General features: G+C 36.9%; 4 protein-coding genes across 6 annotated transcripts in view; 3 read left to right on the forward strand and 1 right to left on the reverse strand.

Moving 5' to 3' along the window:
• Nucleotides 1-1553, forward strand: part of LOC128855233 (bifunctional purine biosynthesis protein ATIC) — a 4387-nt gene extending 2834 nt beyond the window's left edge. For all 3 annotated transcript variants that reach the window (XM_054089957.1, XM_054089958.1, XM_054089959.1), the window contains exons 4-7: nucleotides 1-581; nucleotides 650-1083; nucleotides 1149-1275; nucleotides 1345-1553. The exon at nucleotides 1-581 is cut by the window's left edge and continues 5 nt beyond it. In XM_054089957.1, coding sequence (XP_053945932.1) covers nucleotides 1-581; nucleotides 650-1083; nucleotides 1149-1275; nucleotides 1345-1464 — 1262 coding nt within the window. In that variant the 3' untranslated portion in view covers nucleotides 1465-1553. The remainder of the gene's footprint in view (nucleotides 582-649; nucleotides 1084-1148; nucleotides 1276-1344) is intronic.
• A 4086-nt stretch (nucleotides 1554-5639) lies between these two features.
• LOC128855234 (ATP-binding cassette sub-family G member 8) lies at nucleotides 5640-101191 on the reverse strand. The gene is made up of 11 exons (XM_054089960.1): nucleotides 100389-101191; nucleotides 14369-14517; nucleotides 8819-8950; nucleotides 8500-8733; nucleotides 8306-8430; nucleotides 7663-8222; nucleotides 7205-7592; nucleotides 6674-7143; nucleotides 6489-6609; nucleotides 6130-6410; nucleotides 5640-6061 (listed from the first exon to the last, which is right to left on the reverse strand). Exons 2-11 carry the CDS (start codon nucleotides 14497-14499, stop codon nucleotides 5828-5830), a joined length of 2676 nt encoding a protein of 891 aa, XP_053945935.1. The 5' UTR covers nucleotides 14500-14517; nucleotides 100389-101191; the 3' UTR covers nucleotides 5640-5827.
• Nucleotides 54688-68950, forward strand: LOC128854731 (uncharacterized). The gene is made up of 4 exons (XM_054089053.1): nucleotides 54688-55544; nucleotides 55589-56016; nucleotides 56065-57263; nucleotides 68681-68950. Exons 1-4 carry the CDS (start codon nucleotides 54688-54690, stop codon nucleotides 68948-68950), a joined length of 2754 nt encoding a protein of 917 aa, XP_053945028.1.
• A 4095-nt stretch (nucleotides 101192-105286) lies between the features above and the next one.
• LOC128855235 (ATP-binding cassette sub-family G member 5) lies at nucleotides 105287-115920 on the forward strand. The gene is made up of 11 exons (XM_054089961.1): nucleotides 105287-105641; nucleotides 105855-105963; nucleotides 106041-106231; nucleotides 109308-109452; nucleotides 114078-114375; nucleotides 114468-114635; nucleotides 114704-114821; nucleotides 114885-114978; nucleotides 115038-115176; nucleotides 115254-115632; nucleotides 115697-115920. Exons 1-11 carry the CDS (start codon nucleotides 105582-105584, stop codon nucleotides 115808-115810), a joined length of 1815 nt encoding a protein of 604 aa, XP_053945936.1. The 5' UTR covers nucleotides 105287-105581; the 3' UTR covers nucleotides 115811-115920.
• Nucleotides 115921-125231: the final 9311 nt, after the last annotated feature.

Here is a 125231-nt window from a genome sequence, read left to right on the forward strand (position 1 = left end):
TTTTGGCGCTCAAAGCCTTCACTCATACTGCTACCTATGATGATGCTATTTCTGACTACTTCCGCAAGCAGTACTCTTCAGGCGTGTCGCAACTCAACTTGCGTTATGGCATGAACCCACATCAGAAGCCAGCACAACTCTTCACACAACTCGGTTCGCTTCCTCTCAAGGTAGTCAACGCTTCACCAGGATTTATAAATTTGTGTGATGCCCTCAACGGCTGGCAATTGGTGCGCGAACTGAAACGCGCGCTAAATTTGCCTGCGGCCACTAGTTTCAAGCACGTTTCGCCAGCCGGTGCTGCTGTAGGTACACCCTTGAGTCGCGACCAAGCTAAACTGTGCATGGTGGATGATCTGTATGACAGCTTGACGCCGTTGGCCACTGCCTATGCACGTGCACGTGGCGCCGATCGCATGTCGTCATTTGGTGATTTTGTTGCGCTTTCGGACGTTTGTGATGTGGTGACTGCAAAAATAATTTCACGTGAGGTATCAGACGGTATTATTGCACCTGGTTACGAGCCTGCTGCATTGGAGATTTTAAAGAAGAAAAAGAATGGCTCCTACTGCATTTTGCAAGTAAGTTTGAAGAGTGAAAGGGATTTATGTAAACGCTTGGATAATAATAATAATAAAATTTTTAACAGATGGATCCCGGCTATGAGCCTAGCGCGATTGAACGCAAAACCATTTTCGGTTTGACCTTAGAACAGAAACGTAATGACGCCGTTATTGATGCCTCATTATTTTCCAATGTGGTTACCAAGAACAATACATTGCCCGAGAATGCGATACGCGATTTAATTGTGGCCACAATAGCGCTTAAGTTCACTCAAAGTAATTCCGTTTGTTACGCACGCGATGGTCAGGTGATTGGCATTGGTGCAGGTCAACAATCGCGTATACATTGCACGCGATTGGCTGGCGAAAAGGCTGACAATTGGTGGTTGCGTCAGCATCCCCGTGTTGCTGGCATGAAATTCAAGGCAGGCGTTAAGCGTGCGGAAATTTCGAATGCCATCGACAACTATGTGAACGGCACAGTCGGCAAAGATATGCCGTTTAGTCAGTTCGAAGCAATGTAGGTCTTGAATTAGCATATAACCTTTTCAAAGAGGTTACTCAAACGCTTGGCACACTTTGCAGGTTCGAGGAGGTGCCACAACAATTAACAGCTCAGGAGAAGGTTGATTGGCTTAAGCAATTGGATGGTGTATCCCTGGGTTCGGATGCTTTCTTCCCATTCCGTGATAATATCGATCGCGCTAGATTGGTAAGCTAATGATTCAAGAAGCAAGACCCAAATACTCGTAATACATTGCTACATTTATTTATTTTATAGAGCGGCGTGTCTTATATCGGCAGTCCGGCTGGTTCTACTAATGACGCAGGCGTTATTGAGGCCTGCAATGAACACGGTATCGTGCTGGCCCATACGAACTTGCGCCTATTCCATCATTGATTAAAATTTTATATAGATTATTTAGTAAGCAAAAAATGTTACACATTCATATACAAACAATATAAGTGCCAATAAGCAATGGAATTAACTCCAAATACATAAGTTCCTTACCCAAATCAAATCGTTAATGATTATCGGCTTGATGTTTCGATGCCACCTAAGCACTTAACGCCTTAAACAGGCAGATAAGCGGAGAACTTAACCAAATTCCCCCCTGCTAGCGAACATTTCTAGTAGGCTTGGATTTGTCTAAGGCTTTTGACACAGTGAACGATGCTACGTTAGTTGACATTGAACTTTCCAATCCCTATGGTCGATACTCGTTTGTGATATTTAGAGATCAAGCCATCAAATAGGAAAAAAATAAACCAAGCGGTACCCCTTTCATATTTCGGAGCTTCTATATTTTTTATATATTTGAAGGTGTTAAGGATCATTGTTCGATATTAATGCCTGGCAAGAACATTGATAGCTTGCGCTTAAATGTGAATGATTACACAGGCCGACAAAATTTAACCAACATTCAGACCCAGAAACCAGACTATATATTTCCGAAGGTTTATGATGCGCTGAATCCAAATCTGGCCTCAGAATTGCTCTATTAGTTTGAGTTTTCGAGATATCCTAACCTAAAAGTGCAAAAAACCCCATTTTTGCCCATATTTGAGGTTATGTAGCCTTGCAGATGTTTTCTTTCACCAAAATTAAAGGATGGCATCTTTAAATACAATCCTTCTTTTTTCAAATGGCGTTTTGTTTGCTCAAATATCATTTTTTTTCGCAGAGATATCGCATTTTGAAATTTTCATGTTTCGAAATTTTCCTACACCTGAAAATCGATTAAGATAACATAGACATGATATAGTCGCTTACTAATTTTCTTGGGTTTGAGGGCCTGAAATATATGGATTAATAGTATGTAAATTTGGAGTTTGTGGGAAAGTCTGCTTGCGGTTATGTGGGTTAGCCTGCTCGCGGTATGATAGGGGTGGTTTCTAGGGGTTAGGGCTGTGTGTGACTCGGTACCCAAAGGTTAGATAGTGTAGGGATGTGGTGAGTCAGCACACTTATGGTGTGAGACAAAATTTTAAGAAAAATAAGACTCAATTCAAGAAAATTAGTAATCGAATATATCATGTCTATGTTATCTTAATCGATTTTCAGGTGTAGGAAAATTTCGAAACATGAAAATTTCAAAATGCGATATCTCTGCGAAAAAAAATGATATTTGAGCAAACAAAACGCCATTTGAAAAAAGAAGGATTGTATTTAAAGATGCCATCCTTTAATTTTGGTGAAAGAAAACATCTGCAGGCTACATAACCTCAAATATGGGCAAAAATGGGGTTTTTTGCACTTTTAGGTTAGGATATCTCGAAAACTCAAACTAATAAATTAATTTTAGTTATCAATCCGAATTTTGCATGGACAGAGAAGCAGATATTAGTTTAAATTATTTCGGATACTTTTCCTTGTAGACTAGTGTTATTTTATGTAATTGGCGTTTACACCGTTTTTGGGTGTTTGGCTGAGCTTCTCCTATTTGTGGCGTACGTCTTGATGTTGTTCCACAAATGAAAGGGCCTACAGTTTTAAGCCGACACCGACAATAGACTTTTTTTATGAGGAGCTTTTTTCTCGTGCTAACCAGCACCAGTTGAATACACCAAGTGAAGCTAAGTCCTTCTTCACCTCATCTTTCCAACATAGAGGAGGTCTTCCACTTCCTCTGCTACCAACAACTGGCACCGCATCGAATACTTTCGGAGCCGGAGCATTTGCATCCATTCGGACGATATGACCCAGCCAACGAAGCCGCTGGATCTTTGTTTGCTGCACTATGTCTATGTTTCGTACAGCTCATACAGCTCTTTGTTCCATCGCCTACGAATAGCGAGTGTATTGGCAAGAAAGGTCGCGGCCTCGTCATTCATAGGAGCCGAGCCCTTCCTTGCTATGGGACAACACACCATCAAGGAGAAGCTTAGGAGTGAAGGGCTAAAGCTGAGGGAGTTTAGCTGGCACCAAACTATGGGGTTACGCCAAGAGAAATCCTTACTGGGAGGGATACAACCAAAAGAGGTTTAAAAATCTTATAACTCTCACCAAGAATAAACTGAGCATGCTCACAAGCACCTTCACAGGCCATTGCAGACTGTGTAGTCATCTGCACATGATCGGGTTATGGTCCATTGACTCTTATCGTTTCTGTGGCCAATCACAGGATACTCCAATGCATCTTCTCCAGCAGCGCCATATCGCGGAGAAGGTTGAGACAACTCGGCCATTTGCAATCAGAAGAAAGGCGCATACGCTCAGTACAACTCAGCTCTATCTTAAGTTTAATAAGGGAACCGGGTCTGTATGAGGTACTGTGATGAGTAGAGAGCACACAAGGCCATGATATCGAAGTGCAAACTTTCAATAAATCTAAATCTAAATCTATGCAAAATTGGCCCAGACATATTCAACATACATATCTATGCATATGCAACATGCGAAGGTACCACTCATGACACTAAAACGTCTTCACATGACCCTTTGAAGTTACTCATATAACAACCTTTGCCCTCTTAGCCCGGGAGGCAAGTTCGATTTTGGACTGCGTTTTTAAACCGTTAAATTCTTGACTATACTTGCGATTTAGCTTTCATGAATAACGAAAGTGAACGTCAGCTGGCGCACCCGCGGTGGGTGTGATTGTGGGAGGGTACGAAACATGTCGAAAAAAAAATTTCTACCAACTCATTTTATACCGGCTGAAATTTTTTTCATGTATTGTTGACATTTAGTAGAATAAAAAAAAATTGTCAGCTGCGCGGTAGAGGGGGCAAAACACGTCAGTTGAACAGGTGAGCTTGTAAAAAAAATTGAAGCCAAAGCAAGAATGTATCATTGTGTTCATACATCTCGGCGGCGCGCGGAATTTTCAATGCTTCGGCTGGCGGTCTTCCCACCGCTATAAACTCAGCTAACCATCATTATTGTATTTTCATGTGTCTAAAATATGTAAAAAAATTTCAATCGGAATAAAGTAGTTTTACTTTTTAATTTATTTTACAAGTTCGCCTGTTCAGCTGACGTATTTTCCCCCCTCTACGACGCAGCTGACTATTTTTTTTTATTCTACTAAATGTCAACAATACACAAAAAAAATTTCAGCCGGTATTAAATGAGTTGTTAAATTTTTTTTTTCGACACGTTTTGCAACATCCCACGCACGTACCCACCGATACTGGACCAGCTGACGGTTGGTTTCGTCATCCATTGGATGGCTCTGCCTTCAGTATTAAAATCAGTCGGCATGAAGTGATGAGCTCAAAATGACCCCTGGCTCCCGGACTATCTGGGCTCAGTTTGTCCAAACAGCTTGTTTCCAGGGCTTACCGTTAGATGGGATAGATGACGACGGCCGATAACATCACTACGCTTGAGCTGATACAACAACAACCACATTTCGAAATTAGCAACACATTTTGTCTAAATTTAAAAATATTTATTTTCATTTGGACGCTATTTTTACATACACTTAAGCGCTTATCTCTAAAAAATAGTGCGAATAGTATTGAAGTACATATTTTATAAACATTGCACTTAAACTTTTGACATTGGAATGAGTTTATTAAACATAAGATATTTTATAAAAATTAGTCATCATTTAAATATTCATCTATGTATTATTATTTATGTATACTTATTTGGACGTCCACTGCGTTGTGCATCATCGGTGTCTCTACAACAACATTTGAAGTCAGTAAACCATCGTTTTATTGTTGTTTCTGATGGAGCGGAGTCCCCTTAACGCTTTTCAAGCTTCGCTTGAACGATATTTTTTCCCATCAAAAAGCAGTGTAAAAGTAAAACACGAAATTATTTTTCATCTATTGTTTTGAAGATAACAAAAGGAGCGTCACTCTTAACACAATAGCAGTTTTTCTCACTTCCAAATTCCTACGAGTAAAAATTTATCCAGTGAAAACTTGCAACTTCCCCTCAAAATGAAATGCCATTTTGCTCTCTCACTTTCTCCTACATTGCAAGGTTTTTGGATACATGAACACCGAAACTTCGTCATTTCTAACTGTTGATTCATGAACAGACCTAATAACTCAAGAACTAATGAATAGAAAATCATGGAAGAAGAGTTGAATGCAATAAAACTAGTGTCGTCTATGTGTTAGGCCCATGTGTTACATCTATGTATATTTACGTGTTTAAATGCATCGTTAAAATGTGCGTAAATTTGCTACAAGCTATGGAAGTCAACGTAGATAATTAAAATTCTATCAGCGTTTAATGTGTACCCTTAGAATCTATTTTACGTTACGTCCAACACTTGTATACTTAATTTATTCTTATTTTTTTACATTCGTTTCTGCTTCTTCCGGAAGGTATTACGACAATTGCACACAAAAATGAAAAATGTCACTATAAAGAGTATAACAGAGGCCAGCACCAAGGCTAGTGTGGTGGTTTGCTCGTAGGAACCGGTCGGGTCTAGTATATGGTTGCGTTGCAACAGTTGGAAATCGACTAGCACTTGGGTACCATTCGGTGGTGGGCACGGCTGTTGAACAATGATCTCCTGATGCTGAACCTACAAAAACAAGAAACACCAGAAAAATGAACTGCATACCGTATCATAGTTTCAAATTTGGCACATACCTGTTTATTGCGACAAAGCTGCAAGCCAGCGGAATTGGCCAGCGTTTCCGCGCTAAATTCATCCTGCACCAAAATAGGCAGCAGCCACTTTTCGGGCGATATTAATTGCGACCACGACCATAATTTCGAGAGATTGCGCGGATGCACTGCGTAACCGCCCACAGCTACTAGGCCCAGTGTAATCAGCACGTTGAAAATGCTGGCGGATACCTTGCAAGGCATGAGATGAGCGCAGAAGAGGGCCAACGTTTGTATGACTGTGAGGTACAGCAACATGTAACCTGTGTGGAAAAGAGAGAGAGAGTGTAAGGTAGACAATTTTAAATTACGCGTATTTCGCAAACTCAGTGTATGTGTACCCATATAAAGATAGATTCCTGCATCGCTGCTTGTCGAATAGGTGTACAGTCCTGCCATGCTGTGCGCCGGTAGCAAATAAGCCAGCCAGATGCATAAACTCGGGAAGAGCCCCAACAAGCACTTAGGGGGAAGAAATTGATTTTTTAAATGGATATTTTACCGGCTCTTCGCTACTAAAATTTACCTGGATAGTGATGTAAAGAGCGCGCGTATAGAGTCCTAAACGTATATCCCGTTCGGCATGCCTTCGATCCTCTTGCGCGTCGCGTATAGTCAAGAGCAGCAATGGCCAATATGCCACCGCCATAACGCAATGATGGTATCCAAATCGATCGTTGTAGGTGAGTTGCGGATCGGAAGCCGGCACATCCCAGAAAATGCAACCGATACAGAGGGAAAGCACTGCCGCAGCGATCAGTTTACTAATCCAAGTGAGCAGCGAACCAGGTTGCTTGTACGCGGCAAAGCGTTTAATTAAAGCTTTGGTCTGCCCCCAGAAACCCGCTTTCCTTGTGAAGTTGGGCAGTGATGCTGGTGGTGCGGCAAGCGGTGGTTCCGAGTTCATTTGGTCCCACGAATTGGCCAGCGATTCGATGCGCGCCGATGACTCCAACATTGCGGCGGCTGATAGGTCATCCAATGTAACTAAGTCCACTGTAAACGAGAAATGTGTTAAACAGCTGTAAAGGCTTTGGTTCAAAAAGGTTGCACTTACAGTAGTAATCTGCTGGATTTTTGAATGGCGGACACGGATAGCCCAGTTCGCCCATATGTCTGGGCAAGTCGGAGCGACTACCGGAAAAGACAGTGCGTCCGCCTGACAAGAGCAACACACTCGAACACATGGAGAGTATTTCAAATGTGGGCGGTTGTAGTGTCATGATAACAATGCGGCCACCACTTGCCCATTGACGCAAATACTCCACCAGGAAGAATGTGTCAAAAATATCCATATTGCTAGTGATCTGATCGAGTATAAGTAGCGACGATTGTGCGAGCAGCTGACATGCGACACTTAGACGTTGCTTCTCCGAGTGAGTGAGCGAGGATACATTTGAAGCGCGCACCGTAGTTAAACCAAGGTCTTCGATTAGCACGTCCATCTGTTGAAAGACAACAAAATCTCTTATAAAACGCAAACTCAATAAATTTAATTCTTTGCTGAACACTTACTCTTTCTTTGAGGTCACTTCGATCGAGCGGACCTCTCAACGCGGCATGGAAATTCAACGTACATTGCACGCTCATGCGCGGATCCAGCGAGGATACCTTCAGCGCTGGCACATAACTGCACAATTCACGTAAGCCGCGTCTATTGATTTGTTGGCCATTGATGAGTATTTCACCACCCATGCGTTCATGCAGACCCGCTAAGCATTCCGCCAACGCTGTGCCTTCGCGTTGTGACGTTGCCATTATGGCGAACAAATCGCCAGCTTTTGCTTGCAATGAAACACCGCGTAGACATGGGTTCACATCCAGACAATGCACCTGTATGTTGGGATAGACCAGCCCTATGCTGGAATGCTTCCGGCTAGACATAATGTAACTGGCATGCCCGCCGTTCGGATGGTCTGAGCTGCGATTGCGCGATGTGCCGTAAATACGTGACTCTCCATAATCGTAGCCGATTACGTCAGCGCCACCGGCTAACAAATCGGCTTCACTGTGCGAACGATGGCCGTAGTGCTTGCCATTTGGCATATAGTGATGAGTATTTATGTGGGTGCCCACTACAAGACGGTCAAGAGTACAGATATTACGTACAAATTAGCTGCAATACGCTAAAAAGATGAACTAAAAATTGTTTACTTACCCGCAATGCTGGCGCGGCTATTCGCCTGCCGCAACGCTGTCATGGGTACACCTTGTGCGCGCGATTCGGGGCGTGAGTTAGGTATGCCGCCAATGGCACGGAAATCCGACTCGCTGCGGTATTTTCTACAAAACAAAAAACAAATATTTTAAGCTGCTGCTGCTACATTTGGCATACGCAGCATATGAACTGACCTCAAGTTGGGCGGCACACGACTGCGCGTTGTTTCGTTGTCACTGCTGTCATAGCCCGAAGAGCCTGCCGGCGGAACACCCGAGCTATCGCGAAAACCGCGATTAACACGACCACGCACACCACCCGGCCCCGGCCCCGGCGGTCGATGTGAACGCTGCGAACCTGCATTGGGTGGGAAGACGCGCGGCAGACCAAACTTCAAATATGTGTACATATTCGAGCCCAAGGGAGATCTGTGTGTAGAAAGAAAAATATGTACAACGGTAATTTAGTTAGCTAACAGTTTTCCGTTTATCTGCCACAATAGCAAGAACTCACTTCGGTCCGTAGCGCGGATGATTGAGAATTGATTGCACTGTGGTGTCGCGTAACTGGAAATTTCCATATGGCAGCGGTGATTTGTCTGATGAGCCCAAAGCGGAGTCAGTGAAGTCGGAGTTTAGATTTTGTCTACAGAGAAGAGGAGCGGAGGAGAATAAATGAGTAGGAAAATTACATTTAATTCAAGCTTTGTGCGAGTATGCGGTTGCCAATGCCATCATAAATTTCTTTGCTTTTTTCGCTCTTATTATTATGCATTTATTTATTATATTGAGTTTTTGTGTGCACACTCAGATGTATGTGTGTATGTATTATGTAATGTGTGATTGTGGATTGATGTGCAGCGTTAACAAAAGAGAAATGCGTAATGGTTATGCTTGAATTGAAGGGCCCGGTAGGGCATTACAATGCGTGCTGTCTAGCTGGATATGGGCAAGTACAGGTAGAGAAGGTGCAGCGCATTGCAACGCCACCTGACATTGACTCTTGTGGCTCGACGATTTTGATCAACGTCAAAAATCAATCATTGTTAATTTATGAGCACTTCCGCCATTTCAAATCTATTCAACCGCAAATGCAGTGTGGTAGCTTCGTTTAGCAGTGTATTCAACCCACACTACCACGAGGCCTCTTGTACATACTAGGCATACTTATGCCAGTAGATATACCATAGTTGTAGCGGACTTTGCTGCGCCAAAGCGGAAATGACAAATAAAATGAAACATGAAATGTGCGTTTTGCGTAGTGGCTAAAACCCATACGAGTTAAAACAAATTTTTCATTGAGCATTAAATGCAAATGCGTTAAGGTCGAAAAGATTAGAAGTAATATACATGTAGGTAAAGATTTTAAAATAGGCAACTAAGCAATAGATCACAACAACGTCAAATGCTCATCAAAAATGTCGGATAAGAAACGTTTCATGGTTAGCTTATGAATCTGCAGATGACTTTGCATCATACAATTTGAAAGTTTTTAGCGTTGCAAGAGGTTCGTTACGTGATGGTGGTTACTAATAGCGAAGCTTCTGTTAGTATTCCAATAGGACGCGAATGGCTTGAATACAACAAAAGTGATGACTCCGATACGGAAGGCAAGGACTATCTTTATTTACTTGCGGAGTTAGCTGCGGATGTCGTAGCCGAATAGGATTTGTGCGTGACTACCATTCGAGATAGAAAAAGTTTTTTCTAATACCGGTCGACCCTCGGTAGGCAATGGCAAACCTCCGAGTGTATTTGTGCCATGAAAAAGCTCTTCATAAAAAATATCTGCCGTTCGGAGTCCGTTTGAAACTGATTGTCCCACCATTTGTGCAACATTATCAAGGCGCACGCAAAAACTAGGTGGAGGAGCTCGGCTTAACAACCAAAAAGGGTGTACGCGCCAATTACTATTTTTAGTAACCTGCATAGGGTGTACACAATATGGTTCATATCGTGGTTTCTTAAAAAAAATATAAAAAAATCGGAAAAAGCAAACATTCTCATTATTTATGACATAAGATTTCATTCATGCGACTAATTCGGCTGGCTTCGTGGTAACATTTCCTGCTAGCCCAGTTTTCTAAAATTTTGTTGACAGTTTCTGGCCCTATCTCACAAATTGCTAGAGCGATATTCACTTTAGCGTTAGTCCTTCTTGACAGTCTATAAAAATAAAAGTCAAATGGTGTCAAATCGCAGCTCTGAGGTGGCCAATTGCCGTCGTCGAGACGGCTGATATATTATACAATTACCGAACTTGGCGCCCAGAAGATCGATCCTGTCATGGGATATTTCGCATGGTGCGCCATTCTGCTAAAACTAACAACTTCCTAGTCCATTTCTTTAATTTGCGGCCATAAAAAACTCGTCTATCATGCCTATGTAGCACACACGGTTGACTAAAATGACGTTTCCAGCCATGGACCAATGATGCTACCGCTCCAAAATCCTCGCCAAAGTGTAATTTTCTGTCACAAACTGGCGTCTCAACGATCATGTGCGAGCATTTCGATACCCAGATGAGGTAGTTTTGCTTTTTAACATGAAATGAAAGTGGGTGTCGCCAGTAAAAGTTGATTTTGCCTTCCTTCAATAAACTTACTTTGGAAATAAATTTGAAATATCTAATCACGTTAGTCAAGCGTAAAACGATTCATTTCGCTCCACGGGGTTATTATACAGGCTATTTCTAAGACTTTCAGTGGGAGAGAGCTGACACTGTTAAAATGACATATGAAGAAAAAAGAGAATAATATCTTTTGCCAACAAGTTGTACTAAGTAGGCAATTGAGTAGTAAAGTACTTTCTTCACGAACCAAACTAACACTTTATAATGCTCGCATCATCCCATGAGGCGCCTTGGAGTGTTTAAGAGAAAGATTCTGCGGAAGATTTTTTTTGTACGTCAGCGACAGCGAGTGTCGCAGGAGATGTATCAATCAGCTGTATGAGTTTTACGTCGATATACATTCAAAAAGGAACCGGGAATTGTTCAAAAAAACGCAAAATAATTGTTTAATCATCAAAATTTATTTTGTCGCCTTCAAAATAGTCTCCATTCGAAGCAATGCACATATGCCAACGATTAGTTCAGACATTAATGCACCTTTCTTCTTCAGCTTCTTAAGCGACTTCTCCTTAATGGCTTCTATCGATTCAAAGCGGCGTCGACGGAATGAAATTTAAGCTTTGGGAAAAGGTAAAAGTCACAGGGGCCTAAGTCCGGTGAATATGGTTGTTCGATGATATTTGTCGAGTTTTTGGTCAGAAAAGTGTTCACAATATGAGCCTTGTGAGAAGGTGCGTTATTATGGTGCAAAATCCATTAGTCTTCTTTCCACGCCGTTTCCTACGCACGTTCTCTCTCAAACGTCGCATAACTTCGAAATAATGTTCTTTATTTACCGTAGAACCATTTGAGTGGCAAAACTTCCATTTTTGACCGACTTTGACGTGGTTTTTTGGGTTTCGGCTCATGTGGATAACGCCATTCAGCCGCCTGTTGACTGGTTTGCATGTCAAACTCATATACCCATGTCTCATTACCTGTTATGATACGCTGGATAAACGTTGGTTTCGAATCCACTTGCTCAAGCATGTCTTCAGCCACCTTCTCCCGATGATTTTTTTGAAAGAAATTCAACTCTCTTGGAACGAGTTGAGCAACCACGCCTCTCATGCCCAATTTATGGCGTAAAATGTTGAATTGATTCGTAAGACACGCTAAGGACACGAGCTATCTTCCTAAAGCTTAAATGATGGTTTTCCAGCACCATTTCCTTGACTTTGTCGAAGTTTTCATCCACTGAAGACGTTGATGCGCGAGCAGATCGGAGCCAATCTTCCACGACTTCTCGGCCCTCTGCAAAAGCCTTATACCACTCGGTATATCCGTGTTTTTGATAAAGCACACTCGCCATAGGATTTCTGCAACAATTTCAACTATTCGGCACACGAAATTCTGTTTAAACACACAAAATTTAAGACAAATTCTTTGTTCGATATTTTTATCCATAGTGAAAATCGCAGAGCACACCTGCGATTGACTGATATAATTAAATGCCAAAAACAAGCTAATTGATAATATGTGCAACGCGGGCTTTTTAAATGAACAATTCTCGATATTTTTTTGACATAATGTAGACATAGCGCAGCGAATAAAGATCCAGCGGCTTCGTTGGCTGGGTCATGTCGTCTGAAAGTATTCGGTGCGTTACCAGCTGGTGGTAGCAGAGAAAGTGGAAGACCTCCTCTGTGTTGGAAAGATCAGGTGGAGAAAGACTTGGCTTCACTTGGTGTTTTCGACTGGCGCTGGTTAGCGGTTATCACGCCAATCAAGAATAAGAGAAGATAAGAAAAGAACCTTATGAACCACTCTGTAAGGAAAAAAACTAGTACCAAACGGACAGCTCGATATCGGTTGATAAAAACTTGATACGAGGGTTGCTACTTAAGTCTTAACATATATTGTTTTTCAAACGATTCCCTCCTATAGGCTTTGAACGCATTTGAAATACTTTTTGAAGCACTTTTCCACTTCGATTGATGTAACTCCAAAACATGTGATTGGAATGCAACAACCGTTTCTCTTGCCAGCGAAAAATATAGAGTAAACAGATTATTATTGATTTGCGCGAATAAAAAGAAACCATTGGGTGGCAAATCAGGACTGTATGGTGGAAGATTGATCAGTTCGAACTTTTCAATATTCAAAAAATCCACTTGTATGGGTGGACGTGAGAGAGTTTTTATTGTCGTAATGGAGGATGATTCGTCTTGTGCGATAGTTTTTCCCGATATTTCTGGCAAATCTTTCAGAACTGAACGAAGCTGTGATTTATTATATATTATATATATCCAAGGAGGAACTCGTTTGGCTGCGATGTCTACTGTTTTAGCAATATAGCAGGTTTAGTTTGTTTGTGAGAGGCATAAATAAGACAAGCGTTTTGCGTGTTCGGCGATTTTCTGCTATCGAGAAAAATAGATGAAGAAGCTGCACCAAATTTTGTGTAAAAAATGGAATTAAGTGCTGAAAACACATGAAATGTTGACACCGGCATATGGTAAGAGTACTCTGAGTCAAAAAAATGTTTACAAGTGGTACAAACTCTTCACAGAAGGTGGTGACGCTCGCTCTGGACGCCCCAGCATATCAACAACCAATGAAAATGTTGAGAAAGTGAAGAAAATTGTTATGGAGAATCGTTGAATCACAATTAGAGAAGTTGCTGAGGATGTCGACATATCGGTCGGCTCATGCCATGCAATCTTTTCAGAAATTTGGGGCATGCAGCATGTGGCGGCGAAGTTCGTTCCAAAATTGTTCAATTTTGACCAAAAACAACGTCGCATGAGAATCGCTCGGGAATTATTGAATGACGTCAACGGTGATCCAGATTTGCTGGTGACGAATCATGTGTATTTGGTTATCACTTCGAAACCAAAACCCAATCGTCCCAATGGAAGAGTCCAGGAGAGCCAAGTGTCAATAGCAGAAAGTCGCCGAACACGCAAAAAACTTTTCTATTTATGCCTCTCGCAAGCAAACAATAATAATAATCGAAAGTCGAATGTTTGAAAATTCACCTTATTTGATGAACACATCTCGTATGCACTTATTTGCGAGTATAAAAAACAAGCACCTATTTAAAAAAACCATTCGGTTTATGCTTGAGCACAAAATAAAATGTGAGATTTTCATCAAAATTGGCGATCAGTTACTGCCCAGGCTGTTTGCGATGGTATTGCAGGGCATACGCATTTTGTTATTTTATAATAATAATATACAAGATGGTGCAAAATTAATCATCCAATTTTGTGTTTGAATAACATTTTACTAAACAAAAAAATAAATGATTTTGAGTGATGGAAATCTTTGTTTTGACCTTTACGCATCCCTCTGCTTGCCTGCTTGTATACTGCAGCTGTCTGGTTCATAAGTGTCAAATATGATTGACGTACGACGCCATTTGCAAATATCATAAATCTTCTGTTAGGGTGAGTAATTTTTCTTTACCCATACTTATGTACATATGTATAAGTTATTCCAATGACTTACCTATATATTGACCATGCATGTAAGTCCTCTGAGGCCGCCGGCGGCTGTGGTGTATTAGGACCGTGAGGTACTGAATATCGGCGCTCTTCGCGTGAGACCTTTTTCGATGCATTAAAATTGCTTAACTCCATTGTCTACAAAATAAAAGACTGTGTAGAACGGGAAATTATTAGTTTAGTAGTGGTAATTTTGGGTAATTTTGTAAGGCTAAAGGACTATAATTATCTGCATTCTAATTAGCGAGATATCATAAAAGTCAAAAACTATGTAAAATATTGTAAAAGCAAATAAGAAATGAAACCTTCAAGAAAGTAAAAAAAAAGAAAAAAAAAATATATAAATAAAAAAATATATTAAAAAAATTATAATGCAAATGTATGTACGTACATATGTATATATGTATGCTGAGCAGGTTAACCAATGGTGAAAACTTGACAACAGTTTATGTTCTAACAGTTATCTAAACTGTTCATAATGGCTATGGGCTAAAAGCGGTTTTCGCAACGGTTATGCTTATTTTACCTGCTAGCCAACTTCTACACTCACAGTGATATATACATATTCATAAAAAGTTCACATAGTTAAGACGAGTATAACCGTAGTTAAGTACCAACGCTCTTTGCGGCTAATTTGTCGCTTTACATAATAATTATATGACTCACGTATCAGCTATTTGCTGCAGAAATATCTATGTAATAATGCTCGCCTTAATATAGTAGCTAATATGTATGTATGTATTTATAAAACAAACAAAAAATTCACCACTTGTAATGCTGCCCAATACTGCTATTCACCACAGTACTCTACACCGCACACAATAAATCTCCATTAAATTTGTTAGTAGCCACAGCCGGCTAAGCAACAAGAATCAGCAACTAATAGTAGTTGGTTCTGTAGCTAATTTTACTTTCCGTTAACAGTTTTGCGCCGTAACCAAGTCGAAGTGGGTCAAGCATTTCAGCGAACATTTATTTACTAGCAAACAAAAGCAAACATTGGCCGTCACAGCTTCCACTTGGGCGGCGAACGCATGAAAAAGCGCGCGAGACATGGTAATTTAAGCTTTTTAACAAAAAATCCAGTTAGAATTTGCAGAAATGTGGTTTTTATCTTAAGCGTTGTCTCTTTTCTTTTTTATCGTTCCTACCTTTCTTCCATATGTGTGTGTGTGTGTGTATGCAATGCATGAATGTACACAGTATGTATGTATGCATATATACAGGCCTCTGCTGCTGCGCACGCGCTTTGTTTGTGGTTTTTCGTTAGATTTCTACGTTGTTGGATTTTTGCCTGAACTCTTGACTTGGTGCAGCAACATTCCTTTCGAGTGATTGCTTATTTTGTTATTTATAAATATTTGATTGGAGAAAACTTGAACGTAAGTCCGTAAATAAATATATAAATGCACATTAGATCGGGTCAGTTCCCTTACGATAGGAAAAATTTGCATTTATCCCTCTTGGGTTTGAAAGCTAAATTTGGGAATATTTTGGGATCAAACAAATTTTGGTCTTCTTTTCTGAAATGTAGCAAGTGCTTCGCAGGATTTTACATCTAAAAACGCCAGGGTATACAACGTTGGGTATTAAGAAGTACCTACTTTCGGTATGTTAACAATAAAAGTGCTCTGGTGTGTCAAAGTTGTCAAAATGGCATTATTTAAAAGAAAAAGTTGAGAACACTGAGAAATGAAATAAAAGACTACAAGACTTCATTATTTTTAAATATAGAAACGGGGTAAATATATGAATCAAAAAAGCTGTAGCTTCACATCAGAGGATCAAAAAAAGGGCAATTAAAAACTCTGTGAACGTAGGGCTACAATTTTTTTATATTTTTTTTTAATATTTTTTTTCGTTCTTCGCGAGTTTGATAAACAGTCAATATTTAGATTTCTTCCTAATTCTTCTAATTGAAACTCGCTTCTAAAGTGGCTAAAATGGACGGTTATGTACTACCTAATAAAGTTATTATTACGATTCCTAGACAGAAATGCATCGCTTACTGAAATGCTTAATTTTATAAAGAGTAATGTTGCAGAAATTAAATCATTTGATGTTGTTGTTATAGCAGTAGTAATACAAGCCCTGTTAGTGGAGTGTGTATCACCGGTCGTCTTCGTCTAGTTCATCTAAAGGTAGGCCTGTTGGTTGGACTCCGATTACAGCATTCCGTGGTCGGTGGTCGGGAGCTTAGGAAGGTGGTGAATGTCGTTTATTGTCTGTCTAAACACTGTCTGGTCCAGTAAATGTCTGTTCGTTTTGTCCTGGATCTCGTCGGCGTAATTGAGGACGTATCTCCTGACGTGCCTGGGAGGCAGCTCTGGCTAAAGCAGATGTCTGCAAGGATGAAACCTGCGGCAACACTCTGAATTATTTGATCTTAGTCGGCAAAGGAGTTATTCTAGGGTAAAATCATCTGGGAAATATACACAGGTGTATGTATAAAAAACAAAAATACTTATAAGCGCACTAGGGTGGGTCGCGCAAAAAGTATAAAACGCAAACATTAAGATAATTATAATTTTTTGATTCCGAACAAATACGTATGGAATTTATGTACAGCTGTGAACATGAAAATAGCAGTAACCTTGAAATTTTTTTTGAAGCCATTTATTTTTTCCCATAAATCGTACAAATGCAAATTTCCAATACCAAATATCTGCGAAGGGTTAAATATATTTTTTAGTAACTAAGCGAAGATTTTTTCTCACCGATAAATATATTTTTTTATAAGCAATTTAAGGCCAAAATTTTGGTTAAAAATCGATTTGTCCATTTGTCAAAAAAATGTTTTTGCTTATTCCTTCGATTAATTACTAGATTTAGTATTATTTTAACGGAATCTGTTTGGGTCTTTAATTTCAGAGGACTCAGTTCAGAGATATAGTGGTCTTTTTTGAGAGTAGCTCCCGGAAATCAGCTGTATGTAACTTCTTTCCAAATAAGTATTTTCATTGATACTAAGTCTTAAGAAAAGCCAAAATTAAGAAAAATATTTTTCTAATAGCGGTCGCCCCTCGGCAGGCAATGGCAAACCTCCGAGTGTATTTCTGCCATGAAAAAGCTCATAAAAAAATATCTGCCGTTCGGAGTCGGCTTGAAACTGTAGGTCCCTCCATTTGTGGAACAACATCAAGACGCACGCCACAAATAGGAGGAGGAGCTCGGCCAAACCCCCAAAAAGGGTGTATGCGCCAATTATATATAAGTCTTAAAATACAGTTAAAAGATAACATAAAATGTGTACAATTTTTTAGATCAATAAATTTCAAAGTTTTCTCAGAAAAAATTCTGGAAAACTCGCTTTTTTTCGGCCTGCTAACTATATACAACCCCTTAAGGGATTTTAGATGTGTAGAGTTAATCTGAACAAATCTGATAAATATTGACACTATAAGTCTGAAACATTGCCAAGCCGAGTAACAATCAACTACTTTGGGAAATTGTTAAAGATGCGTGGCTGAAGATTCCGAAGCAGCGATGTGAGCAATTGGTGGGCTCAATTACCCGCCGTTGTGCTGCCGTAATAAAAAATTTGGGAAATTCAACAAAACATTAGTTAAGACTTTGTATCTGCAAACTTTGTCAATACAGTTTATCTTTAATTTTTTTATGAACTTGGTCAGAATGAGCCACTTATATGGCCACTGCCATATTTTAATAATAACCCTGAATTTCTATCTATTGTTTAAAAAAATTTCGTTTTTCGTTATAGAGCTGATTTAAATATTATGTGTGTCAAGTTAATGAATAAAATAATATCTCAAAATAATAATAAACAATTTCTAATCACATCACAGTTTAAACATTTTTTGAAAAAAAAATCTCATATTTTTTGGTACTGCCATTTTCTTGATCGCAACTGTATGTATGGACACAACCGAGGGATCATCTCGGTTATGTACTTCTTAAACACAAAATATTCTTGTTTCCTTATTCGTGTATTCGCGGACTGAAATCAAGCACATCGGACACAAAAAAATCTCTGCACAAGGCTCTAAGTCGGTTGTTGTAACACCGAAAAACAATCCTCAAGGTGTTTTATGAAGACCACACTGTCATGCAAATACGCTAAATTGGTCATCATTGATGGCAGCTTCTGATTTTGGTATTTTTTTCCAACAAATACGTCGCGACTATACGTTCGCTCTACTAATCGGACAAAGAAATGCAGTTTTTGCGATGCAGCGGTGCACTTGTTTTTAATCAACGCTTCAAATACAGTCGACCCAGCCTAATGCCCATACAAACCCATGTATGACACACACTTCTGGTGCACGTTGGTGCAATAATGCATTGATCGTGTATTCTTTTACGAGCTATTAAAATTAATTCTGATTCATAACATTGCCAAGAAAATATAGAATACTAATTGCAAATTACTAGTTTTTGGCTCTGCAGGGGTTTATTCACAATTAAATTCAAACAAAATTATTTGCGTATTTTAAATTTTTTATATTTATGCATACATATACATATACAGATACATCGTCCCCTTAGTATAACAATAGCCTATGTGCTCATAGGCTACTATTTTTTATTGAATTTTTGGATTCTCCATCGTCGATTTTATATGTGGTCAAAATTTTGTCAAATTCTAGTTCCACAAAGTGGGTCAAAACGTCAGTCAAAAAATAATAAATATTTACAGACATAACGAGATTTGAGTGAGAGCTACTTTCGACAAAAAGTTTGAAATTCATTTTCTCAAAACATCAAAAAATTTATAGGCTATTTTAATACTAAGGGGACGATATGCACACTATTAAGGCTTTGTGTAACGATCCAAAGCAATTTGCGCAAATTGAGTCAGCAAATAAGAATACGAGTGTGAACTTGTCTAGATATGTATGTATGTATGTATGGAAGAGCGGTGCATTGGAATTGCCAATATTAGAGGCAATCGTTGATTCCGGGGTTTCGGGATATTTTGAATGTGTAACGAGGTTCGTTTCGTTCCTAGTTTCAGTAAAAATTCAAAAAACCGAAAATGTTTTTTTTTTATAAATACTAGAGTAACATATTTTAACCTCTTCGCTGATTACAAGAGATGAAGAGGTTGTGAGTATTATTTCAACGTAAGCAATAAATTCTTAAATCAGTAGTCCATAGATCAAGAAAATATCAAAAAAATCCAGAAAATCGTTTTGAATGATCGAAAAGTGAAGGCATCAAAAGAACCTGTTGGCTTTTTATTGCATGCACATTTGACTATGAGACAGTTTTGTTCAAAGTGGGTGCCTTGTTTGTTTACTGTTGACCAAAAACAAGAACGTGTTAATTATTCTGAGTAGTGTTGGCCACGTTTTAACGTAATAAAACGGCATTTTTGCATCGATATGTGACAATGGATGAAACATGGATTCATCACTTCACTCCGGAATCAAAACGAGAGATTTTCAAGAAACGTCTGCAGATGGCAAAGAAAAAAATTTTGTTTCATCAAGAAAATGCACCATGTCAGAAGTCAATCAAAAAAATAGCAAAACTATAAGAACTTAGAATTGCTCCCACATTCGGCGAGTTCGCCAGATTAGGCGCTCACTGGCTATTCGCAGACCTAAAAAAATGCTCGCCGGTAAGAAGTTTCGCCCGAATGAAAAGGTTATCGCTGAAAGTGAGGCCTATTTTGAGGCAAAAGATAAATCGTTCTGCAAAAGTGTTATTGAAATGTTGGAACGGTGTTAGAACGATTGCGATATTCTTGATGGAAATTACGTTGATGAATGAAGCTAATTTTGAAAAAAACAAAAAAACGTGTTTTCTTTATTAGGCCCGGGAATTTTCAGCCCACGTGTTCAAATATCTGAAATGCGCTTTTATTCATATAGACGAGTGGTTATTTAGGCTTTATCTAAATGGGGTTTACGGCCAAGCCAGGAAAAGTAGTGCTTTGATAACCGTGAGATTCCGGAATTGAAAAACAAAGTAATCCAGAGATACTGCTGGATTGCAAGAAACGATGTTCGGTTGTAGGTGATTCGCTGAGATAGGCCATTTTGTGGTCTTAGCTGGCCCACATCAATAAAATTGAAGTAGAAACTCGGCTGAAAGTTCTTCTTCGCTAGTTTATTACAATACGAGAAGGAATATTTTTCGGAGCGTAATATATCGGTGGCACTATGTTCCACAATGAAACTGTGGGAATTTATGAAGCCAGAGAATCCGTCCACCAAGTTGGGAGGAAAGAGTGGTGGAGACTCCTCCAGTAAATTTAAGCTTCCGGGTGAATGTGACCGTCCTTTGCCTGCTGACTAGTGTAATCATCTCTAAACAGATAACAATTTGCTGATAATGTTTTCATATTTCTTTTCCCCAGTACGATTTCTTCTCATATATATATATATATTTTTAAAGTTCGGACTACAACGAAAACTATATAATGCGAAGTTCAAACTTTATACAAAATTTTGTCAAATCTTTCACGTTTAAGTTTAATTTTTTTGAATTAGAATTAGAATTTTATTACCAAAATAAAAATTCCAAGGAACTGTTGATTTTTGACCTTTTTTTTGGTTGACGGTGCTTTTTCTCCCACATGAAAAATTCGAGCAAGTATTTCATATAGAAGAAAAGGCTTGACACCTCAGCGAAAAAAATGAAAAATGAAAAAAATGTGCTAGTAAAATTCAATATGTAAAAACTATTATAAAACTACGTACCCAGAAAAATTTGAAAAGTTTTAAAAATTCTGTACAAGTTATGAAATTTTGCGTTATATGGTGCTTTTTAAAGTTTGAACTATGGTTTTATAAAAAATAGTGGTGTGTTGATAAGTTGGCAAAGAGGTGTATATGAGAAGAAATAGTGTTGGTACAAATTAATAGAGATTTGAGCAAGTATGTTAGTTTCGGTTAAATAGAGACTTATAACATTTTTCTTCCGTAGTACTTCTCTCTGCGCGCTCTAATGGTGAGATCAAAACTGGACGGCAAATGCGCAACTCTCCTTTCTGGCGCAACTGAACATTTCGCCAATAAGCTTACTAGGTCACAGAGGGATTACAGGAAATTGTATGGCTTAAGGTAGAGCCCCTTGAAGAGTTCCCTTCGTGCAAAGAGAGAGTTGAGGTTAATTGAACTACCTGCGGTCTGTTCTTGGACACATGGGTTTCAAGTGAGATCAGTCAGCTGTGTGACTTGTAGTGATGGCGAAGTATCGAGAAAACAGTTGATTCTACAGACACCATACTTCTTATTAGTTGTGGAAGTCCAAACTATACCTACTTACACCACCTTACAAGCAAATACTTAGTCAAATTGCGACTTAGTGCCTCAGTTAGCGAGAATGATTTTTTGCTTAATGTATTGTGATAAATGTAAACATTTTAATTTTTATGCATTTTTGTACCGTCTTCGATAATTTGTAATAAAAAAAGTATCAGCTCCAAGGTGGTATCCAATAGTTGCATGGGGAATGAAAAGGTAGAATCATTTCAGCATCTCCATAGGTGACTGGGTTAAGATTTAAATATCTTGGTACAAAAGGTAAAAGCACGCACTTGAGGACACGATATACAGAATGCCGAGGTGTGGCAAACATCAGACCGTTAACCGCCTCCTAGCGATTTCGAAGGAATCAGGAAGCAACCTAGGTAATTACAGCGGTTTGCTTACGAAAAAACTGATATTGTGTTGGTGATAAACGGAAAAGATTAACATAGTTCCCACTCAAATTTCCTCGTTACCGTCTGAACAAAGGTTGGTTGGGCGAGTGTGTGAATGCGTATGAAATGAGCGGGCAGAATTCTGCTGGCAAGACCCGGTAACGTGGCAATCGAAATTACTCTCACATATTTGCTTCGAATGACCAAACCTGGTGATCTATCACCCTTGCCTGAGGAGCTACCACGAGCGCTTTTTTGCCAGATGTGCAACTACGCTTTATTAACGGTGAACAGCAGTTTATCAGCCATAATTTTTACTATATCCCATTCGAACATGTCCTGTGCCCTATTCCCTTGTCCCTATCCAATTTTACTAGCCTCTCTTTACTTCTCAATGGACGCTTTCTTTATTAAACAGTCTGAGTGGAGGCAGCTATCGCACCTAAACTAATCTGGTATTGAATGGACTCACTTCGAACTCACCATACACTTTCAAATACAATTAATGTTAATTTGCTTGCAATATCTAATTTAATGTTTATATTTTTCCATTGCAATAAAAAAAATAAACAATTTGAAATGTAGGACAGATAATGCAAAGTTTTCTCAACACCTGTCATAGCAAATTGCCAGAATGGCGCTGCGGAAATGAGGTTTTGAAACTCGCACAGGAAACTGAATGGACAGAAAAAATGTGCAAAGTAAAAGCTGATTTGTTTATTTATGACTTTACTTGGGTAAGAGCTAAGAACAATACCGGCGTAATATTATGACATTTGAGTTCTACTTAATGTGCGATTTTCCTTTAATTGCTTTTCTGGCAAGTGGAATGCCTTCTGTTTTTGCAAAAGACTTTGCCCGACATGCGGGTGGCGAGGAATTCGCATGCAAATGAGTTAATAATCAAAGCTACGGTTAACTATGTAAGCGTAGCAGCCAAAGTCAAGCAATTGGAGTTGAGCCAACTCAAAAGACACATAAGCGTGCGGATGTGGAATTGCGTAACTCAACAGGCAGGCTAATACGGCTGTTATGGCTGGTTGGTTGGCTGACAAACCTGCAGACATGCGGACGCAGCACAATAAACGCTAACCATAATCGGCGGCGGCAACAATGGCAATGGCCAATGCAACTCTTCAAACGTGCAAAACAGTAGCCTTATTCATTCAGCAGCCGCGGAACAATGACAGCAAAGCGCGCTGCAACAACAACTAACGCTCCGCATCTTAATCGTGTTTACAATATTTGGCGTAGTTGGGTTAGGCACAGCTGCCGCGCCCGTTGCTACAGCTGCTAGTAGCGGTAGCGTTGGCGCGTCGGTGCAACGAGGCGTATGAATTTCCGTTTTGTTTACATGCATTTTTGTTGTTGTAAAAGTTGAAAATGATTTTAGCTTTTAGTGATTTCCCTCTCAATTGTGCCGGGCGGTGGTAACGCAATGAATTGTCGGCTGTTAGCTTAAATTAAGAGCAATTACCAAACAAAGTTTTCATAAAAAAAAAACAATTTTCATTAAAAAATAATAATAAAAAAAATAATATTAAAGTTTTAAATAGCTAAATAACCATATAAATCCGAACCTCAAACTTTTCCTTACAATTCTAAGCTTTTTATTTAGAACTTCTCAAACAAATACATGACATTATGTTTTTTTTTTGGGAAGAAAATGCGCACCAACGTCAAGGAAAAAATTATAAAAAATTATCGGTATTTTTCGGCAAAGATAAACTGGCACTTTATTTACTAATACTTAATAAGCTATAAAATTGCATAGCAAAAATCTGCCTAGAAATTCTAATGGTAAATCGCGGAATTAGCTTAAAACTTTTGTGAAATTTTTAGAATTTTTATATAAAATTTTAAAACTGAATTTATATAGTTTTTGTTCGAAAATGAGCTATATATATATATATATATAATTGGCGCGTACACCCTTTTTGGGGGTTTGGCCGAGCTCCTCTTCCTATTTCTGGTGTGCGCCTTGATGTTGTTCCACAAATGGAGGGATCTACAGTTTCAAGCCGACTCCGAACGGCAGATATATTTGTGAGGAGCTTTTTCATGGCAGAAATACACTCGGACGTTTGCCATTGCCTGCCGAGGGGCGACCCCTATGAGCTATACTTAAATATAAAAATATTGAACATTCAAAAAAAAAAGAAGAAAAATAGTAAGGACTGTTCAAAATTTTGAAGTGCTAACGTTTTGTCGCAGGGTGTAGATATTCATGCATATATGTATGTATTTCTTTACAAAGATATATATAAATGCTACTCTCTGATATTGATTAGCTGATGGCTGATGGCAAATATGATTATTTATACAATGAAACAGCTGACTGCATCGCCTCCCCATGTGTCCGGCTGATGTGTACTCGTATACGCGCACACATACATACACACATAAATAATGAATTCATTCGCTTTGGAGCACTTTTACTTTCCTCGTTGCCGGCCGAGTTCAATGCACAAAAACATTAGCTCATTTTTAGTGCTTTGTTAAATTGTTAGTTTTGTTATTGTTTCCATTTTGTTAATAACCACCACCCTGAAAGTGGTATGTGTAGTAGGCTAGGCTAGGCTAGTTGTTAAATGGCCACGACCAGCAAGCAACAATGCCAATTACCTTTTAATCACATATGTATGTAAATTTTTATATATTATATGTGTGTGTGTGTGCGTATGTACATATGTATGTAAGCAAGTTTGTCTATTTGTAGGCAAAAGCGCATGCGCGGCGAGTTTAGCTATTTTAAGGTAAATGGCAGTAAAATGGATTTTCCTTTTTTGAAATTTTTTACATGTTCTGCAAAACTTTTTCCTGCTAGGGCACTGAATGATATTATTCATACAGGGTGACTCATCATTGTCGCACAAAATGCGGAGAGATACCACATTGCTGATGAAACGTTGCTGGCCGCAAACCGGCTCTCTTTTATTGGCTGCATAGATTGCTATTGTGTCGGACATGTCATACGGCAAAAGTAGAGGGCTTCGGTAGCAAATACACAAAATTTATTGAGCTGTAAGTCACAAAGGAAGAGGAAGGCCTCCTCTGCGCTGGAAAGATTAGGTGGAGAAGGATTTGGCTTCACTTGGTGCTTCCAACTCCGGTTAGCATGGGGAAACAATGACTGGCGCGCTTTATTAAACTCGGCCAAAATCGCGTAACCGGTTATAGCGCCAATCAAGAAGAAGAAAAAGTCACATACTTTGTTACAACCGACGAAACATATTCGTTGTGGAATAGGCCTGCCAATTGATGGTTTGTTCAACGTAATTAGCAGTAGCAAAAAAAATGTTAAAATTTAGTAAGCGCTTCAATAAGTCTCCGAAACATAGCCTAAACCATTCATTCTGTATTTCCAACTTCAGTTTGATCGCACAGAGTCCTTTGCTGTTTACAAGGCAATGGGGATTTCTTGATAAGGCGCATTTTTAAGGTCAAGGTCAGCACTAAAAAAATCTTCTTCTTCTGCTTGATCGACGTATCCGTTTTGGATGTTCGCGATTAGATGCGAACCTTATTTTGGTCTTCGTCATACGGTTGTCAGATCATATTATTAAGAACGTCATTAGATTTGTGTATGTTTTTTGCTGCATCTGTTAGTTTTCCAATTGTTTCGAGACCTGCCCACCCTTTGATATTGTTAAGCCAAGCCATTTTTGCTTTTCTGCCAATTTTTCTTTCCCCCTCAATTTTTTCTTGTATCAACGGTTGTAGGTTATCGAGTCTTGTTCCTTGAAGTTTGCAGCCTATTTAGCTCTATGTTATTTGATATTTTGTAAGTCCAGCTTATTCTCATAACTTTTCTATGGCACCACATTTTAAAGGCTTCTAGTCGGTGTATGCTAGAACATACAACAGATGCTTCATCCAAAGTTGCGGTTTTGAAGCTGATCTCCTGTGAGTGTCACTGTATTTACGAACGCCTGAGATAAGCCTCAAGACGAACCCAAATAGACGACAAGTCGATCTCGAGCAACGATATTGCAACTTTCAGATGCCCAATGGGTCACAAAGTAATGGGGACTACTGATAGCGTATAAGGAGAGGAACCTGGACTTAGGTGCTTGGTGTGTTTAAAAGGCACAAACACGGCTCCACATTGATGAAATGCTTTCAGTAGTCCTAGGTTGAAATCAGCCGAGAAGGGGGCATGTTATAGTGTTAGTGGGAGCATGTCCCACATAACACTAGTGCGGCTCCACCTTTTATGATGTTTCTGACATTTTCGATTTTGACCTCCTCTAGGGCGGGTAAAAGGGTGTATGCTTGTAGTTTTCAACGGCCAGTGTTGTATCGTCTGCGTAGCGAATGTTATTCCGTGTCCCGTTTTTTGTTTCTTCAAATATATTAGTGAGCAGAAAACGTTTCTTTGTGAATGGGACAAAATTCCATAAGTTCAACGTCGTGTAGTGTGGGACTACGTTGTAGAATTACTCGGCTCGAGAGTGCACATTCAATAATGGTTTATCGAAAAAATCGAAAAATTTGAATACTACTTTCGAAATAATAATAAAAATGTAATAGTTTTTTCAAATTAAAAATCGGTGTTCGGAAAAATTCCGCTTCAATTGGGCCACCCTGTAGATAGGTAAGCACAACTACTATATTTATGTTTCTGCATGCAAGCGCATAGGCGCCACACCCCAAAAGTAGTTATAGCCACTAGCCAGCGGTGTTTACAAATAAGTAATGTGCGTTTCACTTTGTTTTGCTATTAGCTCATTTTTATACTTATTTTTTTTTTTAATTTTTTTCACAACTGTTGCATTTCTTTGCATGGCTAGTGCGTGTGTATATTGCACATAAGTGTTACATATAGATTGTATCGCTTGGCACGCCATTTGTTTACGTACGAAAGGAAGTTTGGCCTCTAATTTTCAGTTTTAATTTTGTTTTTAAATTAACAACTTAATTTTTTCTTATTACTTCTGGTATTTTTTTTTATTTTTTATTTTTGTTTTAATTACAAAAATTTGGATTTTTTTATTGTTTTCTGGTTTGTTACTTCACATAATGCAAGTACTAATAAATCTAAAAATACTACATTTATTTTCGCGCCGTCGTAAGTCCCAACGAGCTCGTAAAATAAATTTCATTCAGAGTGAAGTTTTGACATTTATGTGCGTAAATATGTAAATAGCGGATGAGCGTTTAGCTTGAAAAATGTGTTTAAGCCGTGTTCATATGCAAATACTTACAAGCATTTAGCGAAGTGTATATATACCGTTACAAAGACACTTACCTATGTATGTGTATGTATGCTCATCTAACTATCAGCAAGCAATGACCGCAGGTCAAATTTGACTATAAAGACGCATTAATTATGAGCTGTCACGTGTTTTTTGCTTCCCGCAGTTGTAAAAGAAAGCGAAAGTACGCATCTCAGTCGTTTCGTAATTTATTAAAAAAACTAATTCGAAATTTTGTAGTCATCAAATAGGTTTCACTGAAGTAATAGGACTATGAATAAGTTCGTTTCGGTTTTACAACAGATGGCGTAACTTGATTATTATTCCATCGATCCACATTTCCAAACATTCATTGGAGAGCTACTGTCGTAAGGCACAAACGTCAGTATAAGTTTTTTATTTGAAGCGTAAACAACAATATTTTTACCACACTTGAAAATGTCGAATTTCGTGCCAAATAATGTGTTTTTGCGGGGAATTCTTCTTCATTATTTTAATATGAAGAAAAAAGCAGCCGAAAGTCATCGTATCTTGGTGGAAGTTTATGGTGAGCATGCTCTATCTGAGCGAACGTGCCAGAAGTGGTTTGCACGCTTTAAAAGTGGTGATTTTGGCTTGGAAGACGAAGAACGCGAGGGTGCGCCGCCAAAGTTCATGGATACCGAATTGGAGGAATTGCTCGATCAAGATCCGGCTCAAACGCAAGAAGAGGTTGCAAAAACTTTGGGAGTTGATCAATCAACCATTTCCAAACGTTTAAAAGCCATGGGAATGATCCGAAAGGTAGGCCATTGGGTGCCGTATGAATTGAAGCCAAGAGACGTTGAACGCCGTTTTATGGCATGCGAACAACTGCTTCAACGGCACAAAAGAAAGGGTTTTTTGCATCGAATTGTGACTGGCGATGAAAAGTGGGTCCATTACGACAATCCAAAACGTCGGGCAACGTATGGATACCCTGGCCATGCTTCAACATCGACGTCGGCGCAGAATATTCATGGCCTGAAGGTTATGGTGTGTATCTGGTCGGACCAGCTGGGTGTTGTGTATTATGAGCTACTGAAACCGAATGAAACGATTACGGGGGATGTCTACCGACGACAATTGATGCGTTTGAGCCGAGCACTGCGAGAAAAACGGCCGCAATACGCCGATAGACACGACAAAGTTATTTTGCAACATGACAATGCTCGGCCACATGTTGCACAAGTGGTCAAAACATACTTAGAAACGCTCAAATGGGATGTCCTACCCCACCCGCCGTATAGTCCAGACCTTGCGCCATCCGATTACTATCTCTTCCGATCGATGCAACATGGCCTGGCTGACCAGCACTTCCGTAATTACGATGAAGTCAAAAAATGGATCGATTCGTGGATTGCGGCAAAACCGACCGAATTTTTCACAAAGGGAATCCGTGAATTGCCAGAAAGATGGGAAAAAGTAGTAGTAAGCTATGGACAATATTTTGAATATTAAATTTGTAACCATTTTACGTCAATAAAGTTTCAAATTTCGAAAAAAAACCGCACGAACTTATTCATAGTCCTATTATTAAAACGAATTTTAGTAAGGGGGAGCTGGTGAAGTGGTTGATGCATGGAAGCCGGGAAGTGTTAAGCGATTTTATCAAAAAATATCCTTTTCCTATTCGGGCTTATCCTTTGATCCACCCTGCTCATAGTTGTATGTGTTTACAATGTATCTTTACAAAATGTGTAAACTTTAGCTTGAACAAAGTTTTCTTGCGCACTCATCTTAAACCGTTCGAGGTTTTTGCCTTCGGCGACCCCCAGTAAAATAACCTCCTTAAATTTTATGTGAAACATTTTAACCCTTTAACTGCCTTTTCTAATGCACTTCCATTATATGTACATGTTTTCAGAAAAGGTACAAAATGGACGGAAGGAAGGATAGGAAGTTAAAATGTACTACAAAAAGAATCCTCGTTAAATTCTTCTGCAGTAGTCTGCGGACAGGAACTATAATCGAAGTCGTTTTGTACATTTTTTTTTTCTTGCTCACTTCTCTCGCGAGCATAGGGCCTCGACAAGACTTGTCTTGCGTTGGTTTCGTTAATCTGTTTGATTTCTGACATTAGTCCTAAGTTGTGGGAGTGCCCACCTGTCGTTGCTTAGGAACAACGCCTTCTTACTGCTTGGAGCGCCATCTGTGTGTCACATTTTTCTGGCAGAAGGATCGCACAGATGGTTGAGGACTTCGCTAAAGTGGTGTGTCTGCGCTATTACCGCGGCTGCCCGTTTCCTCTTGCTGGTGCCACTGATGCAATGTGTAACTGTTTGTTTTTGCTTGTTTTAGCAGCCACAATACAAATAATGCGCATACTATTGTGCGGGAGTAAGAATGCAAAGGATGGAAAGGATAAGTTTTTGGGTTTGAGGAATGAGATTTTTTAAACAATTTTTTTTTTATTAGAAACAGGGAACGTATGTAGGTACATTTGGAGAAGTACGAGGACCGTACTTTAGGTGGGAATCGAACCCACAAGTGCGGGCTAAGGCACTTACGCTAGACTACCGAGACCGCTACATAATATTTCCAATAAACTATTCGAATATTTTCCCGAAATTTTAACCCTGCATAAAAAAAAAAATCAGTCTTCCTAGACTTGTGTTGGAGATATTGTGTTGAGTAACCACTGTTGGACAGACTTGTAAATATTCATGGTGAAATAATAATAAGGAGACGCTGTTAATCTCACTTTTTCGTTAGGTCTATTCCTGTCATAAAGATATTAAATGGAACCTCCTATGTAGGTAGATAGGTAGAATTGGCAGTTAGTCTCTAACCCAACTCACTTAAACCGTTGCCGATTCATTGTGATACCACAGTAGCAGTTTACCTGCTACTACTCGTTAAACTAATTTGTTTTAAGTGCAAACCCTTTGATCTGGCTAACACTTATATCCCTAAGACCATCAGTATCATTCAAGAACGCTGAGCCAAAGTATTTGAACCAGACAAAGAAGATGTCTGACAGACTCTTTCTCCTCATCATTCTTGCAGCTACTGCAATAGTCGAAATGAAGTACGTTTAATCTTTAAGCATATCGGCCTAGGAGACAGTGGCCTGTGACCAAGGCAACTAACATAGAGTAATGTGGCATTTTGGTGCAATTCTTTTTGTAGTGTTACATGTCAGACTATCAACCCATCTCGTTTTGGCTGATGTGACAATGTGACTTGCACCACCCGGTTTATAGGTTGAGAAGGGTATACCTGTAATATCCATACCAAGAGGCAGGCGAGTGATAGTGCCCTGCCTCGCCAACTTTTCTGTCTTACTAATGAAGGTGTGCTGCATTTGCGAGCAATGATAAATTAGTGACAACCCAACCAAGAGATTAATCGCCGCTTGGCTATCAGAATGAATACAGATTTCTCCAAAGCCTGAAATCAGCTTGAAATACATCTCAGTGGTTAGGAAAATGAGCAAAACGTTTACATGGGTTTGGCTTTTTTACTATAGACGCCAAACTTTATCGTCAAGCTTTGAGCCAACAGTAAAGAACCGTGGACACTTTTTCCGACCAGGTATATTGTCAACCCACTCACATCTAGCTGAAAGATGGAACTCCATTTTCTCATGAGCTATTTCGAAAACCCTTTGGCCCCAGTACAATAACGAAGGACTCAAAAAGTCCTGGGGATTCTACGCCTTTCCATTTTCAAACTCGTAGCTGTGCTTACTGGCCATTGAATGATCATTCAACAAAATGCCTATCGTCATAGATGTGAAATTTAAATTTGGTGCAGTTTGATGAAGGAGTTCATAAATTTAATTATTTTCCTAAATTTGTAAACAATCGTATTCCAGTCTTTGCTATCTTCACTACTATCCAATTTAAAATTTTTCTTCATTTGCTGACTGACATTGGAATTTCATTTTTTTGGCAATTGAAAGGTGGGCGTGGTTACTGTTTATTTGATTTTAACCATTTTGAATTCCAACTATGTCCCTATCGAAGGTGAGATGTGAGCGGAGTTATCCTGTTTTTGTTCGTTGCAAGCACGGACGGATGTCATAGGTGGGATGTGCGTGACCGAGGTGTTGGGCTACTGTAGCAGCTACTGTAAAAACAAACTAACTATTCCGAAAATGATACTTTATTGCACATGTCGTAAACTGTACACTTTTTTTTTCGGAGTAATATACAAGAGAGAGCTTTTATTCGAGGAAGTTCTCGGCGGTAGCGGCTATTTGTAAGATAATAAAAAACTTTGCTTCGATTATAGATGTGAATTTGTAGAATTTTTTTATATATCAAAAGCTAAAAAAAAATATAAAAAAGAAGCAGCTTAATTTCTTAATTTAAAGGAAGCAAACATTTTTTTTCTATTTGCAAAAACATCGTATTATAAAATGAGTGCAACAATAAATAAAGAAAATTAAAAAAAAGAATTGTTGAAATACTTATATCGAAAAAGCTCTTGCTTGGTACCTAAACTTCGAAGATTGGTACATACGCGAAGGGCTGGGTCGCACCATCGATTTACTTAGGGATGCCGTTAGGGTCACCCATATTGGAGACATCTGTCTGGATATACCGGACTAATATGGACACATGATTGGGTGGAATGGTCACTAAACATCCCAACCCCCGATCCGGAGTCGGACGTGCCGATCGGACTTGTTTGCGGTCTAGAGTAGGTTATGGGGCAGACGGTCGGTACGACCAACTCACTTAGATCTTACATGCTCGTTCTGATATCATTGTGTGACATGGGAACCTCATTTATTTTTCTTCGTGGAACTATTTTGTGACTCTTATGAAGAACAGGATTGGTTCTATCGCCACGTCAGACAGTTCCGTAATAGAATTGAAAAAGTATTTGTCTAGAAAACCTGCTCTGAGTTTAGCTAAGGCTGGACAATTGCAAGGGAAGTGCTCAACTGTTTCTTCTTCTTCCCTATCTCTACAATTTCTACCACTCTACAACTCCTAGCCTCAAGAAATACCAGCCAAACAGCCAATGACGGGTTATGCAAGCCACGACTTTCGAGATATCCGCTCTTAAAAGGTTAAGCAGTTCCTTTGTACTTTTCTTATTTATTTGCGGCCGCAGTAGTCTAGCTGTTACACATGTGCTTTCATCTCTCTATGATCTAATAGCCTTTTGGATAATGTTGTTTTTGATTATTAGCTTGGTCGTGGCCATAGGTACCCCAATGGTACTTTTATCGTTGAGTAGAAGGTACTTTTATCAAGAGTAGTACCTTTCCTAGCTAGCTAGCTCATCGGCTTTACAATTTTGCTCAATATTTCTGTCTCCGGAACCAAAATAAGACTGATCTTGAATACGACACTAATACCATTTAGGGCTGCACGACATTACTGTGCAACCTTTGATCTTAGTATAGCCACACTCATTGACTTAATGGCTATCCGAGAATATATTTATAGTCGTTTTTGTTACGGCGTGCATATTTAGATATGTACTCGTAGAATTTCTGCCTGATAGACGCTGCAATGCCTTGGTAGACGAGCGAATAGTTCAGGTTGTAAATGCTTCGAAAATACTCCATAGCCAACCTTATCGTCTAGCTTGGAACTATTTGTATAGCAATTTAATTCCCCCCATCTCCATGGCCTTGGTGTTTGACACACTCTACTTGACTTTATGCTCGTCTTGAAGAGATTGTCGATGGTGAGTCTGGGGATAGGGATACTACATTTTAGCGTAGCCCTTGCTGATATCTGGCCACCATCATGCATAAATATAAATATAATTTTTTGAAACTTATGTACTCCAGAGCCATCTAGCGTGTAAAGTTTGCAGAACAAAAAGTATCCTTAAAGAATTTTTCAAATCGGAAACCCTTCAACTGTACGCGAAGATGAGAACAAGAAATAAAATTGGTAGAAGAATTTGCGCTTCATATGTGTCTATAAAAATAAATAAATATATAATTGGCGCGTACACTTCTGTTAGTTGTTTGGGCGAGCTCCTCCTCCTATTTGTAGTGTGCGTCTTGATGTTGTTCCACAAATGGAGGGGCCTACAGTTTCAAGCCGACTCTAAACGGCAAATGGTTTTTATGATGACCTTTTTCAGGGCAGAAATTCCATTCCCTGCCGAGGGGCGGCCGCTATTAGAAACTATTTTTCTATGATTTCGTGTTTCATGCCCCGAAACTGCGCACTCTCGTAAGGTACTCACGTACCAACTCATTCGTCCACGGTGTTTATACTCCAGTCAATTTCGCTATTCGCTGCCACCCGCTATACGTAAATAGAACAAGAGGAAGTCGCAGTAAAACGAAAAACAAAAAAAAAAAAAATTGTTCCAACTTCTACACTTCCAAACCGAGTCTCCTCGATTGACAACTCAACTTAAATACATAAATTACAAAATATTAGTTAACTGTCACAAAGAAAAACCGTTCATCAAGCTTCATGGGGGCATCTTTAAAGTGGAGTATTGAGCTGTAATTATGCAGAATCAAGAAAAGTCACCCAGTAGTATAAAAGAATGCCAGTACTAAATATGCTCCTTAAGTCATATTGGAGAATTATTGCTTGTTGCCACTCGCTGCGCAAGTGACATTGGCTTAACAGGTCTACCATATAATCATTACTGTACATTCAATACATGCTTACATTGCAATGCACTCAAATTAATTAGCCTCAAAGAAGAAACCATGTAATGTCTATTGTAGTAACGGCAAACGAAACAACCACAGGCTCGCATTAGTCATCCACTGGGGGCTGTGCACATGCAGACGCAGCACCGCCAGCAATTCACAAAGTTAACGAGCATACAAAGCAAGTAGATTTGCAACCAATCGATTGACGGTCAATTATAATTTGCACTCATTATTCGTGGCAATGTCGACTGCGCCGTTCCAACCAAACCCGTTTGGAATAAACCGTTTTGTTTGAAAAATACACAGTTACCATACTCACCTAATTGCACATACATACGAACACACCATGAATCACATATGCATATAAACACATTTTGTCTGCTTAAGTGTGTATGTATGTCTGTATGTACATATTATATTTATATTTTTCTGCACCAATAGTTTGCGATTGTCATTTTTAATTGCGGTAATGATTCGAACATCATGTAATGCCTATTATGTTACTGCGCCTATGAGTGCATGCATGCATGCGTGTGAGTGTGTGTGCGTGTGTGTCTTACTCCCATAGCGACATACATCGCTGGCTGTTAAAAAGTAGCCAAGTGTATGAATGCATTGTGGAACATCGGCAATAGTGTGCAGTTAATATTGAGTTGCAACTGCTGTACACTTAAACTTTTTCGCACGAACGGTAAATTTGTGGTCAGCATAGTTTTTGCGCGCTCAATTTCATATTATTTACAAAGGTTTTGCTTAGGTCACTGATCGTCTATTTATATGAGGAACTGTTAAGAACTCTTTTTGCGGTCTGTTTACTCCCCTGAACCAGTTGATAAGTTGCTCGATCAAATCGTTACTTTGGAAGCTGCCTATAATTTATTATTATTATAAAAATGCTCTGAACGTTTTCCTTTAATTGTCTTTATTGAAGCATATCTCAAAAGGTATGAGAAGGGAAACATTGCATCAGGTATGTGGCGGTTTTAAGGTGATATTTCTCTTAAAAACTCCCTCAATAATTATAAAGAATTTCTCAGTTTTATTGTATTGTTCAGAAAATATGTTCATAATATATATGTCGAGCTATATTTTATTTGATCAAAAATTAATCGAGAGTTTTATTCTTTCAACAAAAAAAACAAGCAAAAATTAAATTAAATCAAAAAGAATAAAAAAAAATATTTTTTAACAAAAGTTGTCATTATATAAGGGTTTTATTTCATGATCACTTTTTTAAGATCTACATTTTTCCTCAGAAATAAAAATTTTTATTTGAGTTGAAATTTTTTTAACCTCTTCAGGGACGAATTTTTTAAAGTGAAAAAACGTTAATTTTATTTTTCATTTTATTTCGAGTTATTCAGCTTACATTTATAACAATTCAGTAAGAAAAGAAAAAATAGAAAATATTAATTTTTACTAAAAAAGATTAATGACCACATATGTGGTCAAACTTATCTTTATTTTGTGAGTTGATATATAAAAAAAAGTAATAATTATTTTCTGATTTTTTTTTTTATTGCTCCCAATAATGATTACACTTTGAGTTTTATATTTTTCATGAAAAAAAAAACTAAAAAAAGACATAACATACAATATAACAAACAATTATAACAAAAATAATCATTATTTTCTGAGCTGAAATTTTTGAAACAAATATGTATAGTCAATACCTTAAGAATTTTTTTGAAATTTATATATTTCATCGGAAACAAAAAATCAAAAAAATAAAACTCATTTCATTGGTAAAAGAAGAAAATTAAAAAAACGTATTTTTTTATAACATAAATAAATAATTTTCTGAGTCGATATTTGTTAAACAAAAATAATCATTATTTTATACGTTTTTTTAAGTTATATATTTCTTCGAAAATAAAAATCTAAAAAAAGTAAAACACATTTCATTGGCATTATTTTTTACTCAAAACTAAAAATAAATTTAGTTTTAGTTTTTGTTTTTTTTGCAGATCGAAAAACTCAAAACCCTACACCTCAACTCATCTTAATTCTTGTCATCAATCAGGTCAACTCAGATATTCCCATAATTGAGTTTTGAAGAATATAATATTTCACTGTCCTCCAACAGCAGTGCGAAGGTCTAGCACTAAAACCAGTGTCTTAGTTACTTGAGGTGCAATTTGTTAATCGAGGAAAATTTTGTTTTTAGAAACTACCTTGAAACCACACACTGACTTCCAAGTGGCGTTTCACATCAGCACACGAGTATATTTCTATAACTCGCATAAGCTCAACCTGAATTGAGTTATCGGCAGAGCTTCTTGCTATAAGCTATAAACGATATCTTTCCGACCGACATTGTAGTGTTCCCGACCCCATGAGCTTCTTCTTTGCACAGTATTCAGAGATTATTTTCATAGCTGTCGTTAAATTGGGTTAATGCAACTTATAAAGCTACTGCCATTGTTTGAGTTGGTTAGGTGAAACGACGATAAGGTTCTGTTTTGGGATGATAACTATAGCTTGCCTCAGCCACAGTCAATACATATTGATAGTCCGGGTCATCTGACGGCCAATATGGTGGCCATACATTTTTGCAGTCAATCTACAAACTTTATATAACTGACTAGGCTACAAAATGCAATCACTTTGCTTGTTTAGATAATTTCATAGCAGTTTCCCACAAGCTACGATGGCCCGTAGCACTTAAAGCGCCAGTTCTCTCCGCAGTGAGCCTTTGTATTTGTATTGATTTAGACTTTTTTACTTGCGCTTTTCCATTTAATTTGTCAAGCAAATCGCTGCATCTCTGCCATTTGAGGCATATGAAATAGTAAATTGAAAATAAGTATAATTTCATCAAGCTTCTCTCATAAGAGCAATACTCATTACAAAAGTCTCACGAGCCACATAACTCAAAAAATTAATGAAAGGTAACAAGATCTAATAAATAAAACCACAACCGAGCTCATATCGAAGCTCAGGTAACACTCCCGCTATATTGGGTGCTCCTCACTCTCCCTAAGCTAATTTGCTGTGATTTGCTCTACTGCAAATCATTTTTAACGAGTTCTTTTTATCAAAAAAAAAAAAAACAACTCTTTACAATTTTAACTTGAACCTGTTCGATTAAGGAAATATAAAAAATTTGTAAAGTAACATACTAGGGTGTTCAGTAACTTTTGCGGTTGGATTAGAAAAACACAATTTTATGGTTTGATATACATTTTACTATTCAGTGTAGTCTCCCTGAACATCAGTGCACTTGTCCCAACGAGACTCCAATTTAAGAATTCCATCCCTGAAGTGAGAACCTGATGGTGAGAAGGGCTGCAACTACGCTTCCACAGCTGTTATGACCTCATCACTTGATGAAAAATGCTTTCTACGCACAAATTTTTTTAGGTCTGGAATCAGATTGGAGTTGCTAGGGTACATATTAGGGAATAGGTAGATGCTCCAACTATTCGGACTTTAATCATTGGGTTTTAGGCATTGCCAAAATACTTTTGTGTGACGGCGCATTGGCCTGATGAAAAATAGTTTTTTTCTTTGGTAAACTGGTTCTTTTTTCACGAATTTTTTCCTTCAGTTGGTCTAAAATATTTACAATAGTATATTTTATAATGGTATAAATAATATTCCAAATTTATTGTTTTACCAGTTTGCAAGTATTCCACAAACAAAATTCCTTTTGCATCACAAAAACTGATGTTAACACCTTCTTGGCCGATTTTTGGACACGAACTCGTTTCGGAGCCGAAGAACTACAAAATCCACTTTTTCCTTTCGAAAACGCTGTAAACACGCTAAACCGTGGAAATTGCAACGACTTGTGTTGTTACCAAATGAGAAAGAAGCAGTCATACCGGCCGATTTGCCTACTGGACACGTTTGTGCACAAAAAATACTGTGCGTGTGGTTACGTAAAAAGCGCCTTTAGTTCGGCCAGTTGGTCGCACACCGTGGATTGCTTTAACGAAGTCGGCATCCCGCTGTATCTTTTCAGGATATTAAAAAATTACTCTTCTGATAGATATGAAAGCAGTGCTGGAACCAAAGTTTATAAAGTTACCGCTGCTGTACCGCAGGGATCAGTCTTAGGCCCTGTTTTATGGAATATCATGTACGACAAGGTCCTTCGCTTACCAGTACCCAGAGAAGTAAAAAAAAGTAGGCTTTGTAGATGGCATAGCAATAGTGACGGTGGCTAAGCACATACAAGAAGTAGAACACATAACAAACGAAGCGATAAAATAGGTGCAAGAATGGTTGGAACTACTGAAACTGGCAGAGCACAAAACGGAGGCGGTTCTTATAACAAGCAGAACGTATGAAAATCAGTGTGGGAGAGCAAACTATATGTTCTCAATCCGCGCTGAATTACCTAGGCGTCACGATCGACTGTCGACTAAATTTTAAGGTGATATTCTTAGCGAATGCGGCATTCATTGTGCACGCAGCTTTCTGAAACTTTGTATGTACAAAATAAATGCTTACACTACCAATGCTTATATCTTCTTCAATCACTCGACGATTTTCCAATATGATATCCTGTATTTTTTTTTATGATTTCTGGTGTTGTTGTTGTTTTTGGACGCTCTTGACGCGAATGGTTTTCAAGGCTTGTACGACAACGTTTAAATTCCCCATCTTTTTACTGTATGAATTATTTCCTCTGTTTTTAAACCATCCAAGAATAAAAATTCAATTACTGCACAATACTTGATTTTTACCATTGTAGCAAATACATTGACACGTCGATACTATGTAAATGGCTAGTAAGCAAAGAATAAAACACGTTCATATGAAGAGTGCATCGACAAAAAAAAATGTTGGCTAGTAGCAACGCCCTCTCTTATCGAACTGCAAAATTTATTGAACAACCTAGTACGCAGAGTATTTGCATAAAATTTAAATTGACACAAAATATATTAAAAAAATATCCAAGTGATCATACAAATAACACAAGAGGAAAATCGAAGACTTCTGCCCCTTCTACCAGTACCGATTTTTGAAATTCCTCAAATTGTTATGCATAAATTAAAATACTTGTAATACATAAATATTTATTATATATACAAGACGCATATACTTAAAGAGGTATACCTGTTCATGTAGTAGGAAGGTTCTTCTTTTAAATTTTGAGTTTTAAAATAAGTATTCGAGTTTTAAGCGCCTAACGTTACGGCAACCTGGAGGTAGGCCCATATATTTTTCACAAAATGGAGAGTTTTAAATACCTGTGTGTAAGCCCTAGCTGCCTTGCAGACCTCCTAATCGCCGTGAATGATAGACTATAAGGTGCTCATAGAAATTATTTTGCTTACCTGAAACTTCTCAAAAATAAATTACTATCGAGGTCGTGTAAGCTACAAATCTACAGGACGATAATAAGGACATTAGCAACATGTGGCTGCGAAGCATGGGTACTGACATCTAAGATAAAGTATTACCTTCTCCGCTTTGAGCATAAAATCCTAAGAAGGATATTCGGACTAGTAAGGTAAGCTGATGGATCTTACAGAATCAGATACATTGATGAGATCGAACAGCTGATATCAAGTCAAAACATTGTGCGCTTCGATAGAGCTCAGAGGCTGAGATTGTTTGGACACCTACTCACGATGGACGACAGGAGAGTTACGAGAAAGACCTTCAACTCTCTTATTATCGTCGATAAAATTCGTGGAAGACCGTCAAGAAGATGGGAAGACGATGTTGATGCAGAGTTACGCCTCATAAATGCTGGGAGAAGCGACGCAATGAACCGAGTTGTATGGAGCGCGATTGTGAATTAAGCGCTGGCTCACCTTGTGCTGTAAATGCTATGATGATGAAGATTCGAGTTTACGAGTGTATTCTGCCATTTCTGTTTTCATAATTTTATTTTGAGTTCAATGATATGAGTTATTAAGATAAAGTTTAAACTTATACAACATTTTTTTTTTTAATTAAATAAATTTGTATTCTTCATTCAAATAACTGCATCCCTAATGTACAAACATACATACATGTGTATATTTGTGCTTAAGTTTTTACTAGCAACATTTTAGAAAGTTCTGCCAAAGCAAAAGAATCTTCTCAAAGTCAATAAAGATATAATATTATTGATGATGAATTGGTTAGAAAAGCATCCATTAGAGAAGCCGTCCGACATAGCGATTTGTAATTTGTTATGACAAAAACATTTAGCATTTCTGAACTAACTCAACGTCCAGTCGATGTGCCAACTTCCCAACGCAGCACTACGTCCTCTCATACATACGCACATATATGTATGTAGGTACACTCATATTTTATACACTGAGCATAGATCAGTTTCCTCTATCTTGTACCGCGCAGCCGAGCGAGTAAATGCGCGAATAACTGCGCATGCTTGTACAAGTATGAGTAGTCGAGCGTAAACATAACTCATTGGCACCTGCCAGACCAACAAAAACAAAAACACTGAAGCAGCAGCAATTATACTCATACATACATACGCTTGCTTTCTATGTATGATCGGATGTCAGACCCGCAATTGTGAACAAACATGAAAACTTGGTTAACGCGTCGTTTTGGAATGTCGGTCAAACTGGATTTTTTGAATTGATTTAATGTGCGAGTATTATCTATGTTATAGAAATTCTGACAACAGGCGTGGAGTGAGTGGCGGCGACGCTGTTATGGCGAATATGTGGTACTCGGCCGTACTCCGCCGAAACGCAGCGGAAGCGAGAAAATTCATAAATGAAAGTTGGGATTTAGTGAATGTTTTGCAGCTTGCTGCTTGCTGCTTTCGGTTATGTGTGAAGCTGAGCATTGATGAAAAGGTGAAAGGCGAGGGAAAAGTGGATGGATTGCGATACCGCTGATACTGGACCAATTTACATATGCACATATACAGTTACATACTTAGTAGAGATGTGTGTATGTATGTATGAAGATTAGTGCGACTTGACCGAGTCTAGCCAGCTTGTAAGTGATTAATACATTTACGAGTGTGCAAGTAAATGAATTGTATGAGCTCAAATACTCGTAAAGTGTGTCTACTTGCAATTAAACGAGTATTGTACTTGCGATTTTATGACCTCGCACTCTTGTTTTTAGCAAGATGTTCATTTCGAAAAAAATAAAAAAAAAATATACAAATTTTTGAATACGTTTAGAAATCATTATCAAGAACTTGTGGTGTGAAAGTGAAAATGGCTCGAAAAATTGCTTTTAAATGTTGTAGTAATTATACAAATAAATACTATGTATGAACAATTATTTTTTGTTGACGGTCTTCTGTATTTGCTCCATATAACGATCGGTAGAAATTTTTCTATTTGGAAGAAAATATCCAACCCCAGCAAAAAAAATTTCCAAAACTAATGCGACTTTTGAGCCACTTGCAATATATGCTTAACGGTAATAAAATTCAATGGGCTAGAAAACTGCATTCTCAAATTTTTTCTGAAAAATCAGATTAAAAAGTTTAAAATTTGTTTAATTGTTTTTGTTTTTTTAATTTGCACTGCGTACTTGGAATTTTTCTAGAAATTCTGTCAGAAAAGTATGAAAATTTAATAAAAATTTGTTGAATTTGTTTTTTTAAGTTGCTCAAATTTTGAAGCTTAGATTTATATGGCTTTTGTATGAGAATGAAATACCAGGTTGTTCAATAAGTTTTGCGATTCGATAAGAGAGGGCGTTGCTAACGGTCTTAATTTTTTGTTGTTGTATTGGTACATTCTTCATATGAACGTATATGAATTTTCATTTCAATCGCCCAATTAATTCTTTGTTTACAAGCCATTTAGTATCGACGTTTTTCAGTATTTTCTGCAATGGAAAAAATCAAGTATCGTGCAGTGAAAGCAAAGAAAATTTATAAACGAATGTTCAAAGCGTATAAGGACTTAGTTAGTTCAGTAGAAATATGGATTGCTGAATTTAATCGTGGTCGTAGAAGTCTTGAAGACAATCCACTTCATGGATGTCGAAAAAAAACACCCAAAATCGTAGAAAAACTACAAAATATCGTAGTAGAAAATCGTTGAGTTACTAAAAGAGATTTAGTAGATGCCCATCTCATTGGGCAGTGTAGGCAATATTTTGACTGAAAAGTCAAAGTTGTGTGCCCAATGGGCACCGCATTCGGTAAGAATGGAACAAAAACACATTCGAATGCGACTTTCTCAGCATCCGACAACATTTAGAGCATTTTCGAAAGGTTAAAGTGGATATTGTGCATCAATTCATCCCTATGGACGAGTCCTGGATCTATCACCATGATTCTGAATTAAAACAAGAACATTAAGAGGGTTGTGAACCTGGTTCTTTGACTCCGAAACGAGTTCGTGTCCAGAAATCGGCCAAGAAGGTGTTAGCATCAGTGTTTTAGGATGAGAAAGGGGGATTTTTGTGGATTACTTGCAAATTGATAAAACAATAAAGTCTGAATGTTACTGTAACTTTTAAGACTAACTTAAGGAATAAAATCGTGAAAAAAGATTCAGTTTGAGAAAGAAAAAAACTATTTTTCATCAGGAGAATGCACCGCCACACAAAAGTATTTTGACAATGGCTAAAACCCATGAATTAAAATCGGAATTGTTGGAGCATCCACCGCATTCACCTGACTTGGCCTGGCTTCCATCTGTTTCCTGCCCTAAAAAAACCATGCGTGAAAAACGTTTTTCATCAAATGATGAAGTCATAACAGCTGTTGAAGCGTATTTTTCAGCCCTTCTTGCCATAAGATTCTCACTTCAGAAATGGAATTTTTAAATTAGAGACATGTTGGCACAAGTGTATTGATGTTCAGGAAGACTATACAGAATAATAATAAAGTGAATTTCAAACCATAACATTGTGTTTTTCTTATGAAACCGCAAAACTTATTGAACAACTTGGTATATTGTAATTGGCTTGACTAGCACGCGAATGAAATAATGCCTAGCGTGCTCTGATGAGAAGAAAAATAAGAAGAATTTTTATGTTACCAATGATGCAGAATTTAATACATAGACTGATTTTCAAACAATTTAGGCTACTAAGGACCACTTTTGCTTTCATACAAAAAACTCTTCTCATAAGCGAATCAAATTCAGTTAAGGTTTATCGTAAATCGAAATATATTACAAAAAGAAATTTAAAAAAAAATAACAACAAACACAAAGGAAGCGTATCAAACGAATGTATTTTTCGCATCGCAAGCAAATTAAACGCAACAAGTTGTGAAGGTAATTAGTGTATGTAAACTTTAAAAAGTTCAGTTTACTTTTAGTCTGGTTCCCATTTGCCTAAACTTGTTTCGCGAGCTTCAATCGTCCATGCAGATATGTGACCAGCTGCCAATTGAAATAAAAAAAATAAAAAAATTTAAACAGGTTGAGAAGTTACTTGCCCCATATTGTGTACCTTCTGTGCAAATTTGAGTTTCTATATGTATGTTTGTTTGTCTGTATATATGCGCGTGTAATATGTGCTATTTGCTTGCCTCTAATTTATTGTTGTTGCTGCTGCCACTGAGTTATTTATTTGCTGAATTTATAACGTCAGGCTTCGTTGCATTCAAGGCAGTTAATTGTGGATCGCCAAGCAGCAGCATTAACGAGTTCACGTACCAACACACATCCCACACCATTAGCCCCATTGTGGGAGTAGATTTTGCTGCAAAAATTTATTTGGTACGCGGCCGCTTGAAATGTAAAACGTTTGTTTCGGCTACCATCTTTTTTTGTAGTTCACCTCTGCTGCTTGGCTTTGTAGCTTATTTTTTTGTTTTTTTGTAATCTACTCAGTCAGTCCTACTTACGATTACATATGCACACACATAAATTCCACCCATTTTTTACCCGTTTCTGTTTTGTTTCAGGCGTCTGGGAAACAATGCTTTTGACATGAAAAAATTTCACTTTCTCGCTGGCTATTCCGCACTTTGCGTTTATTTTACTTTGTTATTTTTATTGTTTTTGCATTACGCGCTTGTTAGCCAACGCATTTCTGCTTCAAACTCTGCGACTGCTGGGCGATGCTGCTGTTCACCGTTTTAGCTGCTGCTGTGTTTTCCTTATGTTGTTGTTGTGCTCACTTTCAGCAATTGGCAATTCCAAAAAGTGCAATTGCAGTCGCTGTTACTGTGGTTGTTGCTGCTTTTGTTGGCATGGAATGCTGTAATGCAAGTTTTCAGTGTTTTAAATGCTAAGCACTTTGTTGTTGTTGCTGTTTTGATGCCGCTCTTGCAATATCAAAAAATGCTATTGTTGTTGTGTATGCTCTTCCCTCTCTTTAGCAATTTGCAGTTGCAACTCGCTGTCACTACCTTCACATTTACAATTATTATTTACAATTGTTGTTAGTGAATTTTGTAAAATGCTACTTGGCTCGCTGCAGTTCAATCCGGTTGTTGTCGTGTCAAATTTTTGATGATCAGAAGAAAGTGAGTTGATGCGCTTTGTCAACGTCCAACTGATGAGCTGACATTTACTGACATTGCCACTTATTTTATAGTTTAGCCTAAGGCGAGTCAAGAGCAATCAGACGGCATCAGGTTCACGAGCCATGAATTTCGCAAAATAACTGGCAGCAAGAGTGCGAAAATGGCGGAAAACATGGGAAGTAAACTACAAAAATAAGTATAAAACTAAAAAATATATTTACTTATACATACATAATTACATATATATATATATACATATATAAATATTTATGCATATTACTTGATCATCCTTGAATATTTTTTTTTTTCGTTTAGTGAAAAATACTTTCGCTTTGATTTGTTTATTTTTTAGCTCTTCTAAGAAGTTAAGAAAAAATTGCTTTCCTGTTAACCAACCGAAAGTGTTCAACTCAGGCGCAAGAGAAAGTTATTGATATCTTTTTGGGAAATTTCAATAATTATTGAAACGATTTTATCTGTGGGAAAAAAGAAGCAAGCACCACTCACACGACTTACTATCACAGTGCCGAATATGCTTTTTAAGTTTTTAATCTGTTTTCAATCCAACTGATTTTCGATTAAATTAACGCTGCGTTTAGGCTGTGGCATGACATAGTGGAAAAACCTCACACATATAAAATCATGCTAAAATGAAGGTCATCATCGTAGTATTCGCTTGATGTATCGGTTAAAGGGCATCAAGTGCTCTAAAATGGCAACTATGCATTCGATAATGCATTTTTCATGAGCTGAAGTTGGTTTAAGGCAACATCTTGTGAACTGCAATTTGTACTATAAAATAACTAAATATTTAACAGCATTTATTTATTTTCGCACTCGTTAGAAATTTGCAGCGCACTGCACTTGCGATAATCGATACTTTTTTACCGAAGAAAGTACTTCGTTTTGCTCGATACTTTCCACGAATTTGATAATTTTTACAAAGTATCAAGTTTTGGTGTTCATGTATCCCAAAAACGTGCAAAGTTGGGTAAAGTGAGAGAGCAAAATAACATTTCATTTTGAGGGGAAGTTGTAAGTTTTTACTAGTAAGAATTTGCAAGTGAGAAAACAGCTGATCGCAAATTAAAAATATGTATAGTAAATACGAATTAAAATTTGCAATTGCGTCAAAGTTCTAAATTTAAATAAAAACTGTGATTAAAATGGAGAATGCAAGTAAATATATTTCAGATAAAGTTTATTTTAAGTCATATACTAAAATCGGCCAATGATATAGAGGCAGGCACTTCTGAACCACGGCCTCCAGTCACTGTTGGTGCAATTTTTGAAATACAAATCGGAAGCTTGGAAGATATCTTTTGTATTTTATGCTTGTACTTCTTGGTTATTAACTAATTTGAATATATGCATATGTATATAATGTATACATACATACATGCATAGACGGAAGCAAGGAAAATATGCAGAAAGCTGACAATAGAATTACTAAGGAAATGTTCATCTGACAGCGATGTTGAAACAAACATGAACAAATAATTCTGGAAAAATTAAATCATGTGATGCTGATCTTGTTATTTTGCATTTTATTTGCTTTATTTTTTTAATTTAATATGAAGTAGCTCAACTGATTTCTTTTTTTACTTTTTGGGATTTTTTCCACCAAAAATTTAATTAGCTGTTCGTAAAATTTTCAAATTGTTACTGGTTTTACCTTCATGTATCATACTTTTTTTGATATTTTCCTCTTTGAGAGCGAATCCTCAGAAATTACGTTACCGGCAAATTACTGGTTAACTCATTCCATCACGCCATAGTAGGCTATGTGAATTTATATTTTATACTTATGCATATAATTGATTTTCCAAGGTGAAATTTTGCAATGCGTCCAATATCATCCGCTTGGAAACGCTTCGAAAAAGTTGGTTCCAATAAACTTACAGCATGTAAAATATGTATATAACAAAAAAGTGTAAACTCCAAATGGTAATAAAAGTAACTAGCCCTTCAATGTTCGAAAAGCAACAAGAATGCTAGAATACTAAATTGCCTACTTCAGAGAGGCGTAACGTCACACTGGTGGTGTTGAAATGTGAACATTTGAATAAGAACGCCAGTAGAAGAAGAAATTACACATACACACGACTAAATGCATCGAATAAATTGCTGTCAAATTCACTGAGAGCGAAATAGCGGTATAAGATAGGCGCTACCTTTGTATTCTGTACATCATGGAAAAGGAACAGTAGTAACGATGTAAAGCTGTGTTGTGCCAAGAATGATAGATTACAAAGTTGTGACAGCCGTGAGAGTACTTCTGGTGCAGAGAATGCTGGCTCGCTCGTGAATAACACCAAAAATTAAAAATAATGCAACTAGAAAATTAATACAAATATAGTCACATATTGACCTCACCCACCACACTATCTTTATTACTATTCTTCATTATCTTTATAGTTAACCACACATTCTTACTAACATCTGTAACATAACACTCTCCTCTTAACATTTTCTGTTATTATTTAAGGTAAGCTCTGTAAGCTTAGATTCTTTTAATGTTAGTAGGAAAAAACTAATGAATAAAGTTGTTGGTTTGCGACTTCATTTGTGCGACTGTATGAGCTCTACCTAGGCATATACATAGGGCACCCAATAAAAATACAGCGGCTCCACTGGCTAGGTCATATCGTCCGAATGGATACAAGTGCGGCTCTGATAGTATTCGATGTAGTATCAGTTTGTTGGAAAGATCAGGTGGAGAAGGACTTGGCTTCTGCCAACTGGTGCCGGTTAGCAAGAGAAACAAACGACTGGCGCGCTTTTTCCAACTCGACCAAAATCGCTTAAGCGGTTATCGTGCCAATCAACAAGAAGAACCGCTCATGGTACTACATACAAAAAGTATCATTTTCAAAATTCACATAAAATTAAAATCATTAGCATCGAAAACAAAAATAGGAATTATACTCAGTAAGTACCTATTGATCGCTATAAAATGTCTATGCTCTTTTTGTGTACATAACTGAACTGTTTGAAAAGAATGCAAATTTATCATCCATTACATCCGCTATTTTCCTGGGGCATATTCAAATCCACTATTTTAGTTACAATAATTTCTGGCAGTTTAGATCAATTATTGCGGATTTGCTCTAATAGCATAAACGAAGAAAAGGCATTCATCAACGTCAACTTAAGTTTTTAGAATGATGAATTGTTCTCACTGCACGCTCCAAAGTGTTACCTAACAGGAATTCATTAATGTTTTCTGTATATGGGTAGATAAACAGCCATTAAAATTTTTACTTTGACAAAAAAAAAAAATATCTAATAATAGTTTGTTTGAAAATCATTTGCGAAACAATTAATTTCAACTCAATAACATTTTATTCCAGCTACCAGCACGCCATCACCATATGGTGGCCATCAATTCTCAACAACAACTCAACAAGCGGATTACTGATACAGTAGTACTCTCAACTTAAGGGGTACCTTTTTTACACCGAGATTTTCTTAGATATCAAGTTGTGAAACTAGTAGTTCTCCAATTAAGGAGAATTTCTCGAATTGGTGTCAAATGAAATATTTTTGTATTGCAGTGAAACTTCTTAGGCGTCAATGGACGAGCGAGAATGGAGGGTAAAATTTCAAGGCCATGCAACGTTTTGGGCATTTTCGTTCCGCGAGAGAGAAAAAAGATAGTAAAGTACAGGAAAAGGAGAGAGAGAGCTATACTTTATATATATCTTAGAAATTGTGGTTGCTAATTTCTGGTAAGAAATAACACTGCCTCCTTTTTGGCGCTTGTTTGTTGGTGCAAACTTGTAGGAAATATATTTTTGGTGTCTACTTTTTGGCGTTATATTTCCTTGGTGCCTACTGTTTGGCGCGTTTTTTGTCCCAATTTTTTGGTGTCTACTTTTTGGCGCTTATTTACGTTTCCTGGCTAGTGCTTGTGCGTAATGTAAAGTGTTATCCACCCCGGCGTCGGAATTATTGGTATTGCCTTGCGGTAATTTGTGGCGTTGTTGCGGTCCTGGAATCGCTGCGTTTGTGCTGGTGATAAACGCTCGAAGTAGTGCGCGTTGCTGCCACGGTTTGTGTCCGGAGGTTTACCTACACCGGTCGATCCTTCTCCGTTTTTTGTAAATTTTGACTATTTGTATTCTTTGCAAATGTTGTGAATTTATTTAGATATATATTCTTTCTCCCTCTCTCTCTCTCTCTCTCTCTCTCTCATTCGCTCTCGGCTCTCTCCCTCTTTCTTTGTCTGCCTTGAAAGTTTCACTTCTGTTATGTGTACTACGCTACACGCACTTTTTTGCATTTTATAACTTTACTTAGTTTATTATTTTATTCAATACTTTCTTCCTCTAACTTGTAAAAAAGAAAACAACCCGCCATAGCCACCTAACTTTAATATAACTTCAGCTAAAATTATTGATCCAGAGAGTGCAGCTTCGACATGAGCCTCAGGTCATCATAATTGAGTGTTTGGATATAAAAAGCCAAAATTAGAGATAAACGAAGTAAATCATAAAAGCTAACATAATTCCTTAACCCCTTGACCCTTTAATCATAAAAAATTCGTGGCTCAAAATTAACAATATGATGGCCTTAGGAAATATTTTTCAGATTTTCGAGAAAAAAACCGACAACTAATTATTTTAAAAAATTAAATTTGGATCCTTCGATCAGGCACGAGTTTTTTTATGTTTTTCAAAAGCAGTATACATTTTATTGAAATCTACTAGGATGCTTTTTAGTTAGAGTGATCACCAGTTCAAAAAATATAATTTTGAGAAGAACGCATTTAAAGATTTCTCGAACGCTCCGGAGCGCCCGAGCGCCCTTTGTTAATTGTTGAATAACTCGAAAAGTATTTGTCGGATTCATTTTTCATGTAATATTTTTAAGATATTATACTTTAAGAAAACGCAAAAAAAACCAATCCAATTTTTTGAAAATTCTGACTACTCCTAACCCCTTAAAAGATAGAAAATCAATTCCAATAAAGTATTGTCATATATAAATAAAAAATCTCTCCCAATATATGTAGGTAAAGAAGCCAATAAAGTACAAAACAATAAATTAACTCAAGCTTGTAAAAGCTCAGGTTGATGCCCTCATTAATTATATAGATTAAAATTTAATTATAAAAGCTTTTTTAAAAGAGATTAATTAAGTATAATAAAATTCATTCCATTTTTGACTTAATTGAAAACTTACAAGTGAGTCGATAAGTTTAAAAAGTGAATACTTAGCAACGACCAAAATACCTGCCACTTTTTACTAATTATTTAAACTTTTTTAAATAACAGTTTTGTATATAAAATAAAATTGGAGGGAAAATATAAAAGCAGCTGGAAAGTAATTAATGATTTCTTAAATAATCTTCAACTTGTGTTTGAGAAAATGGTTCATATCAAATGATAAGGTGTGCTAAAGCTCAACTTGAGAGCTAAGGGCTTATCAAACGTAAAAGAATATTTCTGCTTGGGCTTAATGCGCAAATATTTTGATATATGTGCTGAACATCTTGACCGTCAGATGACGCTCTAAGTCAATTGATTAGAGTTTGATTTCCTCTGCAAGGTTGCCACATCTGTGATTAACAATCCTACCAAAATTTCATCACCATTTCTTGCTATTTGTAAAAGTTACGCCCTCTTGAGTAAATCTACCTCTGCGTGTTTTCGATTTTTTTACAATTTCAAAAATGGAATGCAAATTTACAATAACGAGTTTGTATTAAATTTTACATTAAAAGTTGAGAAACTGTTTCGGTAACGATAATCTAAGAAAATAGCCATTTACGAGTGACTTGAACGCTTCAGAACAGATTGTGAGTCCATTGAGGATGACAAACGTAGCGGTAGGCCATCGGCATCGAAAACTGATGAAGGCATCAATAAAATGAAAGAAAAGTTGGCAATAACCGCAAATTAACTACCAGAGAACTGGCAGAGGGCTTGAACATTGCTTATGGATCCGTTCAAGGCATGGGCTTGCGCCATGTTGCTGCAAAGTTGGTCACAAAAAAATTCATGAATGAATTTCATGCAAAAAAAGGGGCATCGTTGACATCGCCAGAGACATGATTTCCAAGGCTGAATTCGACCCAAAATTTATCAAACGCATCATTATTGGCGACGAGATGTGGATTTTTGAGGACGACACGCAATACAGACATCAGACAAGTAGTCGAGTGAGTGGAGAGCTCAGAATGAGCTAAGACCAAAAAAACACGATGTTCTCAGTAAAAAAAAGCGATGCTCACGTTTCTTATGGACTACAATGGCAGTTAGGCAGTTAATAAGGACTATTATTTGGGCATTCTGAAACGTTTAAATGAAACAATTCGCAAAAAAATAAAGGATTTGTGGGTAAACAACTCGTGGATTCTTCACTATAATAACGTCCTGTCCCACAGAGTCCATCACTAATCATGAATTTTGCACGACGAACGAACCGAATACCATCGAGCGGCCATCCAATTCATATGACACGGCTCTCTGCGACTTTTTTCTGTTTGATCCACTCAAAAAAACACTACGAGGAACGTATTTTAACAGCCGAAAGCAAGTAATGGAAAAATCGAAGATGACTCTGATGGCTGTACAGAAAATAGAGCTCCAGAAATGTTGCGTGAGCTGGATCAAACGCTGGCAGTAAGTGCGGGAGTACTTTGCAGGCGATAATATCACTTTTGAGGTATTTTGAAATTTCTGAATATATTCCGGAAACTTTTTCATCAACTGGTATGTTGATATATATCTTGATTCCATTGGATTCGTACAAACAACCGTAACAAATATACATTATGATACTCTTGAACACTGGTGCGCTGTATAGGTTCGACTGGCTTTTAGTTGACGTTGTGACCCCAATTAATGCAAGAACAAAAATTCATACAAAATTAAACAAAACATTTTCGGCCAACTATTGTAATATTTATGTTTGGTAGAAATGCTCCACAAAATTGACACACTCTAGGGCACGTACAACTAAAAAAATTTACTATAAATGTACATCTGATGCGTTTGCAGCACGATTTTATTATTTACCGGCCTATTTATGTATGTAAAGAGTCAAATACTTTTCCATGCATAGCATTTACATATGTACATACATACATACATATGTAGGTGCAAACATGATGAAAATGTGTTAAAATATAATATAATTTCATTAGCTTGTGTTTTTCGTCAAGGCCACAAATTATTAAACAAACTCTGAAATTTAATCTCTGATATGTGTCGCTAGGTTAGCATTGCGCAATTAAATGGCTTAGTTTTACAGTACCAAGACTGTAATAAGTACCCATACATGCGAATGCATGCGTGTAGGCTCACTATGACCCTTAGCGCCAAACTACCTTGACTTTTAATTACATACATATTTAGTGGGTATGTGTACATTAGGGCGGGTCAACTTTTTTCGCCACATCGTTCTGAGTTCCTAGGTTCGGATTCTCCTCTGCATAAAATTAGAAGAATAAAAGCTCACTAGAGCATAGCTCTAGAGTAATTTTAGAGAACCCAAAATTTTAAAAGAAGTTAACTTTAATTAATACGAAGTGAATGTGGGTATTACTACTAACTTAAGGGATTATATAAAGGTAGAATTTTCAAAAAATCGATTTCATATCGTCCCCTTAGTATAACAATAGCCTATGTGCTCATAGGCTATTATTTTTTTATTGAATTTTTGGATTCTCCATCGTCGATTTTACATGTGGTCAAAATTTTATCAAATTCTATTTCCACAAAGTGGGTCAAAACGTCAGTCAAAAAATAATAAATATTTACAGACATAACGAGATTTGAGTGAGAGCTACTTTTGACAAAAAGTTTGAAATTCATTTTCTCAAAACATCAAAAAATTTATAGGCTATTTTAATACTAAGGGGACGATATATTTCATAATACACACAGAAAATTTAATATCGTTTCGGTGAATACCTATTTTTCACACAAATTTGAAAAAAAATTGTATCCCATGTAAAGTGCTTTTCGAACTTTAAACGCGTTTTTCTCAAAATCGTGTTTTCAAAGGTGGTGGCCAACATTATTCAAAAACGGCTAAATCGATTAGCCTCAAATTTTAACACGAGGTTCCTAAATATATTTTTTAGTAACAAATCGAAAATTTTTTTTCACCGATAAATATTTTTTTTTTTATAAACAATTTAAGGTCGAAATTTTGGCCAAAAATCGATTTTTGTTTGTGAGAAACCGCCATTTTGTCAACAAAATTTATTTTGTTTATTCCTTCGATTAATTACTGGATTTAACATAACTTTAACGAAATCTGTTTGGTTTTTTTAATTTCAGATGATCCAGTTCAGAGATATAGTGGTCATTGCAAAACGACGGAGCTCCCGGATATCAGCTGTAGCTCCTTTCCAAATAAATATTTTTACTAATCTATATATATAAAAAGAAGTTACATTTCCTTGGTAATCTTATAACTCAAGAACCGCTGAACCGATTAACACAAAAATTTTAGAGTTATTTTCTATCTTTGAGGAGGTGGTTTGTGTGAAGTTTGATCGAAATCGGTGCAGCCGTTCCTTACATTTTATGTGAGTAATGGTTTCCTCTCATACGAAATGCCTGTAATATACTGTTTCTTGAAATAATTTTCAATATTTTGCTTTTACATTCAATTAGTAATATATTGTTTCTTGAAATAATTTTGAATGTTTTGCTGTTACATTCAATCTATATATATAAAAAGTTATTAATATATTGTATTGAAAGAATGCCACGTGCAAGACGAGCAAACATTGGCAGACGTTCACGTCAATCAAATGCTACAGCGTTAAATCGAAGCTCACAAAGTGAAGAAGATCGTGTTCGACGAAATGAAGTGGAAACACGACACAGATGGAGAAATCAGTCGGTTAATAGTGAAGCACCAAGAAACCGTCGTGGGCGTACGTCCGTTTATGATATACGTAAAATGGAACGCGCGGCTTTCAATTACAATGCCACCATTGATTCCAGCATGCATGCCTACATTGGCCAAATGAATATAGAATGTATACATTGCAAAGCAATTAAATTCAGAAACGAAACGCCTGGTATGTGCTGTGCTGGTGAGAAAGTCAAATTGCGGGTGCTAGAACTTCAGCCAGAACCTTTGCATTCATTGGTTTTTGGCAATTCACCAACGTCGAAGCATTTCCTCTTACACATTAAAAAATATAATTCATGCTTTCAAATGACATCTTTTGGAGCTACAAATATTATAAGAGATGGATTTATACCGACGTTTAAGGTTATTACCTCGTTTGGAATAAACAATATCATATTTAATTTATGTTCCGTCCCTGTGTTCGATGTTTTTAAAAATTAAGATCCGTTATCTACATATATTTCTCGAATTTTACAGATTCAAGGTCAAATATACCATAGAGCTGGGTCTTTGCTACCATTCCCAGATGGTGACCATCAATTTTTGCAATTATATTTTATTGGTGATGAGAATCGAGAATTAGATCAGCGCTGTGAAATTTCGACGAATACGAGAAGATCAATCGTGAATGAATTGCAAACAATGTTCCATCAGCACAATGAATTGGTGAAATTGTTCAAAGTGGCACTCGATCTGATGCCCACCGATGGCCACAAAATCATAATAAAAACCGATAAACCACCAATTGGGGAGCACGCCAGACGATTTAATGTACCAACGATTGATGAAGTAGCCATTGTTGTGGTTGGTGAACAGTTTCGGCCACGAGATATTGTTTTGTATCGTTGAAATGAGCAATTACAACGTATTTCAGAACTCCATCGCTGTTATGATGCATTGCAATACCCCATTTTGTTTTGGAGAGGGGACGATGGCTATCATATCAACATACCAATGATAAATCCAACAACTGGTACATACACATTTTATTTTTGTTTAAATATGATTTTTAAATAATTTTCATACCCTAATTAATTTTTGCATTACAGGTCAAAAATCAACGAAAACCGTCAGTGCGATGAATTTTTATTCGTATCGATTGATGATTCGCCCTCAAGAAAACAATTTTATTTTGCGATTCAATCAACTTTCGCATCAATATATCGTCGATATGTACGCCAAAATTGAAAGTGAGCAATTCAATTTCATCCGTCACAATCAAGCCCGATTGAGATCAGAGGAATACATACATTTGCGTGACGCAATAATCAATGATACAAATGTGAATGATATCGGCCGTTTCACAATTTTACCATCATCATATGCTGGTAGCCCACGTCATATGCATGAATATACGCAAGATGCGATGACATATGTACGAAATTATGGGCGACCGGATCTATTCATCACATTTACATGCCATCCGAAGTGGGTCGATGTGTCTGATTGTTTATTTGATGGTCAGGTGCCAAAAGATCGGCATGACATAACGGCCCGTGTATTTCAACAAAAATTGAAAAAATTAATGGATCTGATTGTCAAACTCCGTGTATTTGGAGAAATGCGGTGCTTTATGTATACCATAGAGTGGCAAAAAAGGGGCTTACCTCACGCACATATCTTGATTTGGTTGGTACACAAAATAACACCTGATATGATTGATACTGTCATATCGGCCGAAATTCCAGATCAAACCATCGACCCAGGATTATTCGAAGTTGTCACGAAAAATTTGATTCACGGTCCCTGTGGTGATATTAATCGAAATTCTCCCTGTATGATTGATGGTAAATGTTCGAAACGTTTTCCAAAACAAATGATTGCTGAAACAATTACAGGAGATGATGGATATCCACAGTATCGTCGACGATCAACTGAAGACAACGGTAAATCAACTGTAATTAAACTTCAAAATCAAGACGTTGAAATCGATAACCGGTGGATAGTTCCGTACTCACCGATACTGTCAAAAATGTTCAACGCTCACATAAATGTAGAATATTGCAATTCTGTAAAATCAATCAAATATATTTGCAATTATGTGAATAAGGGCAGCGAAATGGCTGTTTTTGGAGTGGCTCCTGAAAATAGTCATGATGAAATTTTGCAGTATCAAATGGGGCGCTATATTAGTACGAATGAAGCTGTATGGCGTATTTTATCGTTTCCAATTCATGACAGATATCCGGTTGATGTACATTTGACAGTTCATCTTGAAAACGGCCAACGTGTTTACTTCACTGCTGCAAATGCCGCACAAAGAGCAGTAGAGCCACGAGCAACTACACTGACAGCTTTTTTCCAGTTATGTGAAACGGATGAGTTTGCCAGGACTTTGCTATATTCGGAAGTGCCACACTATTTCACATGGAATGCATCAACAAAAAAATTTCAACGTCGCAAACAAGGCACATCTGTTGATGGTTATCCAGGTATTTTTCGAACAGATGCTTTAGGACGCATTTATACAGTTAGTCCAGCTAATATTGATTGTTTTTACTTGCGACTTTTGTTGGTGAACGTACATGAACCCAATCATTCCAACGTTTACGAAGTATCAATGGTCAAATGTGCGCCACATACCGTGAAGCATGTCAACAATTGCATTTGCTGGAAGATGATACGCATTGGGATGCTACGCTTCGTGATGCATCAATTTCATCTCCACCAAATCCAATTCGTATGCTATTTGCGATCATAATATCAACATGTTTTCCATCAAATCCACTGGAATTGTGGAATAAATACAAAGATTTCATGGCTGAAGACATTTTGATTCGACTTCAACATCGTTACAATGATCCTGCATTGCTGCTGACATTGGAAATGTATAATGAAGCCTTGATAATGATCGAAGATTTGTGCCTTACTATTGCAAATAAAGCATTAGGGCAATTAGGATTGACTCAACCAAATCGTCCAATGCATGATTTATTTGAACGAGAATTGCAACGCGAACAGCAATTCGATCATGATGAATTGCGTGCGTTCTTATAAACGTATACTCCACAATTAAATGATCAACAAAAAGATGCATATGACAAAGTGATGCAAGCTGTCAATGACAACACTGGTGGATTGTATTTTTTGGATGCACCTGGCGGCACTGGAAAAACATTTTTGATATCATTGATATTGGCAACGATTCGGTCGGAACGAAAAATCGCATTGGCACTTGCTTCTTCCGGTATTGCAGCTACATTACTTGATGGCGGCCACACAGCACATTCCGCCTTGAAATTGCCATTGAACATGCAAGCAATTGAAACACCAACATGCAATATTTCAAGGAGTTCTGGAATGGCTAAAGTCTCGCAACAAGCTTCGATTATTTTATGGGACGAATGTCCAATGGCCCATAAAAAATCTTTGGAAGCCTTAATTCGAACATTGCAAGATTTGAGACAGAGTCAACAGCTGTTTGGCGGTGCATTAATATTGTTATCTGGTGATTTTCGTCAAACGTTGCCTGTTATTCCGAGATCAACACCAGCTGATGAAATTAATGCATGTTTGAAAAGTTCATTTTTGTGGGCACACGTACAAAGGCTTTCGTTGACGACCAACATGCGTGTGCGTCTTCAAAATGATTCATCAGCACGTGAGTTTTCAATGCAATTGCTGAAGATTGGCGATGGAAAAATTGCAAGTGATCAAAATGGGTTTATCATGTTACCGAATAATTTTTGCATAATTGTAACATCAAAACAAGAACTCATTGATCGCGTTTTCCCAAATATTGTTCAAAATTATAATAACCATTATTGGTTACGAGAACGTGCAATTTTAGCACCAAAAAATATCAATGTCAATGAAATCAATTTCCACATCCAGGAAAACTTACCAGGTGATTCGGTAACATATAAATCCATTGATACTGCTATGAATAATGAAGACGCAGTCAATTATCCGGTCGAATTTTTAAATTCTTTGGAACCACCAGGCATGTCACCGCATAATTTGAATTTGAAAGTTGGTTCATCGATTATACTTCTCCGAAATCTTAATACACCGAAACTTTGTAAGGGGGCGAGACTTTCAGTGAAGAAATTGATGCCTAATTTAATTCAAGCGACAATTCTCACTGGCAAAGCAAAAGGTGAAATTGTACCAATACCACGCATCCCATTAATACCAACGGACATGCCATTCGAATTTAAACGTCTTCAATTTCCTGTTCGGCTATCTTTTGCTATGACCGTAAACAAAGCCCAAGGGCAAACGCTCCAGGTGTGTGGAGTTAATTTAGAGGAAACTTGCTTTTCCCACGGCCAACTGTACGTTGCATGTTCGAGAGTTGGAACGCCAAAAAATTTGTTTATTTATGCACCACAAAATAAAACAAAAAATGTTGTGTATACAATTGTATTAAATTAAACGTTGATTTTCTTTTTCCGAAATAAAAATAAAAATTATTTCATTTTATTTTGTAAGTTATTGTGTTCAAAAATCAAATCTTTTTAGCAATAAATTTTTTATCGAATTGCAAGACATTTTGGACGAAAATATAATAAAAAATTGAATGCTAAAGGAGGAACTGTGAAAACATTTTTAACTTTATTTATTTTAGCATAATTTATTTAGCGTAAAAAATTGAAATGGATATTAAAGAATCAAAGTTTAATTACAAGTTTTTATCGGCTCTTTCACCTTACCTGTATATAGGTGACCAATACAATCAAATTTTAAAAAAGTACAGAAAAGGCTATTGTGACATCTAGAAGTATGTTGAATAAAAAAAATCAAAAACAGTTTAAAAATTTTACAAGTTCTATAAAGAAAACTTAAATGAAAAATTTTTTGCGATATAAAAAAACATTTTATGTATAGTGGTGCGAAGCCCACGGGGTAATGCTAGTATATATATATATAATTGGCGCGAATACCCTTTTCGGGTGTTGGCCGAGCTCCTCCTCCCATTTGTCTCCTCCCGCCTGAGTCTTAATAATAATGCTAAGTCTTAAAATGCAGTTAAAAAATAACATATACCACGTACAAAATTTTTAAATCAATACATTTAAAAGTTTTCTCGAAAAAAATTCTGGAAAATTCGCTTTTTTTCCGCTTTCTAACTTTATGTAACCTCTTAAGTACAATACTATATTATGAAGGCTTTTATTATTATTTTTTTTTTCATAAAAACTTTTATTTGCAACTTTTTCGGTGCGAATAATTTTTTTCTTGCATCAATTTTTGATCAGCAAGATAGATATGTTTGTTTCCAATTTTTATTTTTATATGTTGTAAAAAAACATATCCGGTCACTTTCCTATTAAAATATTAACGCATAACATATAATTTGCTTTAGAGCGCCATCATCCAATTTTAGAAATAAAAAATTTTTATTAAAAATAATTTCTTTTTATTCAAGCATTTCCTTCCATATAAAAGATCTTCGAATGTGTGCTTTATATGGGAGGAGGTTCTCAACGCCGTTTGCATAAAAAAAAAACAACTTCTCAAAAATCTACGCAATTCTTAAGCGACTTTAAACTTTCACTTTATTGCACTAAGTTTTCTAATTAAGTCTTTTTGATTAAAAAAATGTAGAATATTAGTGAAAATTTCTGGTAATTTGGGAATTTCGGATAATGTTTGACATTAGAAATTTATACTCTGAAGTAAAGGGATTTCCAATAAGAGGTGTTATTCCCGTAAAAGATCAATGGGTTCGTTGCTTGTGTGGCACGTAGCGCCGTCTTGTTGAAAATAAACGTTGTCCAGATCAATACCATCCAACTCCGGCCATAAAAAATCGTTAATCATCTCTCGATAGCGCAATCCATTGACCGTAACTCGTGCTTCAGCTTCATTTTCGAAAAAGTAAGGCCCAATGACTACGCCGGACCATAAACCACACCAAACAGTCACACGTTGAGGCTATATAGGCTTTTCAACAATAACACTTAGATTTTTTGAGCCCCAGATCCGAAAATTTTGCTTGTTGACGAAGCCACCAAGGTGAAAATGGGCCTCATCACTCAAGAAGATTTTTCGATAGAATTCCAGATCATTTTCATGAATTTCAACCACACAATCAACAAAGACACGACGTTGTTGATGATCGGGCGGCCTGAGTTCTTGTGTTAACTGGATTTTATAAGCCTTAAGACCCAAATCTTTATGCAAAATACGGTGTAATGACAAAACTGGGGTTTCTTCAACACTTTCGGCTACAACAGCAATATTTTCAGCTGTCTTTGAGCGGCGTGCACGGGTTTTGTTCTTCACATCACTAACTTGTCCCAACAGCTCGATTTTTTTCACCAATTTCTGTATTGCCATCCGACAAGGTGCTTCACGATGACCCAAAAATGTTCGAGTTTTACGAACCGTCTCTGCCAAATTTTCACCATTTTTATAGTGAATTTTAATAATTTTTCCATTTTTATTAATGGCGTGGTTTCTTCTTGTCAAATATCAAAAAATGACAGCGTCAAAAGTGACATCTGCCGAAATAGCGGGCTATTCAAAATAACGCCTGTTATTGGAAAACCCTTTAGAAGAAATTGCTATTAGTGACAGAGAGGTAGAACATCACACCGACACCCTTTATAATTTTTTATTTTTTTTTAACAAAAATTAACAAAAAAAAAATTTTTACTTAAAATTGTGGCGAATATTGTAAACAGATGAAGTGAAACTGTTAGAGTTCTGATTAAAAAATTTTAAATTTTGGTGATAGATTTTCGAAATTTTTTACATTATTGTGAGTCTCGTACAAAATTTGAAATTTTGTTTCATAAAGTTTTTGTTATACAATGAACTACATTTTTATCAAAAATGAAAAAAAGGAAAGTGATAGGGCTATAAAACTGCATAAAGATTCTGATTAAGAAATTTAAAATTTTGGTTTAGATTTTTGTGGAAATTTTTAAAAAAATTTGTAAATTCTTTATAGTAGTTTGAAACCTCTATTTGTAAAGTTTTAGTTACACAATGAACTATATTTTTATCAAAAATTAACGAAAAAATTAGCGTGAAAAATATGGCGAATGTTGTAAAATGAGTTAACTTAATTGTGTGAGCACAAATTAAGCTTCTTTTCAAATTTGACGTGCTCGAGATTGACTTTAGAGCTATGATCCAATGGACTTTTTTTCTTATCATTTTATATAGAAGCTGAATCTGCTAGGAATGATATCGATGAAAAAAATAAACTCCTATATATATTTTTAATTGGCGCTTACACTCTTTGTTGGTTTTTTGGCAGAGCTTCTCCTCCTAATTGTGGTGTGCTTTTTCGGCATATGACTTCTATGTTCAAGGCAGAAATACACTCGGAGGCTTGTCATTACTTGCCAAAGGGCGACCGTTATGAGAAAAAATCTTTTCTATTATTTGGTGTTTCTTGCCCGATGTTTCGTAGCTGGGCACTTACGAATGATAGTCACACGTCGATCCATTCGGCTACGGCGGTTGAAAAAAATAGTGCCATATAAATTGCCCCACCCTAATGCCCATACATTAATAGATTTGCATATAATTTCACAAACCGCTAATTTGTGTTTGTAAAATTTCGAAATCGAAAAGAAGTAAGTATTAAATACAAACATATAATTAAATGCATACAGACAGATTTACAAGCAGATAATAAACATAAAAGTGTATTGTATTTGCATAATTTTTTACTTTGCCCGCCTGTGCAATTTGAATTTAATTTGTATGAATGCCTGATTTCATCAAACATTGAGTTTTCTCTCGAATACCTGTCGCAGTTTTAGGTGCGGTCTCACTTTCAGAAGTGTCGCCTCTCCGCTGAATTCTGCCGCATTTTAATTAAGTTTCGCTGATTAGACACTTTGGTATGCGCGCTGATGTGCAGCACTTAAGTTGGCATTGTGCATGGATATATATTTGTTTATATATAAGTAAGTATATATGCACGAAGTCTCCAAATGTGTGACAAATCAAATTTGCATATTCAAGGTGGATTTTCGTTCGGAAAACAAATGAAGACTTTTATTATCTGCGTAGGAATTTTAATTAGTTTTGGATTAATAATAGTAGATTATTGTTTTATTTTTAAGAAACTATGTTGAGTTTGAAGAAGATTCATAAGCAAATTTATGTAAATGATAAAAGTATTGTTTTTTGAAATAAATTTTACTCGACAGATTATTTTCTATTAATCCATTAAATAACTAGCTTATAACACATTAACAAGTTTTGACAATTTATTTGTTTATTATTTAATTTGAATATTTTTTCTATGAAAATATAGTTCATTCGTCTACAAAAATCATTGAATTAAAGTTTCAACTCTGTGCAAATTAAAAAAAAAAAATCAACAAATTTTGATCACAATTTCTCATTTTTAATCAGAATTTTAAGAAAAAATCCAGGTATGCAGTTTTATAGTGCATTAAATTCTAGTATAATAAGTGCAAGTTTGAAGTGGCTCAAGAATTGCGCTGATTTTTGACATTTTTTTTTTGTCGACGACGTAAGGATTCTCTTCCGTACAAAAAAAAAATTTCAAGCATTCGTTGAAATCAACAAAAAATGAGTACTTTATTTGATTTGTCATAGAATAGTGACTATGTAATGTATGTTATAATTATACAATTTTTAAAGCCGATATGTTACTATTTATGATTGAATATAGTTGACTTTATTGGATAAAAACAGAGTGCCCCAAAAAATTGTATTACAATTGAAAACCTCAGTTTATATGAATGTGGTTCGCCGACTGACACATAAAGAGAGCTCTGCAGTGACGTACAGATGAGCTCAGTATTCGACTCATCAAAAAAAAAATGCATTAAATTGCAAAGACTGGGTTAGGATCACTTGGCTCAACAACACTAATTTCACATGAATTAAAACTTCATTCTTGAACCGAGTTAATCACGCTGACATGGAAGACTAGACTTTTTTTGTACGATCAACTTGTCACCCAAGGCTTTTGAGTAAATTTTGTAAGCCAAATCGCGTTTGGGTTTAAAATGTTTTCATTGCATCAACTTTTGGTAATAAAATCAGTAGAACCCCCCTCAAATGTCATTTAAGAAACATTTTAGAGCTGAACGCGTGGCTCAAATTTGTACCAGAAATTAAAAAGTAATATTTTCGTTTGTTTTTAAACACCCGCTGAAATTATTATAAGAACCCCATGTAATGGAAAGTTTCGACTGTTTACTTATTTATTTTTGAATCTTCACTACTTTTTTATAAAAATATAGTTCTAGTTCTATAACAAGGGCCATGGAAATCTAAGTTTGCAACTTTGTTCACGATTTATAAAAGTTCGACACATTTTTTTCAAAACTTCAAAACTTCAACATTTATAACCAAAATTTTAAACAAACAAAAAATTTAAGTACACAGTTTTATATGTTTTATTTTATCACTCCCAAGGAGAGAATGACATCAAAATACTTGAATGCGAAAATTAGAAAGGATTCTGTAATAATACAGCAATTTGCAGGAAAGCACTCGAAATTTTACACGAAAATTTAAATGATAATAGTAAGCGTTTATGTAACTTTGCCGACCTTCAAGGACTATTTATAAGCGGCACGTCTTTTCAACACAAACGAGTGCACAAACAAACTTGGAAGTTCCCAGGTCACAATACTGCTAAGCAAATTGATCACATCGTAATAGATAAAAGAAAAAATATTATATGAAAAACAAAAAAAAGTCTATTTACCGCCGGATAAAGAATCATACGAGCCAATTCCAGCTAAGATTGATGGATTGCAAGAACAAGAACAAAAGTGGTGATTTGGTGAGTGATAGGAATGAGCTCTTAATAATAATGAAGATGACGCGCCTATTGGGCGCGTTAGGACGCTCGTCAACAGATCAATGCTTTATCATGTCGGAGATATTCGAAAACGTTATGAGTTCAACATTAATCTATACTGTCTCTTTATAAACTTTAAGCAATCGTTTGATAAGCTCAACAGAAAATGTATCGACCATCACCTAAAAGTACTGGGTATACCATAAAAATACATAAATTTGATCAATATGACTCTTATACACTCAAACGCTAAAGTAATAATGAATGGCGAAATATCTGACAAATTCGAAATGAAATCCGGCGTGAGGTGAGGTGACTCACTATCAAAGCTTTTATTTAACTTACCACTGCATTCAGCAAGAAACGAAATAGCTCAATGTGGCACAATATTTTATAAATCGACACAAATATGCGCATACGCTGACGACATTGTAATTCGTGCGAGAAATAAGTAGGCTCTTCAGAACGGTTTCATGCGCTTAGTGCAAGCTACAAGACCAGCGGGCCTCAATATAAATGAAAAAAAGACGAAGTCTGTTAGAGAAGTCAATACCAGCAAGGTATCGGAGACACAACAGTTTCATTGTTCCAAAATTTAATTAGTTTATATCATCTAGACTATTTTTCATTAACACTGTTAGAGTATGGAATTCATTACCCGACACTAAGAAGACTGGACTTAATAGATTTAACTACAAGGCGCAAATCTATGATTATTTTAAAAGTTTTGTACTATCAAAAGCCGTATTGTATTGATTTATTAATGAATTTTTAAAAATTAGGTTTCATTTTGTCCTACACTGCGTATACGCAACGTGGAATGCAAACTCTTGGAGCAGTTGCCTTAAAGCGTAGATTTCTTCTTCCTTTATCTTTTATTATGGGCCTTGCCTGTTTTTCTTTACTCAAAAATTAGAATACATACATACATATTTGTACATTAAAGTGTACATATGATCAGTGATACATAAATACATTTTAATATTTAGGGATATTACACATAAATTGTTTTACATTCCTGTACAATATAAAGCATAAACCTCATATCATTGTTGTGATTGATTTTCTGTTGAGGTAGATATCCAACTTTCTGTTTATCATTTTGGTGGTCTTCCTGGTCGTCTTCTTCCTTCTCCCATCTCGAGCTATTTTTATCAACCGATTACTAGGGGCTCGTGTCACATGTTCGTTCCATGCTCGCCGTCTGGCTCTTATGTATTTTACATTGTCGGTCACCCCTGTCTGTGTTGTTATCTACTCGTTCCTTTTATGGTCTAGTCTAGTTTTTCCAGCTATTTCCTTAAAGGCATGCATTTCGGTAGTCCACAGCAGTTGTTTCGTTTTCATGTTTTCTGCACGAGCTTCTGCTCGGTAAGACAATATCGGCCTTACAATTGCTTTGTAGATTCGTGTTTTATTTTCCACGTTCATGTACTAGTTCTTCCACACGATTTCTGGCAGTCACTCTGATATCTGTGCACCGTTTGCGTATCTCTCTCGCACCTCTGTTATTATATTACGATTGCTAGATACATCTACACTCAAATGTTTAAATTACACTACTTGTTCTTTAGGTTATTTTGATATTACTAAAGATCAATCAATTCATCGCTGTTGCTCATGAGCCACGATATAAATTTGGAAAATGGTTTTGGAAAGGGGCTCCCAAATTTGTTGATATTGCTTGCCGGTACTATTCGATTTATTATCGATTAATATTTTCTTATTTAAATCTCTCTTTTGGTTAAAAACTCTTAAAATTAGTAGACTAATCGGCTCATTATATTTAAGAAAGTGTTGCACGTGTTCTCGAAATGGCACTGTTGCATACCCTTTGTGGTTTTGTGAACGGAAAGAATTTGAAAGATATTTCAAAAACAGATTGTCTGTCGGCTTTGGAAATAAGAAAAGCTGTATAATTAATTGCTGGCCTCTGTCTATCTATACCTAATAAATATTAATATACTAACTTTTCCTGTTTTCCAAGGAATGTTCATATTTCGATTTATCAACACTTCTGGTACGAATAATCTCATTCAAAAATGTTAATTCAAATTGGGAAGGTTACTAATTTTTAAAATCGAATTAACTCATTGACAATGGGAGTTCAAGCTTGTAACTGCAGCAGGGCAGAGGAAAATTTAGTCAATAATATTAAGTCTTTGCTCGAGACAGACGGACAGTCGAACAGACATGGTTAAGTCGACTCCCCTCATCATTCTGAAAATTCTGTCTATATTTATCTCGATTTTTTTATTTTGCTACAAAAATTAATTAGCTAAATACCGATGACCATTGGTTGCAACAAGACGGCACAACCTGCCATACACCGCGCTTAACAATCGATTTATTGCAATATTCAAGCCAAAATTTACGCCGTATGGCCAGATTTATTGGCAAAAGTAGTCAATAATTGGCCTGATCGAATGGACCATGTAAATCGTAGCCGCGGCGGGCACATGCCGGATATAATATTTGAGAAATAAATGGCTTGAAATCATCTACCAGATTATAATAAACAAAAACATTATTCCAAAAATATTTCTGTTTTGTAAGTTCTTAAAACATTGAGCGCTGCGCTCATATTTCTGACCTTTTCCCTCGGTCGGCAGAATCGGTCGTTCTCTAAGTATGGGACAATGTAGTAATATAAGGCCTCTTTTATTCTATCTTTATCCTCGATTAACTGGACGAAGAATTTGCATGCGAAAGCAACAACAAAGTTAGCGAGTAAGATTCGCCGCTAGCGACTATGGCTTTGCCTCATTAAACTGGTGCAACTCACTGTCTTACAAACACATGAAATATGAGGCAGCTCTATTCCAGCGTTGCCAATTTATGTTCATTTATACCAGTTACTTTATCTATTCGCTACTTGCTAGCGCTTGGCGAAAAGAAGATGCCTATTATCAGCGATCAAGAAGTATATACCCTATGATCGGAAAGTACCGGAAAAGTTTAAATAAAACAAAACAGAGTTAAACTGTGAAACAAAAAGAAGTCGCACGGGGCCATATCAGGTGAATACGGTACTTGCACGATGGTATTTACTTGGTGTTTGGCCAAATAATCCAACACAATTTGGGCTCGGTGCGATGGCGCGTTATCATCATATAAAATTCAAGGATTGTTTGCTCACATTACCGGATGGCCAGGCAGACATTAATGATCAGATGACGTTAAAAAGTCTTACCAACATAAGAAAAAAATATGGGCCAGTTCCCATGTGCGCAGTTCATTTAAATTAAACATTCCCGGTGCTTTCTGATCATATACCCTATAATATATTAAATATATATATAGTTGGCGCGTATACCCTTTTTGGGTGTTTGGTCGAACTCTTCCTCCTATTTGTGGTGTGCGTCTTGATATTGGGGGGACCTACAGTTTCAAGCCGACTCCGCACCAACCCATTCGGCTACGGCCGCCGCCGCTTGCAAGAAGTAACTGAACAAAAATATCAGTTACGGAATTTCGGAAGAAAAACTGTTCATCAATTACACAAAAATGAAGGAGACGTCCATAAAGCTCGGAAATACAATTCTGGTTGTTAAGATGAAAATTCAAGATTATTTGTGTCTAAGGAAGCCAAAAATTCAACAAAAAAAAGTTGTTATACACTGTTACATGTGTAAGTCCCAGCCAAAATCTTGATTGGAATGCTTCAATAAGGCTCACTAAAAGCATATTTGACTACATTAATCTTTTAACTATAATATTGTCGGTCCCACGAAAAGTATGACGATTATCTCCATTGCTGGTCCCCAGGGACTGGGGTCGCGCCCAACGTGTTAAAGAGACAAGTAGAGTATCCACTTTTCTTTAAACTATTTATCTCGGATATAAGCCAATCGGTGCAATAACTGTGTTACAGTATATCAGCTGATATGCAATTTTTGTCATGTAAGCTTGAAAACAATCGACCTTTTGGACATACGAGTACAAAGCCATATATAGTAAAAATGCTCTATTTCGGAAAATCCTGTCTAGTTTGACATATATCTTGCACATTCATTTATATATCAGATACGTCGCTTTGAGTGAATTGTAGAACTTTGCTTTTGACGTTGGTGGGTCAGTATAAAGCTATACATACACACATACCCATACTCATGTACATATAAAGGGTGGTTAAGTTTCAAGGGCCGGTGTTGATTTTGAATAAAATACATTGTTTTTAAGAAATTATTGTCATTTCTCTCTATTATGATAATATTAGTACAGCTCAATTACGGATGGAACAAAGTATCGGCCAAATGGCGGCACACCTCCATCCGATGTTCCACATTTTCGATGACGCTGAGGCATAATTGAGGTTCAATCCTGTTAATGTACCGAATTATCTCATCCTTTAGTTCTGGAATTGTTGCTGGCTTATCGACGTACACCTTTTCTTTCAAATAACCCCAAAGAAAGAAGTCCAACGGTATCGTTGCCGTTTAGGTGTGGTTCACATTCAGCATCGGCCCTTGAAATTTAACCACCCTTTATAAAATTTTATCAATATAAATGCATTTACCCGGTCACACATTCAAATTTCAGCTCTTTTCCTGAGCCCAAGGTTTGCTGTTGTAAGAGCCAAGTAATTTTCCTCAGTAACTTACAATTTTTCTTTGCATTTGCCAATTCACATTTATATTTATGTGTGCATATTTGCACATAAGGGCCATGTGTGTGTATGTATGTATGAATGTAAGAAAAATTGCTGCACGTTGCCAAAGTGCATGGAAACTAAAAAAGAGAAAAAACCTTTACACATAACAATTTGACAAAATCCGAATGACACAAATTCCACAACAAGACACATAAATCTGAAAAACAAAAAAAAAAAATAATAATAAGCCTGAACAATAACAAAAATATAAAAATAAAAGTCAGTTCATATACATAGCAATTTGAAGCAGCCGTTCTTTGCGCTTTGTTGGGGCGCTTTTGTTGCTGCCTTTCCTAGTTACACGTATGTGTATGTGTGTATGGATATGTATTTGGCTTTGTGACTTTGTTTTGGCGCACAGTCAACTTCGCCAACTGGGCAGCAGCAACAGGAATAACTGCAATAACAACAATTTAGCTTCATCTATTGGCAGTCAGGCCAACGGTGCACTCACGTATGTATGCGTGTATGTATGCTTGTATGTTTGTAAGTACGAGAACGCAACTACCCAGTTATGAAAATTAACGTACACGAACCAACATGCAGGCACACATATTTACTCGTACACATGAGAGTACTTGCATGATCACGAAACGATGTATGTATTATTTTCCTTTTTTACACATTTGTCGGTTCTCACCCACAGCCGCTTGAAAGAAGATAATAAAAAGAAATGGCTAAAGCATGAGCACTTGGATGTGAGGCAAGTAACCACAAGCACTGCAGATCTACTTATACATATGTATATGAGTGTATGTATTTAGTCATGTTTATATGTATGTATTGCCACATTCACACACACATAACCACTCATTCAGTACTCACTCAATGGCCTGTCAGCTGCCATTGGGTGGTCACAAGTGGCCGCGAGACGTGAGACGCGCGGGGCATAAGCGCTGAAAGTTACTAATTCACAAGTTGAATGACATAAATTCAACGGTAAATTTATTCGCAACTCGTCAAAGTGCCAGCCTACGTCGAAGGTGCTGTCTGCTCTCTGCTGAGAAAGCCATAGTGGAGCAGTTGAGGGCAGAGGCTGGCGCTGTGCTGCTGGTGGTAGTGGCCGCGCGGAAACTATGACAATGCATTTTGAATGCCATGAAAGTGGATAAAATAGATGTAATGAGAATTATCGTGCAAACAGTTGACTGCTTGCGCGAGTTTGTCTGTATGTAAACGAGTGTGTAAATTTATTACTATTTTCTAAAGCGCTGCATGTCGACTTCTTTCACAAATTCTTAGATTTATTGTGGCGGTACATTTGTCTGCGCTGTCATTGTGCCAATGCTGGCAATTTTAGAAAATCATGAGCCTACTTCTCAAATGAATTTCGATTTTGGTGTCTGTGCACGCACATTGGCGACGCCACACACGCCACCACTGCGCATACGTTCACGCCTCACAACTATTGTGTGTTACATACTTGGGTATTTATCGCCACTTTCTTTGGCTTTTTTTCACGCGCAAATGCTAATTGAATTGAAGTCAAATGAAAATTACCTGAAATGGTAATGAGGCGAAATGAACGCACACGCACTGTCGCAGGCATAGTACTTTTAGATGTAAATGTAAATGTGTGTATACATTTACATATGTATGTATGTACAATATGTATGTAGTATGTATGTACTGCATATTTTGCACGTTGTTACAAAGAAATGTCAAACAACCATCTCACGGGGTCTACTGATAAGTCGATCAATTATTAAAAACTTTATGTGTCTTTTTCACTCAAATCTTTCAATTGCCATCTATAGTGATGCTAAGTTCGCTCTATTGTTTTTGGCCAAATTTTCTTATATCTAAGAACAGCTACTAAAATTCACAAAAAAATATGTTGACTCCCTAAAGCTTATCTGGCTCATGATTACTGCTGTCACTAGGGACTAAATTCGACTTTAAAGTGGCTCTTAGACTCCAACTAGAGGTTGCTATGAAACGGATCACTTAAAATTTGTAAGTCAAAAAAATTTATTAAATATATTGTAATTAGTTAAAGGAAATAGAGGGCAGACTTTTATGCCAAAAAATGGTCGGAAGGGCCATTTAATGGACCAACCTCATACTTCGGCTTTAACATAGACAACTTAAAACAGGAAACCCAAAAATGGTAAAGTAAAAGTAAAAACCATGGAATACTGGAATAGAACAAACTGAAATGGCATTCCAAAAAGTTCCTGAACTTCAATGCCAACATAATAAAATCTGCTCTAACACTCGATAAAATGGGCTTAGATTACTCAGTGGAACACTTACAGGCCACTTTGCTTGCAATAAAAATTTCAATACTATGGAACTTTGTTACTTTCATCAAAGGACTGCAACGTCACTTGAAATGGTTCAAAAAGTGAAGAAGCGACTTGGGCAAAATCCCCGACGAAATACCAATCAAATGGCGAAAGAACTACAAATATCTGACCAAAACACTCGCCGCATACTGAAAAATGATCTCAAAGTCAAGCCTTACAAAATCCAAAAGACGCAGAATCTCATACCAAAGCTGCAACAAGTCAGAATTGAGAGAGCGAAGTAGTTCCTTTGCTTGACCGAAAGCGGTAAATTTCCGAACTTTGTGTTTTCTGACGAGAGCATTTTTCAAATTGAGCAATTCGAAAACTCCCAAAAACGACAAGGTTTATTTGATCGACCGTTCATACGAGAATTTAAGTCATCGATTGGCCACCAGGAGGCAGCACCCGCCACAGGTAATGGCTTGGGCTACTGTAACCGCAGATGGGCACTCTCCAATCATGTTCATCGAGCCTGGCGTCAAGGTAAATGCGAAATATTATTGGGAAAGTATTCTGTAGGTTGCTTCAAAGCCATTGACAGACAAACATTTCATTCGCAGACCATGGACGCTTCAAGAGGACTCGGCACCGTCTCACAAAGCTCGAGTGAGTGTGAAGCAAGAATGGCTAAAAAACAACGTTCCGAACTTCAAAACGTCCACACAATGGCTTTCAATTTCACCAGACGCGAATCCGATGGATTATTCTCTTTGAGCCATTTTGCAGATCAAGGTCCGAGCGAAAAGATTCACCAGTCTCGAGGCACTGAAAAAAGCCTTTGTCTGCGAGTGGGACAAAATACCTGCAAGTCACATTCTCACATTCTGGCAGCTTGCGATTCGTTTCTGGGCCGTCTCAATGCCATAATCAAGGCATTGGTCATATCGAGCAAAAGTAATTGATTCTTAATTTTGTATTATTTTTTCAACACTTTTTACTTTCAATTGAATAAAAGTAATTTTCCAAACTAAATTTAGAAACTTCTGGACATGTAGTTGCTCGCATACATCGGAAGTCTTTTATAAGCAAGAAAAGTCTCCACGTCGTGTGTAAAAAAAATTGTGAAAAATCAACGAATTTTTGAGGGACTTCAAATTTACACTTCAATATACTAAAGTTGAATGGGTTATAAAACTGCATACACAGAAGTTTTTTTTAAATAAAGCAACAAAAAAAGGAAACCAGTATTAAAATTTGGATGACAATTTTCTGAATTTTTTTTTTAATTTTTATAAATATATTTCGTACAAAATTTGGAATGTTATTTATAAAGTTTTGGTTTGCAATGAACTATATTTTTATAAAAAATTACGAAATATATTATGAATGTTGTAAATTAACAGAGCCGAAAATCTAACGCAACGTGTTACTTCAAAGCTTTATTATAAACGACTAACTATAACAAAATGTAACAAAAGAAAAATAGGCAAATTCAAAAAATCAAACATTCGGATTGCCTTTGCGGTGTTTATTATGTTAGCTACTTTTTCAATATAAATAAGTAAAGTGATTTAATTATATAAGTAATAGTGTACATAGTTTTTTAGCAATAAAAAATGTCTGCCTTGCATTTGCGCAATACATAATTTTTTAATTTTTTAATAGCAAACTTCTATTCTCAACGAAATTACCTAGAAGCAAAGTGGCAGTAAAAATGTATTAACTTAAAAATTATACAGCGCAACGCAATAAATAGTTTTAAACCTATAACATTCCAGCTATAGAATTTTCAAAGCCAATGTTTCCATTCACTGACAAAGCAAAATAATTTAATTAATTTTAATTTAATTTAATTAATTTTCTTCTCAAAATTATTGCACAGCTAATACTAAATTTCATTTCAATTATGAAACTCAAGTAAGCTATGAATCACCACCTGAAAATGTGACACCAAGCACAACAAAACCAAAACCAACATGAATTTAAAGAATTAAAACAAAATTGCTTGGCTTGCAATTTCATGTCCGCAGCTGCAAATCCACTAAGAGATTTTCATACCTTTCAACGCCATAAATGCTATCGGCATCAGCAATAAAATTTGTAATTATTGCAACAAAATCAATAAAAGCAAAAGTAAGACAAACCAGCAGGATTGTGCGAAACTAAGCGGATTGACGGGTATTGGATTGGATTGCGGGCCAACTCGAAACGGAAATAATTGGCAAATTGCCAATGGCGAAATTCCATAGAAAATAATTAATATTTAGTGTTCAAAAGTGACAAAGTGGAAGCAAATAATAATAAGAAAAATTAAAGTAAACGACCGATATTTGAACTTCGGCAAAGGCTAAGAAGATATTTCATGAATGGGGAGCATTGCTGGAAGTGTGCCTGCTGGCTTCACTTGTGATAAAATGTTGATGGTGACACAAGACTTTCAACGATATTTTGAATGAAAAAATCGAGATTTTTCATATGTAGTAATTAAGTATTTCTTTTTCTTCTTAATTGTCGCGATAACCGAGCTTAACAAAGCGCGCCAGTCGTTTCTTTCTCGTGCTAACCTGCGTCAGTTGGACACACCAAGTGAAGCCAAGTTCTTCTCCATCTGATTTTTCCAACGCAGAGGAGGTCTTCCACTCTGCTACCACCAGTTGATACCGCATCGAATACTTTCGGAGCCGGAGCGTTTGTATCCATTAGGACGACATGACCCAGCCAGCATAGCCGCTGGATCTCTATTCGCTGCACTATGTCTATGTCGTCGTAAAGCTCGCTAAAGTATTTCAGCTATGAAAATATCCGATTCGGTATCAAAACTTGTATATGCCAAAAATTAGAATAATATTTTTAATTTTTTAATTTTTAAAAGAATACTGATTAAATGAATGTCGGAAATCATTGTATTTACGCAGAAGTTTACGGCAGGTAAGCGCTTTTTGACAGTAATAATTCTTGGTTTTGACGTTCTGACGATGAAAGCTTCAACATTGAGGGACGTAGAAATGTTCGCTTCTCTATAAAGCATTTAAGATGATGAAAAATTGTGAGCAATACTCTATAAAAATACATAAACAGAAAATGTGAAAGTCGTAATCGAAACTTTGAGTAAGACCAAAGGGAGGTTCAGAGCTGGTAAAAACCATGCCCCTCTGCTGGGACAGCCACCTTGATGCAGTGCAGGGGCTTATCGAATCTCAAATCGAAATCAAGCACCAAAGTAGAAGAAGAAGTAGAAGACATATCGGCCTGATACTGCCAGAAGAATGGCACATACTCGTACTTAGGTTTATTTCGGGACGGCAAAAATAGAGCCTTATAGAGTGTTCGTTTTTTTCGTCGAGTGAGGACTTTACAACCCAATTGTCTACGTAGTTCAAAGTAGAATTTGTTGGCAAGAGAGATGTCTTGCTTTATATTATATAATAGATTTATATTACATGTGTTAGCGGCATACGGAATGCTATTGATTTCTATCGATGCATCATTTGCGCCAATTTTTAGAAACTAAGTTGATTTCACGATCAAAAATAACAAGCAAGACATTCCATATTCTCTGAAATGACTTAAGTATAGGAGTGAACACTTTAAAACTAATTAATTATCACTCTACAAATGCTCTTAAAATTAATGAAAATAGGTAAGAAGAAATATTTGAAGAAAGAAAAATGAATAAAAAATGTGAAGTTGTTGAGACTTAAAGTGAGAAGATAGAATAAAAACCTATTTGAAGTGCCCAAGTTTCTAATTTTAATTTTGTAGATAAAGAGTTTTGCAACTGCACAGCTCTAATGAAAAACATTCTTAAGGTGGTTGAATATCTTTAGCGTGGCACTATCTGGCATTTTTTTAAGAGCTTAAGAGCTTATAATGATAATAGAAAACAGTTGGAATGATTTTTTTATTATAGTCTGGTAGATAATTTGTACAAGCGGCTAATTTGGTCGATAATTTCATCGAATCTATTTTTTGAATATCAGATCCGGGATATGCTCGCCGCCGCTACGAGTTGAATAATCCATTCGATCAGTCCATGATTTGACTGCTTTTTCCAGTAAGCCGAGATCATTACGTGTGCCATGAGTACAACCTCTGGCGATGCGCTAAATGCTATGCTTGATTTGCTCCTCCTGGTTCTTAAGATACAATAGGAAGCAATAAAAGCAATGTGTAGACTCCATAAATATGGTTTCTGGCACGAAGACGGAATTTCGGGACACAGAGAAATCTTCAAGTTGCTATCTCAGTAATACCCACTGTTTTTGGCACCTAAAGACGACCTGATACCCATAGTTTCATTTGGAAGAAAATTTGATGTAAGATTTCCACTGCATGAGCAATGGAGTAATCCAGAATGCATTCAAGGGAGTTTGACGGATATTTTCTTTACCGATGGGCCCAAGCATGAAATGGGTCTGGAGTTGGATGGTACTTAAACGATAGTAATAAGTATGACTATGCTATGGGGAAAATGGCAACTGTTTTCCAAACGGAAATTTTTGCCATCCTGAAAGTAGTCGAATGGATAATCGAGAGGAGATGGAGCGGGAAACATATTGGAGTTTTCAGTGACAGGCAGGCTGCACTGAGGGCCCTGGAGAACGCGAAGAAAAGCCTCAAAGATTGTTCAAGAATGTAAGAAGACGCTTAAATCTGTCGCAAGACAAAACAAGCTTGTACTTACTTATATGGGTCCCAGGACACTCCGGTGTTCAAGGAACCAAAATTGTCGCTGAATTGGCCAATCGTGGATCAGCGGTTCCTCCACAAGGGACAGAGCAAACAATCGGAATTAGTTCCGCAGGAATCATAAATTGGATCAGCGATTATGTATGCAATCTACATAAAGAGCGATGATTCGGTCTAGAAGGGTGCAGAACTGCAAAGTGTTTTGTGACAATTTCGAACAGAAAACTGCCAAACTAAAACTTGGAAGGAAAGACGTTCGGTTGATGGTCGGTATTATTACAGGAAACAACCCATGGGGTCAGCATATGATCATCATTGGAACCATTGAGGACCCTTGGACCCTGTATTGCTTGGAGGAGGCGGATAGCACTGAGCACTTTCTCTGTGAGTGTCTTACCTTTGCTAGAGCACGGCTACCAGTTTTGGGTTCTGATGTCGAGAATAAGTAATATTCGTTCTCTAAAACTGAAGGATATTTACAGAATTGCCAAAGAATCTGGCAAATTCTCACAGGACTAACTACCTCTACCTCTGTCTCTATACTTTCCTTTCTCTTTCTATGATACTTTTCTCCTTACCTCCTTGACTATCTGCCCTCTTTCAAGAGCTCTAAATACAATGCGCTGTTTAGTCTGAGTGTTTTAGGAGCCATCAAATCTCTTGCTCGAACTGTTCAAATTTGAAATTTCATTTTCAAGCCAAGATCAGTATGTAAAATTTTCCACGCAGGCGAAAGACGAAGGTTGACAAGTTGAGAATGACAAAAAATTGAATTCCGCAACTTGTTCAATACTTTACTCTAGAAAATTTCGAACATATTTATTTTTTTCAAAGTAAGTTTCCACAATTTGGAAGCGATTCATGATGACTTGCCAAACTTTACTAAACGAAAATGCCAACACAGTTTGTCATCTCGATATTAGATCGGTGTGCCATATGAATGTATATTTAATACTCACATAACGTGATTCACAGCAGTTCCCCCTTGAACAAGTAAAATGATGCAGTTATCGTTAACGCGCACTTATGTTAAAATATGCAAAAAATTGTTTAAGGATATTTAAAAGGTTTTTGAAAGTTTGATAAGAAGTGTTTTTCTACATTATAGGTACATAATTAACAGCAAATGAAATTGCGAAGTTTTAATGAAATATTACAATAACAATACACCTCTTGTTAGAGGGCAAATCACACATTTAACCCTTTACTGCATGATTTAATAAAGCGTGAAAAAAATTATTTCACGGTGGAAATAAATTTATTTAATTATCAGTAAGACATATTAAGGGGTTAGGGGTAGTCAGAATTTATAAAAAATTGGATTTTTTTTTTGCATTTTCTTAAAGTATTGGGTTGTCCGGAAAGAAATTACCAATTTTTTAAAAGAAAGTAAATACATTTTTACTAAAACTTAGAATGAACTTTAATCAATTACATATTTTCCGTTTTTTTCGATAACCTTTTGCCATCTTTCCGGCAAATTTATTATTCCGCGCTTATAGAACTTCAGGGCTTTATTTGCGAAAAACTGAACCAAGTGCGATTTTATAGCCTCGCTTACCATTTAAAGAGTTCTGCAAATACCAAAACAAATGGCATTCTGACGGTGCAAGGTCAGGGCTATATGGTGGATGCATCAAAAGTTTCCACGAAGCTCTCTCAGTTTTTGGCGAGTGACCAAAGATGTATGCGGTGTAGCGTTGTCCTAATGAAATATGACACCTTTACGATTGATCAATTCTGGTCGCTTTCGTTGATGGCTGTATTCAATTTGTCCAATTGTTGGCAGTAGACATCCGAATTAATCGTTTGAATCCTGTGAAGCAGCTCAAAACATACCACACCCTTCCAGTCCCTCCAAACTGACAGCGTAATCTTCTTTTGGTGAATATCAGCCTTTGAAGTAGTTTGTGGCGCTTCATCATGCTTGGACCATGAACGTTTTTAGTTGTCGTACATTTTTCATCACCAGTGATAATCCGCTTCAAAAACGGATTGACTTCATTGCGTTTAAGATGCATATCACAAGCGTTGATTCGGTTTGTTAAATGAATTTTTTTCAATTCATGTGCTACCCAAATATCAAGCTTTTTTGCCAGTTCAAGACTCTTTATATGCTCATGAATGGTTGGTTTTGGTATATGTAACTTCTCTCCAATCTCACGCAAAGTTACATGACGATACAATTCGAGTAAAGCCTTGATAACGTCCTCATGGACATCACTTGACCGACCTGAACGTGGCTCATCTTTAAGTGAAAAATGTCCAGAACGGAATTTCGTAAACCAATTTCGACACTGCCTTTCTTTTAAGGATTTACCACCATACAAATCAGGCAACTTTTTAGCTACCTTTTCCGCGCTTTTTCCTTTAAGAAAATAAATAAACAAATATAAACAAAATTACGCGCACTTTTTTTCTAAAGCAAGCTAAAAGTGACAGCTAATAGCTGTTCCAAGAAAAAATTAAAATAAATTGTCACAAGCTGTTCAAAACAATTACACAGGCCGACAAAATTTAACCAACATTCAGACCCAGAAACCAGACTATATATTTCCGAAGGTTTATGATGCGCTGAATCCAAATCTGGCCTCAGAATTGCTCTATTAGTTTGAGTTTTCGAGATATCCTAACCTAAAAGTGCAAAAAACCCCATTTTTGCCCATATGTGAGGTTATGTAGCCTTGCAGATGTTTTCGTTCACCAAAATTAAAGGATGACATCTTTAAATACAAGCCTTCTTTTTTCAAATGGTGTTGAGTTTGCTCAAATATCATTTTTTTTCGCAGAGATATCGCATTTTGAAATTTTCATGTTTCTAAATTTTCCTACACCTGAAAATCGATTAAGATAACAAAGACATGATATAGTCGATTACTAATTTTCTTGAATTGAGTCTTATTTTTCTTAAAATTTTGTCTCACACCATAAGTGTGCTGACTCACCACATCCCTACACTATCTAACCTTTGGTTACCGAGTCACACACAGCCCTAACCCCTAGAAACCACCCCTATCATACCGCAGGCTTTCCCACAAACTCCAAATTTACATACTATTAATCCATATATTTCAGGCCCTCAAACCCAAGAAAATTAGTAAGCGACTATATCATGTCTATGTTATATTATCTTAATCGATTTTCAGGTGTAGGAAAATTTCGAAACATGAAAATTTCAAAATGCGATATCTCTGCGAAAAAAAATGATATTTGAGCAAACAAAACGCCATTTGAAAAAAGAAGGATTGTATTTAAAGATGCCATCCTTTAATTTTGGTGAAAGAAAACATCTGCAAGGCTACATAACCTCAAATATGGGCAAAAATGGGGTTTTTTGCACTTTTAGGTTAGGATATCTCGAAAACTCAAACTAATAAATTAATTTTAGTTATCAATCCGGATTTTGCATGGACAGAGAAGCAGATATTAGTTTAAATTATTTCGGATACTTTTCCTTGTAGACTAGTGTTATCAACGCCGTTACAATTCTTTGACATTTTTTTACATTCATTTTTTTTGTTGAAATTTTGCTAAAGTCAAGTCGAAAAATAATGCATTTTTTTGTTATGTGTTTATTTTTGTAAAATAAAGCAATTGACTAGCAAAAAAAAAAAATTCTTGAAAATCATAATTTTTTCGGGCCTCTGGCTACCCCTAACGCCTTAAAAGAAAAATAATTGCTAAATATATAATATATTTAATTAAATTATTTTGCATTATTTTATAATTCTTAAGTTGGAAATAAAATAGAATTAAAAATACCATACCATGTATGGGATTCTATGTGGTAAATGGTTAAATATTTTTTTATGTACGAAAACTTTGAATTCGATGAAAGTTTGAAGAAATAAAATATCCACTAAATAAAATATAAATTATAGTTCTTTTTGCAATATCTGGAATGCATTGGGGCACTGCTGTATTTATCTTTATAAGAAAATGTCATAGGCGGCAATAAAAGAATTAATAATCAATCACTTTGCAATCGCTTTTGCGACATATCTTCGAGGTGATTGTAAAATAATACCCCCATATGTAGTCACATTAAATGATCAGTTGTCAATGAGGCAATGCTCGAGTTCTAATTGCAAAAACAACAAAAAACTCCCTTCTCGCTCTGTCAAACAACATAACGGTAGCCATGTAATAGAAAAAGAAATAAATGTGAAAATGAAGTGATGAAAAAGAAATAAGTCCAAGAAATGTGTGCAAAGAACAAATCCATAACCAACAATCGGTAATCACCGCACAATGCTCACCCAAAGCAGCACACAGCTGACCACACCACCTCCTGCCCGCCCATGCCAAACCATCGATTGCTAAACCGTTAAATGCGCTAAAATAAACTTTGCTTGCTTGATCACCACTAATACTACTTTTTGTAGCTGTCAAAGCGATCAAACATTTCGAGCTGAACAGTTCGCTTCAATAACTACTTACATACATACATACATACTTACATACATACATATGTATACGGATATATGACTGTACTTGCGACTGGCTAATGTAGCAATGAGTTTGCGCTCGCAGTCTTTCGTTAAGTTTGGAATCAGGTTCTTAGCTAGTCATCGAGTTTAAGGAAAACTCAACGTTTTGTTTCGTTTTTATTCGTATTTTATCGGCTGTTTGGGGGTATATAGCACATTTTTGGTGTTCATCACTTACGAAACTATGAAACGTTAATGGTTGTGTAAATATTTAATATTGTATATTATATAAAATCAAACCAAAGTGGATAGAACCTAAGGAAAAAATGAACAATAAGCGAAAAATAATGGGAAAATTTTTGAATGAAAAAACTTAGCAAACAATGTTATGCCAAAGGTAGTCGTGTTTTTTCATAATTGTAAGGCAGATGAGTTAGTCAAGACAAGGTCGATATTCCAATTCCCTTAATAGACAGACACATCATTACTGCTGCAAATTTCAACTGAAAATAGTTAAACACCTGCACTATCCGTAGACAGACGTGACCCGAACTAAGTAGGGAGGATCTAAGAATCGTAGTAGTTCTCCTATCTGGGCACTTTATAAAAGAAAGACATACCGGTAGATTAGAGGATCTTTTCAATGTCTATTGTTGAAGCTATTAGAAGACTGGCTCTGTGTAGAAAACGGTTGAAAATGCTCAGTCTCTCTCTGAAACTAAATAGTATATCCAGCTTTTTAAAGGCCACCCAATGGCTTAGAGAGGACCAAGTAGAGTAAGAATAGGAGAGTTTCGGTGGTATCAGGGGCATTTAACTGGCTTAGGTGAGTCGAAGAGCAGTTACTTCATCTGACCAAACCTAAGTGCATGGCACTGCTGAAAGTAAGTCGTTATTAACGAGTGGTCCAATTACAGAACCATGTTTTTGAATCATATCTACACCACGCGATAAAAGGATAGCACATCAGTAATTTGAAGAGTTTTGTCTACTTTCATTTTTTGTTCATCTTTTTTTTTAATACTCATGATTTTTTATATAAAAAAACTTCGTGCATTTGGTGTATGGAGAAAATGCACAATACCTAAGGCAAATGCATTATAAAAAATCAACGAGATTTTTAAAGGCTTCAAACTTGCACTTTATTATACTAAACTTTAATAAGCTATAAAATTGCATACCAAAAATCTATCTAGAAATTAAAATACAAATAAAAATCACGAAACAGTGATGAAAAGTTTATGAAAGTTTCATAACTCCTGTATACAATTTTAAAATTCGACTCGTATTGTTTTTGTTAGACAATGTGCTATACTTTAATATAAAAATAGTGAGCATTAAAAAAAATAGAAAAATTATCAATGCTTATAAATATGAGCATTTGTTATTATATGTCGCGAGCTGTATGCTCCTTTGACCGCATGCCAGCCTTTGCTGACTTTTTCTTAGATCCAAAAGCATTGAACAACTCACACCTCAGCTTGATAAGAATCCAGTGGATTATTATTCACTTACAAGTCCTAATTGGAATGAAAAATAATGGTATCACCTAGAAAACTCGTTTTAGAAGTCAATATCCGCGTAGAGAGTAACTTAAGAGAGAGAGAGAGAGAGAGAGAGAGTTACTTTAAACTTTGGGTTAGGTTAGGTTTGAATAAATGACTATCCACACGAGGCACTCGCTTAGTCAAAGAATCGAAATTCGTCCATTGTGATGGCACTCAGAGGAAAAACAAAGCGAAACGACTAAACAGCATGAAAAAGGAAAATGGGTCTTTGGACTAGAGAATATCTACCAACGTTTATATTTCTATTAAGCGCTTCATGCTAGTGATGAAATTCACCAGGCGTATGATAGTTAAACCGGCCACATCTGTAGGTAAACAAAGAAGTTAAAGTCCAGTTGTCTGAATCTTAGACCGAAAAAGAGAGCAGGGCAGCTGAAAAGAAAGTGCTGAGATGATTCCACCTCATCCTCCAGACAGCTTCTGCAGAAAGGACTCGTAGTAATCCCAAGCTTACTCGCATGAATACTTAACGGACAATGCCTAGTAAGGACACTTACTAAATTCGAGGGCTCCGGCTTTGTTAGCCTTAACCCTTCGAGCGCCTCCTAACTACCCGTAGCCAGAATGATCTCGCGACTTTGCACGTTTGCGCACTAACCCAGCGCTCGCTTAGCTGATGCGGGGCCATCTTTCTAGGAGTAGGCCACAGGTTCTCAAGGGAAACCCAATCCTCACACTTCACGGTGAAACCGTTTCCAGGGTTCCCTGTCAAGCCACCTCATCAGCACAGCAGTTTTTCGCAATACCACTGTGGTCGCGAACCTGGTGGAAAGTCATGGAAAATGCGATAAAATGGGCACAAATATCTTTCAACACTGGAGGCAGCCAGGGTTTTTGAAATAGCACACGAAGATATGAAACTCCATCTCTTTTGCGCTTTCCTGAGAAAAAAAGATTGGTCGATTCCCTTTTAACAACAGTCAGGGGGATGCCGATGACCTGGTAGGAAATCTCTGAGACCGATTCAGTTGACCCATCCGTGACAAGCTCATCACCAATTTCATTTCCCTTTATGTTCCTATGTCCTGGAACACAGATCAGAGATATGTTACCTGTACACCCAAGAGATTTGGTGTCCTTTTTACAGGAGCTGACTAGTTTGGATCTACACGATGGTGTCGACAGAGTCTTTATCGCGGCTTGGATATTCAAAACATATCTCTCTTGCTCCTGAAAAGCATTAGATACTGCTGTTTCGGCAGTTTTAAGAAAATAGATAAATTGGCTTATTTAGTGACAACCTCTGCTTCGACTTCCGATTCCATCCTGGAGGTGTCAGTGAAGACAGAGGTACCAGCATCGGTACAGATCTTGCCTTCGCGTCAATCCTGCCTACTTGGAAAGAGCCTCAAACTACAGTTTGCGGATAAAGAGATCTGTACGAGTTTCACAGAAATACGGTGTTAACTGCCCTTTAATTATACTCTAAGTAAACTTGTTCAGCAGTCAGTAAGAATATATTTTTCATTTGACGAAATTGAATTTCAGGCGCCAATAAATGATTTTATTTGCAGAATGCTCAGGTCAATTTCCTTCCATCACCTGAACAACAGGCGCTTGCCTTAGCCCAATTAGCTTAACTTTGCCTGCTGAATTTGTCTACTGTGCAGTGGAAATATGAGTTGGCTACAGTGTAGAATATTAAATACAAATTTTATTTTACAGTCGTACGGTTACATTGAGTATCATTACAAATTTATGCTTCACTTCAATCAGCGCTAGCACCTGATTTTCTCCGATTACTAACTTTTAAGCGCTTTTTAATTATAGACAATTAAAAAAAGTTAATACCTATGCATACTTGTATAAAGTTAAAGCCAACAACAGTGCGATATGTTGCTCTAGCCAACTTTAGCCAGCCACACACTTCAAACAGGAGCATCTTTATGGAGCTGCTTGAAATTTCGCGACAAGTGTTGAATTGAAAGTATCTGTGCATCTCAGTGTGCTGTCAGATTGGAGTCGTGAAAGTGGTACATACATATACAAAAAATCACGAAATAATGACGGCATACCGGTATTTTGAGGAACCGGTAAGCTGGATGGAGAATTCGTCACTGATTAATATACCAGATTTAGGTGAATGGCATCGGATGAGCATGAAAAGTTTCTTTGTCAAATTTGATGTTTTTTTAAAGATACATTCGTACTCGTACGTAACGTGAGTGGAAAGAAATAAAATTTAAATTTTTGATGCCAACAAACGTAATCTTCTCATGCATATTACGATATGAAATGCTACTTAAAGTGTTAGTTGAGTGCTTCCAAATCATCAACACAGCGCAAATAAAGCGAGGCGCATTGTCCATGACATTCGCGTGCGAGTGTGCCCAATTTTGGCGTACAAGTTTGCATACGTGAGCGGCAAAATAAATGTCACACGATCCATATAGAACTTGTATGGTTGCTTAAAATGTAGGTGATTATACAAGGTGGCACAAAATTAATCAACGAATTTTGGTTTTGAATACCATTTTTTACTAAATAAAAAATAGATTTAGAGTGATGGATATTTATGTGCTTCATTGCTTGTTTGATTGTAAAGGAGCTTCGAAAGACGCACGCCTAGATGTTGTTTTAAATGAGACATGTGAAAATTTTGGTTCTTCCAGGTTTCACTATTTCTTATTCAAAATACAGCTCTTAACAATTATATGTGAAAAGTGCCATCATTAAAATGTCCATCAAGAGGACGTCTGATGACAATATCTGATGAAGCGTCGCTGGGGGTGTTTGAGAGAAAGATTCAGCGGAAGATTTTTGGACCTTTGTACGTTGGCGAAAGCGAATTCGCAGGCGATGGAATGAAGAGCTGTATGAACTTCACGACGGCATAGACATAGCGCAGCAAATAACTATCCAGCGGCTACGTTGGTTGGGTCATGTCGCCCGAAGGGATACAAACGCTCCACCTCTGAAAGAGAAAGCCCTATTACTCGTTGGAAAGATCAGGTGGAGAAGAGCTTGGAAATCACATACACTTTCCATGTGTTCCTATAAGGTAGTCTATGATGATGATACCAACTACTGCACCAATGAAAAGTCAGTCTAAACTGATGACGCCACTAGTTCTGTGCTTATTCCTGCTCACTGGATAAGCCAAATGCTTAATCAGAGGATTATTAAAGCCTCGTTAGGCCAAGCTGAACTTAATGTCACAACAGTAAAGGGATGTCCGCAAGGAGGAGTCCTTTCTCCACTGCTATGGTCCCTACTAGTTGATGACTTGGTGCAGCACCTAAACAACAAGGGATTCATAACCATTGGTTATGCAGATGACATATCTGTTATAATAAAAGGCAACCATGAAAGGACACTAACGGACTTAATGCAAAACGCCTTGAGCGCAACATGGGAATGGTGTAAAAAGGAGGGGCTGTCGATCAACCCTAACAAAACCACAATAATCCCCTTCACAAGAAAAAGAAAGTTAGAGCTTCCTGCATTGAAACTAAATGAAACAGTGATAGAACTAAAGGAAGAGGTCAAATATCTAGGTTTAACCTTAGATAAAAAACTCACTTGGGAATCACATATAAATAATATAACAAAAAAAGCCACGAAATCCTTGTGGACAACCAAACTAGTATGGCCCTCTGGATATACACCCAAATGGTTAGACCAATCATACTGTATGGGGCACTAGTATGGTGGAGCAAATCTATCCAACAAACAGCGATAACCAAACTGGGAAAAGTACAAAGGCTTGCTTGCCTATGCATCACAGGGGCTATGAGAACTACCCCAACAGCTGGCATGGAAGCACTCCTTAATCTCCCACCACTTCATATAGTAATCCAAGAGGAAGCAGCTACGCAAGCACTCATGCTACACATGAAAGTAAATTTCAAATTGGGCAACCTCACCGGTCACCTAAATATCCTAAATAAAATCAAAAACACCATAAGCATGGCTCAAGTTTCAGACCACATTGATCCAACCCTCTGTTTCACAAAAGGATACTCAGTTACCTTTCCTGAGAGGATAGAGTGGAAAACAAACCCGAAATGGATGAATGATGATTCACAAAAATGGTACACTGATGGATCAAAAACACCTTATGGTGTAGGAGCAGGTGTAGTGGGGCCCAGAATCCACAAATCATACACTCTCACCAGGGACACCACTATCTTCCAAGCGGAACTATACGCAATAATGGAAGCAGTAAACATCATGCAACGCAGAAACCACAAGAGAGTAACGATTAAAATACTCTCGGACAGCCAATCAGTCCTAAAAGCTTTAGATAGCTATACATACAACTCAAAAACCCTCTTAGAATGCCACAAGGCACTCAATAATCTGGCATCCAAAAACAATGTTTCATTAATTTGGGTACCGGGACATGAGGGATATGACGGCAACGAAAAGGTTTAAGCCAGACGTTTAAGCCAAAAAAGGGGCAGATGAAAACTTCATCGGACCTAGTCCTATGTTCGGATTCAACAAAAGCAACCTAAAACAAAAAATAAAATACTGGGCCAAAACTCTATTAAATCAGCATTGGAACAATGTAGAGGGTCTTAGACACTCCAAAAAGTTCCTAAGTTTCAACGCTAAAAGAGCCAACATGGCCCTCACGTTAAACAAAAAGAGCATTCGCACTCTCACAGGCGCCCTCACGGGTCACTTCACCTGCAAAAAACACTTACATAAATTAGGCATAACTAACACCAGCACCTGCAGATTCTGCTGCGAAGATGAGGAGTCTATGGAACATCTCATTATAGGATGTCCGGGGTTGACGCATAGAAGGAAAAGGTTTTTAAACAAGTTCATGCTTACAGATGAAGACCTTCAATCACTCCCTCAGAAGGAGCTGGTACAATTCATAAGCATACTTAACAATCAATAGACAGCATAGGGTGCACAATAGATCAATATGGTCGCAGTGCTAAAGGGCTACTCCTTAACCCTTTACAACCATTAACCATTGGCTCTATGTCTAATGACTCAAACAACGTTCGTGGTGCAACGCTTAGTCAGCTCATTTAGAAATTAGAATAATGTAGAGTTGCGACGTGTATGGAGAAGGTGTCATAGGCGAGTCTACTGCACAGAAATGGTTTGATAAGTTCAAAACTGGCGACTTTGACGTCGATGACACGACCGCAGCGGAAGGCTTTCTGAGTTCAAATCACTTTTGAAGGTTGCCAAACCAGTCGTGAACTGGAAAAAATTAACTGCGATCATTTAGCAAAGAAAGTCTCCTTCAAATTGCTTCTCAGTATCTCGCCCGCCATCGAGCAACTCGCGGTCATAAACAGCACTTTTTGTGCCTATACATTAATATGAAGCAAAGAAAGGAGTAGGTGGCTCCAAGAGGTACGCCAAAGACGAGAGTCAAGCCGGATCTTCATCCAAAGAAGATCATGATATGTGTTTGGTGGGACTGGTAGGGCATGGTGTACTGGGGAATGCCCGAAAAGAATGCCATGGTCAACCTAGAGCTCTACATTACCCAGCTACATCGCGTGAATGAGGTCATTCAACTAAAAAGGCTGATCGACATGTTCAAACCATACTCCTTCACGACAACGTCAGGCTCCATGTTGCACAAATCATCAAAGCTGCACTCTATGAGCTCGAATGGGCATCGGCGTATTCTCTGGAACTTGCACCGACCGATTACTATCTTTTCCGCTCCCTGTCAAACCATATGAAGGGCGCTACCTTCGATAACAACGGCGTCCTTAAAAACTGGCTCAATAACTTCTTTGACACCAGACCAGGCAATTTTTGGCGGAACGGCATTAACAAATTGATCGAGATGTGGGAAGAGGTTGTAAATAGCAACGGCGAATATATTGATTGATTTATTGATTTTGTTTTTTGTTTAAATAAAAGTATTCGGCAAAAACGCTACGAACTTATTCCCCAACCCAATATTTTCGTTCTGACTGCCATCTTGACTGCCAGACTAGGCAGTGATTGGTTGTGCTACAAAGACGAGACATTGACCTATAACGCACCTCTCTTAGAGTTATCAACTCAGCTTAGAAAATACTGCAATATTCAGGTAGCCGTATCCTTAGGTTCAGCTGGCTGCTTCATAATAAATATTAGACCAAAAAATTGTTGCGATTAGTGGTATATGATTGCTTTTTAAGAGCTTGAGAACTGAAAATGATAATACAAAACAGAAATATTGTTGGAATACTATAATTTTTTTATTCTAATCTAAATGATAATTTAATGTTATTTATTTTTTAAATATGTTCGCTGCGGCTACGAGTTACACGGTTCATTCGAAAAATCTCATTTTTGACTGCTTTTGACAATAAATCAGAATGAACCCAATCAATGAAACTTCCACGCATCAATCCGATGACCGCCGTAGCCGAATAGATTAGTGCGTGAATACCATTCGAAGAACGTAGGTTCGAATCTCTGTGAAACACCAAAAAGAAGAAAAAGTATTTTCTAATAGCGGTCGCCCCTCTGCAGGCAAAGGCAAACCTCCGAGTGTATTTCTGCCATGAATAAGCTCCTCTTTCCATTTGTGGACCAACATCAAGATGACGGCATAAATACGAGCCAAATATCCAAAAAGCGCTAGTTATATATATTTATATATTATATATAAGTGAGTCAAAATCCTTACGAAAAATTTTCCATGTTGTCGCAGGACAAAGGCCAACAAGTTGAGTACGAGGACGAAATCACATTTCGGTGTCTTCTTCAACACTTCGCTCTATGAACTTCCCGAACAGATTTATATTTTTTCAAAGTGAATTTCCAGAACTTGAAAACTTGCCAAACCTTAGTGAATAGAAATGTTAAGACAGTTTGCCATTTTCAGCTCTCAAACCATAGTTATTGATATCAATAGTTCTCATGCAGCTAAAAAAATACCTGATACCGGGAGGCGAAAAATTAATCATTAACTTTTTTAATAAATAAAGCTATTTGCAAAAACTATAAATACTCCGATAGGGTGAATAATTGTGTGACAATTGGTATAATATTGGGTAGTCGAAAAAGTCTTTTCGTATTTTGTCAATAGATGTCCTTGGAGTCATCTATCTCCAGTGCTACCAATCACATTGTGTCATGTCATATGGTGTTAGAAAGGTGACATTTTATGCTTCATTTAACAAAAAAAAAATTAAATTCGGAGAAGTTGAAAAAAAGTTATAGCTGTTCAAAAATGAGTGAAAATAATGAAAAAATTCGCTATATTTTGAAATTTTTTTATAAAAAAGGGAAGAATGCCACGTAAGCCACCAATGAATGTGAAGTTTACGGAGACGATGCTGTATCAGTTCGTGTAGCACAACAATGGTTCGCTCGCTTCCGTTCTGGAGATTTCTATGTGAAAGATGCACCTCGCTTCGGTCCACCTATCGTTGAAAAAGTCGATGAAATTATGGAAAAGAGTGACCAGGACCGTCACATAAGCTACCATGATATCGCCAAGGCACTAAACATTCATCATCAAACGGTTTTGAACCATTTAAAAAAGGCTGGTTACAAAAAGAAGCTCGATGTTTGGGTACCACAAGAATTGTCTGTGAAAAATTTAATGGACCGAATTAACATCTGCGATTCTTTGCTGAAAGCGAATGGTAACAGGAGACGAAAAGTGGATCAACTACGACAATAATGTGCGAAAAAGATCATGGTGCAAGGGTGGTGAAGCTCACAAATGGCCGCAAAGCCAGGATTGACGCCTCGAAAAATTATGCTGTGTGTTTGGTGGGATTGGAAAGGAATCATCCACTGTGAGCTACTCCAGCCTGCTCGAACTATTGATTCTACACTTTACTGTCAACAACTGATGAGATTGAAGCAAGCAATCGAGAAAAACGGCCAGAACTGATCAGCAGAAAGGGCGTCGTCTTCCATCACGCCAACGCTAGGTCACACACATCTTTGATGACTTGGCAAAAACTGGTAGAGCTTGGCTGGGAAGTTTTGATGCATTCACCATATAGCCCTGACCTTGCACCATCGGACTACCATTTGTTTCGGTCAATGCAGAACTCCCTTAATGGAGTAAAGATGGCTTCAAGGGAAACCTGTGAAAAGTACTTGTCGCAGTTTTTCGCCGAGAAACCACAAAAGTTTTACACTGATGGAATAATGTCTCTAGAAGAAAATGGCAAAAGGTGGTCGACCAAAATGGTACATATTTGGTTTAATAAAGTTCATTATAAAAATAAAAAAAAAAATGAGTTGAAGTTTGATCAGAAATACGAAAAGACTTTTTCGACTACCCAATATTAAGTCACAAGAAATACCCTATGCAACTTCTATAGATTCATGTATGAGCAAGCAATTTCAGTACCCATCCGGAAACTCAAAATGCCATACTAATGAAACAATCTCCCTAACTTGATTTACAATGAAATAACTTTATAAATTACTAAACTTAAGAGGAATTAAATATGACTAACTTCCCTTGATGGAATACGTCATGGCTATTGTCACATGCGAGTATACACACATATCGCACCCTAAATGCAAAAGGGTCACAACTCAAAATGTATCTTCTGCTCAAATATGAACGAGACGTTATCAAAAAAACGGTCCGCGGATGACAAATAAATTTTTTGTTTTTTGGTAGGACTGTTATAAGCTTACATGGCAAATTTCAGCGTGATATGTCACATAGTTTGTTTTCTGTGCTACTATAAACAAGTCAAGCTCGAGTGTGGAAAATTTTGAGTTGTGACCCTTTTGTATTTAGGGTGCGATATGTACATATAAATCACAAACAACCTTATTAATGCAAGCACTGTTTACTCGGTAATTAAATAGCTGACATATATATATTAGCAGAAACGATTTTTCAATATTTGTATTTTTTCATTTATAAATAAATAAGTGACTTTGCTATATCTTTATTAAATTTTAATACTTAACAGCTGTCGCACAAGTAACAAATGTCATTACTAGTCACTGAACGTAATTAAACGTGTTTGTGCCTACACTAACGAATTTGGCTTTTGTCTAGCAGGAAATCAATGAAATTGAAACTGACACCATAGCAAAACCAAATAATAATATTTATCACATGACATAACTTGAATGATGTACTCGTTGTGGTTGATGTGTGGTTGTTGTCACGCAAGGCAGGAATGCAAACTGTTGCGCTTAATAATAATATATTAAAATATGTATAAGTGTATAATAAAAGTGTGACACAAAAAATGTGTGCAGACTTAGGCCATACTCCTTTGCTATTTTTCCCCTACTAAACAACTATATTTTATAAATATTTTATGCCGGCTTCGTTGGAGGAGAGATAAGCAGTCGTACATTTGCCACTATCAGCCAAAGCAAGGTATCTTTAAAGAAATTACTTTTTTCTTATCATTTTTAATACTTTACGCCCTTCAAGTTGAAAGCCAAGCATGCGACTTTGCAACTTTGAAGAAATAGCCAAATTCAACAACAAGCACGTTCAGCCTCCATTGCCCTGGTATGTTTGTATGCAAAGCAAAAGTGAAAAGTGAAAATGAAAAAAAGTGAAAAAATGTATGATAACAAAATATTGTATTTAATAAAAACTACTACATATTAGCTATGATATGCGGCATATGCGGTGAAAGCTGTCAAATCTCATAAAACAAATAACTTCACATGCAAATCCGGTGTGAAGGTATGCAAAGCAATTGCCGAGGAATATAAAGCTAAATAAAAAAATGCGAAATGGCTTTGCAAACTTTATAAGCCATTCAATTACAATATAAAAAGTTTGTGAGCTCTTTTCAAGACGTCTGTAGCATCAGTTGAAGCAAAGAAGTGGAAGAAATTTCTATTTTTATATTTATCTGTAGTGGGTAATCACTGCAAAGCTATTAGCACGTTCTCGAAGATTATCATTTTACATATTAACTTTCATATTCACATATAATAAAAATGAGGTTCGAAATTTCTAAGATTTTTACCAAATGTTGTTGGTTAATTTATACTGTTACAATCAAAATGAAGTCTACGGTTGGCGTGGAATGAAATTAGTATGCGCATTCGGACTTCTAACATTTTTCAAATGCAAAATTTGTATATTTTTTCACCACAAGGTGGATTTGCTGAATATATACACATACATAAATATATAGAATTTATTCCCTTAATACAGGAAGACTCTAACTCATAAACTGCGTTAAATAACTTTAGCACAGGGTTAGGTTAGGTTAGGTTAAATGGCTGCCCTTGCGAGGGGCCCACTTGAACGAAAATTAAAATTTGTCCGTTGTGATACCATGCATGGGGAGGGGAACAGGAAAGGGGGAGAAACCAGACAGAATCCAGGGCTTGGATTAGAGCATCTGAGGATTACGACCAACGAATGGCGTTTTATGTTTGTGTTAACCGCTTCAAGTTGCTGATGAATTCCACCAGATTTATGATATTTAAGTCCGCAATATCCGCTGGTGTAGCGAAAAAGTGAGAACACAGTGACTTACTGACAATTTTTGTTGACTTATTTGTTTGAGATTTAATATTAATAATTTTGTTTTTGAAAATATTGTTCAGTCCTTTACAAAAAGTATTTAACCCTCCGTTGGACACCTTTTTTAAAACCTTCGGTTGGGCACCCGGGTCTAGCTTTTATTCGTCCTGTTCGAGGATCTTGTTCAAAAGTTTATATATGTAGATAAAGCGATAGAACAAATTTTAAAAAGCTCTCTGGAAACTCAAGCCGTTACCTATAATAGAAATATGTTAAATTCACATCCAAAGTCGAAAAGGCCAGGAGGGTTAATTTAATTATTATTATATTTGGAGGGTTTCTTAATGGCTTTTTTATTTTGAATTTATTTGTATAAATTTTAGTGTGTAAATATTTGTAATTAACTGATACATTTTTCTTCTGGAAAAAGCTTCTTGAGTCGCCGCTAGCATTCACGTGTTCTGAACACATCATCCACCCTCATGCGAAACATGTTCCCTCAATGCTAGATTTCTTATGATGAAGCTAATGTATTCCATCCTGGAAACTATCCAATTCTTCTCCCCATCTTAGTACTACCTCGTTGAGTGTGAAAAATGTGAATTCCCTCAAAATTACTCCTCTTCAGGAAAAAAGGTTTTTAATTTTTCCATTGATATGTAACTTAGGTAAATCCATTCTGATTCATCAATTTGTACGTTACCACGAGCAGCGAAACTTGCGGTATTGCGGAGCGTAGTTAATTAGTAGTAATATGTAGTAATTCATGTATTTTTAAAGCAACCTAGTAAGTACTTCCGCAGCGCTATATTTGAAAGGCAATCGGGTGCGAATCGTCAAAATGTTAAATCTTTCGCGCGCATTGCTATAAAAAATACTCTAAGCCTTCCTATCTCAGGATGTATTCCATAAAGTACTGGTCTTGGACATATTAAGAAAGTTCTTGCTCATAATCACTCCCTTTTGAGAACGAAATGTTTTTCGTACAATTTTTATTTTTCCTCCACTTTTACTAAAAATTTCTAGAGTTAGAAACGCAGTGACTTGTCAAGAGGCAACGAGATAGCTGCTTACTGAGCAAACTTTATTGAATCATAATCAGTCCCATTCATTCAATATCCATCAGTTGTGATAAACGATTAATGGCATATCAAAATATAATGCGAATATTCCAATTTTATTATAAATTTTCACCATCACCTGAGTTTCTTTCAAGTGGCTAAATTGTTTATGTCTAGCGTTTTTTTACTCACAACTCAGAAGTGACCTCAAAAATGTTAATTGATAACTTGAAGTTTAAGGCACACCGTCGCATGTATGTACATAAGTACATACGAGTACAAACGTACGCATTGAATTGATTTGGCTTCATAGCAAAACCAATCTATGGAGACAGCGAAGAGAACACCTAAAGCGAAATGCCAGCAAAACTAGTTTTTATGCTATGCGGAAAGTGCTAAGAACAGCATCGTGAAGAGTTGGTGTTGGTGTCAGTGATAGGCGAGAAGAAGATATAACAAAACTCAGAGTAGCATAAATAGCAAAGCAAAACTAAAGAGCATCTTACGACAGCCATAAAAATGTTTTCTGATCCTCAAGTTTACAAAGCTTTTGTGTAAAGAAGAAATGTGCGGTGTTTAGAGAAAAAGAACACAAGGGAAAACAAGAAAGCGAATAGGCAACGCCTAGAACTCGTTAGCACTGCTACAAATGTTGAGTTGCTGAATGTATTGGCAATAGTGAACATGAATGTGGCTGCTTCTGTATGTATGTATGTATTAAAAAGCAAGTGCTTATGAAAACCTGGCAGGAAAATCAACGTGTTTTGAATCACAAACATAATTGGTTAAATTCTAGTGAATGCGAAGTTATGCCTACTTTATATGTATGCTCGTGCCCTTGTCCAAGCAACAACACTCACTTTTAATTACTCCTATTTTTAGACAATCCTTTAATGAGCTCGACTGAAAAAAATAAATTAAAATGGAATGCCTTGATTGTATTTCAAGAAATTCGAGAATTTGTTAAGAGTATTAGCTACCCTTTGCATTGATAAGTCAAAATAGACACAGTTCGGTAGTATGACAAAGCCCTAAGTGTCCAGCTTGCTATAATTCCTATATATTTAAAAAACCCAGAAACAGAACGTATCAGGAAGTGTTCGATTTCCCATAACTTTAATAGGTGAAAAATCGGTCGAATGCACGCATATAGGGTCTTTCAAGCTCGAGTTTTGTTTTTAGAAATGTTTTGTTTTGACTTCTGTCATAGTTAGATGGTAAGTAGGAAATCTACAATCTATTATAGTGAATTTATCGGTTCTTCGCGAGGTTGAAGATATTTTCAGCTATAATTTGGGTTATTATTACGACGGTTCAATGGAGTCCTTAATAAAAAAGATAATCGAAAAACTATATTGGTTTTTGTTGTTGTAGCAGCATCGAATGATTGGAGAACGCTGATGAAGTAACTGTCCTTGGCCAGGCAAAAATCCGGGTCGTTCCGTTAACGTAGAACCGACTGTCGTAGGAGCGGTAAAAGCGATTGTGATGGGGCTCGGTTTCGATTGGCTCGTTGCCAGACATAAAAGCCAGTGCATGTTCGGTCACTTAATTAAAGATTTCGCTGCTATAAAGGAAACTATTGAAGAAGATCAAAATTAGTCAATTGGACGGTGTTCATAGGAATTTAGTCTATCTGCAATCAACGTTTGTTGATTTTTGTGCAAGAATTTGACCCTTGAGTAGGCACAAAAAAGGAAGCCTTAACGCCCTCATAGAGAATTCAACCAAGAAAAACCGGGCGAGTTTACCTCAAAAATCATCTTCTCTTATGTTGTTCATTCCAATTTATAAAGGAACTTAAATAAATTTGTCATATTTGGGCTTTGATAATCCACAGCAATGTATGGTCTGCTAATGTCATTGGATATGTTTTCTTAGAGCGTCAATGCATTGCTTTGTGGAGATATTTATGTCAACTAGAAATTTTTTGAACTAGAAATTGTTAATGCTGTGAATAATGCTTGCGATTCAGCAAGATTGTACGATATGCCATAGTTAGGTTAGGTTAGGTTAGCCAGGTTGCTTGTCTAAGACAAGACACTCGGTGGGACGAAGGCACATTCTGATACCTGCATTTGATTTCCATCCCTTAATTAAGTTTCTTAAACTACTTAGAACTTTTTAAGAAGGTAACTCCAGTGAGACAATTCCCCAGGTCTTTAAAGAAATAATCGCCAAGATTTTTGGCCCGGGTTTTTTGAAGTGGCGGACTTTCACAGAGGAGGTGTGGTACCGACTCAATTTCTTCTTTATCTCCACATCTCCTGTAGAAATCATTGTGAGGCGCCCATTCTACTGATTAGGATGTCGTAGCTGATCTGTTGAATTCAAGCAGTGATTTTACCCAGTTAAGAGTTCTCTTTGGAGACTTTGGTTTCCGCTATCACGCTCAAGTCAATCGCAGAGTAGAGTTCGTTTAGAGGAATTCTTATGTTCTCTACCACTCGCTGAAGGTCAAGCTCAGAGTCTTTCCTTGCACAGTCATCCGCTCTTTCATTTCCCTCCACTCCAGAATGGCAAAGTGTTGTGTTAAGTGAGTGTTGTTGGTTAAGAGAGGCCTCCTGCATTCTTTAACACTTCTTGAATTGATGCGCGCCAATGCTAATGATTTGATCATTGCTTGACTCTCAACAAAAAAGGTGAGGTTTGCCTGAGTTAAGTTCATTAGTCTTATCGTTTTTGCTGCTTTGTCTATAGCATAGATCTCAGCTTGGAAGACACTACACGAGTCTGGGAGTCTAAAGAAGCAATTTAAGGATAAAATTGTTCCAAGTACATACACTCCCGATCCAGTGCCATTGTCTATCTTTGAGCCGTCAGTATAAATATGGTGACCACCATCATCTGATATGACTCTGGTCTTCCAATCTTTTCTGAATACTCGACATCACATTTGATAGCTTTTGTTCAGATTTATCTTGGGAACAAGATAGTCTATTTTTGATACTTCTTGGAAGTGTTCCACAGATAGTAGAACTGTTGCATGTCCGGCCTGTTGGTCTTTGCATGAAGGATCACTTCCAGCGCCACCTGTGGCGTTGATTGGAGCGCACCTGTTATATCCCCTACAGCCTAACCGTTGGACTTTTATGAGATTCTTTAGGTAGGATTGTGTCTGCACCGCCCCCACCGCACGAAAGCTCCATAAGTCAAAATGGGTCTTATGTACGATATCGTTGTCTTATATCTTCTAGTGAACAGAACTAGTTCGATCTTGGTTGGATTAACCACTATGTAAATCTGGCCCACTAAGGGAGTTCCCTTAACGCTGATTGCAGGCGTCCGCTGATAGTAGAGAGAAATTTATCTGTCATCGCCTGATTTAATACCTTTAAACTATTTCATGTTAAATCGACTATCTGAAAGATAGTGCTTATTTGTATAAACGCCAAACGATTTAAGATAGGCCCAAATCCCAGCAAAAGAATTCAATTCTGTAAGAGCGAATCAGGGAATATTTGGAGAATATCATAAATTTTTTACAAATTGTAGATGCTCTACTACAGATAAGAAATAATAAAAGTATTCGCATTCAAAATACGTATTTGATATAATTTTAAGAAAGAAACTCCGTGCTTGACACACCCTGCACTATACTTACATAGAATTGCTGCTAGTTCTTAACTAGAAACTGGTTTCATTGACTTTACTGCTGGAAGCTAACCCTGTAGGAAAATTACATTTGCACGTATGCACATGCTGAGTCTACGTTTGAACGAATTTCATGGGCGCTACTATCATTACATGTATATTTATTGTTGGTGTTGCTGTTTGCTAAATGCTTTCCAAGATCTTTGACCTGTTACAACGCTGCCGAGTAGAGTCCATATACCTTTCATCGAAAAGTGCTAGAGTTGCTGAAAAAGCGCTCAAACTTTTTTTACTTTTTCTTTTTATTTTCTTTCACACATACATAGATACATACATATTTATATATTTACACTTCATACTATTTTCATTTTTTTCTCTCTCCCGATCGTATAACACTTGTACTTGTGCAATTACGGAGTTCCATTCTGTATTTGTTTTGTTGCTGCGTTTGTTCTTCAGAATGTGTGTGTGTGTGTATGGATGTGTGTACTATATATGAGTTTGTTAGCAGGTTTCTTGAATTACTTGTAGGTTGTGTGCACCTAATGCGTAACTAAATTAACGGTTAGGGCGCGTTACGTGTACAATAATCGCACGGCCAAGAATTACAGCGAGGAAATAAAAAATTAACGCTGATGGACTGACGGACGGGGTGGATGGATGGCTGTCGGTATTTGAAGACATCATTAAGGTATTATATTATACGGGTTATTCTTTTTTATTTTATTCCCCGCTAGCAAGTGTAAAATATTAAATATATTCTAGGTATAGAAAGCAAACATATGTTCAGATGTGTATGAATAGTTACAGTAGCTAATGCAGAAAATTTTATTGGTCGACAGTTTTTTTTTCTGTTCTTTCTTTATGCCGGTACTTTTGGTTCAATAGTTCGCTACATGCAGCAAACCACAAGGTGCTATAAGTATTACATATTGGCGGCCGCTGTAGCCGAATGGGATGGTGCGTGACCACCCTTCGGAAGTGGCTGGGTTCGAAACAAAGGACATGAAAACACTAATGATTGAAGGAAGTGCTTTCTAACAGCAGTCGCTCGTCGGCAAACTTCCGAGTGTATTTCTACCATGAAAAAGCTTCTCATAAAAAACCGGCAGCCGTTCGAAGGCGGCATAAAACTGTAGGTTCCTAATGGAAAAATATCAAGACGCGCACACTACAAAAAGGAGGAGAAGCTCAGCCTAACTCACAACAAAGAGTGTAAGCGCCAATCTCTATTATTATTATTTTCATTATTTCGTATTAAAATGCCCTAATTTCGATTCTCAAGAAAATCTGATATGTAAGAAATTTTTTAAGGCACTCCTAAATAGTCAGGTTTTTTTTTAAATCCTAATTTGACAAAGCAATAGTTCTCTTTCCAAGACTCTTTCAAAATCTTTACAAGAGTGCTGATTTTTCAAGATTTTTAGTATTAAATGATTTCAGTAGAATACACTTTGGTCCCGAGTGTCATAACTTGTTGAATAAACCGCAGAGTGGATGCTAGTTGACCGCGTAGAGGTTGCGATTCGACTCTAATACACTACATTTTGATGGGAACAGTTAAGCATAAATATTACGCCAACCATCCGCAGACATTTTAAGATTCAAAAGTTGAAACATGAAATCAATGCCATTTGAAAAATCAATTAAGTTGGTGGAACGGGCTTCTGGAAGTGATTTGAATCAAATTGTGTTCCACGTTTCATCCCTTAGGATCCATTTTCGACTTCGACTGAAATAAGAGCACATCTGAGTAGGTATAGCAGCTAGAGCGATTAAACGACGACTTTTAGAAGAAATAACTTACGCATGAACGCATGAACGCCTGCCACTTTTCGAAAAAATAACTTGCGCATGAATGCATGAATGCTATAAATAATCCACTACATACTTTTGGAATAACTTCGACTCGAACGATATTTCCAATTTTGATATTTAAGAACTAAATGGCACAAGTTAAGGTTTAGTATCTGGCCGACACTTCGACCTAAGAGATCTTTTGTGTCCCCAGTAGTAGTATTTTGTGACCCTCAAATCAAACTATTGGTAGTAAGTGGATAAAATTAGCCTTAGAAGGGGAAACAAGTCTCTATTCGGTTGCAAACTTTCACTGATCGTTCACGAAGCTTGCAAGGTCATTTGGTAAGATTCCATTTAGGAAGGGTGCTTACGCTTAGTGATTTACCAAATGAAACAAAATCCTCATCTAGAAGTTCTTTAAGGTAACACATTACAACTTACATAATTTTCCTAAGCATTTCCATTAGAATTTCAAATTTTTTAATTCGATTTTTTTAAAAAGTTTCGAAAATTTAGATTTATAGCCCATTGAATTTTAGTATAACAAAGTGTAAGTTTAAAGTAACTCCAAAATCGCGTTGATTTCTTAAATTCTTTTGTTTTTCTTTGCTGACAGTGCTGGTTGTTTTTTTTTTTCATGTAAAAAAATATCGAGTATTCTGTTTAAAAGAGTTTGAAAGGTTGATAACATTTTGTTTAATTTTTTCCAGTTTTCCCAATATTTGAAGGGCATATACATATATGTATTTTACAGGAGAATGAACTATATTTTCATTAAAAAATTATCAAAATTAAATAAGAAACAAATAAATTGTCAGAACATGCTATTAATTCTATGAGCTATAGTCAAGACGTATCTATACAAGGTGGTGGTATTCGAGCAACAACCACATTTTTTAGATTAGGAATGTTAAGGAAAATATGGAAAGAATAGAATAAATGACAAATATATAAAAAAAAACATAGTTTGTCGCGCATTTCCAACACAACAACAACTTTCGGTCATTCCGTTTTACTGACACTAAAGCCGAATTGAAGAAGAAGAAATCAACTACTCCAATCACATCACCTTCTATAGAAACGCCTTGGCTATCGTACTTAACGCACTGTAAGCATTTATTTCTGCTTGGTTCTTCTTTCACGTAGATACACCAAAAAACCGGAAGCATGCAAGTTTTTGTCTTAAAATTTTTGGTGCTTAAACTGCTTTTTTCGGAAAATCCATAAACTTCAGTAAATTACTATAATTTGAACAAATAAAAAGTTGCTTAAATAACATTTAACATATACAAGTATTTTTCAAAAAAAAAAAAATATATACTCAAGGTATTTAAGACCAATACTTTGCCCTAGCGATGGCCTTAGAGTTAGAGTAGAATCCTCAAATACACAGACGCAGAGGACGACCTAAAGGCTATTGGCAACGCAGGCTTCATGAGAAATTATGCAGCAAAAATCTCACCTGGATGCAAGCTAAACTGACTGCCAACGATAGAAAAAAGTGGAAATCATTGACTTTGACACTATGCGCCTCATAATCGGCGCTTAAACAAACATTAATAAAAAAAATTCTTTATGATGTGCTAATTAGCGGGCCAGGCTGTATACACAGATCCGTCAATATAAATCGGAAAAATATTTCAGAAGGCATTGGCGTTAGGCTCAGATCTGCTGATTAAGGAACACTTCGTTTTAATTTTCCTTTTTACGTCAAGACCCCAGTTCGAATTATGGATGAAATGCCCCCATTTGTACGTGCGCTTTGCGAACTCAACGAGATTTCCAATTTTATTTTGCTTGATTTTTCGTTGCCCAAGAATGGGTTTACTGAATTATTAAATTGAATTTTATTTTAGTGCTTTCTGCACTTTAGTTCTAAGTTATCATTTTAGTCGGTAACAACTTTTATATATTAGTTTCTTGACTTCTTGAAATAAATAAATAAAAAGGTTAGTGTATTCGTTTCTGATCGACAATAGATCACGATAGTAGGTAGTAGTGTAACTGTATGTCGACAGTAGTATAGCAGAGTTGCGATGTTGAAATCGGCCGGAAAAAGTTCTAAGGAGGTAACTGGCTGATTTGGATACAAAAACGACAATACGCAATAACAACTGGCAATAACAATAAGAACTTCATTCACCAACAACAACCACTGCCACCTTCAATACTGGACTGCAATCCTTTTAAGTCCCCGTTGGGCACCTTTTTAAAAGCCTTCGGTTGGGCACTCGTGTCTAGCGTTTTTTTCGTCCTGCTCATCCAACTTTTTAAAAGGTTATATCCATAAATTGATAGAAAATGAAGATTCAGGAAGCTACCTGGAAGTCGTTAGCTGTAATAGAAATATGTTAAATTCGCCTCAAAAGTCGAAAAGCCAGTCTGGGCAGACCCTGGTGCCCAAAGGAGGGTTAACTATTACATGTGGGACAAAATTGAAGAATAGATTAATGTAAGGCCTCATAAATGGACAACCTGAAAGCCAACGTAATGGCAGTGATGTCCAAAATTGCCAAAATTGAGTTGGCGCCTAAGGTCTAAACTGAAGTTGGTTATAGCCTCCAAAAGTTTCCCACATTGAATAATTTTCAACTATGACATGAGTATTCCCTCATTGTACATAGCATAGATATGTATGTAAATATTTATTAGCACATATCGACTACTTTTATTTTTAAATTCAATATTCCGCATACACCTGGAGGACACTGTAAAAATATAACCATGCATATAATACCATGCATTCCATATAACTGTGCGGTACATAAGTGCACCAACAGCTCAACAGGTGACTAGCAAAGTCATTGAACGATTCACTGTAAAAAAAGTACGCACATACATATGTACATATGTATGATATGTAAATTTATATAAATGCCCTTCGTTCATTTCTCTCCTTCTTCTCGACAAACCACACAAACATACAAATTCCTGTATGCGCAAATAAACTATGAAGAAAGCCGCCACTGGAAATTTAAATCAGCATAAAACATTTGCATTTATCCTCATAATCAGCGTTTTTCACTAACAATCCTAGGGGGTGGGTTCACCTTAACATTTCTATATACATACATACGCACATGTGTATTTACATTTATTTTGTACTCTCATACCACACTTGTGTTTTCCTTTTCTTAATTGTATTTATTTGTGTTTACAAAGCTGTTTCACTCACCGAAATTTATGCTATTTGCTTATGCACCTTAGTTGATCTTATTTGCCACAATTCCACGAAAAAGTAGAGTCGCTTGATATTTGCTCTGTTTTGTTGGTTGTTGATTATAAGCGAAATCAAAAAGAAATATATATATGTATGTATATATTCCTATTGTGCATACCACTGCTATTTCAGCATGGAGCAGCGAAACAATGCATACAACAACTATACCACCTGCATTCACACAAATATATGCACATGCGATATGTACTCGTACTAGTTTTGCAAAGAATAGTGCTTCAAACCCGCAAACATATACATACGCTAGTATGTAGCTAGATATGTATGTATGGGTAAATGTTTTTGAAAATCTGCACAACTAGGCGAAAATTTCGCTTTAAGCGCCGATTCGTATTCTCACCGTTAAGCACTTTTTCACAATTCTAACTAGTCGGATTGGATTGGATTGCAGTGGATTGCATTGATTGCCGTTTGCACATATGCACGTATTTGTAGTTGGTTGTGTATGTGTTTTATTCCTTTTTTTCTAGCAAACACACTTTATGATATAGAATTTTTTTACATAAAACTTTATAAATTCGTATAACAAATTTACATTTACTCGTATCGATTTATTTTCACATTTTATTCGTTGGATTTTTATTTGTATTTAAATGAATTTCCATTCTTCGAAAAACTTCTGATTCTCTTCCTATGGATTTTATGTTTATGATTTCAATTATTATTTTATCTGGTGCTTTTCTTTATTGTTGAAACTCACGTCGCGCCGAGCGCCGACTAACTGACGTGCGCAAACTCTCTCGGGGAACTGAACTGAACTTGGCCTCTGACGCCATCTTAGTCGGCAAATCTAACTTGAAATTTCAACTGGAAAATGTTTGTATTTCCAGTTGGATTTAACCGGGCTTTCTGAGTGCGTGTGTATATGTGTATGAGTATGTGTGCTGTGTGGTGCAAGTGATCGAAGCACAAGCAAGCAGGGAATCGCGCTCAGTGGGCGATGAAGGAGAGTGTTGTGGTTAAGAATATTAAGTACAGTGAGAAGAAGGAGAGAAATAGTAATAATAGTAAAACATAAATAAAAATAACTGTTGATTCTATACTCGAATATCGAGAAATTTTAAAAGATTATACTATTTTAATGCGTTCATTCATTCTTTGGATATCAACTTTTAGAACTGTCAAGAGCAACGGGAGAGTGACCAAAAAATAATATATTTTCTCCCTACGTGCTGCTTCAGAAGTTACAAGTTGACCTCTCTAAATAAATACAAAAAATATGTATTTTAATAATACGTACGTATGAGATGGTATCTCGGAAAATGCTTTTACCGACTAAAAACTCGATTTTGAATTTTCGACGATTTCTTTAGAGTAAGACGACAAAAATGCAAATTCTTATGAATTGATTGAGTTTATTAAGAAAATATGGATTATTGTTTTAAAAAAATTATTTCTGGCATACTCGTTCAAGCTTTTTTGTTTTTTTTTTACCCATTTCTTTATTGCCATCTGTTTTTTAAACATTAAGCAATATTTTTACTTAAAGCTATTTAATTTATTTAAGACCAAAAACATTTATGGAATACACCCAGTGGTGCAACCATTTATTAATTAAACAATACATAATAACTTACAGTAATTTATTATCAGAAGAAGATTATGGAATTTGCAATTATTCCTGTGCCAAGAGGGTTTGAGTGCGATTGGAAACGTGTGTTGTGTGATGTGGCATATTTACTTATTTCTTCAATTATTACTGGTACTTTCAGGTCACGATGAACTTCTGCATTTGATATATAATAGGGTGCATTTGAGATCATTCGGAGCGTTTTCGACTGGTATCTTTGAGGTACTTCGATGTTGGAGTTAGTCCGTATCGGTTTCAAGATAGTTGAGTAAAGTGAGATCTTACTTTCAAGAGAAAATGCGAATTTCGATGTAGTAACCAACAAACAAACTTCTGAGTTTTTTTCCTACAGCCTTCCGTTTGGTGCAAATATGGGTTTTCGATTTAAGTTTTCTATCAAGATGTATGCCGAGATTACATTATATTATTGAGCTTAACGGGTGGGTAATTTTTTCGATTTAGTAAAAGTGACTTGGGAAGATTTTGCCGCTTTTGGCTTAATGCGCCACTCTTTCAACCAATGAGCTATTTTATCAAGTTCTTTCTGTAGCTTTTGAAAGGCTACATGGAGTGAATTCTGAGTACGGCAGTGTCAACCGCGAACGTTCCGAGTATTGTTTCTTGAGAAGCTGGTAGATCGTATGTGTATAGCAAATATAAAGGGTTTTCAATAACAGGTGAATGGATTGAGCTATCGAAAGATGATTACCTATTTTTTATGGTCGGAATTGGATGGTATTGATCTGGACAATGCTTATTTTCAACAAGACGGCGCTACGTGCCACACAAGTAACGAAACCATTGATCTATTACGGGAAAACTTTCCGGACCATGTTATCTCTCGAAGAGGTGATCACAATTGGCCATCGAGATCTTGTGACTTAACACCTTGTGATGTTTTTCTTTAGGGTCACGTGAAAGATAAGGTCTACGCCAACAGCCCAGAGTCGATTCAAGTCACCAGAGATGGAATTCGTGTGACTATCAAGGCTATAGGGCAGCCACTTTGCAATTCGGTTATGGAAAATTTCATGAAAAGGATATTGTCCTGTAAGCTTGGTCGTGGTAGTCATTTGCCTGATGTTATTTTCCACTATTAACGGCATACCTTCTTCTTTATAATGAAATAAACATCCTATCATTTATATTAAAAAATAGCATTTTTCTTTGAATATTAAAAAACCCTATAGATTGGGACCCATAATACTCCCTTGGCGTACACCAGCTGAACTTTCACTCAGACTGTTCTTTGCCTTGTTTGACAAAAAAATACCAAGCTTTGATGAGAAACTTAAAACGCGCCTGTCTCGAAAAGTTGATTTTGATCGATAGCCATCTTTTCCCTGACGCGATCACAATTGGCTTAATTCATAAAACATGTTCCTAAACGTGCGTACACAAGGTGGCGTAAAATTTTGTAAATTTTTGATTAAATAAAAAAAAAATTTTAAGTGATGGAAATTATTATTCTGACCTTTATAGAGCGTACTGAAGCGCGCTTGTCTGTTTGTATACTGCAGCTGTCTGGTTCACAAGTGTCAAATATGGTTGACAACATTTCCAAAAATTATAGATCTTCCTATAGAGTGAAGGAACGCCACCCATGTGTATCTGCGTTCAAGTAGAATCAGAGCAGCTTTGTTTCATGAAGGATCTAAAAACGTGAACAGATAAGAGATATCACGAGATACAATAGCCCTTTGAGGGCGCAGTGTACCATCGTTCCGTTCTTCTTAATTTCATATCTCTCTAAGAGACTCACATTTCTCTCTATTTAAGAGAAAATATTTGCATCATCATATATCCTGTTATCATTTTTTGAATGAAAATCCTAAATAAATGTTATTTTTAATTTTTTTTTTTTGCACCACTTGCAGGATTCGTTTACAAATGCAAATCAGCTGATACGATTTTTACAAATCAAAACAGTTCTATTTAATCATGTAATTTCTCACTAAGAGCTCAAGCTAAGTTATTTACCGTTAAAAATATGCTCTCAGTCATTTATTTTATTGTCGAAGATAATGCGTTTTCCATACTTGATTGAATAAATCCTACAAGAGCCACAAATTTTGCTAGTAAAGAAAAACACCTTTAACTAATTAAGTGCTCCTAACTGGTACAAGTCATATTAAAGCCATGTTTCCTTATGAGCCCAAGCCTAAAACTCTAATCTATGTGGTCGTTTCAAAGCAAAGGCGATAGTCTCCGCATACCCTGCTACCAGTGCCACCACGAGGATTTCTAGCTAGTCGTGAAATATGATCTCCTATACTACATTTTGTTGTATGTTACCATAAAGCTCACTCAGCTGCTAATTCATAATCTGAAACCTTTGTCATAATCATAAATTGCCTGCCTTTTCGAATGTTGTTACCACTTAAACAATATAATAGAACGGATTTGATGATAGACTTATGAAACAAAGTTTTGTTATCGAGAGAAGCTTCAGCGCTATCAAGCGTGAAACTAATAAAAAATAAACCTCAGAAATGATTTTTTCGTAGCAAAAACGCTTACATTTACATTTTACTTTCTCTTATTCAGAAAGAAGTCGAAGAAAGACAAAGAAATTCGTAGTGGCACAATTTACCAGGCTTATCGCAATCGAAATTAATACGTAGCTGTAATCGAACCCAGTTTAAAGATTGTATGGAACTAAATAGGAGTAATTTTAGAATCATCACAGGAATTCTAACAGGGCATTGTAGATTAGGTTCTAATAGAGAGGAAGATCAAACCGCCAAACATGTGCTGAAATCATGTCGAAAACTAAAGATTCCATCCGAAAGGGTTCCATTCTTTTAGGGGAAAAGATCCGTAATTTATTATTATTTATTTATTTCAAGTCAATCTTTGAAATTGTTTGACCAAAGGTTCCGTAAAATGTGTACATTTATGGGCACCTATCACATGCGTCTTGTATCGGACTGTAACGTTCTGTGAATAAGTTAATTTTTGCTCTCATTGAAAGAATTATTCATTAACTCAGATTTTTATGATTTTTCAATTGACTTTAAATTCTTTTCCGCTTGCTGTTACTCACCTGCTAAGTATTTCCTATTTTTCCCTCTCTCTCTCTCTCGCTCTCATAATATCTCACACGCACATGTTCGTAAAACGATGTAATTCAATGGAAGTATTCCAATTCTTAACCAACAAAATTCCAATTGGAAGTACTGCCATGTCACAAACACGGCTCAAAGCGCTGAGGTGGCTTAGCAAGCGGCGCAAGCCATTCCAGCTTCAGTTAATGCGAAGCGTTTTTTGTGTTCGGACGTGTCGACGGATAGTATTGAAGCCGCAGTTGGTCCCAGTTAGCGTTGAAGTTTTTTTTTCCCTTGTTTGTTTTCTCTCCGCACTTCAACTACAGTATTCTCATCAACGTTTCAGTGTGTGCGTTTGCGTGTATGTGTTAACCGATTGACGCGTGCGCGCTCCTAACGAAAAGTGTAAACAAAACAGAAGCGGCAAGAGAACTTTGTGTTTGCGCGCATTGGTTTGTGTGTGAGTGAGGTTGCAGCGGAGTAACAGAGCAGCGTAGCGGCTGAGGGAGTGACATGAAAATGATCGGCAGCGATTACGTTCTGGAGGCGCACAACATCTTTCATACCACAGAGGTACAAAATAAAGAATATCGTTAAAAATAGGTTGTGTGAAAGTATAAATGAAGGAAAAGAAGCTATTATAAGCAAATTTCTTAAAAAGTTATTAACAAAAAAAAATATCCCAAAAAATGCATTAAAATGTATAATAGAAATGCATCCAAAGTTCGCTACCGAAATCTTTTGATTGCAAGTAACATATGATTCATGTCTTGCCTTATCACACAGGTCGATGGCGGCGGTTGTTTCAATGGCGGTGGCAGTTCGGCACTTGTGCTCAAAGGTGTCAACTTGACTGTGCACAGTGGCGAAGTGATGGCCATATTGGGTTCAAAAGGTAAAGGCTACATCGCTACAGCATTTGTTAATATTTTTTATAATACTCAAAATTTTTTAATAAAAATTTGTGTGCAGGCAGCGGCAAACGCGCTTTGTTAGATGTCATTGCGCGTCGAGCTGATGGTGTGACACGCGGTCAAGTATTGCTCAATGGTTCGCCACTGACTAAAGCGCTCTTCCAGCAGCGCTGCGGCTATGTGACGCAATCATGCACTTTTATACCGGGACTGACGGTGGCGCAGACGCTGCATTATACGCCGACAATTGTGAGTTAGCTAATATTCAAGAAAAATAAAAATTACTGTTTTTAGTGCCATCTCGATAATCCGGGCGGATAAATTTTCGAGGGTATGCAGCCAACTGGAGTGAAAATGAAAACTACGATGGTCGTTTGAAAAGTCCGTCCAAAAAGAAAAACTACTTAATTTTTTTGGGGTGAACCTTTTTTATTTTTCGACATAGTTTCCTTTTTGGCATATACATTTCGCCCAACGCTATTTTCGTCTGTTGATCCCTTCCGAGTAATAGGATTTGTCCAAGTCTGGAAAATAGCCATTCCTTTCGACAATCACCTCCTCGTTTGAATAAAATCTTTTCCGCCCAACATTTTTTTTTTTCAAATTGGGGAACAAAATAGTAGTCCAAGGAGCCAAGTCTGGAGAATAGGGGAGAAGTGAAACGAGTTAAAGCTCTATTTCCATTAATTTTGCGATCACAACTGCAGGGGCGTGGGCTGGTGCGTCGTCGTGATGGAAAAGGAAAATCAGTTGACCGCCTCCCGACGAATAACCTAACGGTAGTGCCAGGAAGGTCAGTGTTTTGACAGTAGGAGGTTTAGTTCTTGTTAAAGGCGCACTCTGATGGGATTAAGCTTTCGATAATTCCTGCTCGTAAAAAAAAACAAGAAACTGGGTTCATCACAAATGAGCCAAAGGCCATGAAACAATTTAGATCATGAGCTTAAGCGAAACCAAACAAATCATGGCGACAGTTTTTTGAGATCTCAGCGGTACCATTATATCAAATATCTTAAAAATGAGGAAATGATGCTTCGCTGGATGGATTACTGGAAGCAAAAGAATCACACTTGGTTAAAAAAGAAGTTATTTTCTATCAATACAATGCATTGGAGCGCAAGTTCGCCGTCGCAAAGTGTCTTGAATTTGGTTACGAATTTCGTTTTCCCTCATCCAGCGTGCCTTCTGTGACTTTTTACTGTTTCAAAATGCAAAGAAGAAGAAGAAAATCTATGTCGCATAAAAAGGTAATCGAAGCAGTTACCCCAAGAATTCATATTTTTTGGAGGGTATTAAAAATGTAATAAACGGTTAATGAAGTGTTTGGCGCTTAAACGAGATTTTATGGAAATGTAACATTTTTCACTATGCAATATAAAATCTCTCTACTTTATTGTTTCTTTTGGTTATTGAATATGTTTTGGGAGCGGCATTAGAAACCAACCTTAAAAGAGATATCATTTGGCAGCCAATGAGTATGGAATACCTCGCCGACCTGGTTTACGCTGACGAAATTTTTCTGATTTTAAAGAAAGCGAAGGATACGCAATCAAAGTTTGATGATATTTTGCTTCATGCCGAAAGTGTGAACCTTGATATTAACAAAGGCGATGAACAACAACTTGCTAACTGCAGCAAACCTCACACTAGACAGTCATGTAGTGGAAGGCGTCTATTTGCTTTTGACAGCAAACTAACACCTGATGGCGGTGCTATAACAGATATAGAACACCGAATCGTTATAACAGAGTGCGCTCTCGCGAGTTTAAATAAAGTTTGGCATTGAAAGCAGCTGGCAAGCAAAACTAAACTTCCCTTTTTCAACACTAATATTTAATCCATCCTGGTCTATAGCTGTGAAACTTTGCTAGTATCTGACGAAGTAACAAACAAAATTCAAACGTTTGTGAACTGCTGTCTGCGCCGAACGCTCCGTATTTGGAAACTGGACCTGAAATGCGGATCTAGTCAATAGATATAACCAAAGGTCGATAAATATTGAGCCTCGGGAAAGAAAATGGCGCTGCATAGGGCATACTCTGAGTAAACCAGTGCACGAAGTTAGTAGAGCTGCTTTAGACTGGAGTTCACAGTGAGCACGAAATAGAAGTCATCCAAGGCACTCCTGGTGGCGTAGCAACATACATATTATATATGGCCTTGATCGTATAAACGAAAATCTGACAGGTTAAGGTAAGCCCTGAAAATTGAAACGAACGGAAATCATTGGTTCTGGCATTATACGCCCAGTGATCGGCGCGATAGCAAAGTAGGCAAATTAGCATCATCACATTATTTGCTTTCTTGAATCGAATGTTCCTTATTCAAATGTTCATTTATTTAATTTTTTTAATTCGTATACACCTATGTTCACAATAAAAGCAGTGCCGGTTATAGAAAAGCTAACAAAAACTATATAACCCAAAGTTTTAAATTTTGTACAAATTTAAATTTTTAGAAACATTCGGATGAAAGCTGCATATTTGCAGCCCATTAAATTTTGGCATAGTGCCAGTTTCCTTAATTCAAAAATCGGGTTGATTATTAAGAATTTTTATTTGCTAGCGGCCGTGCTCCGTATAAAAAAATGCCAAGCATTCGTTAAATGGAAGAAAATGCGTACCATCAAGAATAAAAATTATGAAAATCAACGCGAATCGCTTTAAACCAAATTCAGTGGGCTACAAAAATGCATACCATGAATTTTTATAAAAATTCTGCCTAGAAAGTTAGAAATTTGGATGAACATTTTTTTCCCTTTTATATAAATTTTATAAGTTTGGTACAATTTTTTTCAAAAATTTTGAATTTTTTAGAATCTTGTACAAAATATAAAACTTTAAATTATATGGCTTTTGTTAAAATATAAACTAAATCTTATAAGAAATAAAAAAAAGAAAATAAACAAATAGTCAAAAACTTGCGATATGTCTCCCCGCTATTATTGTGAACACATTAAATGCAGAGATAAATTGTATTAGCAGTTGTTTTACAATTCTGAATAGCTTCAGAAAAAAATTTATTTTGTGAAATTCAGATCCTTTCATTGTAATCAGTATTAGAAATGTTCTCAGTCTCAGAATTTTTCAATAAATTTAGTATATAAACATGGCCAGAAAATTAATAAATATTTAGTATGATACCAAAAGGAATAGCAAATATTTTTACATAGTTTGTAGTTCGTAGAAATACAAACAAATTCTGCTTAAGCCCCCGGTTTATAGAGTAAAATATTTGGAAATTTGGATTGCCCTGATTGCCAAGATGGTACTGTACAAGTTGTATATGAGTTTGTCTAATCTAAATATTTAACTTTGCTCTTTAGCTATCTGGTTATATGAAAAGCTCAAAGGTACGTCAAGTTCTTGCTGATTTGGCGCTCTCTCAAGTGGCTCACAAGCGTGTCGAATATTTGAATATGAGTGAGGCGCGCAGGCTAGCCATTGGCATACAGCTGGTGAGGGACCCAGGTATGTATAAAAACTCATAATACTCGAAAAACTTTTATAAACGCTTTTGTATGATAACTAACACCGTGCAACAGTGAAGAATTTCAAATGCACGTGAAACTGTCGATTTTATATAATACGGCAGTTATTCCACCTCTGAAAATAATCTCAAATAAGTCATTATCTTGTGGAGTTTCCATAGATGACAGGACTAACAAGTGCAGTTTATCAAGACAATTTTTGTAATATACTAAAATATTTAAGTCATTTGCGATCCATCCATCCACCATCGCTTCCTATTGAATTTGGAGAGCATTTCAAAATTATTTTATTAATCTAACATGTAAAGTTACTAGTCTTTTGAAACAGTAAAATTTTTGAATCCATCAAAGCAAACAAACACAATAATACAAAAACCAAACCGAGTGCTTCTCTCTGCTTTTAAGAAAGTGTTTTCACATATCTGTTTTCGGGATCATTTGCTAAGATGATTTGATATACCGTTCCTACACCCGCGTTAGTCATCAATCAGTCATGAAGTGATCGTAAGAGTGATTTATTGATCAAAATATCAAATCGTATTCAAAATTACTCGTACCTGGAATCGGGCATCGTTTGAAATGACTCGGACGGTCTATTATAATTATACAAGAGGAAAAAATGTATTATAAGGTGTCAGAAATGTTTTATTTAACCCGAAATCCTAACTATAACATAATAAATCGTGCAAAAAATTAAATTGTGTTGAAACCAAAATCTGCAAGTGGAAGACCACGGAAAAAATTTGACCGCGCCAAACGAGAAAGTAGCCTAAAATCCGCACATCTCGACAAGAAATCTTGCTAGAGAGCTTAGAGTTGAGTGTAGGATCGAAACAGCCTCATGAAACAGTCAGTCAAGTTTTGAAAACACACAGATAGATATACTTAAAGAGTTCCTCCAAAGAAGCCTTTCTTTCACTCGAGGGTACACCAGATTTAACTACCGGGATGATGTGATATGCTGCGATGAGACTTAAATTATCCTGTACTACTATGATGAACTCAATATAGTGAGGAGCCAGCCGTTAAAGAACAGGAAAGCCAGAATATTATACGGACAATGAAATATGGCAAGCTTTCAGTCATGGTGTGAGGATGCATGTCCAGCAAGGGAATGGGTAATTGGGAGATGAAGGCATGACTATTTTTGAATATTTTGCAATGTCGTTTGGCAAATAGTGCAACGTCATTTTTTACAACAAGCCTCAAATTAAATTCTACCAGGACAACGACCCAAAACATGGAGCTCATATAGTCAGAATTTGGCTCCTTTTTAACTTCAGTAAAGTATTGGATACTACAGCCCAAAGCCCAGATATGAATCCAATAGAAAGTTTTTGGGCATATTAAAAAAAATCTGTAAAAAGGCACTCAAAAGGTCGAGCAAAGTTCAAAAAGAAATTAAAAACAAATAAAAATAAAAAAAAATATGATAAATACTCAGGTTTTCATTTTCTATCTTCCTAAACCAAAAATAATAATAGGACTATCAATAAGTTCGTGCGGTTTTACAACAGATGGCGTAACTTGATTATTATTCCATCGATCCACATTTCCAAACATTCATTGGAGAGCTACTGTCGTAAGGCACAAACGTCAGTATAAGTTTTTTATTTGAAGCGTAAACAACAATATTTTTACCACACTTGAAAATGTCGAATTTCGTGCCAAATAATGTGTTTTTGCGGGGAATTCTTCTTCATTATTTTAATATGAAGAAAAAAGCAGCCGAAAGTCATCGTATCTTGGTGGAAGTTTATGGTGAGCATGCTCTATCTGAGCGAACGTGCCAGAAGTGGTTTGCACGCTTTAAAAGTGGTGATTTTGGCTTGGAAGACGAAGAACGCGAGGGTGCGCCGCCAAAGTTCATGGATACCGAATTGGAGGAATTGCTCGATCAAGATCCGGCTCAAACGCAAGAAGAGGTTGCAAAAACTTTGGGAGTTGATCAATCAACCATTTCCAAACGTTTAAAAGCCATGGGAATGATCCGAAAGGTAGGCCATTGGGTGCCGTATGAATTGAAGCCAAGAGACGTTGAACGCCGTTTTATGGCATGCGAACAACTGCTTCAACGGCACAAAAGAAAGGGGTTTTTGCATCGAATTGTGACTGGCGATGAAAAGTGGGTCCATTACGACAATCCAAAACGTCGGGCAACGTATGGATACCCTGGCCATGCTTCAACATCGACGTCGGCGCAGAATATTCATGGCCTGAAGGTTATGCTGTGTATCTGGTGGGACCAGCTGGGTGTTGTGTATTATGAGCTACTGAAACCGAATGAAACGATTACGGGGGATGTCTACCGACGACAATTGATGCGTTTGAGCCGAGCACTGCGAGAAAAACGGCCGCAATACGCCGATAGACACGACAAAGTTATTTTGCAACATGACAATGCTCGGCCACATGTTGCACAAGTGGTCAAAACATACTTAGAAACGCTCAAATGGGATGTCCTACCCCACCCGCCGTATAGTCCAGACCTTGCGCCATCCGATTACTATCTCTTCCGATCGATGCAACATGGCCTGGCTGACCAGCACTTCCGTAATTACGATGAAGTCAAAAAATGGATCGATTCGTGGATTGCGGCAAAACCGACCGAATTTTTCACAAAGGGAATCCGTGAATTGCCAGAAAGATGGGAAAAAGTAGTAGTAAGCGATGGACAATATTTTGAATATTAAATTTGTAACCATTTTACGTCAATAAAGTTTCAAATTTCGAAAAAAAACCGCACGAACTTATTGATAGTCCTATTATAAAAAATATAAATAAAAAATAATTCTGCATACCCAGTTTTTCATTTTCTCTCTTCCTAAAAAAAAAACTAAAAAACAAACAGAAAGAAAAAAACTGTTCTGCATACTTAGTTTTTCATTTTCTCTCTTTCTGAAAAAAAATATAAATAAAAAAACAAACAAAAAGAAAAAAATTGTTTTGCATACTCAATTTTTCATTTTATCTCTTCTTGAAAAAAATTCAAAAAAAAAAAATAAAAAATAAAAAAAAATAGTTGTGCATACTCAGTTTTTCATTTTCTCTCTTCCTGAAAAAATTAAAAACAAAAAAATAAAAAGAAGACTTAGTTGTGCATTCTCAGTTTTTCATTTTACCTCTTCCTGAACCAAAAAAAAGACTAATATAAAAAATATAAATAAAAAATAATTCTGCATAACCAGTTTTTAATTTTCTCTCTTATTGAAAAATAAACCAAAAAAAAAAAAAAAAATATTTATTGAATTTTCAATTGTTCATAAAATTGGTTATAATAATGCGATTTAAGTCAAATATGCGCCGTTTTGTTCGATGATGAGTTCCCAACGAGATGCCAACTTCATAATGCCCCTCTTATAGAAGCTCGCTTCCCTATTGTCAAAAAACTTGGAGAGCCAATTTTCACAGGACTCTCTTGTGGACAACTTCCGACTACCAAGCTCGTTCGCCATGGACAGAAATAGGTGGTAATCACTTGGTGCGAGATCCGGACTATACGGTGGATGCAAAAGAACCTCCCATCCGAGCTCCCGGAGCTTCTGGCACGTCACCAAAGATGTGTGTGGCCTGGCGTTGTCGTGATGGAAGACAATTCGGCCTCTGTTGATCAAAGATGGCCTCTTCTGCATGAGGGCTGCATTCAAGCGGTCCAGTTGTTGGCAGTACAGGTCCGAATTGAGCGTTTGGCCATAGGGGAGCAGCTCATAGTGGATGATTCCCTGCCAATCCCACCAAACACACAGAAGAACCTTCCTGGCCGTCAATCCAGGGTTGGCCACCGTCTGGGCAGCTTCACCGCTTTTCGACCACGACCGTTTGCGCTTCACGTTGTCGTAAGTGACCCACTTTTCATCGCCTGTCACCATCCGCTTCAAAAACGGATCGATTTTGTTGGGATTCAGAAGCGATTCGCATGCATCCATACGGGCAAAAATGTTTTTTTGCGTCAAGTCATGTGGCACCCATACATCGAGCTTCTTTTTGAATCCAAGCTTCTTCAAATGGTTTATAACGGTTTGATGACTCATGCACATCTCTTGGCCGATGCTACGGCTGCTACTATGCCGGTCTCTTTCGATCAATTCAGCGATTTTATCGCAATTTTCGACGACAGGCCTTCCGGACCGTGGCGCATCTTCGATCACCTCTGCACCAGAACGAAAACGTTGAAACCATCGTTGTGCGGTGGAAATGGAAACTGTATCGGGTCCATAAACTGTAGTAGTACTGTAAAATATGCCGTATTTTCTCTTTATTTTGCTCCATGTTTGCGACGCTATAACTCACGAACGACAAAAAGCAAACAACAATTAATCAAACACGTGTTAGCACGTGAAAAGAGCTTTCCAAAAAGCTCTAGCGTGAACCGATGCGACGAATACAACTAGAACTACGCGCTTGCAAAGACAAGCTTGCGGAAATACCGCAAGACTTTTTTGACAACCTTATAATTCTGCACACTCAGTGTACAATTTTCTCATACATTTAATTTTTTAAAGATTTTATGTTTAAAAGCTATAGATTTCAAAAAATTATTTACTTATGCACACTCTATGAAATTAATTTGGTAATTTATTTTCTCTCCCACTTTTTCCATTCAAGTAATGCTCCTGCTCGACGAACCCACTCAGGGTTTAGATCCGCTCAGCGCCTATTTGCTCATATCAATACTATCGAACAGCGCCAAGAAAACAGGTTGCGGTATTTTACTCTCCTTAGAGAAGCCACGTTCCGATGTATTTCCCTTTCTCGATCGCGCGCTATTCCTTTGCCTGGGCGGTGTGGTCTACTCTGGTGGCACGCGCGCAATGTTGGAGTATTTTCATAGTATCGGTTTTCCATGCCCACAACTCGAGAATCCGTTGATGTATTATCTGTGTTTGTCCACTGTGGATCGCAGGCAAGTAGAGAGCTGAAAAGAAGGAGCCTAGAAGAAAATAAATTTAAATATTTATATATTTGTTTTTTTTTTATATTTATTTTTTTACACAGAAGTCGCGATCGCTTTTTGGAGTCCAGCCAGCAGATTGAAGCATTGGTAGAGCGATTTTCACGCGAAACGCCCATGTCCGATGCGCCGCTTAACACAATGGGCACCGGTAAAGTGCCACTGGCATATGGCAAGCCTGGCGAGTTGAAAGTCTGGATTATGTTGTATTTGTAAGTGTTGTAATATGCGTGATAAAATTCATTTTTTAAGGAGATGTTGTATGAGAGCTTTGTTTTAGAAAACTGCTGGCTTCAACCTTTTCCTGCGGCATTGCTGGCATGAAAGCGCTTTTTATGCGTCTATTATTGCAGCCGTTGGCGATGGGGCTTTTATGGCTATTTTACACTAATGTTGGCGTAAGTAGCGCTACAATATGTATGAGTAAGATTGTTGTAATAAAGTTTTATTTTTTCTTGTAGGACGATTCGCATGGCTTTTTCAGCAAAAATGGCATGATTCTCAATATTATTGGCTTGGCGTATGGCTGCGGCATACTCACCACAATTTCGCTATGTAAATACTGTACTAAAAATTGTTGAACGTTAGCTTGTTATTAGACTCTGTCATTTCAGTTCCCATCTGGCGCAAACGATTTTCACAGGACACACCCGAAGGCTTGTACTCAGGCGCTACATTGCTGATCGCCTACAATTCCATAGCCATACCATTTTCTTTGATATCGGCGATATTTGCCAGCTGCGTGATTTATCCGTAAGCATAGCCAGATTTCCAGATTGCCAGATTCCTATATAATTGCAACATATTTTATATTTTCATATGCTTCACAGCCTGCTCATAGATCCCAAATTCCCGAATGGCACCGTTTTCGCCTATTTGCTGGTAGCGTTGTGGTCTAGCTTTGTGCTCGCCGAGCAATTGAGCATCGCCTTCTTGCTGGTCGTAAAAGTGCCTTTTAACGCCGCCATTGCAGTCACTTACATTCTCGTGATTAGCATATCCTTGGCCAGTGGCACTGTGCGCTCGTTCAAAGGCCTTCAGCCGTGGCTGCAGGACAATACAAAGGGCACCCACACACGCTATGTGTCTTCGTTGTTGCATAGCATCGCTTTTCAGTCGCGCAAAATGAATTGTACTCCCACAGCGTCTGTTATATGCCCCAAACCGGCTGATTTCCTGCACGAACGTCTCGGCATGGCCGATCCAGATGTGGGTTGAGCTTTTGCATTTTCATTTAAGCCAAATAGTTTTTTAAATGCTTTTATTTATACAGGAAACAATTGATGTTGCCGCCTCGTGCGCCTTCGCTGTTGGCTTGGCTGCCTTTAATATGTTACTCTATTTATTCCCAATGCCCAGATGTGTGCGACAGAAGTTTAAAGACTGAATCAATGGATGAAGAGATGAAACGCTTGCTCGTTCGCGCTCCACTGAATTGCATTTAAGGATTAGCTGTATTAAGTATTGGAAGCTCTAAAACTGTATTGTATAAACACATACATATGTACACCTACTTTTTAATTTGATAATAAATGTATGTGTGAATCATTTCCTTTTAAGAGATTTACAAAGCCCGATTAAAAACATTGATTAAAAGTCTCAAACTTACATAGGTGGGCTAGAATCCACTCAGAAACAGTAGTTACTTTGTTCATTAACATTCATTAATTGATCGTCACCATACAATAGTTATCTTCTCACTCTTTCTAGTCGTGGAAAATGCTAGGAATAATGGAGTATAATAAAATTACAGTTGAGTCCCTCAAAGTGTAAATGTTTAGTCCTTTTCTGCTGATCGAAATTTACTTTACCTTAAAGAACCATTTCGATTCCTATGCTAAGATTTCAGCTCTCTTGTAGAGCTGACGCAGCAGGGGTAATAATTTGGTTTGTTCACACAAAAACTGAGACTGTATTGTTGATATACGAAAAAATTAACCAATGACACTGCGTTGCCGTCTGAACAACGACTGATTGGACTAGTGTGTGAATATGTGTAAAGTGATTGTGTCTATTTCGGCTGCCAAATCTCCCAAGTGACGAGGCAGCCGAAGTTCCCCTCACAATTTTTTTTCACCATAGTTAAAAAGCCAACTTTGTAAATCTATCACCCTCACCTCGCACTCGCTTTTCACCGTTAACAAAACGACACTCTGCTCTCTCAATAAATGATTGGCGTTTGTTTACCTCTTACTTTTCATTCAGCTGATTCATTTTTTCTATAATTATCAGGTGAGTCCATAAGTTTATGCGTTTTTTAAAGGTGGTTTTAAAATTAATAAAAAAGATGTTTAAAGTATTTATTAATCAATAATATATTTTCCTTCATTATTTACAATGTCTTCCCAACGTTCAGGCAAATTTTTTAATCCCTGCTCAAAAAATTGTTTGTCCTTGGAGCCAAAATACGTTTCGTTATTCCTTTTTATAGCTTCTTTTGAGGAGTAGTTCTTGTTACTCATATGGGATTGAAGTCCACGGAAAAGGTGATAATCACAAGGTGCAATATCCGGAGAGTATGGTGGATGCGGCATCAGCTTCCATCCGAGCTCGTTCAGTTTTCCTAATGTTTGCCTTGCTGTATGAGGTCTTGCGTTGGCGTGGTGAAAGAAAACTTTGCGTCTATTCACTAAAAACGGTCGATTTTTTTAAGTGCCTCATTCACGTTTCGTAGCTGATGGGAATAATAATCAGCAGATTTGGTTGCAGAAGTTCATAATAAACAATACCGGCTATATCCCACCAAATAAACAGAGTGAATCTTCTTGGGGTGAAGGCCATCTATAGGGGTCGGTTCTGGTTTTTAATTTTTATCTAACCATTGGCGTTTGCGAACAGGATTATTGTCCAGGATACAGTCCGCATACTCACGGTATCCTCTCCGTTAACAGTGTTTATTTCTACAGCAGCAATTGTTGCATTTTTATAAAAAAAATACAAAATATGCCTCTTATACGCGTTCGAAGATTCCATTTTATTTTTTAACAGTAGCTGCTTCTATCCGCGATTAAAATTACTTGTTGAATGCACAATATGTATATCAAAGAAAATATAAATAGTTCCGTTATATTCCGCGAATAGTTTTTTGTATGCAAAAATCGTATAAAAGTGAAATTATGGGAAAAAATAAGCACGAACTTATGGACTGACCTGATAAAAAAAAAAGAAAAAGGCTACTAGTTATTATATCGGGTGTTTTTTAGCTAGATGAGAATTGTCGTTATCGAATCAGCTAAACGTTCGATGGACGTTCAAGCAACCATTGATTTATTGCAAAAATAAGTCAAAATTTGGACTGATCGTATGAACCTGTTTCCCTTTGTATTTTTACACCGACTATATCGATGCGTGAGGACGATGAAATGCTTTCTCTTTCAAGGAATATAACCAATTGAGTTCAATCCAAAAATTTACAACGATGCTTGGAAGCAGGCTGGCTTTATTTAAAAACAAAAAACTCGGGCTAATGATTTCTGAAACATTAGCGTAGAAACTCAGTACCGCCGTTTAAAAATATATTATTAAAAAAAATTATAAAAAAATATATTGAAAAATATATTATTATACAATATCTTTACCCCGATAAAACGTCGAGTTATGACAATAGTTCCCTGCTAAATTTTCAAAAAATCTCATACTTTTATAGTAATGACTTAAAAGAAAATTTTGAGGAAGTTCAGATGGAATCAATTCTTTGCCATAAAATAATTTCACTATGAAATACGATAAAAGCGCAACAGTTTTCAATTGAAACTGCACTAGTGAACTGTGCCGAAAAAATGCCCTGTCGAATATTATTTATTAACTATTATAGAAATTCTTCGTATTATAATTTGCGAGAATGTGAGAAGACGTTTTTAAAAATAAAATCAATTTGAAGATAAAATTAAATTATTAAATTAAATGAAAGAAATTGGATTAATTCGGCACCTTAGCATTACGTTTAGTTCATCCCACAGCGCCAGTTCTGCTTACCAAAAGTGGCCCACTGGGCACATTATATTAAAACCTCAACCTTCATATCAAGAAACTACCTTAAATCACTTTATGAATCTATAAGAAATATAATTGTTTAAGTAATTTTACAGTATGATGTTCAATTATCAAAACACATAACAGTTTACAACCAAAACATTTCTTTATTTTATACCGGATATCATATACAAAAGAAAGAAATGCCATGAAATTGTCTTCTAAATTATAATAAAAAAAAGAGGTTGTCTGTAAAGTCGGTTTACTGACGATAGTTTAACGTGACAACGTCATAAGAAAATATTGATGGAACGGTTGCAATTTTCAAAACAAAATTTTAATTTTATTTGTTTGATAGGTATTTTGTATGGATATAGAGGAGGAGGTAAATGGAGTTGCAATGGAATAGGTCAAGTTACATTTACACAAACGTGAAAATGACGAAACATTTATCAAATTCATGAAAGGTATGTTCAATTTCGATTGTGCATCAGATGTTAATAAGTCAACAACACTAAGAGGCAACATCAGCGATTTGCCTTTTTCAAGACACTTTACACTCAAAACACTCCCTTTCATTTCTTACTTTTTCTATCATCGTCCTATTCTCAACAGAGAAATGGTTCATTACCATGCAACACAGGAAGAAGGCAGATGCAAATACAAATATAGTATGTGAATTTATATACAAATGCGCATATTCATACATAAGTATACATACATATAGTATGAGCTCACTCAAGTAAGACAGAGCCAGATGTCGAACGTTGCCGAACGCGGGTGCCGATTGTGCTCTTTGTCGTTCGTTCCGCGCTCTCGCTTGCGGTTCAAGCACATTAGCTTACATTTGCTTGCGTACGGAATAGATTCGTATATTTGATATGTCCATATGACTTGTATGCATCTTTACATATAGATTTGTTCTTTTTGAAAATTGCACCAAAGTATATGTATGTATGTATGCATGTTTACATACATATATTAGTACAACATATCTTATAAGGTATGTGGTAAATATTACCATACATTTTTTCCTTCATATATAATAAAAAAATTAATAATAATAACATTAAAACAACAGGTATTTAAAATAAAATCAAGTTTGTTAATACTTGGTTTTATTTTAAATTCTTTAAGTGGATCAAATTAATAATAATCAATAAGAAGGCATATGCAAATACAAATACGTGAATTTATATATGTACATATGCGCATATACATACATATATACGCTCACTTAAGTAGGAGAGAGCAAGATGTCGAACGTTGCCGTTCGTTTGCTTTGTTTGCTTTGTCGTTCGTTCCGCGCTTTCGCTTGCAGTTCATTCAATGCACTGAGCAAGGTAACGACATATGAGCAAGGTAACACTAATGAGCAAGGTAACGACACATTTTTTCGTGCGTGCAGCCTGTTAAATCGAATTATAAGACGTTATCACGTCAAAAAATATCGCAACAATATTTCTCAAAAAGTTCTCAAGCTCTTAAAAACACTTGCTATATTCTATACTCTAAATACCCGGCGTGCATTGCTACCGTTAAAATTTTTTACTGTTAATGGCGTTTTGCATTTAAAGTTTGCTCTGCCTGAAAACGGGTAACAATTCAGCGAGGGTGCTGACACAAAATTAATTACCTTATCGGAAGATCTTTAATTTTTGCTGTCAATCCTATTTGACGCTTGTGAACTGAACAGCGGCAGTATACAAATAGACAAGCAATGGAGCGTGCAAAGGTCAAAATAAATATTTCCTTCACTCAAAATCATTTTTTTTTATTTAGTAAAAAAGTTATTCAAAACCAAAGTTGGATTAATTTTGCGTCACTTTGTACATAGAATATCTAGATATGCATCGCTTGCCTGCCAACTTCAAAATTTTAAATTATTTTACAATTTCACATCATTTTAAATTTAATTAGAGAAATTATATTTTATAATAGCATACAATTTTTGCCGTATGGTGAAGCATATATAGCGTGCAAGTAGAGTAGAAAACATATGCACATATTTTACAATATCCTGAATAAGGAGTTAAAAAATATTTTGTAATATAGAACACTGTGGTTTGGCCGCATTATAACTCAAAAGTAGAAAAAGGCACCTTAGAGTCAAAATAGTGCTAAGCGTTACACAAAAGCAGTGATCACGAGAAAGAAAATAAATAAATGTGTCGCATACTTTCAGGCGCATGCGTTAAATGCCATACACTGAAAACAAAAGCGACTATAATTAAAGCTACTGTCGTGTTCCCGTAGCTTTCCAAGTTTTTCCCTTTCTTTGTATTGGGTATGGGAATACGTTGCTGATAGTATTTTTGTGTTCGCTCTAGTAATACATTGGTGATTTGAACGTGAAAAGTATATTTAAGGTCTCCCTCGCGGTAGTTGACACTCGTTTAAAGCGTAAAGCTCCTTATTTATCTGACGTCAAAAATGTCTACGTTCGCCCCGAAAAAAAAGCATTCCATCGTTACCGACTGCAGCTAATGCGTTTGAATCGAGTTCTCAAAGAAAATCGGCCGGAATGGGACGGTAGACATGACAAACTGATTTTGCTGCATGAAAACGCCAGACCACACGTTGCTAAATCGCTCCAGAAATATTTGGAGGGACTGAATTGGGAAATCTTGCCCTACCCGCCGTATTTCCCTGACATTGCACCTTTGGACTACCATCTCTTCCGATCAATGCAGTCAGCTCCTATTGGAGAGCGGTTCACTTCTTACGAAAGCGTCGCAAACTGGCTGAATGAATTGATCAAGTCAAAAGAACTCGAATTTTTCGTCAGAGCAGTCCGTATGCTGCTTGAAAGGTGGAGTAAAGTTGTACCTTCCAATAGCCCACACTTCACATAATATCACTAATCACATAATGTTTAAATAATTCGTAATTTTGGCTAAGAAAGGACGGAAATTTATTCCCATACTCAATATTAGAAACTCAGTGTTGTCACAAGTGAAGATTTCCCTTCAAAATGAAGATTTCGTTCATAAATAATTAGAAAAATATCAAAATGAAAATACTTATTAACCTTATATACAAAAAAATCTTAACAGTGAAGTTAACAGGCATGCATAACATGCGAATGTAAGACAACTAAGGAGGAGGGTTTTTGGGGTTAATAAAAAATTTCGAAAATAAATTTACGTACCATCATTACCAGTGATAAGAGGCTTGTCAATTCTTATCCACTATAAGCTGCTCCCAACTAGCCAAACACTCAATTTGTACCCCTATCGCCAACAACTTACCAGATTGCAGAAGGCACCCGACCAGAGGCGGCCAGGATTGGCCAATGGGAAGGGTGTTGTGTTCCATGACGACAACGCCAGGCGTACACATTTTTAATGAAGTGCCTGAGCGTGGATGAGATACTTATAGTATTCCGAACTAACCCGAATTGATTATCACCCTTTCAAGTATTTGTGAAATTTTCTTAACGATGCAAAACTGGCCTCAAATCAGGCTTGTGAAAATGAACAGGTTAAGTTTATTACCAGCAGCGGTGCGGACTTCTTCAATCGCAGATTTATGAAATCGTCTTCGAAACTGGCAGAAATTATCGAACAAAATGGTGCATATTTGATCTAAATGCCATAATCCAAACTATGTTAATTTCATCTTCGAAAGAAAGCGAAAAAATTATCACAATTGATTCACACACATACATATCGTCCCCTTAGTATAACAATAGCCTATGTGCTCATAGGCTATTATTTTTTTATTGAATTTTTGGATTCTCCATCGTCGATTTTATATGTGGTCAAAATTTGGTCAAATTCTATTTCCACAAAGTGGGTCAAAACGTCAGTCAAAAATAATAAATATTTACAGACATAACGAGATTTGAGTGAAAGCTACTTTCGGCAAAAACTTTGAAATTCATTTTCTCAAAACATCAAAAAATTTATAGGCTATTTTAATACTAAGGGGACGATATGATACCTATTTATAAAAGCTTTTAAGGTGTTTGGCCGGGCTCGACTTCCATTTTCCGCAGTGTTCCTTGATACTGTACCACAAATGGAGGACCTACAGTTCTGATCGCCTATGAACCGCAGATGGCTTTCAAAATGGTCTTTTTGACTATCACCTTTGGAAAAGAACTGCCCATTATTGTATGGTTTAGGTCCAAAGTGGGGGCTGAGCCCGTGGTCGATCGAACGGCAGTCATGCGACATACATCGCCGCATTACCAGCCATACACTACCCTATGACGATAACTTTATTTTATATTTACAAGATACGAGGGTTGCTATTTACATTTCTGCTCTTGGTTTCTTCTAGTATTGTCAAGCGACATTTGGTATCTCCATTGGATAGTTTGACATATTTTACCATAAAAGCACTTAGAACGTCTTGATGTATGGGCCATATTAGAGTTGTTACAATGGCTATAAAAATTCATGCGCGAAATTATCTAACCAAATTGAGTTTTCCAAATCAGTGTATAGAGTTTTTCACACAATTCTCTTACGAATTAGCCAGAATTAGCCTCGCTCGGTTCTCATTATGTTGTCTTTCAATGCTTTAAAATCTTATTTATGCCTTTCATTACATCTTCAGCGGTGGCACAACGCAATACTCTAGGGCCCCTACTCTTCGCTTCATTTATTAATGAAATTAGTAAATGTTTTTCATTTGTCAATTTTCTTCTATAAATATGCCAATGTTTTGAAAAAATTTTCGGTGATAAGGAATACAGAGGATATTCTTATATTGCAATCAGAATTTAATATGTTCGTTCGCTGGTACAGTAGGTAGTATGTGAAATGATTGAATATCCACACTGGAACTCTCCAAGTAGCACTAAAGCGCCGTTTTAGTACCATTTCGATACCTCCAGTCAGCCAGAGCTGTTGATATAATGGAGAAGAATGATGGGACTTAGGTTGGCGCATTGCCCCTGCCGAAGAAAGTCTCCTTCCCTGAAAGGTTCCCACAGCTTCTGCAATGGGGATTAAATAGTAACCCTAGCTTTTCCGCGTGTGTGCCGATCGTCCAGAAACCGGTAAACACAGCTACGAGTTTAGAAATTGAATAGAGTTCAAAGGACTTTCTGAGTCTTTCGTATGTTGTACTGGCGCCAAAGGGTTTTCGAAATAACACATGAAGAAATGAGCTCCATCTTTTCTGCGCTTTCCTGAGAAATAATATGTGCAGTTCCCTTTTAACAACTGTCAGGGGGATGCCGATGACCGGGTAGGAGCTCTCTTAGGTCAATTCAGCCCCTTTACTGGCAAGCTCATCAGCAATTTCATTTCCCTCTATGTTCCTCTGTCCTGGAACCCAGATCAGAGAAATGTTACCTGCACACCCCAGAGATTTGATCTCCTCCTTACAGGAGTTTACTAATTTCTTTCTGCACCATGGCGTCGTCGGAGCCTTGATCGCGGCTTGACTATCGGAGAAAATGTCAATATCTCCCTCCCTCCCGCGTTCCCCAAGCATTTTGCATGCCTGCAGGATCGCAAAGAAAGGTTGGTACAGTAATCTCTGGGGATTTCTCTGAATGTAAAGAAATATTTTCAAGTTACATTAACTTTAACAAATCCTTTATCGCAATGTTTATTTCGAAAGAAGATTGGGATAACAGCCTAATTGAACAGATGGCTCCAAATTTAGATAATAAAGTAGGTGGAGGGGTCTACTCCGAAAAACTGGAGATAAAGCAATCGTTCCTGCTATTAAAATGAGAGTAACATCCACTAATGAAGTCTTCATTTACTCAGACAGTCAAGCAGCGCTAGCATAAAAGCGCTAGAATCCAAAACGCACTCGTCACAGAATGTTTTAATATACTAAATGACGTGTCTCAATACTACAAAGTACACCTTATTTGGGTGCCAGGCCACAGGAATATAGCAGGAAACGGCAAAGCAGATAAACTTACTCGAATGGGTACAACCCTTGATATTGAATTGGATAAAACGTTAATGACTATACCCATTGCCACTTGTAAATTACAGATAGACAGAGAAATTATTAAACTAGTAAATACAAAATGGCAAAACCTACGCCATAGGCATTCAAAATGCCTGCTAAAACTCAATAGAGAGAATACAAGAACATTGATAGGTGTATTAACTGGTCATTCTCTAATAGGTAACCATGCAAGAAGACTGGGAGTTCCATACTTTGATTATTGCAGAAGCTGCTATAATACAGAAGAAGAGGAAACTATTAAGGGGTTAGGGATAGTCAGAGGCCCGAAAAAATTATGACTTTCAATATTTTTTTTGGTACAAAAATAAGAACATACCATTAATACATACAAAAAAACTAATATATGCAAAAGTTATCGCAGAAGTCCCTTGCGGTGATCATCACAAGTCCTTGGAGATTCATCTAAAATCAATCGGGCCAGAGAAATTAGATTTATTAATAGATAATCTAAGCACAACCTTTTTTTCAAAAATAACAATATGGCGGCCTCACGAAATTTTTTTTCAGATTTTCGAGAAAAAAACTGACAATTACTTGTTAAAAAAATCGAAATTATTGAAAAAAAATCCTTCGATCAAGCACCAGTTTTTCAATTTTTTATTGAATTTTATTGAAATCTGCCAAGCAGTTTTCTCGAACCGGATAAGGCGCTGATACCCATGCCCATAGCCACTTGTAAATTACTTATAGACAAAGAAACCACCAAAAAGGTAAATACAAGCTGGCAAAACCTCACAACATGCGAACTAAGCAGACAGACATGGCCGAACTGGAACAGCGGTGGATCGAAGATCTTGCTAAGATTCAACAGAGAATATATAAGAAAAATGATAGGCATATTAACTGGTCATTGTTTAATAGGCAGCCACGCTAGAAGGTTAGGACTCTCA

The sequence above is a fragment of the Anastrepha ludens genome, chromosome 2 (assembly GCF_028408465.1).
Source record: "Anastrepha ludens isolate Willacy chromosome 2, idAnaLude1.1, whole genome shotgun sequence".
NCBI lineage: Eukaryota > Metazoa > Arthropoda > Insecta > Diptera > Tephritidae > Anastrepha > Anastrepha ludens.

What these genes read in the sequence shown, in the direction of transcription:
- LOC128855234 (XM_054089960.1), bottom strand. Translation starts at nt 14,499, where the DNA reads ATGGAGTTAAGCAATTTTAATGCATCGAAAAAGGTCTCACGCGAAGAG. An exon ending in CATGCATGGTCAATATATAG is followed by an intron (nt 8,951 to 14,368) that starts GTAAGTCATTGG and finishes TCTTCTCTGTAG; the next exon opens with ACAAAATCTAAACTCCGACT. An exon ending in CTCTTTACATCACTATCCAG is followed by an intron (nt 6,610 to 6,673) that starts GTAAATTTTAGT and finishes CTTCCCCCTAAG; the next exon opens with TGCTTGTTGGGGCTCTTCCC.
- LOC128854731 (XM_054089053.1), top strand. Translation starts at nt 54,688, where the DNA reads ATGATTGATACTGTCATATCGGCCGAAATTCCAGATCAAACCATCGAC. An exon ending in TGTTTTTACTTGCGACTTTT is followed by an intron (nt 55,545 to 55,588) that starts GTTGGTGAACGT and finishes ACGTTTACGAAG; the next exon opens with TATCAATGGTCAAATGTGCG. An exon ending in ATTCGATCATGATGAATTGC is followed by an intron (nt 56,017 to 56,064) that starts GTGCGTTCTTAT and finishes ATCAACAAAAAG; the next exon opens with ATGCATATGACAAAGTGATG.
- LOC128855235 (XM_054089961.1), top strand. Translation starts at nt 105,582, where the DNA reads ATGAAAATGATCGGCAGCGATTACGTTCTGGAGGCGCACAACATCTTT. An exon ending in ACAGCTGGTGAGGGACCCAG is followed by an intron (nt 109,453 to 114,077) that starts GTATGTATAAAA and finishes TTTCCATTCAAG; the next exon opens with TAATGCTCCTGCTCGACGAA. An exon ending in GCCAGCTGCGTGATTTATCC is followed by an intron (nt 115,177 to 115,253) that starts GTAAGCATAGCC and finishes TATGCTTCACAG; the next exon opens with CCTGCTCATAGATCCCAAAT.